This window comes from Carassius gibelio, chromosome A10 (assembly GCF_023724105.1).
Source record: "Carassius gibelio isolate Cgi1373 ecotype wild population from Czech Republic chromosome A10, carGib1.2-hapl.c, whole genome shotgun sequence".
In the NCBI taxonomy this organism is placed as follows: Eukaryota; Metazoa; Chordata; class Actinopteri; order Cypriniformes; family Cyprinidae; genus Carassius; species Carassius gibelio.
Genome location: NC_068380.1, coordinates 18,134,710 through 18,278,888, shown reverse-complemented (window position 1 = coordinate 18,278,888; position 144,179 = coordinate 18,134,710). Strand labels below are relative to the sequence as shown.

Here is a 144,179-nt window from a genome sequence, read left to right as displayed (position 1 = left end):
ATCCAAAGCGACTTACAGTGCATTCAGGCTATATATATATTTTTTTAAATAAATAGTAGAGGTGTTCCCTGGGAATTGAACTAACAACCTTTTGCGTAACCTTTTTAACACAATGCTCTACCACTGAGCCACGGGAACGGACTTATTTCATGTTTCATATGAATTTTTCTTAATCATATCAGACTGTTCATGAACTACAAATCTATTAAGCAATGTTATGATCCTGTAAATAGTTTGCGCAAGTGAAATATCTTTGGGTCCACTGTAGTGTGCAGGATAGGAAGTGTCTGGACGTATCTGGAGTTACCTGCTGCCAGATAGATGGGGTGCTGCTGCGCTGGACTCCAGGCCTGGATAGCCGTTCGGTTGATTTCTTTTAGCTTCATCCTAAAAAGATGCACATGTTATGCACTGATATGTATTGGCCATGTTATAATTGTTTTAGTAACTGTCACATTTACAGTCGATGTCTAGGTAAGGCAAAGTAATGAGGCTTGCTCTGTTCAGAAGATTGTTTAACCCAATGGGAAGATTTTCCAATTGAAACTTACAGTATATCTCCTAAATATAATGAAAATATTCATTTTCATTACTAAAAAAATTGATAACATCCTGCTGCTTAATAATTTAGGAGATATTACCTACAGCTACACAGTTTGCAAGAAGCTGGATGGTTTTAGATTAATCAGAATTTCATAACAAAGCGCTGTTTCACATAAAAAGAGACAAGAAGGTCGGAGCAGACACACTTTAGTGAATGAAATGTGTAATCTGTAGACGCAATGTCCATTTAAAGAGGAAATGATGTAGCAGAGAGGCTAATGCAGTGATCAGCAGAAGGTTTTAAAAGTGTTTACCTTCTCTTGTTGTGTTTCCGGCGGTCGCGCTCAGACTCATCCACACACAGACACGCGCGTTAGACAGAGGGACTAGAATAACTCAAGGAAATCCGTGGGTTTGTGCGATAAATGTGTGAGAGACTGGTCCCGGCTGCAGGGTGGACACGATTCCACGTCCCCACTGCTGTCCATCAACGTGGCACAACAAACCCCGCCCACCGGCGAGATGACTTCCGGTTTCAACGCCCTCCCCCTCAGGCGACCAATTCCGGCGGAAGACCTCAGTGTCGTGTAAATGAGCGTGTTTTTTCTGTACGTGTGCGTGTTTGCACTTCTCAAATCTCAATTAGTGATGTTTATAAGCTTTAAATGTCAGGGTATCGATTTCTAATAATATATGAGCACGTGATTTTGTATTGCATGAGCTCACTGTGGACACACTGGCAGTGCATGGGTCTTTACAGTCAGTATTATGACTGTGCCATGCTACAGTGGTGGCATACATCACAGAGCTGAGGGATTAACACATTCATTTACTCGAACTGGCGTTACAGTAGAATTCTGAACAAAATGCTAGTGATAGATTTTGTGGAAGTGACAGAAAACATAAATAACTATATGAAAAGCTATATGAATTACTATATGAATGCAGTTTCAGGGAACAGCGAGTTCTGTGGAAGATTAGCTGCAGATGTGTACTGCATTTAAAGGCATCATTCACTCACAAATAAAAATGTGCTGAATATTTACTCACCCTCAGACCATCATCCAAGATGTAGATGAGCTTGTTTCTTCATCAGATTTGGACAAATGTATCACTGTATTACTTGACGGCTGCTTTCGATACAGTCGATCATCCTGCTGTTCGTATTGAGCGCTTAGAACATTGTGTTGAGTTATGATTTTTTTGCCCTGCGGGGTTCCTCAGGGTCCTATATCGGCTCCTTTGCTTTTTTCCCTCTATATGCTCCCACCTGGTTCAATTTTTAGAAAACATGGTTTGTCATTTTACTGTTGCACGGATGACACTCAGGTTTACCTGAGTCTCTCATGGCATGTTTGGCAGATTTAAATACTTTTTTCCCCTTACATTTTTTCATCTTCAATTAAAAGAAAACTGAAATCATATTTTTTTTTGTCCATCTGAATTCTAAAATTCCCCAAAACTGGATTTGGAAGGGATGACTCTGTGTTTGAAATCATGGGTAAAAAAAAAAAACCTTGGCTTGATTTTTGATGATGGCTTAAAGTTTGACCGACAAATAAATTCAGTTGTCAAAGCTTGCTTTTTTCAGCTGCGTCTGCTTTCTAAAGCTAAGCCTTTTCTTTCTTTTAAAGATTTTGAAAAAGTAATTCACATTTTTTTCATCTAGGCCGGACTACTGTAACACTTTATTTTGGGATTAGCAGACCACTTTATCCCGCTTGCAGCTTGTTCAAAATGCTGCAGACTCTTGTGTGGGGTCAAAAGGAGGGAGCATATTACTCCTATTTTATGCTCACTACATTGGTTGCCTGTTTGCTTTAGAGTTGATTTTAAAATCTTGCTCCTCGTTTTTAAATCACTAAATGATTTGGCTCCCCCTTATCTCAGTGAGTTACTGACCAAGTATCAACCCACTAGATCCCTTCGGTCTTCTAACCAGGATATATTGTTTACCCCAAAGTCAAGGCTTAAGTGCAAGGGAGATCGTGCTTTCTGTATTGCTGCCCACAGGCTTTGGAACGCCCTGCCACTGTCCATTAGACAAGCCTCTTCTCTTAATATTTTTAAGTCCAAGCTAAAGACATTTTTATTTTAAAAAGAGTTTGGCTGTTGAGATAGTTGTATGATTTTATAAATGTTCTGTTTGTTTGTTGTGTGTTTTCTTCTGTTTTTAATGACCTAATGGAAAGTACATTTGTTTGACGGCAGTTGTAATTAATTGTGCTATATAAATAAATTGTCATTGTCAATTGTCATCGTTTACCAATGGATGCTCTGCAGTGAATGGGTGCCATCAGAATGAGAGTCCAAACAGCTGATAAAAACACAACAGACTTCGAACGAATCATAATGATGGATTTGTCTCATTCTTGAGTGATGTGGATTATTACAGCAGTGATTCTCAATCATCGTGGCCAAGACAATATTTCAAAGCCCTCCCATCTGAAGATGATATTTAAAAATAAACTCATAAATATGATTTTAATGTTGTAAAACTTTATTTATGTTTTTGTTCAGTGTTATAATTAAGATTGCATAGATAAAACTGAATATACGTTTTATAACTATTTAATATAGAATTAGCAGAAGATTTTATCCTGTGACAATCTAGTGTATTCAAGCTGTTTTGTGGAACTGCATTTGTTACAGTTGTAGGAAATCCAGGAACCGAACCCCCAACTGCTGCCCACTGCTCCGGGTGTGTGTTCACAGTGTGTGTGTGTGTTCACTGCTCTGTGTGTGTGTGTACTTTGGATGGGTTAAAAGCAGAGCATGAATTCTGAGTATGGGTCACCATACTTGGCCGTATGTCACGTCACATTTCACCAAATGGGAGAAACACAAAAGAAAATTGGTAAGGTTTTTTTTTTTTTTTTTTTTTTTTTTTTTTAATGCCCAGGCAAATTTATTTAGCTCTAAAATCATACAGTACAGTGCAGAGGTCTGAGACCATATTTCGAAATATGTACAACAAAGGTTATGACTGAAAATAAATATATGAAGACAATATTTTAATTTCTGTAATTGAAAAATGCAAAATGGAAGCTCTTTCTATTAAATTTTTTTTTTAATGTTTTGATATATAAGACTAATGTTCACCAAGGCTGCATTTATTGATGAAAAATACAGTAAAAGCAGTTAAATTTTAAAATAATATTAAAATTTAACAGTTTTCTATGTGAATCTATGTTAAAATGTAATTTATTTCTGTGATGCACAGCTGTATTTTCAGCATCATTACTCCAGTCTTCAGTGTCACATGATCTTCAGAAATTATTCTAATATACTGATTTACTGCTCAAGAAACATTTCTGATTATCAAGGTTGAAAACAGTTGTGCTGCCCAATATTTTTATGTAGACAGTGATAGAATTTTTTAAGGATTCTCTATAAAAAAAGAACATCATACACCTGTAAATGAAATAGAATATTTTGTAACAATATACATAACTTTACTGTCACTTTTAACCAATATGATGCACCCTTGCTTAAATTCAAAAGATATATTCCTGTAGCTTAACTGGTGGAGCACGGCATTTGTAATGCCAATATGGATAAACCTTTAAGTCAATAATGTTTGTTATCTAAAGAAAAAATTGTACTGTGCATAAAATTGTGTTAGAAGATATGAAATATGGTGCATTCAGAAAGTATTTAGACCCCTTAATTTTATCACAATTTATATGTTTTAAATGTCAAACAGCTGATAAAACATTACAATAATCCACAAGTATTTTTTACTTTTAAACCGCTGTTTCTGTATAAGATACGAGTCCTCTGTCCATAATATTACTTTCTCTAGTAAAAAAAAAAAAAAAAAGGTTGGCTCATCTGAGTCAGGAGATAAATCTGCACAGACCAAGCACTGCTTACACGCCAAAACAGCTCTAAACAATCAAATGCATTGGTGATTTTTGATGTGAGAAGACAACAGGAGATAGACTTTTTCATTGGAGGAAGTTTAAATAATGGATTATGGAGTCATATTTTGACCAGAAGTAGCAGATTAAAAGTTAAGATGCCTTAAACAACATCTCCAGATGTGAACTGATGGACTGGAGTGGTGTGGATTACTTGTGGATTATTGTGATGTTTTTATCAGCTGTTTGGACTCTCATCCTGACGGCACCCATTCACTGGTGAGCAAGTGATGCAACGCTGATGAAACAAACTCATCTACATCATGGATGGCCTGAAGGTGAGTAGGCAACACTGTCAGAAACTCTTCTTTTTTAGGTGAGCCATTTCTTTAATGGTTTAGCGAAGTAATGGGATCAATCGAATTCATTATTATTAATTTTACTCCAACACAATTGTGGCATCAGGAAACACAAGGAAATACCAAACAGAAGGGCTGGTTAGTCTGTTGTATTGCTCTGTGTTGACTCATAGGCGGCGCTGTTTCTTAGTTTTCTGTCCACTAAGCGCACAGTGGGAGTGTCCGTCTCATTCAAGCGGGTTCCTTCTCCAACGCTGCTGTCATTTACAAGCAGAAAAGACACAAAGGGAGATCAGTGATGAAGGTGCAAAGCTTCCCTCACGTGAGAGCTGGATGTGTGCTGTGACCGTCTCCTCTGATGTCCGGCGCAGGTGCATCATTTCCCGCATTGATCAGCTGAGCCTCGACCATCAGCATCAGCATCAGCATCAGGCGGTAAGACACTCTCCAGAGAAATCATTAATATCTATACAGCACTCCACATTTATCAACTTCATGATACATCCCAGAAAACTGCTTTATTAATCAGCCTGAATAAGTAAAGAAACCAATTTCCCTGCAGCCTGAATGGATTTTCTTTTGAAAGGTTTCATAAATGGTAATACTGCAGTTTTCTTTCTTTCTTTTTTTTTATTTTTTATAATCTTTGATGGATTGGGGCTTTTTTATACACTATATTAGACATATTACAAGGTTATAAGCAGACAGTTCCGTGTTTTGTGAATCACCTATCAGATACCTGTTTTCTGCATTAGTCCGCTGTACAGCCGGGAACATCGTGATCTTTACTGTCACAGACGAGCCTTACAGGAATGCAGTGCAAACTGTTGAACATTTTAGCAAGTACTTCATATTCATTCTGTTTTGACATGCCTTTATAAGCAATGCAAAATCAACGAATCACTTACAGTCGTTCAAATGTGTAAGTCTTTCATTGCAGCGCATACGCCCATGTGAATTAGAATTCATAAAACAGTAGTTCCGGTTCTTTGTTCTGATTGGATGAACCCGGTTCGTAAATAATAAGCGCACAATGTGAATGCACATTTTCTATTAATGCGCCTAAAGTGTTTTTGCAACAATAAACAGACAATAGTTGATATATGACTTGGAAGCATTAGTATTAATATTACTGTTACTATTCTCGAATTAAGCTATGCATTTAACATTGGTGTCTTAGCCTATATAATATTAAGATTTTTTATTTTTATTTACATTTAGTTTTTATTTTATAAGAGGTACTCTGCTTTGCATATTACTACTTTTACTCATGACAAATCACTACAACACACATGAGTGGGCTTATTGCTTTAAAGGTGTTGTAATCATTGTTTTTTAAACCACACATATCATGTTCTTTTTTTTTTTTTTTTTTTTTTTTTTTTTTTTACCAGAGCCAACGATATATAGATTATTTTCTAAATCCATGTTATAAATCTTACTGAGAACAATTTTTTTTGGACCTCAGATTTAACATTGAAACTACAGACTTGTAACAGAGAAATGCTACAATTACAAATGACTATGGGCAGGGTGATTATCATTAGCTAAACTAAAACTAAAACCATTAAAAAATGTCATATATATAATTTAAATTGCAGCCAAAGACAGGATAGTTGTATCAGTGCAGATGAAGCTAAGGTCAAAAAATATAAATATTGTTCACTTGCATTCTGTTGAAATAAGAAGTTTTAATTAAAGCTTTCTGGAACAAATACAAAATAAATAAAAAAAATGCTTTTATAAATCATGACTTCTGGTCTGTCTTGATCTTCTACACATCTGATAACAGTAGCTTCAGGCATATTTGACACCGGATACATTTGCATTGCCTTTTCATTGTCTCTATAAGTGCTTTTTTGTCTGGTTAGCAGATAAGAATGGAAAGTCGCCATGTTTTTTTTGTAATCATCTCTTTGGTCACAGTGTAGCAGGGGAGGCAGATATCATCTTTGGCGTGACATGTGAGAAGATCAGTCATCAGATACTCACATCACATCACATCATCTAAACACCTCAGTGAGACTTTGTGTTTACATCCCACCTCACTTCCAGAAACTTTAAGACACTCCCGTCAGGATTTACTAAAGAAACATTTGTGAAGAAAAGGCGTTGACAGTTATTTTTGCAGCTGACCTTATTACATGTGCATTTATAAGAGTTTTTAATTTGATCGATGTCAGTAGATCAAGCACAGGTTTTTCCATCCCCATCAGGGTTTTTATGAGATTACAGCACTCTCACGCTAATCAGTAAATCTGGCCCTAAATTCATAATCAAACGTTACTGAGATTATGTTTAGTGTATAGCCAGAGGATAACTGGACGCCTGGTGTAGCCTAAGGTAGTTTTTTTCTTCATTATCCAACATCAGATGGACTATTTCATTTAAAGCCACAGTTGCCTTTGGTTTGATCACCAGTGGACTAAAGATAAGTGATATGGCATGATTTTCTATCGGTGATACACATCAACTTATATTAATTCTGGCTGAAAATGGGTTTGTCACTACACCAAAATATTTCTTCAGTCCTCTAGATTGATGACTGTCTGCCAGCTCTAAACTGCTAAATTGTGCCCTATAAAACATTAAAGCACTATAGACCTTATCAGCATTTTAACTTATTACAGTAATGAACTTAATACAATTACATTGTCTTGGCTTTGCTTAAGTCTTCAAGAAACTATATCGTTTAAATGTTTGGGATCGGTAAGAAGTCTCTTCTGCTCATCAGGGCTGTGTTTATTTGATCAAAAATAAAGTAAAAACAGTAATAGTGAAATATTATTCTAATTTAATACAGCTGTCTTAAATATATTGTAATATGTAATTTATTCCTGTGATCAAAGCTGTATTTCCAGTGTCATTACAACAGTCTTCAGTGTCACATGATCTTTAGAAATCATTTTAATATTATGGTTTGCTGCTCAAGAAACACATATGAATATTGTTGTACTGCTTATATTTTTGAGGACATACTTCCTGATGATTATTTGGCGAATATAAATTGTGCAATTTTTTTTTTGACAATTTTAAATATTTTTATTGTCACTTTTGATCAATTAAATGTCTTTCTTGCTTAACAAAAGTATTATCATTTTTATTTTGTTTAATCTTATTGATCCCAAACTTGGACTTAGACATGAGACAACACATCAATGCCCTGCAACCACTACAGAATATACGAAAAATAAAATAAAATAAATAAAAACACTCTCTGGCTATGAATACAAAAAAAAATTAACACACACCCTTGCTGTGAATGGAGGAGACAAAAACATTCTGGTTGTAATTCAGCAAATTTTCTTCAGAAACACTTATGACTTATTGACTATTTACTGAAACCTAGTCTTCATAATTGTTTTGTAAGTGGGCTGTTGCCTCCTTCATCACACTGCCTAGCTCTCTTCTGATCTGTTCAGTTATCTGAGATTCATATTTGGATCTTGATTGCACGAGGAGGATTTAGTTGACCAATGTCAACAGCTTGAATTAAATCTGCAGACAAATCCTGGTGGAACTCCAGTGAACCCAAGACCAGTTCGCTATTTAGTCTGTGAATTAGACTGAAAGCCACTCAGTTTGTACTTCCTGGTTAGCAGAGTTAATCACCCAAATATGACAATTCTGTCATTTATTTACTCGCATTCCACGATGAAGCAAAATTCATGTGTTGGCTGTTTTCCATTATTTTATTTTTTTTCCCAAGTAGAACATTTGTAAAAAAAAAAAATCTGTTTATGTGACCTGCATTTGAAAAAAAAAGTCAGATGCTTAAAGATTCGTCACATTTTCTCCTTTAGTGTTCTAGAAAATCTGAGAATGTAGGTTGATAGAATCGCAAGCTTTTTTAAGAAAATCGCACTGTTTCACAATCTAGTTCTTCTTCAATATGATCCAGGAACAAAACAAATCATCTTTATTTGGTGCAAAGCACAGAAATCTGGTCATGTACCACTGAGTGAGTGATCGCACTATTGTTATTCAGGACAAAACAAGAGTATTCTAGGATTGTTTTAATACCAAGACTGTGAAATTGCATTTTCCGCTTAAACCATTGCATTTCGCTGTGTGTTACAGCTGGCCGTTAAGCTGTGTGTTTGTAGTCAACACTGCAGGATGCTCAGGAACGTCCTAATCTAATCTAGCCTCCATATGTTTCTCTTTAAGAGATCCTCCCAGGCTGAAGACCTTTCGTCTGTGCGATGGTCAGAAATTCCTTGTTTCATTGTATCTTGGCACCTGTCCCTGAGTGTTTGTGGCATTGCAGCTTTAATTCAGTTTTGACCTTTGCAGAAGAACCAAACATACTTTTGTTCATTAAGTTATAGAGCATCTCGCGGGGTTTGAATTGCTGTAAATTATATTTAACAATGTGAAATATTCAGTGGTTGTTTTTCTAAGGCAAGCAGCACTTATAGTTCTGTAGGTATATTCATCTTGCAACATGAAAAATATATTGAGTATAAGAACAGGGTTGTGTTTCATTCAGAACTGAATTGAGAATATTTGTAGCTTTCAAAATTCAGTTTTTCAAGTTTTTTATTATTATTTTTATTTGAAAAAGTTATTTAAATTTGAGGTTTGTAGGGTTACATTTACAATTTTTTTGTCCAGTCCTGTCGGGCAGAAAGGAATAAGTCAGTCACTGTAAAATGTAATAAGTTGACTTTACTAAAGAAAAAGTGAGGAAACCAATTGCCAAATTCCAGTTAAAGTACAGGTGCATCTAAAAAAAATTTGAATATCATGGAAAAGGTCTTTATTTTTTAGTGCTGTATCAACAGAAATAAAGACTTTTTTAGTGAAATCCAAGAGATTTTTGTCTCTCCATTAAAAGTCCTGGTCCCAAAAGGTTACAAAAACATTATAAACTCAAATCTGCGCATATTAATATCACCTTCTGATAAGTTGCTCGTCTCATTCCAAAAAACAAGCTCTGCAAATTAAGAAAATTTTATATAAATTTATATTTTTAATTACAAATCATTGTGTAGTGTTCAAACGTTTTAATCGAAATAAATCTAAAAATGAAACAAATACATAAATAACATTACTGTACAACACACCTAAATTAACATCCACATATAAACCAGCAGAGTAATCAGTAAAGTTTTCTATACTGAACACAATATAAATAAGATTAAAAAAAGTACCATTATTGAATACATGCATCGATTAGTGGCTATTTTTAGTAGTGGCTACTTGAATTTTTTGAGTTTAATAACTTTATGTGCTAAAAAGTTGTCATTACTTAGTTAAACTCAGTAAGGTCAACAAAAATATTCAAAATAAGTTATAATTTTAATAGTAGGGTCATCAGTCGAGTTTTGATTTAATTTGGAGTCAATGCATCTAACTTTTTCAGCAACAGTGTAGGGCCACAAAGATTGTAAGCTGGCTTGTTGCCAAATTCTGTAAGATTTTGCATAAAAGCCATTCTTTAAATGCCTGATTTGAGATGCTAACATAAGTAGCACAAACAAGTATAATACCCTAGGACCAGTGGCAGCTCAGCATCTTTGGCTCTTAGTAGATGAATCTGTCATGTCATTGTCAATCAGTGTGCATCCTGTTTTCAGTGGCTGTGCACAAGAAAGATTCACTTTCAAGCATGTGATGCATGTTTGTCCCGTGAGCTCATGACACGTGGTGGGCTTCTCTAAGATGTGGTAAAATAAAGCTCATTCTGGGGTTTTTTCACAAGCTGTACTGTGAAATTAACTCATCAGAGTGTCTTATTTATTTATTCAGATGTCCTAAATATTTTCTCAGGACATTGTTAGGTATATTTCCTACAAATAAAAAAGCTACTTCCCTGATTGCCTTGGAGGGTATAATGGTTATAAAGAATGTAAGATATTTCTTCCCAAGTCAAAAATGGCAATTTGGCCTATGCAGACAGTGGATGCTTTATTAAGCAACTGGTCAATCGTCAATAGTATCTGGGTCATTGCCTTAAGGAGAGATGAGACAATGGCCAGCTGGCTGTAATGGTAGTATAAGGCAGGCTTTGTTACCGCTTTCTTTGCAATGGGGAAATTAACCCTCTACCAGTGGTGCTGCCGTGCAAACATATCGTACCAGACTTGGTGACAATTGTGGTCAAACACATCCTTTAAACTCAAATCTGCGGTGTAGCATTCTGCATCTGAAATCTCACGTCACATTCTTGCATTGAGCTGTCTAAAACAACATCCTCAGCTCTCCAGTATAATAAAAACTAGGCTTTAAAGGAATATCTTCACCTCACCTATAGAATATGCACTATAAATATTACCACCAAGGTCATGGGGGCAAATTTTAGGGAATCTGAATCATAAAATAAGGACTTGTCTACTGGATACAGAGGAAAAGCATGATGTCATTAGTGGAGAGAAACATTTGTATATATTTCAGCAACTTTAATATGGGGTCATACCTGTGTCCTGGGTTATTATGTGTACATAAGGGAGGTTTACAAAATGTGCAGATCTGTGGATGCCCAGGAACAGAGTTGAGGACCACTGATGGAGTCCTCTGACTAAAAGGATGAACTCGTCACATGACTGAGAATGTGTTTAAACACATCTGTATTCAGGGATCACTGGATGCTTGGCCTAATGTGTTCCCAGCTCATCCATCCAGACGTGTAACAACATAAATGCAACAAAGCAGTGGTCTGAGTCTATTGAACAAACCAATTCAACAGGACTCAATAATTTCTGGAGCGATAGACTACTACCATTTACTTCATCATGTGGAGTTGCCCATTCCTGGTCTGAAGGGCATCCAAGATGTAGGTGACTTTTTTTTTTATTAGAACACAAATCAAGGTTTTTAGCTCAAACCGTTGCAGTCTGTCAGTCTTATAATGTATGTTATGGGGAATCATGGATAAAACATACAATGAAACCAAAAAAAACAAAAAAAACATACTCAAACAAATCCAAATTAAAACCTGCACATAGTGATGATATATTGATGTGTAAAGAGAGAAAATGATCCTTATGTGCTAGAAACTGAACAGTATTTACATAATTGTTTTTTTACCACTGATTCACGCAATGTCCGAACTCTCCGAACTGTCCTTTGCGCGTCCTCTGTAGCAGGCGTGTGAGGCGTCTTCTTGCTTTATGGTGGAATACAGACTTATAAGTGCATTACTATGGAATTACATTTGCTTCAATAAAAATGAACGAAACTTTATAAAACTGAACGTAACTTTTTCAGAAACTATTACAAATATGCGATTAAAAAAGAAGAAAAACATAATGAAAAAATGAACTCAGTCGCACAATTTTGACAGGCTCTTCAAATATGCTTCATTCTTCGTTAACGTTTTTCATAGATTAGTTTTTGCTGATTGTGGATTCTGAATGCATTGCCACAGATTTCGCTTTTGCTTTGCAGTTTTACATTTGGTGTTTTGACACAAACCTCTCGTGGGGGCGGGGTTAACAGTGATCTATTCTGATTGGATAATGAGCTTTTGATGGACAAGTGCTCTCTGACCGGGAAGTACAGACGTCAGTCAGTGGCGCGCATATTGGAAAGCTCTCGCGATGATTTGTATTACTAAATAGGTAAATAATATCATCTCAGTCTGTACAGATGAGCTCTTGTCCTTCAAGGCAGCTTGAAGTAAGCTTGCGTTACTTCATTTTTACTGAACCAAATGTAATTCCATACATTACCGCCATCTATTTCTCAAATGCACCATTGACGCTCCTAACTGAGATTGTTGATAGAGTGTCAATGGTCAATTTGAGAGATAGGAGAGTTCTAACAGTTCAAACATTGCGTGAATCAGTGATAAAAACGATATAAATGCTGTTCAGTTTCTTGCACAGACCGATCGTTTTGTGTCTTTACACATCAATGTATCATCACAAGCCGCAGGGTTTCATTTGGCTTTGTTTGTGTGTGTTTTTTTGTTTGTTTGTCTTTTGTTTTATTGTATGTTTTAGCCGTGATTCGAAGCCATTATAAAACTGCCAGACAACAATGGCTTCACTTAAAAATCTCAGTTTGTGTTCTACTGAAGAAACAAAGTCACCTACATCTTGGATGCCCTGGGGGTAAGCAGATAAAGATCACATTTTCATTTTTGGGTGAACTATCCCTTTAAACTCAATTTCAATGTCTGTTGAGGTAATTTCACTGACTGAAGAGATTCCTTTAAAATGCCTTGGACAATCTATGGTTTGGGGCAGGGGTGTCCAATCCAGAGCCAGATTCATCTGTACTGAGCAAAATGTTAATAAATAAAAAGAGTGCTGCTTTCTTGACAGTTTTACCATCAGGTGGATTGATTGAATCAAAGTCCCAGAGAAAAAGCTCAATAAAAATGGAGCCGTCTCTTTTATTGAGTAAAAACAGGGAGTGAAAGCTTTTTCCTTTGCCAAATAAGAAGAAATGATCCCTGAATGGAGTGAAAGTTAAGAAAAGAGACTGCTCAGTCTGCATTTGGCAGCGTGGGCAAAGAGGGCTGAAGTGCGTGCAGATGGCCAGCGTGTTTTTGTGGGCCTGTATAATCAAACCGTGTCCTGCCACAAAGTTTCCTGACTGTTCCCGTGTAACAGAACACACACTGTCTTACTGAGGTAGCACTGCACACATAAAATACTTAACTGAGAAGGCCTATGTCCACAAACTGTCCAAGAAGAGAAAGTTCTTCACAAATGTGAGTGTAATCAAGGGAGTGTGCTCAAATATATTTGAAACATATTTGTCACTGCATGTCTGTGTTGATCAACATGGCGTTTTGAGGAATATATTTTCTTTGTTCGCAGACATGATGTAAATCACTTACAAATAACGTTTGGCTGGAATTTCCTGCTAAAATCAAACTTGAATTGGAATTATTTCAAGGAATCATTTTAATTCTCAAATGTATTAAATTTTAAATTGTATAGTTTATTTAAAATTGCAATAGTATTAATGCAATACAATATATACAGTATATTAATAATAATTGCGAAAAATCGAAAACATAAAATCATATTAATATTTTATAGTTATTTTGAATGAGTCAAAAAATGTGGGAATGTGTCTTATGAAAACTCAAGTGGAAAGATATCCACTGCCTTTTAAACTTTGATTTTTAAGTTGGTTCTTGTAAAAAATATACCCATGTGTGAACTCCCGAATTTTTCCCGAATCGTTTAGCCCCAAAATGATTTTGTGTAGTGTGCACTCAAATAAATGTCTTCTGAATAAAAACAACAACAACAAGTGAAACAATCATCCTGTGTGCATTGGTTAAGGAGTTTGAAAAAGGGCAGCTAGGGTTTCCCTTTCTGAAAAAGAAAAGAATAATCATTAATATATCCTCTGAGTAGCATTTCCTCATGTTATGGATCCATCTAATGTCTAATGCCAATATTCCAGCTCTGGTGAGATCCATAAATGTAATGGCGCACATGTGCTAATGCTCTTATGTGATACAGTGAACAGGATTATGGATTGTTTGGGGTTTCACTAGTTTGCTTGTAAGCCAGCACATTGCGAGTGTTTCTCTACCCCGGCTTTGCTTGTGTAAGCTGCATTCAGTAGGAGCGCGCTGGTTCAGTGGGAGGATGGTGCTTACATAAAAGCCTCCACAGCAGTGAGACGGAGGGGGCGGGGCTTAGACCTCAGGAGCGTGCATGCGCCCTGGCCGGGACGGGACAGGGTGGGGGGAGTCAGTGATGCAGTGAATGAATGCCACTTGGCCGCTGATCCGTAACTGAGTGAGGGACAAAGGCCTCCTGGAGAGCGGAGCACAGCTCCTCAGCCTTGGGATAAACGCTGGGGCTGCAGCTGGCCGCTCCTCTCCTCTCTCTTCATCACTGCAGCACGCTGAGGATGGTGAGTAAACTCTGTTTAAGATTGGGAATCAGTCATTTCTTTGGGATTTGTTGCATTGGTGTGTGATTTATGTATTTGGTTGGAGCCAGTTCAGGAGCTCAGTTGTGTGGTTTAGTAGAATCGGTCTAATGAGGGATCGCTGATTGTGATGAGGATGATAATGAGGGTTTGATGTAATTGAGTTAAAACATGCATTCACTTGCATTAATGCAAACAAAGGAAGGTGCATATGATCAGAATGTTAGATTGCCTGGAAGGAAAATCAGAGCAGAATGTGTTCATAAAGTTTGAGATTGGAAAGATTTTTTTAAATAAGTATCTTAGGCTCCCCAATGCTGCATGTCTTTGATCACAACTGAAGTGAAATCAGTATTGTATTGTAAAGTATTGTTACTGAAAACGTTTTGCTGCTCAGAAATGTTATGGAATCTGTCAGTAAAAAAAAAAAACAGCATTTATTTGAAATTGAAATCTTTTGTAACATAAATGTGTTTTCTGTCATTTTGATCATTTGAATGCATTCTTGCTGGATACAAGTATTGAAAAAGTATTTAAAGAACAAATTATAACAAAATTTGAATTTCATCCAGTAAAAACGGTTTAATGAATAACAGCACTGAAAAAATTCACTCAAATTGCAGGTAAATTAAACAAAAAATTACAAAGAATCAGCAAGTAACATTGAATTAAACATGAAGTTTTGAAGTAGAAAGACTACAAATTTTCTTATAAAATCTTTATTATATTTTAAACTTTTTTTTTTACAGTGCACGTGGTAATGCCTATATTTGGAAAATCCTGCAGTAGACAAAACAAATGAATCTTATTTGCTCTTTTATTTTAAACTTGATGGCTGCACACCAAAAGATGGATAACCAGACTAACATCTGTGTAAAAACAGCTTAGTGTTACATTCACAGCACTTGAGTTCTGAACGGAAGATTGCAATTATAATATATAGATCTGACTGAAAGAGCTGCCTTCACACCTGGTGTAAAAGAATATTATCATTGGTTATATTTACTGCAGTATGGTAGTGCAAGATCTCTTCCATCTGTGATTTCTGTCATTGTGTGTCATATACCCTGGGAACAGGTCTTGAGTGTATTGTGAAGGGTCTTCCTCTGACCCCTCACACAGAGGCCTTTCTTGCTCTGACAGTCTCTTTGAATGGGCTCACCGCTACTGGAGTGTTTTCTGTGTGCATCCCATCCTGTCATTCAAAAAACTCCCTTTTTTCTAACAGGAGGAATTGGAGATGTGTTTGCTGTGTATTTATGTTTTTCCCTCTGTAATAATGTGAACCCTCCTTCAGAATCACAGTTCACATTTACAGCGATTTATGAACAGTTGGTTTGAACTCAAGCTGTGTTTTCCTGCAGAATTTGAGTTTGTTTTTAGCCCTTGTCTGTTTGATTCTAGGTAATCTAGACCAAAAAGATGACTAAATTAACTTTAGTTGCACATATTCATGTTTAAAATTGAATCAACTACTTCTGAACTATTTCGGAGACCAAAATCATGTTGCACTCAGGAGCAGAACTTGTGTTGTGACACATTTCCAAAATTTATAAGTTTTAGTTCAATCAACAGCATGTGGCGGATATGGTTCAGTCTAAAGTGATCTCACATCCTGTCAACTTTTAGATCTTTATTTGATTAATCCAGGATGAATAGAGAGTGGAGAGAAGCTGAACACTCTCACATCAATAAAGGAATCAAAGCGTATTGAAATGCACTGATAATTTTAGCAGCGGAAGACACTGCACAGATTTCCATAGGCGTCCTGTCCTGAGCACAGGATGCACCAGCATGTGTCCACCACCTTCCCTGCAATCATATGAATAGCAAATTTACAGTCAGTCAGCATAAAGCATGCATTACCAGCATTTTGTCATATAATTCATCTGGCAGACATACCGATGAAAACGGTAAGACGGACAAGGCTGTCAGACATTAGTAAAGCATTGTAAAGCAGAGTGCCTAACTGTTTGAGACTGTTGGTTTACTATTGGTTTTGCTAGTGGTAAAACTACCCTAAAACAGTCTAATATTAAAAATATGGGTTCCAAAAGAGTATTTTCACAGTGATGTCACTGAAGGACCAATTTTGGTTCCTAAAAGAACCTTTCTGTAATCAGTTCTTGAAAAAAACATTCGTTTCTTAGTGTAAAGAGAATTTAATAATCTAAAGAAACTTTTTCCACTATAAAGCACCATTTGTGACCCTGGGGTGCATTTGTATGATTTTCTTTTATGCCAGAAATCATTAGGATATTGAGAATAGATCAAGTTCCATGAATATGTTTTGTAAATTTCCTACCATAAATATATAAATATAATTTTTGATTAGTAATATGCATGGCTAAGAACTTCACTGGTTAAGTTGTATCATTCTAAGCGGCAATTAATCGTTCAGAGTCCACTTATGTTGTTCTGCATGCTTAAGATCAGTTTTTTTTTCTTTCTACAAGTTATCTTAAGGGTGTTTCCATTGTTTTTATTTCAGTTTTAGTATAACATTATAATACCATTCATATTTTTACCAATCTGATGTATAGTTGACATTTGAGGCTTTAGAATATTTAGCATTAGATCGAGGTTAAGAACAAATCAGATTTTGTGTTCCCTGCACTTGCTCTTGGCCTTAGTAGTTGAGCTCTCGCTCTTGAATGGATTAGTGATGGAGTTGAGCTTCTGTGTTTCTGAGTGCTGCGAGGCGGATTAATGACCGCAGACGTGGACTCTGGACTCCAATGACTCCAGCACAACAGAGAGGAGAGTGTGCGACCCTAAATGGCCCTCATTTCTTCAGGTGTTGAACAGTGAGCTGCCTGTTAAGACCTCTGTTAACATCAGCTTTAATACTTCATCAAGAACAAAGCACTTACTGTCTCACGGGACAATCTTTCCTTGATTTTCCAGAAGCTTTAAAGCTATTAGTTTCAAAGTTTTCAGAGGGCAATGTCCACTTTCAATCAGGTTTATATCATGGCTACACTTTTTCGGCCAAACGAAGGACGACAGATATCTCATCCATTCCAAACATTAAAAATAAATAAAATGTGTGTATGTGGTCCAGTTTTAAGTGTGGTAATATTTAGCAAGGTCTTGAACCTTTTAACGTTTTTAATCTTTACAGTGGCTTCAGCAAGTTTTGGGCACTTAAGAATCTTTCTGTGTTATTGCCTTAATAAAATATCAATGCACTTAGTGTTGATTCGAAAGCGTATGAACGTGGTGCACCTGCATGGTGCATAGAAAAAACGTTTGTTGGACTTTAAAATGACAAAACAATAGATATAGTGATGAAAATGAAGACAAAACAAATTGCACCTGTGCTTGTTCTATTTCAGTTCTCCACGAACATCATCTTCACCTCCGTCGATTGAGAGTGATTGCAAAAATGGCTTTTGGTTTGATATTTGTCATTCTGACGTTCTTATATGATCTAAGTATCCAAACACTTTTTCTGAGACCAGTCTGTCTGTAAACTACTATTTTGAAGATTATCCATCAACAGAGAACGACCTTCTAGCCTAAAAGTGCCTATTGGTGTAATTTCAGGCACATAAATATCAACGCTAATTAATTTTTCTCTAGCAACAATCAATCAAAATCAATGCCTGATTATAGTTCAGTGTATAATGAGTTACAAACACAAGTAACAAGCAGACAAATGTTTCTTACCCCATCATGTCATATTAAGACATTATACCTTTGACTGTCTTCTTAGATACAGATGACAAACAGTATCTAATGTTTATATATATATATATATATATATATATATATATATATACACTGTAAAAAATAAGTGTAATTTTAACTGTAAAATTTTGTAAAAACGCTACGGAAAAAAACTGATAATAGGTTAACAGTAAGTTCCCGTACTATATACAGGGAAAAACTGTAAAATATCTAACAAAGCATTTAATGTAAATTTACAGTAAAATTCTGTTAATTATACAGCTTTTAGAAGTAAAAAAAAAGAACAAATCAATGTATAATTTACAGTCTAAAACTGTAAACTGATATTCCCAGAATTCCCTGCGTGACACTCCACGTTTGAAAGTATTTTGTTTAAATAATCATGTTTTTAAATAGTTCTTGTTATCAGTTATGTACATTTGAGCTTTATGTTACATCTTCTGTTGCTTAATGAAAGTTTTTTGCATTATTTAAGTATCACGTGTGTTACCATGATGGTGTTTTGTGTTTCGAAAAATGTGCACCTTCTATATGTTAATATATACTTCTGCTTGTGGTGAAGCTACTTGTGATGAGCTTTGATACTTCATGTGGCTTTCTCTTATACAGTACCATCTTTATTATTATGGTGGTTGTCAGTATTTTCAAGGTACAAAACAGATTTAATTTTGTGTGTTGTTGAATTTACTGGTTTATATTCACATTTTCTTGTTTGTAAATTACAGCTTTATATTGTAAAATTAACAGTTTTTGACGTAAATGTGTTTACAGTTTTCTGTATTTTTACAAAATTATTCTGGCAACCACAGCTGCCAAAAAGTTTTTGTAAAAACAACAAGAAATTTTTTACAGTGTATATATATATATATATATATATATATATATAGGGCTGGACAATTGGCAACAGTTGCCTATACTTTACCTTTGATTTGATAATCGTGATATATCACTATTTTGGTTGTATTTGAAGTACTTTGTCGTCATGTGTACAGTTTGTTCTTGTGTCCTGCAGGTCTGAGTGAACTGAGCCATACTCAGGCTTCCCGTCTGGATCTCCTCCGTCGCTCTCTTCCTGCTCTCCGTTCCCCGGATCCTCAGGCTGAAGACCTCCTCCATCATCCCAGATCAGACCTTTGAGACGCGAGATTTGTGCCCCGTCCAGAGCCGCCAGAGCCCCTCAGGGCCCACGGGCAAAGCGGCACTTTAGGACTGACTGTCTGCGAGTCATGAGTGAATTCTGGCTGTGCTTCAACTGCTGTATCGCCGAGCAGCCGCAGCCGGTAAGATTATCATCCCCTCCAGCCTCCAAAACACACAAACCAGGAAGAAATCACTTTGTTTTCATGAATCACCTGCTCGAGCCTGTTCCTATTCCCCTACTGGGTTCCCAGTTTCATTTACTACATCTCTCTTTTAGACGTCTATTAGACTGGGGGTCCACTTACAATGTTAGTCAAGGTTTCTTCCACCATAAATGTTTGACCATTTTCAGTCCTCAGTCTTTAAGTACTTCAGCACGTGCTGTATAAGATTAAGCATTTGCAACAGTGCAGTTCTGGTCTGCATACAGTAGCTACATGTTGCTCTGCAAAATGCTCGCCAGATTTGCATTTGCTGCTATGGAGGGTGTGATATGGCTAGGGTTCGCTCTGTTTTTCAGTTGGGGTATGGTCAGTTGGGGACACTCATAATGTGTTTTTTTATTATTGAAAAGTTGATTAAACCTTTAAACAAAATTTAGTTTGGGGACCTTTTCGCGCTATTAACTAGCTGTTTATTAGCATGCATATTACTAGCAGATTGGCTGTTTATTAGTACTTATAAATGGTATATCAATACCTTATTGTGACCATATTCTAGATACCTTAATCATATCCATAAATAAACTTAAAAACTGTCTTACTAACTATTAATAAGGAGACAATTCAGAGATTATCAAGGTGAAATTCAGAGTTATTAGTTAGTTAACAGTGAGAATCGGTCCCTAAAGTAAATTGTGACCTAAAACGTTTTTATGTATGTCTAGTGTGTGTGTGTGTGTGTGTGTGTGACATATTTGATACATCAGGATTTTATGGCTGATATAGTATGGTATATTGAAAATCTGGAGCTCATCCAAAAAAACAAAAACATTTTTTTGCATTTCTTTGCAGAAAAAAACAGCAGTTTGGTGCAGATGCTGATATGTATATAGCCTTATAGTTGTAGAGAACTTATGTAAATCAATGAGATCCTTTTAACAAGCAAGTTAAGTTACTTCAGTCCAGTTAATGTTTATCCTGACATATTAACACAAATATAAAAGTAATTATTATGTTTATTTGATAAAAATCTGTACTGATTTCACAGCTAAAAGACACGTGAAGCACCAGCTGAAGATTGTGGACATTTGTACAATTAAACTGAAAGGCCCTAAAAATGTATAACTCTCAATCAGACGACAGAAGGCATGAAGTAGATTGTGAACGACAGGTTTATCAGCAAATATTTGATCACTGAGAGGCCTTAGAAATGTGTGTATCAAATATAATACAGCAGGGTTAAAGGAAAGTACAATGTAACAACGTACAGCATGTACACAATACGTATATTATAGCAAATTTGACAGTAGTTAAAGACACCAAATATAAAGTGGGTCCCTGTATTTTCTTTCCTCTATATATAAACATTTTGTCTGTATGGATGTGATGTGGCTAACAACTATAGTGATGGTTTGGCTAGTTAGCATAGTAGCCGATTATGCTGTTTAATTTCAGTAGATATTGTGAGTACACAGTTAGCTTTGCATTTTGAACTTGATATGATGTTTTTAAGAGTAATCAGTCCCACTCTGATCTACACCTGCTGATCTCTGAGGAAAGCTCAGCTAAAGCCAGTGAAGTGAGTCAAACATGATACGTAACAGTAGTTGAGTGTTTCATGGGCAGCGTTGTAACTGCACATATTTTAGCACACACATGATTTATGGTCGTCTACAAGCATGTGTGTTTGATGAGTCTGTTATCCTTGGCTGGAGTCTCAGCTCAACGTGGACGTGAATATTTCTTCCCTTTTTGCCCCATCCATTTACAATCATCACATATTCTGTGAGATGTCGGCTGTAACAACACACGTCAGAATTTGTCTCTGCTCTGAAGGCAGACGTGATTTATAATAACAAAATAGTTCAGCCCTAACAGGCGTACCACGACTTTACATTACCAAAAAGAAGGATTTACTGATAAGATGGGTGTGAGGAAATCTAGTTTCAGGCTGTCGGCCAGGTTTAACCTGAGTACGGTTTGTATAAGCGTGCAGAATTCTGTGCTGAACAATCCTTATCAGAGGACACCCATAAAAACATGTGTTTCAGTTATTTCACAATAAATAAACTGAAATTGTAGCCTATAGTTTGTGCAATTACATTTAATAATATATGCGGGCCAGATGTGTGCCGAAACTGCTTGCTGTCTGGGTAATTCCTTACATTTATATAGCACTTTTCTAGGCACTTAAAGCGCTTACATAGTCAGGGGGTATCTCCTCATCCACCACCAGTGTGCAGCATCCACCTGGATGATACGACGGCAGCCATAGTGCGCCAGAACGCCCACCACACACCAGCTACAGGTGGAGAGGAGACAGAGTGATGAAGCCAATCAGCAGATATGGGGATTGTTAGGAGGCCATGATGGTCAGAGGCCAATGGGCAAATTTAGCCAGGATGCTGAGGTCACACCTCTACTCTTTACGAAAGACATCCTGGGATTTTTACTGACCACAGAGAGTCAGGACCTCGGTTTAACGTCTCATCCGAAGGACGGTGCATGTTGACAGTATAGTGTCCCCATCACTACACTGGGGCACTAGGACCCACACAGACCACAGGGTGAGCACCCCCTGCTGGCCTCACTAGCACCTCTTTCAGCAGCAACCTAGTTTCCTCAGGAGGTCTCCCATCCAGGTACTGACCAGGCTCAGCCCTGCTTAGCTTCAGTGGGAAACCGGTCTTGGGCTCCAGGGTGATATGGCTGCCGGTATCCCGTTTTATTTAAATTTTAAAAGTTCATATTGATCATGCTCTATTCTGTTATGTTAGTAATAAATCATACACTGTTAGAATAAAAAGGTTGCATTTTACGTATGCGTGAACCACGGTTTTATTAAAGTGATCAACCATAGTATTTGTAGACTTCCATGGTTACCACTACAGTAAACATATGTAAATCAATATTACATTATTACAACATTATCGCGCGACTCTTTTACCAGGTGTTTTGAAGGAAGATCAACGTTCGCAACGAAAGAATATATCTGCAAACTCTAACAAAGCAGAGATCAGTTAGTTCTTCACTTTCTGCGCTGACACTGAAATCGTTCACAAGCTTCAGTGAAAGTATAACGTGCCTAGCGTTTTCGACTCGCACATTACACGTCACGTCCTGATGTCACGTGTCTTTACGGACCTTTATGGGTTGTGTGAAAAAGCACGCACATATCCCGGGTAATCACTGGCAGTGTGAAAGTGCAAAATCTAGTGAACCGGGAACAATTGCCAGGACACATTACCCGTATATTTTCCAGAATCGCAGTGTGAAAGGAACTAATCAGTCACAATAGTTAATCAAGTACTTACACACATACAAAAAAATTACGTAAAATTACACGTTTCACTGTTCAATCGTACCATCCACTCCTGTTTCCCTTGCAACTGCAAACCAAGCCGCTTCTGTTTTTTATTCAATTTTTGTAATCTTTTAAAGTTGTGTTGTATAAAACATTTATTTATTAACATGTATTTAATTTCTGTAGAGCTGGGTCACTTTGTGACGTTTTGATCCTCTATTACCATTTATTGGTCTATACATGATATAAACTCGCAATTGCGAGTCAAAGTCAGAATTGAGTGATAAAAAGTCCTAATAACCTTTGTTTATTATTATTTAGTGGCAGAAACAGGCTTCCATAGGATTGAACATTCGTCAGCCATTAAAAAACATGAAACACAAATGTTTATTTAAAGTCATTTTTACTTATTAATGTGGCTGAATTGGATCATCGAAGGTCAGCAGCAAAGACACTGGTTAATAAAATTGGATTAAATACATAAAGGATATTTGTGTTAATTGATATTTAATCATTGCAGGTTTGCATCTTATTCAGAGTTTCGTAGTTTTTATTCATTTCTAGGAATACAGAATCTGTTTTTGTGCAAGTGAGATGAGTAAATCTATCTTCACATTTAGTCTAGATCTACATTAAGCATCATGTTCACACGGCACACCTCCTGATTTCTCACAACATGAGGACAGGAGACCTCTCAGTCAATACATAGGAATCACTTGTAATGCGTTACTCACAACACTGTTGGTCAATAATCGAAAGGTTACCCAGATCTCATCTCAGGATTATCTCTAATGATGTCGTGTGAAACAAGCAAATTCCTCTGGCAGTGAAAAATAACAGAATGTCTCTCAAAAATGATTTAACGATATATTCAGTGGTGTGCATATCAACACCAGACTTTATTAAGGATTCAAGCCAATGCTTATCATTCACTGACGCCCCTCTTTGACCAAACACTAGCTGGTGTTGAAGAATGTGTGGATGTTGTTATTCAAAGGCGTTTATATTGCTGCACGAAAGGCTGACCTGCATGAAATGCAGTGAGGAGGAAAGATTCATTAAATGAAAGTCAGTAAGGCTCTTCTAAAGAACATGAGGATGAGGAGTTGATATGCTGAACTGAGTTTGGTTTGACTGAAGGTCTGTAAGCAGAGAGACTTGCCACCTTTGGCCTTTTAAAGCTAAAGCACGCAAGGAATTTCTGGGATTTGTGTTGTTGTTATTGCAGGCACTTATGAAGTGTGACCCACTGGTGAATGAAATGTGTGCCTACATCGTCCACTGGAAGGATGCTGCCTTAAATGAAGTTTAATCAAATTGGCTGTACTTTTTCTACCTCTAAGACATTTGTATGTTTTTACACGTGGTTTAAGTTTAAAGAAGTTTCCAACTTGTAATTATGACTCATGTGAACTTGTAAATCTTTACAGCATGACCTGAACACAGCATATGATCTGACGTACCACTTTGAGATATTTATCTATTTAATGACAATAATGCATTTGAGTTTGACTTAATTTTCTAAATACTTGATGGAGCCACTCACAGTTTTGTGAGTATAATAGAGTTTGTTTTAGTATTTGCTTTACATAAATGGTTAATAACATAAGTGCAAATGTTTTCTGCTGAACTTGAGAAGTTGGAAAAAAGGGCGGCTGATCTTAAATCAGTGTGTAATTGAAGAAGATGGGTGCTTGTTAAATTAGGTCACATTTTTCCCTGAAGCAAAGTGACTGTGTCCTAATTATGATAATTATGTCATCTGTGCTGTGATGTGCTGAGACCTTCATCCACTGTGAGGAAAGTGTCAGGGTTTGGCAAAGGAGGAACTCAAGTGCAGACAGGATTCTCAACACGAAGGGTTTATTGACAAAAAGGGGAAAACAAAACCTACGAGGGGGAAAACACTGACTAAGGTAAAGACTAAATAACCAAACAGGACTGGGCTGACAAGATAAGCAAGGACTCTAAATACTAACTATAAACAAACACTCACGGTAAGGTAAACACTCACATGTAGAGACAATCTCAATGGAACACATATGAGGTACAGTCTGGGGAAACAATGAACCGACGAAAGACAGAGCACACTAGGAGATCTAAATAGGGGAACTAATTAAGAAGCAACAGGTAGCACAGATAGGACAATCACGACAAGACTAGGATAACAAGGGGGGCGGGGCAAGGGAACGAGACAACACAAGCACATGGCCCAAAGACAAGGCCATGTGCTTGTACACAAAACACGGGTCTGTCATGATCCTGCCTCAAGACTAGGAAAAATCAAGGACACGAGGGCAGAATCATGACAGAACCCCTCCCTTAAGGAGCGGCTTCCAGACGCTCCTCAAGGGAACATCAAACACGGGACATGACTGACATGACAGACTGGGACACAGACACAAACCAACAAGACATGACAAATAATAACAAAGGCAAACATGAATACACAACGGCAGGGTTAGGGTGACAAATAAAAAAAAACAAACAGGGAAGGGGAGGAGGTGGGACCACAAAGTGCATGGGGGACAGACCAGGGTGGGTGGGTGATGCAGGAGTCTTAGGAGGACGGGACGAAGGCTGACGACGAGGGGTCCGGGCAGGTCCGGGTGGTGAGGGGTGGGGAGAGGTCTCTGGACAACTGACAGAGGACATGACAGGAGCAGACACAGGACGCGGGGCAACACTTACGGGACGCGGGGCAACATCAACTGGACGAGGGGCGACTACATCAACTGGACGAGGGGCGACAACAGCTGGACACGGGGAGACAACAGCTGGACACTCGACGACATCTACTGGACACGGGGAGACAGCTGGACACTCGACGACATCTACTGGACACGGGGAGACATCTGGACACTCGACGACATCTACTGGACACGGGGAGACAACAGGGCACGGGGAGACGACGGCTGGACACTCGACGACATCAACAGGACACATGACAACATCAGCGGGGACAGAAACTGGGTAAGGAACTGCGCTAACAGCGGCTGGCTCGGGATCTCTGGGGACAGGGACAAGACAGGACAGGTAGGGACTTCAAGGATCTGGACAAGACGAGACAAATAATCAGACAAGGCTTTAGCGGCAATAATAACCGGCATCTCCTTACGAGATGAGACAGACTGTATTAGAGTTTCTGCTGCAGAGTCGGCCGCGGCTCTCTCCTCCGCCCTCACGACTGCAGACTTGAAAACAGTTCTCCTAGTCGTTGGCTCAGGGTCAAGGGTCACCGCTGCTGGCTCGGGCACGCCAGCGCTCTCCGCTGCTGGCTCGGGCACGCCAGCGCTCTCCGCTGCTGGCTCGGGCACACCCACCGCTCTCCGCTGCTGGCTCGGGCACACCCACCACTGCAGGAGGAGACAGAGTCGCAGGACCGGGAGACCCCTTCTTCTTCCTCTTCCTCCTTGGCCGCGGTGCAGAGGTCACAGCTGGAACCGAGACGGGTTGGGGGAGTTTGGTCTCAGGCAGGGCAGACTCTGACGCCGACGACTCCGATGCTGACTCCCACGAAAATCGTCTCCCTCGCTTCCTGGGGAGACTGCTGGCTGTGGAAGGCGCCTCAGGACTCTGGGGGGAATCTGCCTGTTCCCCCAGTGTTGTGACGGCCAGGAGACGACCCTCTGGGATCATTGGCAGCTGGGTAGGTGGGGGGGACCTCTGCGGCTCCTCCTGGGAGAGACTCTCCCACAGCCGGGCATAGTTGCGGAGGATCCACTCCCCCTCAGGCGAGTATGGGAGGGTGACCCCCTTCCTGTCGGTGGGGGATGACGTCCAGCATTGCCTCCGGAACTCCGCCTGTCGCTGAAGCTCGGAGGCCCTCCTGCTTGCTGAGTTCCTTGGTGGTCGGTTCATTCTGTCAGGGTTTGGCAAAGGAGGAACTCAAGTGCAGACAGGATTCTCAACACGAAGGGTTTATTGACAAAAAGGGGAAAACAAAACCCACGAGGGGGAAAACACTGACTAAGGTAAAGACTAAATAACTAAACAGGACTGGGCTGACAAGATAAGCAAGGACTCTAAATACTAACTATAAACAAACACTCACGGTAAGGTAAACACTCACATGTAGGGACAATCACAATCACAGTGTGGGACAATCACAATCACAGTGTGGGACAATCACAATCACAGTGTGGGACAATCACAATGGAACACATATGAGGTACAGTCTGGGGAAACAATGAACCGACGAAAGACAGAGCACACTAGGAGATCTAAATAGGGGAACTAATTATGAAGCAACAGGTGGCACAGATAGGACAATCACGACAAGACTAGGATAACAAGGGGGGCGGGGCAAGGGAACGAGACAACACAAGCACATGGCCCAAAGACAAGGCCATGTGCTTGTACACAAAACACGGGTCTGTCATGATCCTGCCTCAAGACTAGGGAAAAATCAAGGACACGAGGGCAGAATCATGACAGAAAGAGGATCTATAAACACCCAAACAGCATCTCACAAGCACCGCTCCTCAGTATTAGGAAGTTTTTAAATCTGAATGAATGTGAATGAGCATTGTTCATGACTAATGCATTGAATTTAAGTCTATTGTGTGGAATATAGTGGTCAATAATCGAGACATACAAGGGATATTCTCTACATTTTCCAGCATAGCATCTGCAGTCTGTCTGTAACGACAGGTAAAAGAGGAGGAAGCAATTGCAGGCAATCAATGATGTTTATTAGAAAGAGAGTCCAGAATGTTGGCAATGGCAAGGAAGGTCTACGGTGGCGTGAGAAGAGCTGGATGGTGAAGTCGATGGTGCAGGTGAAGGAGGTCAATGGGTGAAACCAGGAACAGACCGGAACACTGACACGAGGACGACAACACGAACCCAATCCAGCACACGAACACGGAAGACGGTAATCCAACTAGGACACGGAGACATGAGAGAGGATCTGACAACAGAGAGAGAGCGAGGTGAGTATAAGTAGCTGAGGTGTGATGAAGATCAGCTGGAGCGAGACAATCAACACCCAGGTGATGACAATCAACTAAACGAGCACATGGAGACAACGTAAGTACAAAAACAACCACAAAACATGACACGGAGGAAACACTGGATTTCCTACCGTGACAGTACCCTCTCCCCTAGGACGTCACCTGACGTTCCCAGCCTGCTTTACCTGTAGATTGTAATCATCTATAAGGTGGTGATCCAATATGTCCCGAGCAGGAACCCAGCTTCTCTCCTCCGGACCGTAACCCTCCCAATCCACCAAGTACTGAAAACCGCGTCCCCTCCGTCTAGAGTCCAGAATACGATTAACCGAATAGGTGGTTTCCCCATTAACGAGACGAGGCGGGGGGGGAACCGGGGCAGGCGGATTAAGACGGGAGGAAATCACCGATTTAATTTTGGACACATGGAACACGGGATGAATCCTCCTGTACGCCGGAGGAAGGCTAAGACGCACGGTTACCGGATTAATAATCTTGGTAATAGAAAACGGGCCAATAAATTTGGGAGCAAGTTTGTTAGAAACGGAACGCATAGGAATATTCTGGGTAGAAAGCCACACTCTTTGACCGACGACGTAACGGGGAGGCTTCGACCGGTGGCGATCGGCCTTAGCCTTGGTGCGCGACCTAGCCTGGAGCAGAGCTCTGCGAGCTCTGGTCCAGGTGCGGTGACACCTCTGGACTAGTGCGTGTGCGGAGGGGACCGAAACCTCGGATTCCGTACTGACAAAATTAGGTGGTTGGTACCCTAAACTACACTTAAATGGAGACATGCCCGTAGATGACACTGGCAAAGAATTGTGTGCGTACTCCACAACTGAGAGTTGCTGACACCAGGACGAAGGATTATTGGAAGCCAAACATCGCAAAACCCTCTCGACATCCTGATTGGCTCGTTCGGTTTGACCATTGCTCTGGGGATGGAACCCGGAAGAAAGACTAACAGTCGCTCCTAACAATTTACAAAATTCTCGCCAAAATTTGGACACAAATTGGGGACCCCTGTCAGAAACCACGTCTGTCGGAAGGCCATGTATGCGGAAGACGTGGTCAATGACAGCTACCGCTGTTTCCTTGGCTGAAGGTAATTTGGGCAAGGGAATAAAATGAGTCGCCTTCGAGAACCGGTCCACTACGGTTAAAATCACCGTATTGCCTTTAGAGGGCGGGAGGGCGGTGATAAAATCTAGCGAAATGTGGGACCAGGGTCTTGAAGGGACAGACAGCGGTAAGAGTAACCCATCTGGAGGTCGATTGGAAGTCTTACCAATAGCGCAAACAGAACAAGCCAAGACGAAATCGTGGACGTCACGAGCCATACCAGGCCACCAAAATCGTTGCTTGACTAGAAATCTAGTTCTACTAACCCCTGGGTGACAAGCAACACTGGAACAATGACCCCACTGGAGAACGTCTGACCGTAACCCCTCCGGCACAAACAATCGGTTCGGTGGGCAACGAGCCGGGGGCGTTACCCCTTCTAAGGCAGTCAACACCTTCGATTCGACCTCCCATCTGAGCGCGGAGATAATGATGGTCCCCGGTAAAATGGGCTCGGGAGTAGCAGTACGATCGGAACGCTCAAAAAGACGGGATAAAGCATCGGGTTTGATGTTTTTGGAACCCGGCCGGTAAGAAAGTGTAAAATCGAAATGACCGAAAAACAATGCCCACCGAGCCTGCCTGGAGTTAAGTCTTTTGGCGGTTCTAATGTATTCGAGATTCTTATGGTCCGTCCATACAATGAAAGGTACACCCGACCCCTCAAGCCAGTGACGCCATTCTTCCAGTGCAAGTTTGACTGCCAACAACTCTCGATTGCCAATGTCATAATTAACTTCTGCAGGAGATAAACGGTGAGAATAATACGCGCACGGATGCACCTTTCCGTCTGAGGATGCGCGTTGGGATAACACTGCTCCTACCCCCACCTCTGACGCGTCGACCTCCACTATGAATTGACGTGAGCGATCAGGGGTGACGAGAATGGGAGCTGAAACAAAGCAGCTTTTCAATTTGGCAAACGCAGCCTCAGCTGCGTTTGACCACCTGAACGTCAAACTAGGGGAGGTCAAGGAGGTCAGAGGAGCGGCTAGTTGGCTGAAATTGCGAATGAAACGCCGGTAAAAATTGGCGAACCCCAGAAATCTCTGCAGGGCCTTGCAAGACTCTGGGGATGGCCAATTTACCACAGCCTTAACCTTCTCAGGATCCATGCGAACACCCTCAGTCGAAATGATGTGTCCTAGAAAAGAAACAGACTGTGCATGAAAAACGCATTTCTCCGCCTTGACAAACAATCCATTCTCTAGCAACCGCAGAAGCACTCGTCGTACGTGTTGCACGTGTTCCTGGAGAGACGAAGAAAAAATCAATATGTCATCCAGGTAAACATATATGAACAGATCGACCATGTCTCGCAACACGTCATTAACGAGTGCTTGAAAGACTGCCGGCGAGTTGGTTAGCCCGAACGGCATCACACAGTACTCAAAATGGCCTCTAGGGGTGTTAAAGGCAGTCTTCCACTCATCCCCCTCCCTGATGCGGACCAAATGATAAGCATTACGTAAGTCCAATTTAGTGAAAACGGACGCTCCCTGCAACCTCTCAAAAGCTGAAGACATAAGCGGCAAAGGATAGGTATTCTTTACCGTTATGTTGTTCAGCCCTCGGTAGTCAATGCAAGGTCGCAAGGATCCGTCCTTCTTTCCCACAAAAAAGAACCCCGCCCCCGCTGGAGAAGAAGAAGGGCGGATAAACCCCGTTGCTAGAGAACTGGATATATATTTCTCCATGGCCGCCGTCTCTGGAATAGACAAAGAATATAACTTGCCCTTAGGCGGAGAAGTACCTGGCAATAACTCTATCGCACAGTCATAGGGACGATGAGGAGGAAGAGAATCAGCACGAGACTTACTGAACACCTCCTTCAGGTCGTGGTACTCCGCGGGCACGCTAGCCAAATCCACTGCTTCCCCCTGAAACACAGACTCAGAAACATTAACACCAGCAGACAAAAGACAAGACAAATGACATTCCTCGCTCCAGCTAACCACGGATCCAAGGCGCCAATTGATCCTGGGGTTGTGTTTCTGAAGCCAGGTGTGACCGAGAACGATGGGGGATTGAGGTGAGTCCGTGATGTAAAATGAGATCTCCTCAGTATGGTTGCCAGATGTGATGAGAGAAACAGGTAAGGTGGTCTGTGTGATGAGTGGTAGTCTGTGTCCGTTGAGAGCAAAGGGTGCAATGGGGTGTTTGAGGGAGGTGAGAGGAATGTTAAGCTTACAAGCGAACTTGAAGTCCATGAAACTACCCTCTGCCCCAGAATCCAACAAAGCGTGATGATCGAGTGCGTGGGTGGACCACCGTAGACTCACCGGAAGGAGTGTCGATGTAGATGAGGTCTTCCTGGCAGAGATCCCACCCGATAGTAGCCTCCGTTTTACTATCGGGCTTGGTCTTTTACCGGACAACGCTGGATGTGATGTTCTTGGCTGCCGCAGTATAAACATAGTCCCAGGGATCTCCGCCTGATCCTCTCCTCCCGGGAGAGCCGAGCTCGCCCCACCTGCATGGGTTCAAGATCTCCCGGTGGGCTGACCGCAACCTCTGAGCGCTGACACTGAGCCTCCGGTCTGTTTGCGAGAACTGCTCTCCCCCTCCGTCTGGCGGCTTGATCGAGTCGGTTGTCAACTCTGATGGTGAGATCAATCAGGCTATTGAGAGAAGTGGGGAGCTCGACGGCGCGGATCTCCTGTTGGATGCGGTCAGCCAACCCATGCAGGAAGTGATCCCACTGCGCCTCTTCGTTCCACTTACACTCCGCCGCCAGGGTGCGGAACTCAATCGAGTAATCGGATACGGACCTGTCCTCTTGACGTAGGTCCGTGAGAAGTCTAGCCGCTTCCCTCCCGGCGACGGAGCGGTCGAAGACCCGTCTCATCTCCTCCGAAAGGGCGTGGAACGAGGCACAGCAGCTGTCTTGATTCTCCCACACCGCCGTCCCCCAGAGGGCAGCCCTTCCCGTCAGTAGTGACAAGACGAATGCCACCTTCATTTCCTCGGTGTAGAACGTGCGGGGCTGCATGGCGAAGTGCAGAGAACAATGAGACAGAAATGATCGACAAAACTCTGGCTCACCCGCATATTTCTCAGGGATGGGGAGGCGTGGTTCGGGCTGGGAAATACCCCCGGAGACGATCGGCGGTGTGGGTGGCGTGGGAGGCGCAGCGGGTGGCTGTTGTTGTTGGTGTTGAGTCTGGAGAGCGAGCTCGGACACCTTCGTCACCATAGCTTGGAAGGCTCGACCCATCTCATCTATCGCCTTGTCTTGGCGATCCATACGACCCACGGCTCTCTGCAGAAATTCCTCCAGATGAGATGGGGAGCGATCGCCTGCTGCTTCCATGATGGTCAGATCCTACTGTAACGACAGGTAAAAGAGGAGGAAGCAATTGCAGGCAATCAATGATGTTTATTAGAAAGAGAGTCCAGAATGTTGGCAATGGCAAGGAAGGTCTACGGTGGCGTGAGAAGAGCTGGATGGTGAAGTCGATGGTGCAGGTGAAGGAGGTCAATGGGTGAAACCAGGAACAGACCGGAACACTGACACGAGGACGACAACACGAACCCAATCCAGCACACGAACACGGAAGACGGTAATCCAACTAGGACACGGAGACATGAGAGAGGATCTGACAACAGAGAGAGAGCGAGGTGAGTATAAGTAGCTGAGGTGTGATGAAGATCAGCTGGAGCGAGACAATCAACACCCAGGTGATGACAATCAACTAAACGAGCACATGGAGACAACGTAAGTACAAAAACAACCACAAAACATGACACGGAGGAAACACTGGATTTCCTACCGTGACACTGTCACACCTGACGAAGCTTTCTGTCAATGTCTGGCACATCGAGAGCAAGCATTGACTTCTGATCTGTTTAGTGAATGAGCCACAGCGCAGCAAGGATTCCCTCTTTACTTTGTATTGACTAAGAGGTGTTTACACATACAATATGCATTAAATCTATCGTTAAACACTTGAGTCTAATTAACAGTGTGCACTGATGAGGTTGTGACAAATACGTAGCATCCTGTTGAAAGATGTTTCACAAATCTGTGCAGTCTTGCCTTCTGAACGTAGCTTTTATTTTCATGATCTTTTTAGCTTTTGTTATGAAGTGAGGAATTTCAAATTTGTTTTTTTTTTTATGTTTTTGATTAGCAGATTAAAGTAGTACTGCTTTCTTCTGAAGATTTCTAATGAAACCTGAGTTTTCTGTTGCTCCATTGAAAGTCCTGATAACTAAACATTTCAAGCTTCAAAAACTTCATAAAGACATTTTGAGTAGAACAGTTTATTCCAAGCCTTCTGACAAGATTTCATCACTTTATATGATGTTAGAACGTGCTTGTTTGATGCTTAAATACTAAACCAATGAGGTTTTGGTGAAATTAACTTCCTTTGGAGGCTCAGAAATCTCCTGGACACCTTTATTTGCATTTCATTGATAAATAAAAGTCATGAAACGACTTGAGTGTGAGTAAATGATGACGATTTTTGACCTTTGTTTAGATTCAGCTTTGTCTGTTTCTGATTCTGCAGAAGCGGCGGAGACGTATAGATCGGAGTATGATCGGCGAGCCCACCAATTTTGTCCACACGGCCCACGTAGGCTCTGGAGATATCTTCAGTGGCATTAACTCTGTGAGTACAGCTGATGTTCGATCCACAGTCACTGAATCATTCACAAGCGGCCAGAGGTTGAGTGAGTTGTACACTCATTATTGCAGTGTGTGACAGTAGTCTACTTGATCATGTCCACTATAGTTTCAGACACCACTACAGATGAGCCCTCAAATAGTGCACTAAATAGGGGTATAGGGATTGGTTTCTGACCTTAGACATGATGTGCATAATGAGTTTTCTGAGCTGGTGTTGTTTTAATCCTATGAACTGTGTCCAGGTGAACTCAATCCAGAACCAAATGCAGTCTAAAGGAGGCTATGGAGGAGAGGCCATGTCTGTTAACGTACAGATGCAGCTGGTGGACACAAAAGCAGGATAACTGGTGTTGTTTGGAAGGGGTGAGTAAACCGCTCTTTGCTTTGGACTGTTTGTGGGCTGCAGTAGCATCATCATATCTGCTGTGAGGCCAAGCTGCAGATAGTTGTGGCTTGGTGTGGTTCAGTGCTTGAAGATCAGAAATGGAACCTAAAAGGTTGGAAGTTCAAACCCTCCGTGAATTGATTTATGAGCTATAATCAGTGTAATCATAAGCTTAAGAAAGACACTTAACCTCAAGGTAGACTTTCCATGTTGTATGCATGGAAAACTGCATTAGCTTTTCAATGCTTTTCAATCCCATAATGCTGAAGTCTTTGTGTGTGTGCTTTTTTAATGTAAATTCATTTCATTACAACTGCTTAATTTTTGGAATCTGATTATTTAATCCAGATTACATGTAATCAGTTATAGCACTCCTTATGTCACACTCTGAGAGCACAGCTTGCGCCCCCTGGTGGTGCGGAAGATCATCAGCACTAAACATCATTAAAAGCTTACAGGGCGTGCTCCAATACAGTTTTTAAAGGTGGTTGCTAACAAGTGGGTAAATGGCACTAGCGTTTGAAGCTAATCTGTGTGATGTTTTCTGCAGGGTCGTACTTTTCGTACTGGCTCCCTTCCAGCAGCTTCTCACCTCATTCTTACCCAGCAAACACATGGACAGTTGTGCACCTGGTAAAGAGGCCGTCCTGGCCATTGGACAGCAGGATCCCACAGCGCTTCAGTGTTGTGTCCGTTACTGCTCGCATCGCATGCCCCTCCAGCCTAGGAGTGCAAAGTGTGTCCCTGCTTTTTTTCTGTGGTGTGCTGTAAACTCTTGTTTTTTCCATCACGCACATTTGTGGGCCTGGAGCCAGTAGGAACAGTTGTTTTGGGTTGGTTCTCTTTAGCTTGCTCATTTCGCCATGAAAAGACTTTGCTTCGTTTTTGATTCCGTGATCCGCACAGAGCCGACAACAATGTTTGTATGAGAAAGTGGCTGCTTACAGTCATGCGGTGCCACACTGCTCAGTGCAATGGAAAGACAAGAAGTACTTCGATTCTTACTTTGCTGTTTACAGTGTTCCTGATTGTTTTCAATGCAATGATTTTAAAGATTAGCATAATCACTGATGTTGAAAGGCATGAGGGGAATTTCACCCTCAGCTGTGTCAATGTATGTCTGTAACTTGATGTAAAGCAACTAAGATAGTGTACAGATAAAATGTATAAAAACATTTTTATTAGTTCTAGTGCTCTTTATCGATGTAGCTACAGGGGCATTTCAGTAAATAAGGTAACGAGTAAATTTACTCAGGTAATATGGCCACAAAACAGCGCCACCTATCGGCCATAACGTCCAGTTTGAAGACGACTGGACTCGTCATATAGATCCTAATAAAACTTTAAGATGCACAATAAGAGTATGTTTCTGAGCCCTTAAGAAGACATAGTGATGGAAAACATGAGATTTTGAGTATGCTTGCAAAGGTTTAGCTTTTCCCTGTTGATGGAAATAACATGAGATTGAAGGGGAAACAAACTTTTTGGGGGTGTGTGCAGTACTTTTGCAAGCAAATGTACATTTTCTTATGTGAATGCAAAATATTGACTTTTTTTTTTTTTTTTTTTACATCACCACGTTCCTTTAGGGGCTCCATATTAAAAGACACAATGGAAGCTGAAATGAACTGCTTGCTTGTAGAGATTATCCAACCAAAATATTATGGAAATATTAAACGTGTACCTTATTTACTGAAAGGCCTTCACGTTATAAAGTCACAGACTGGTTTCTGGGATCATTCCTCTCTCTCTTGCCTAGTTTCATTCAAATGTTGTTCTAGAACTTATATTTTTATTTTTGGTAGAGTTATATTCTCTCAAAAAGGTGGTGATAAATCTCACGAAACCTGTCGAGAACAAGTAAGTCCTGATTAAATTTAAGGCCCGAAAATGAAGAGACCACCCCCACAAATGTTCCATAGTTATTTAAAAAGTCAATTTTTAGGAGCATTAATATTATTGCATTGTGTTATGTAATGTTCATAATTCAATAACCTCCACACCCTTCACTTCTCATTACCATGACGCAAAAAAAACCCCAAAAAAAACCCAACAGATTTGAATAAGAAATAACCTAAAAAATATAATAATAAATGATAATGAAAGATAATAATGAAAATAATGATACAATGCAATGTAAAAAAAAAAATATATATATATATATATATATATATATATATATATATATATATATATATATATATATATATATATATATATATATATATATGCATATCCTTTGATTTTTTTGTGTGGAAAGTGTACTTGGACCTGGACATGTTCTTGTGAGATTCTTGTGACTGTCTTCAAGATTAAGCAGGCCGTTTAATTCGATTTTCTGATAATTTAAGCCAATCAGCTCAGCCGGCTGTTTGTTATTATACAGTGAACGCTCCTGTTCTTCACTCAGGTCAAGATAAAAACAGCTAAAGTCTTCGGAAACCTCATTAAATCCGATGGTATGACAAAAGCAAACTTTTAAATGGTATGAGACAAGCATGTAATTATTTTACAGTATTGTCACGCAGTTCAAAACTGTACATTTGAGTAAATTAGTTCCCTTCATTTTTGACCCCAGGTCGTGAGGTTTATGAATTTTCATAAAGGGTCAAATCCTTTTAGCTGTTTGGTATTGTGTGTTATGTTAATAAGGCCTGCTGTATCTTTGTGAATATTTGCCAAATGAAACTGTAGAATCTTTAAATACTGGCTTAGAGAAAGTCAAAAGATGACTTGTATTTGATATAAATGCAAGTTTAATTCCCAGTAGGTTTTTAACATGGCATGCTATCAGAAATGTATCTGTGCATCAGTCCCTGTTAACTGTTGTCTTTTCTCAAGTGCTTTATGTTTGTATATACTGTATCTACAGTCTGTCTGCCACCATACTCCCTTAAATTATTTCCCCTGTTTTGCTACCGGTGTGTTTTATTCATTATTTTGCCTCACGTCGGAGAGCTCTGGCAGTCCATGTTCAATGTGGATGGTGCAATTATGGATGTAGAAATAAAACCAGAAGCAAATGTGACATGTATCACATGACCAAACGTTTGCTGCAACTCTGTCCTTAAATTTACCTTAATTCTGCTTGATTTTAAACTTTCTACACCTTCGAAATACAGAAGTTTCTCTGGTGTGTAACTTAACTCTGAGCCATGAGCCATTTTGCCGCTTTTTTTTCTCTCTCATTTAAAGGGACAGTTCACCCAAAAATACGCTTTATGTCATTTACTCAGTATTCAGTTGTTCCTCAACTCTGAGTTTCGTTCTTTTGTGGAATGATTAGAATTGCTATTACTGTTATAATGTTCAATTATGAACATTATTACAGTACAATCTCTAACAGAAATTCATAGAAAAGTGCATATCTAAGTCTAAATAGCCTAATAAATTAGTACACTATAGATGAGGTAAAATAAACATTTATGAGTCCACGTTCTATTGATTTGTGCTTATTGGTGAAAGTGCAAATCCCTGAGATGTAAAGATAAATTAATCAAATGACAACAATCACTAAGAATGTAATTATTATCAGTTTAAACATTATACAGAATGACAAAACTGTGTGTTTTTCATTGACTAAATCTCGACAACAATGCTCAGGCATTTAGTCGACTAAAACTTGACTAAACACAAAACAGAACAAGGTTAAAAAGTACATTTGACACAGAACTAAGACTAAGATTAAGACAAATTTAACACTATGTCAACTTGAGGGTGAGTAAATTATGAGAAGATTTAAATTTTGGGGGGATCTGTCCCTTTAAGGCCTTGTTCCTGAAAGACAAGTATAAAGACTGACTTGTGTGAACTAAATTCCTCATGGAAATTGTTGCTTCAGATGCTGGCTTTGTTCATGTTTCATGAATGAGGCTCATATCATGCACTTGACAGAAATCAGAGTGGATATGTGACATTGTGAAGAAGAAGATGAGAAGTCCATCTACGTATAGACTGGTGGTTTTTATTTGAATGCAGTATTATTTAACGTGTGGCCAAAGTGTTATATACCAACATGCAATTCATGACAATAAACCTCTACACTCTGCCTTTGCTTTATATGCATGGATTTCAGCATCAGGGAAACAAGCTCAGCTTTATTGATGTCAGACTTTAGATTTATTTATTCTTTTAGCATTGTGTCAGCAAGAGTAATTACACAATGTGTTCTGTCGAAATAAATATTTTTTACATGCATTATTACGTGAATAAATTTGTACTCATTTTTACAAAATATTAGAGAAATGTAATCGGGTATAAGAGAAAATGTATGCATTTAATGTGGACAAAAGTGATGGGAAAAAGAGAAGAAGAAGAATTTGACAGTATTAAGAGTTAATTCACTGTCAGAAAATCTTGAATGACAGCTGATAGTTTTCACACACATTTATGAAACATTTTAAAAGTTTATAGAGTAATATAGTGAAATATATTCTTCTGTTTTTTCTTTTTATTTTCTATTGTAATGTTTATGTTTAAATATCATTTATTCCTGTGATCAAATCTGTATTTCCAGCATCATTCCTCCAGTCTTCAGTGTCACGTGATCTTCAGAAATATCCTGATGTGATGATTTGCTGCTCAAGAAACATTTCTGATTATCATCAACCTTGAAAACAGTTGTGCTTCTTCATATTTTCATGGAAACAGTGATGCATTTAGTCAGGTGTCTCTGATGAATACTTCCAATTGCTGAATAAAAGTAATAATTAAAATAATAATACAAACACCAAACGTATGAATGGTAATGTATTTAATATGAAAGGTAACAAAGACTTGTTGAGCTGTATCCATTTAGCTCAGCTTTTGACACAAATGTCTCTCTCCTGGACGTTAGTGTACGTCCAGATAATAAACAGCCAACTAGATGTCAGACTCACACGGAATATGACTAGAGAGTCTTCTTTATTTCGGGAAATTAAATTAAGGACAAACACATCTGAAGCTAGGCTAGAAATGCGGTGACTACAGACTGTTTCAATGTTTTTTGTCTGCACTGTTGATATGTACAGTGTTATAGGGTACATTATTACTCAGTAAGATTTAATTATTTATGAAACACATTTATATTCATATAAACACAGCCAAAAACGGCTTTTGGCTGCTCTTCCGCGTCATATACGAAACACACGCACAGTCACGTGACTCAAAATGGCGGCGGGGCAACAGTGGGTGTTGGTAGAGATGGTGCAAGCCTTTTACGAGGTAACTACAACTTTCTCTTATTGTTTTTAAATGTTTGGAAGTTTTGACAGACTTTGTGACGCTTGCTCGTTTGAACAGCACCGGCCCATATGATTGTCTTTGGTTCTGTTTAACACAATCTCCAGTAGAGTGATCATGTAACTACAGGAAGTGCAGCTGAGAAGCACTCGCCTACATACACACATTTATTTATTTTTTTTATTTATTTTTTTCATTTTTTTTTTTTTTATTACCGCTATTCTAAAATCGTGACGATAATAAGAGTTTATAATTGTAAGAGCCACTCTTGTGTCTGTTTGCAGGTTACTGTAGTGAGAACAGGTTTAACAGCATTCTGGTGTAACGTTAAATCAATGAAAATGAGCTCCGTTTATGTTCTTTTTTTTGTTTGTTTGTTTGTTTTTTAAAGTGAGTGTTTAAACTGTGACCAGTGTTTTGTGAGAGAGTAAATATGTATATGAGAAATAAAGCAGAATGCCACACTAAACTCTTCTCTCAAGTGTTTTATAATCACTTCAGAGCACAACTTCTATGAAACCATCTAACTGCTCTAACAACATTAAAAGAGACTGATAAGTAAAGACATTAATAAATAGCCAACTTCACTAACATATAGTGATATGTAATAAGTCGGATCTTGCCAAAGCAGCACACATTCTTCTTCAGGATGTCATATAAGAAGAGTTTAATCTATTGTAGAAAGCATTGCTTTTTATTTATGGTCTACAGACATATGATAAACCTCTAATAAAGTGAATTATGAATCATAAATGTCTCTGCTAAATGTCATTTTAATATCATTGTAGATATGTTGCTCATCTACAATCACCATATTGAATGTGCATCAGATGCTCATATTTTTTATTTTCTCTTTTTGTTGTTTAGGCTCCAGCATATCATTTGATTTTGGAAGGGATCCTCATTTTATGGATCATCAGACTGCTGTTTTCCAAAACATATAAACTTCAGGAGAGATCAGACCTCACAGAAAAGGTGAGAGAGGTCCTTTGTTACTCATTCATAATTAGTTTATTTTACAATGTTATGACCTTTCAAAAGTTCGGGGTCAATATCAGGTTTTGATGTTTTCAAACAAACAGCAGAAAACAGTAATATTGTGAAATATTATTACAGTTTAAAATAGCTGTTTCGGTGTGGATCAATGTTAAACTGTAATGTATTTCTGTGATGTGCAGCTGTATTTCCAGCATCATTCCTCCAGTCTTCAGTGTCACATGATCTTCAGAAATCACTCTGATATGATGATTTACTGCTCAAGAAACATTTATGATTAGTCATATTTTTATGAAAGCTGTGATGCTTCTTTTGCTAAATGATACTTTGATGAATAAACAGTTCAACAGAACAGCATTAATTAAAAAAGAAGATCTTTTATAACATTATAATTGTCTTTGCTGTCACGTTTAATCAGTGGAAATCACTCTTCCTAAATAAAAGTACTTTTTAAAGTCTTACTGACCCCAAACATTTGAATGGTATTATTCACATTTACTGAAGAATATTGAATATGGCATATTCTACATATTTTATATCGATGGAAAGCAACAAACTGTCATGATCTCTGGAATATTTTCAGTTTCCATTAATACAATATATTATATACTATATATAAATATACTATACTGTAGTTGTTTACTCTAAAACTATTAATTGATATTATTAACTTAGTTGCAGTTAACCAAACTAAAACAGCAATTTATTTAAGTTGCTTTGGATAAGAGCATCTGCTTAAATGCATAACTTATTAAATTAAGGACCAATTAGTTATTATTAGTTAAAGCATTAACTAAAACGGTATAACAATGATCAATACATCTGTTAGTGTTTATAAACGGTCATAGTCAGTTAATATGAGATATGATTGTTTAAATAATATAAAAAGAAAAGGTTTTGAGTTCGTAATTGTTGCATGTTCACACTAACGAAGATGAATTGATTGTTAGTAGTAAACTAATGTTAAGAGCAGAAGCGCTTCTTCCTTCATGTGCTGTGTTCCCGTGTGTCTCAGGAGAAGGAGGAGCTGATTGAGGAGTGGCAGCCCGAGCCGCTGGTTCCCCCCGTGTCTAAAGACCACCCTTCCCGAAACTATGATGTGGTCACGGGGTACGTCTCTGTACTGTCAGCAGCTGGAGACGTCTCTGAATGAACTCCGATCCACAGCTCTGTCTGTGCGTGGGGAATAATAATAATGATGATGACTGAAGGCCGTGTTTTTCTTCTACAGCCCTCCAAGCCACAAGATCATTGTAAATGGGAAAGAGTGCATTAACTTTGCCTCATTTAACTTCCTGGGTCTGCTGGACAGCGAGCGTGTGAAGGTTCGTAGCATCATGAGCGCAGACGCGAGTCTAAGTGCTTTTCCATTCTTCACTTTCACACTCTCACATGCTGGATTTGATTTAGAAGCAACCTTTATTCAGAGTTTTTTATTTTATTTAATTAATATTATTATTTTTTTATATGCACCAAGGCTGCATTTATTTGATTAAAACTGCAATATTGTGAAATATTATTACAAATTAAAACAACCGATTTCTGTGTGAATAAATTGTAAAATGTAATTTATTTCTGCGATCAAAGCTGAATTTTTTGAATGTTTGTGCTGTCACTTTTGATCAATTGAATGCATCATTGCTTAATTAAAGCAATTTCTTTCTTTCCCCCAAAAAAAGTAAAACCTTTTCAATGGTGGGTAAATAAATAAATCTGTTTTTGTTTCAAAGTGTTCAGCTAATATAATGGCTCACAGACACGATTATAATTTATTTATTTTGTTCAGCACCATAAGGTACAAATTATTGACATTTTACTCGGGCTTCTCAAAATTGTCTCTCTTTATTTTTTTAATTACTATTCTGTAATCATAACCTTTCCTTGATTTCTGCGTCCAAACCAGCTTAACTTTTTAGTTTTTGCCAGTAAGCATGGCACAAGCAACGCCGAGGTCGTGGGTTCAATTTCAAGGAACTGTATAAACTGATCAAATGTATGTCTTTGGATGCAGAGTAGGCATCGCTTTGGATAAAAGTGTTTGCCAGATGCATAAATATAAACTGCACTGCTGTATATCAGAGATACCGGATGCCTTGAAGTCAACATGAATGATTTTCAGAGTACTTTCCCTATTTGACTGTTGTAATGTGACATTATAAAAACAAAGTAGAAAGTAAATGTGGACTATTTTGATTGCATGGTAACTTGAAGAGGCTTGTTAAATGTGAATAAATTCTGGACTTCTGTTTCTGATTCAAATCTTTGAGGACATTAATCCAAGCATTAATCCCCGGAGCCTAACCGCACGCTTCATTGTTTCCAGCTGAAGGCGTTGTCGTCTCTGAAGAAGTACGGTGTGGGGACGTGTGGACCGAGAGGCTTCTATGGGACCTTCGGTGGGTAGACTCATCATCTCCGGTGTCTGTCTGTCTCGTGTTGCTCGTCAGTTTACAGCAGTGCAGTGTTTCACAGATGTGCATCTGGAGCTAGAGGAGCGCCTGGCCAAGTTCATGGGGACGGAGGAGGCCATCATCTACTCGTACGGCTTCGCCACCATCGCCAGCGCCATCCCAGCCTACTCCAAGAGAGGAGACATCATCTTCGTGTAAGATCCTGCTGAAGCCCAACAGGCTTTCTTTCACAGAGAGGAGCAAGCCTCCTGATCGGTCTCTCTTGTTTTCTCAGCGACGAGGCGGCGTGTTTCTCCATTCAGAAAGGCCTGCAGGCCTCACGCAGCTTCGTCAAACACTTCAAACACAACGATATGGAGGATCTGGAGCGCCTCCTGAAGGAGCAGGAGATCGAGGATCAGAAGGTGAGCGCACACTGCATCTCATCTCATGCACAGCTGATTTACTGACTGCATCATCTAACAATACACACTTGAGTTTACATTTGCAAACTAATAACAGTAAATCATGTATACAAACAACAAATGCTAGTCCTAACCCTGGAGTAGATACATTTGGAAACACTTTATTTTAAGGACAGCTCTCACTATTAACTAGCTGCTTACTAGCATGCATATAACTAGCATATTGGCTGTTTATTAGCACTTATTCTGCATGAGCATATTGTAGATCCCTTAAGATCCACCTCATACCTAAACTATCCAGCTATACCTTACTAACTGTTAATAAGCAGCAAAGTAGGAGTTTATAGAGCGAAAAAGTCCTAGTTAATAGTGAGAATTGGTCCGTAAACTGAACTGTGACCGTATGTTTTATGAATTATTATTGGCTTGAGTGCAGCAGCTGTTTGTTTGATGTTTCACTTCATTCGTTGTTCGATATTGGTGTGTGTTTGTGCAGAATCCACGCAAGGCCAGAGTAATCAGACGCTTCATCGTAGTTGAGGGACTCTACATCAACACCGCAGATGTTTGTCCACTACCTGACCTCGTAAGACTCCTTTATTTCCCCGAATACAATCTGACTTTGTAGTGTTCGCTTATGAAAGCATTACTAATGCCATACAGAAACGAAAATAGTGTTGGATTTACTTTGAAACAAGTTTGACTGCTTTGAAACTTTCACAAAGAGATGAAAAATAAATGCATATGAATCAAGCGCTTTAATCCAAGTCTTCATATGATCAACAGATTTAATTTATGCTTTTATACACAGTTTTATGGGGATTTGTATGAACCGCTAACCCTAATTATTAAACTCGGTGCTGTTGTGCTACAGAGAAGATTGATGCCTCAAAGTGTGAGACAGATGTCAAAACTTTTTTTAAAGGATATGATCTTTTGGAGAATAAAAAACTTACACAGACATCCATATCATCCACCAAGAACACATTAAAAGCAGTCAGAGGTTTACATTTAAACAGCACTGTTGATGCATTGCTCTGGTGGCATTTTCCACATGCACTGATGTTTTATTAGCTGCGTCTTGTTTTCCAGGTGAGGCTGAAGTACAGATATAAAGTCCGGATCTTCCTGGAGGAGAGCATGTCTTTCGGAGTGCTTGGGGAGCACGGGAGAGGAGTCACGGAGCATTTCGGGGTCAACGTACGTAATGGCTAGAATAGAAACGTCTCTAGTTTCAGGAACTCTGCAGTAAACAACGGTTCAGCAAAGATGACGCGTCTGTTTTAATCTCAGATCGATGATATTGACCTCATCAGTGCCAACATGGAGAATGCGCTGGCGTCCATCGGAGGCTTCTGCTGTGGACGATCGTTCGTTATTGATCACCAGGTATGACTACAAAAATGACAAAACCCATCTGAGCTGAGGCTCTTGCTTTTCCTGGTGGTTTGAGTAGCACAGTTTCTTGACTATCTAAGGCTTGGGAATCGTCTGATAAAACTTCGCTTGACTTGAGCTGCTGTGTGATGCTTCATGCCACAAGTTTTTATTCTTGTCCTTGCCTGTTTGACTTTCACATAACCTCTCTTGTGAATCACACGGATCGTATCAGATTAATTCTTGGCTTTAATGATGTGAAGGAAGTGAATCTCACGCTCTGTTTAAACGCATGTGGAGCATCAATAATCTGAGCAGCATCTGAAGCGTTTGCAGATTCTCATTGCCTCATAGTTTTGAAAAATATGACCCCTAAGGCTCAAAAATCAATAACTTACTGTGATAACCTGCAGCTGGGTGTGAAGATCAAGGAGAGTCCAATTTTGGTGAACATTTGACCATTTTACTAAAGCTTTTTTTCTTTTGCAAAAATGCATAAATAAGTTTGCATTTGAAATAGTTACAAAGATCCAGTATTTAATAATTTTTTCAAATGGACTGATCATAATGCTGTTGTTCCACTCAACACGGAAAGTGATAAGCATGATTAAAATTTGTATATCATAAAATATGATATGTTTTTTGTGGAAGCCCATCTCCACCACAGTTTTTTTTTTTTTTTTTGTAAAATGAAATTCTTTTTAATCAAAATTTTTGACTTTTTTTGTTTTGTTTTCAGAATTGCGAGATATAAACATAAATTATAACTTTTTTTCTCACAATTACAAGTTTAAATCTCCCAATCCTGACTTCATAACACATAATTTCATCTTAATATCTTGATTAGTTTGTCCACCAGGTACCACTGTCTCTGAACGTGTCATGTCCAAGTCACTGTGGCTCACCAGGATTTGTTTAAATAACATTTTCATGTTGTATAGCCTTTGTGAAAATCCCAAATCCAGATGGATCCTTCTTTGCTCGTCTTCTAAAGACTAAAGGTTTTGTGTCTCCAGTAATTATTATTAAACTCAGAGGTGAATGTGTTTTATGTTGTCAGCGTCTGTCGGGTCAGGGTTACTGTTTCTCCGCGTCTCTTCCACCCATGCTGGCCTCTGCTGCTATCGAAGCCCTCGACATCATGGAGGAAGACCCAGGTAACAACACTGACATTAGTGCGTGTGTGTGTGTGTGTGTGTGTGTGTGATCTCTGATTGATTGATCTCTGTTGTGTGGTTTTAGGCTGAAAACATACTCTGTGCAAACAAATCACAAAGTGTGAATCTCAAGTGTGCAGTCTGAGTGTACATACTTTCATAATGTTACATAATGTATGGGTAAAGATTATTGATTTTTCTTTTGTGCCAAAAATCATTAGGATATTAAGTAAAGATCAAACAACTTTAAAGATGATTTTCTCAGTATTTAGACTTTTTTGCTCCCTCAGATTCCAGATTCTCAAATGTATGCATCTCAGACGAATATTGTCTGATCCTAACAAAACATACGTTAATGGAAATATTATTTATTCAACTTTCACATGAATGTTAAATCAAAATTGTGAAAAATTGACTTTTTTTGTGGTCCTGGGTCAGACCTCGGTACTGAAGAGGGTCATATAGTTTTCTGCTCCATTAAAATATACTGTGTGTGTTATTATTCAGATCAGTGATGATACAGCACCTGACGTTTAGTTTAATTAAACCACATGCATTCACTCTCTTGTGTAGATCCTGCTTTGGGCAAAACGTCACATTAATCGTAGTATTTTTCCATTTTCTCTCATAGGCATTTTCAGGCTTCTGCAGGACAAGTGCAAACACGTCCACAAAGCACTTCAAGGGCAAGTGCGGTTTACTTCCTTTATTCCAGGAGAGAAAATAAACCTTCATCTGAGCTTCACTGAGCTGCTGGTAGTGTGCTGTGTGCATTAGTGATGATTGTGTGTTTCACAGGACCCCGGGGCTGAAGCTGGTCGGAGAGCCTTTAGCTCCTGCTCTTCACCTGCAGCTGGAGAACAGCTCGGGATCCAGAACAGAAGACCTGAAGCTGCTCCGAGCAATCGTCGACTACGTACGCTAAACCAGCAGATCATACACAACTGGGTTTCAGTTCTGGTTATACGGTTCCTCAAAAACATTAAACAATCTCATCCACCCCAAGCTTTTAAACAGTATATGTCTGGACAGACAGACTGAGACTGCTGCCAATATGCATGAAATGAAATCGCTACACAACATTTACTCAAAATCTGATTGTAAAAATAAATAATCTGGCCATGTCTGCACAGTATGTGTGTCCATCAGAAGCACAATGCAGAGTGAAATTCAAATCTCTTGTGTTTTCTCCTTTCTGTAGAGTTTGGACAGACAGATTGCGCTCACTTTGGCTCGATACCTGGACAAAGAAGAGCGGTTTCTTCCTCCGCCCAGGTGATTATCTGACAGCTGATGCATCAGTCAAAGCTCCTCATGCTTTGCTGTGAACCTGCTGTTTTTGCTGGTGTGTGTCCGCAGCATCAGAGTGGTGGTGACCGTTGAGCAGACGCAGGAGGAGATCCAGACCGCAGCGCAGTGCATTCGAGAAGCAGCGCTGAACATCCTCAAACGATGAGAGTGACCTCTGACCCCGACGGCACACAACTCCACTGGATGAATACACTGATTGAACCTGTTTGGATTATATTTCATGTTCTCCATACCTGCTGTACAGACAGTGTTGAGTATTTTAGTCTTTATTTCACATTGAAATAAATGCAGAGCTGGTTCTTCAAGCTGTTTGCGGTCGTGTGCACCATCAAACCTATTTATGTTGTGTTCAATGCCTTGAATAATGATGGGAGATCTTGACTAATCAACAATAAACATGCCATGAAAAAAGAATAATTATTTAATATGTCAAGTCAGTTTTTATATACACTAATTACATTCCTTTGTAACCTTTGACCAAAGAGTTGCTTCTTTACTACATGAGAATCCTTTAACAATGTTTATGCACTGCATATTGAGTTTTATTATTAGTATTATTATTGTTTTTATATCCATGCATTCTGAATAATGCAGTGATTCTTGTTTGGACTCTGTGCATTGTGAGTGTACTGGGTCAATAGCATACGCTCGCACACACAGATGAAATTTGATCGGTGTAGGGTCTGTGATTGGCATTGTATCAAAATGAAACATTGTTTTCAAACAGATTTCAAGAATAAAACACATCAGCCTTTAAATATGAATGTTGCACTGTTTTAAATCTTTTTCATCTCTACTGAATCATATTTTAAGCTTGCTTCGCACAATCTACTTCATGCTTTCTGTCCTCTGATTGATCGTTGAAACTGTTTTAGCGAGTAAAAGGACTTTTAGTATAAGTGTACAAATGTCCTGACTGCTTATGGTTCATTTTACTGTGAAATCTGATTTTTAAGAAGCAAAAATGAGAATTGGTTTTATATTGTTGGTAATATTTCACCAGACTGAATCAACTTAGGTTTACTTTATCATCCAGACAATATATATATCAATATATATATATATATATATATATATCAATATATATATATATATATATATATATATATATATCAATATATATATATATATATATATATATATATATATATATATATATATATATATATATATATATAAAATATTATTATAAAAGGTGAATGTAACATTTATTTGTTCATCTCTCAGTCATCTATTGCATTGCATTGAATAGATTATTTTTGCTCATTAAACTAAGCATTTAAATTTCATCTTACTAATACATATGATTGAGAAATATACAGTGACAATGGATATTGAATATAATTTAAAATTTAAAAATCCTTTTCTTAACTGTTAAAATAATAGTGGTAATAATAATTCTTTATTTTTATGTGTCATGATTTACAGGGCAAACAATGCTGATTTGCTGCTCATTTCTTATTAACAGTGTTAAAAAACAGTTCCTTTGTGGAAACTGATACATTTTTTTCCAGGATTCTTTAATTAATAGAAAGTTTTATAACCATCTAAACGCTTAAATTTGATGCATACTTGCTGACTTTTTTTAAATATAAAATCTCACACATTTTCACCGGTAGGAGTCGTGTTTTTCATCCTTATCGATCTTCAGTCTCTTTTCCAATCTCGAATCCTACTATGGCTGGAAATTCCTGCTCACCTTCGTGGAGCGTCGTGACACGTGACCTATTTAATATTCACTTAGCCAATCAACGTCTGCGTTTCACCCAATCAGGCGGTCCTGATGATTGAGTGTGATGAATATTCATGAGCTGCGCCTTTGTCGTAGTAGGATTCGCAAATTTGCTTCCCTCCCTCGGGATGGACCCGTCCTCCGTCCAGAGGAGCTGGAGTTACTCGCTCTCTCGCTTTTCCATTAGGAGACAGTCTCGGGACACTTGAACAGGATCAGCGGCGGTCGACGAAAACCCTTTGAAAGAGAGGGATGAGACGCGCAGTTCTTCTGCAAACGCACCATCAGAAAGAGTTTCATTCACTGCGCACTTGAGACAGAACGCGCTTGGTTCGCACGCGCTGAACTCTCTCATCACTCGCGTGGAGATCTGGAAGTTTGACCGCACTTATTCCCAGAGTTTCCCTGAGTCCTGCTCTTGTGAGGATGTGTTTACTGAGGATTACAGCTGCAGTTCATCTGTTACTGATCTCCGTCCTCCTCACTGCTTTCACACACGCAGGTAAGACTTTCCTAACGTTGCGTCTCTTTTCCTGGGGTTTCCTTTATAGTTTTATGATGTGAACGTGCTGTTTTTGCGCTTGCAGAAGTAACATTTTATTGCTAAAATACAAAAAATAAAATAAAAATACTTTTTTTGCTTAAACATCATATTTATTCAAACCAATACATTTGTAACTGATGTTAAATAAACTTTGTATTCCACTTCTGTCTTTCTGGAATTGTGAGATTATTTTTAGCACATGCATATTAATATTTTCGTGAAGAGTTTTGTCATATTTCCGCAAAATCCCTGAATGCATGCTTACCGAAGCAGATCCAGTTCATCTTGAGGCGTGCACACTTGCTCCACTTTGATCTGAACTCAACTGTTCCTTGAAATCAAGCTCGGTCAGAGTTAGCACAAAAGCCTTCGGGTTTGTTTGTTTGTTGAAACTGGATGTTGATAATCGGATGCATGTTTTGGGAGTGATTTCTTTTTAATTCGTTTCCCTCCCTACAGGGAGGAGGGTGACAGATGTTGAAATATCCTGTTTTGAATTTGCGCTCTTTTTTTGCCATTTGGTCCGAGTTTAAAGGGGGATGGGGCGTGCATGGTGTGTCCTGCCAGCTTTATCACCCCGTGCTGAGACTGAGGGCCTGGGGCAACGAGTGGAGCTCATTGATTACGTGCTCGTGCATGAACAGCAACACGTGACTGATTCTGGTTTATCATCCTAGCGACAGCGAGCGTTTGAGTTCGACCACAACTCTCACCTCCACCTGGCGTATGGTCGGTCACGTGATCGTTTATGTACGTGAGAAGCAGGACAGTGGATTACTGTCTATGCGAATCACAAGGAGTATAGATGCGCTCTGGGCGTAAAGCGACGGGATTTTGCAACGCTGCAAAACGCGAGGATAAAAAGTGGTTTTAAAGATTTACAAATACAGATAAAAATTTAATAAAACAAGAAATAAAAACATAGAAACAAAGCTAAATGTATTTGTACACTGTGTAAAAAAGATTAGCATTTAACAGCTCATTTTTCATTTTTTAACTATTATTGAAGTTTCAAAATCAAGATTAAGCAAGATCTTCATGCTTAAGACATATTTGCAAATTAGAACATATAGTTTTTATTTAGTGAAAATGCTAGCCATCACAGTTAAATGTGAATTAAGTTGAACTTGATACAAAGAGCTGTGCAATATGTTGCAACAAAATAAAAATCAGGCAGCAGAATTATTGTAGTTAACTAAAACTGTAACTAATAATAAAACAATGAAAAGCATTTTTGTTACTTAAAAAAAAAAACTTTATTTTTTTTTTCTTAAGAGCTCCTAAAAATGGGAAAACACATAAAATTGTTAAATCATTAAATAAAAAGAAAACAGAATATGTATATGTGTGTGTGTGTGTGTGTGTGTGTGTTAATAAATACTATACTAAAATACAGTGTCAGGCAGTTGAGATTTGCTACATAGCATCACTTGTGACTGTAATATTTGCAGATAAAGTTGGATGTAAGATTTATCTAAAGAGGTGTGCGATACACTTTACATGTTTTGATGATGCTGGGGAGGAAAACAACAGCTGGAGTCAGCTGAGGCTGGTTTAAGTTGGGAGGAGCTGGTTTTAGCTGGGATCTCAGCCTGAGCAGCTAAAGAAGTGATCAGCCAGTTTAACAGTCTTCTGGGCCTTCATCCCCCTCTGGACGGGCTCCTCTTCAGTCCTGATGGGGGTGTCTGTGTTTCTGTGGTCCACAGGAGGTGCAGCTCCTCCGACTCACACTTTCAACCATCAGAAAGCTGTTGGAGACCTTCAACAAGTCCATTGACATGCTAATTGATTCAGTTGCTAATAAGAGCCCCTGGCTGAAGCCCCAACAACTGAATCAGCTTCAAACAGAACAGACTCAGTAGGGCTTGTGCTTTAAACAATCGAGTCTTTATTTACAGATCCTTCCCTGTAATGCCTGCTCCTTTGAGACATTTGCATATTTACACCTTTGAGTTTTTGGAAGTTAATGCTCAATGAATGTGTTATTCAATAAAAAACAAAAGGGGTTGTTGTAAGGCTATTCTACATCAAGGGTTTTCAAACTAGTTTATGCCTCAGGCCCTCCTCTAAATATCATATCATCATTTCTTATATATTTATTTATTAATTGCAATAAAGACCTTTTATTTATATATATATATATATATATATATATAATTTTTTTTTACCTTTTTTGGGGCAGTGAAGATGTATATTTTTAATTTAAATATAATACAAAATATTTAAAATAATTAGTCTTTTTTTTTTTTTTTGATGGATGGATGCATAATGGACCCAGGGTAAAAAGTAAATAATTATACACACACACAGACATAGATGCATAAATATTTATGTAATAATAGTGTAATTTTTTTACTTTTGCCCACTTTTTAGGGGTCCATATAGATCCATATGCATTATTGTGCATAGGGGCAACATGCTAAATTGCTAAAAAATACAAAAAGCAAACAAAATTCATTTTAAGTTAAATTTTTTTGGCATGAAATATGACCTGATGTGGTTTTCATGGGATCCACTCTGCTATACCTTGATGATGCTAATATTGAAAGAGAGCAGGTAGTGTAGCAGCGATGGCTGGTTTGCCTCTATTTCTGAAGCGCAGTCGTTGTCCTGTTTTATGTCCGTCTGTCTGTCGAATATTGAGCTGGATGTGCTTGTAGAGTTACTCAGAGTTCAGTCAGTTAATCCAGACTTGACCAGGGCAAGAGAAAATCTTCAAAGCGTCCATCATAAAAGAGTGCGCTAAAGCAGCTGATCCTTTAATGCTTTAGAAAAGAGCCAATTTAGCCTTGAATGAGAAAGACCTTGTCAATCAGGTGTGTGTAAAAATAGCCCATACACCTTGATGTTAGTCACACGGCGAGTACAACATGTTCCTGGATCAACATCCCAATCAGAACTGAGATATAACTTGTCTCTTCTGCTCACCAAGGCTGCATTTATATGCTCAAAAAAAAGGTAATATTGTGGTAAATAACCATTTAAAATAAATGCTTTTTATTTGAATGTTAAAATATAGTTTATTCCTGTGATCAAAGCTGAGGTTTTTTTTAGCATCATTACTCTAGTGTGGAGACAATCTCCAAAATGTGATTATTTTTCAGGCTTATTTAAAGCTGCGGTAGGTAACTTTTGACGCTCTAGCGGTTAATAAACAGAACTGCTCACGTCTTGCGGAAGAACATCGTAGCCGGAACTACTTCTCTCTGTTTATGTCTATGAAGAATCACAAAGGTACTGTGTTACTCCGCCGTGGTACCACCGAAGCAATCTAAAATAGTCCGAATATAAACACTTATTATAGGTGCACCCTAGTGATTCAGGACAAGCTAAAAACACGGTTTGGAAAAAGGATTCATGGTGTACTCGCTTATTATATAAATTTTTCTACATTTTGAACACAAATAAAGTTACGGACCGCAGTTCTGATTGGTTGTTTCTTACCGGGAGCGGATGACTTTCTGCAAATGGCAATAGGACACTGGGAGGAGCCGGAGGAGCTTGATTTTTTTCACCGATTATCTGTCTCATATTCTACTGTCAGGACATAATGACAGGTTTAACAAATATATTTTTACAAAAGTTCCCTACTGCAGCTTTAAGTGTTTATTTTTTATTATTGTTATTATTATTATTATTATTATTTTTAAACAATGTAGAAGTCTTTACTGTCATCAATTTAATGCATCCTTGCTAAATAAAAGTAATAATTTCTCAAAAAACACAAAAACAAACCATGCTTACTGAATTTTTGAATGCAGTGTCCATATAAGTTAAAACAATATTCTAATAGTTTTTTTTTTAAATGTCTTAATTAAAGAAAGGAACAAATGAGGAAACAAATGTTTAATTATACTGAACATTTCTTTATATACTTTGATATATATCTAAATAAAATGGGATATATAGGAGTGGCTGATATACTTTGGTTAGGATTTATATCTTGCACTTGTATAGTGTTTATACTGTGTGTTTTTATATTAAGTGACCAGCAAAATTCACGGATCACGACTAGTATTAAAAATGTCTTTATCCATTTGCAAGATGATAGTAAATGTGGAAAACTGGAATGGGAATGAGTTTTGAATGAATGGACTTCACTCAGATCTTCGTTTTAAATGAAATACTTTTAAATACTTTTTTTTTTCAGCATATAAGAATGATTTCTGAAGGATCGTGTGACTGAAGACTAGAGGAATGATGCTGAAAATACGTTCAAATAGAATTGTAATAATATTTCAGATAATTTTACTTGATGAAATTAATGCAGCCTTGTTGAGCAGAAGAAATAAAAATAAAAATATTTGAACAGTTATATGCAATCTAAGTTGCTTTGTATAAACTCATCTGTCAGTGCATAAATGTAATGCAATGTCAAGTTCTTTGACTTTTATTGCAAAGAAGTTAGTAGCTTTGTATGAAGTATAGAAACATGATTTAATTACACACATATATATATAATATTATTATTATTATTATTTATTTTATTCTTTTTTGCTGAATCATGCCATAAAATGCATTACGCTGCATGGTTATTAGGCCATCCACTGTGTTATATGATGACAGATTTCTCTTGCATGCTGTTTCATGCATTAGTACACTAAGAGCATGACTTCTCTCCACATCGCTCCTCTTTCGCCCCTTTCACACTGCCATTCCGGCAAATACAGGGGTAAAGTGTTCCTGTAATTGTTCCCTGGTCGCTAGATTTGGCACTTTCACACTGCCAGTGATGACCCGGTATATGGCCGTGCTTTCACACACAACCCTTGAAGGTCCCGTAACGACACGTGACATCAACGCGCGACGTGTAATGTACGAGTCGACAACGCTAGGCACGTTATATTTTAACTGAAGCAAGCAAACGGTCTCGGCGTCAGCGCGGAAAGTGAGGAACTAACTGATCTCTGCTTCATTACAGTTTGCACATATGTTTTCGTCGCGAATGTTGATCTTCCTTCAAAACAGCCGGTAAAAAAGTCGTCATCACTTCGATACGGAATTAGATCTGGCTTTTGTTCACACAGCGCTTGTTCCGGATCGATTACCGCAATGTTACTAGGTCCCCGACCCGGGTTCGATTCGGTAATCAATTCCGGGACGTGGTTGCTTTCACACAGAAGGCGACCAGGCAATGTTACGGGAATATTGCGTGTCCGACGTGCAGTGTGAAAGGGGCTTTTCATATTCTGATTCAGGTCAGTGATACACACGAGCAAGACGTTTATGGCTTCACCTGTGTAATCTTTAACACATGAATCCATTCTTCATCCATCCTCGGTCACGTTAATCTCTTGCTCGACCTAATGCTTGTTTTTTGTGCATCAGCCTTAAAAAATGGAAAAAGAATCGCCCTTGAGCCTTTGATTGATGCTGGTTATTTAACCATACTGAAGTATTAAAAGTATATAAAAATATATATTTTTTTCCGTGTTACTTTTTTTTAAAAAGTGTAATTATGCACATTTAACACAATTATGCAAAATTAACGAAGCAGTTTGTTGTTCTCCTAATTTTGCTAAATCAGATTTCTGGTGTAAAATGAACCAGACATATTGTGTAGTCTAAAAAAGGTGATTGTGACTTTTTCTCTCACATTTATGACTTTATAGCCACAATTTGAGAAAAAAGTCAGAATTGCAAGACGTTACCTCTGAGTTCATATGTTGCAAATCTGACTTTTATTTATTTATTTTGTAAATGCGAGAAACAGCGTCTTTTATCAGAAAGAGGTTTCCATTGATAATTGTCTAATGGTCAAGTTTTTTTTTTTTTTTTTTTTTTTTTAATAAAAGCTAGCTGAGGTAATTACATTTTTCCATTATTTAGTTCCATTCCTTGATGTTTGTGGCCATCAGTGGACTGAATATCTGCTGGGATTTTCCATCAGGCGATTGTTCAGCGTGTGATAAACATGTTCTGGGACTCTCCTTCCAGTCGCTGGACGTCTGAAGTCAGTGTGACTCCCACACCTTCGGTTTCCTTTGACCCCGATTCATCCAAACGCCACATTAAACCAACAAGGGGACATTTTTCCAGAGCCCACCCAGTGTTAGATCAGGAATAAACGCTAACGTTGAGCAGAGCCTCAGTACTTCAGCACTAATCTCTGTTTGGAGGAGAAGGACATTAATGCGCTTGCCTTCTGTTGGAAAGTTGGCCTGCGTCTCTGTCTCTGGTGCCACACTGCTGCTTATTTAGGAGGTTTTTTTTTTTCCACTTTGGATGACCGATAAAAATAGATGATCAGACAGAAAGCAAACTGCTTGTTCATGCTTATACGTATTGATATGGCAGCACTGAGCTGTGTTTTTCATTAGAGATTCTAGCTCGTCCAGATGCTGCATCACAGACCACATACTCAGATTTATCGACCAAAGCTAAGGGGTTTAATTTTGGTGGTTTCTACCACTCGCTTGAGTGCTCAAGTTGGACATGTTACTCTCAAAGGCAACGGTTAACTCTGTAAAGCCTACTGTTACACAGATTTGTATTATCAAGAAGTTAAAAAAGCTTCTGCATCTGATTGAAGAGTGAAGAAGAGCTTCACTCGGTAACTGTTGAAGTGCAAGCTCTGGCAGGAACGTCTGTGCATTGGACATTTGAGTCTTAGGAATGAAACTGTACCTGTAAAACAGCGGTTTTAATGGAACAGACATATTTGGTTAGGTGTGTCCTGCTGGGCAAAGCACAGGGAAAACCAGCTGTGCGCCTCCATAAATACCACTCGATGTGTTTAGATGAGGAAATGGCCGATCCTCTAGCTGATGTGTTCGCAGAAACCGTAAGAAACTGCCTTTAATCTAGTGCCTTGGAAGATGTTAATCAACAGGACTTGTTTTTGCATGAGCATTGCTGCGTGTGTGTGTGTGTGTGTGTGTGTGTGTGTGTGTGTGCAGGCAATGTTGGCAGTCTTTGCCGAAGAGAAAGCGGGTCAGAAGGCTGTGTGCTCAAAGGGAGGTTTCTTGGTGTAACTTACAAATATGAATAAAAGGGAGATTGTAGAATAAAAATGAGTTTCAAGATTTAACATTGATCAAATGTCTCCTGAACTAGAAGTTCAGATCAAATCATGGAGCCCCACTACAGCATTTCATGTTTTTAACACATATTTCTAAAGCCAAGTTGAACTATGAATCTTTGTAAGTTACAATCATGAACTTTAGGCATGCTCAGTTTTGATATTCAATTATTTGGGGGCCTCAGAGAGTAACTTGTAATCAGGTACAGCATATTAATGAAATAATGTTTGTATTTATTATATTTTATACTCCGGTGGAAAAAAATTTAAATAGCTGTACAGCAGTATACTGTTTTTGATAATCCAATGTAACTGTTTTATATTTTGATCCATCAAATCACCTTCCTTTCAGCACATATGGTTTAAAATACTATATTGAGGACTTGGCTAATGCACTCGGTAGCCTTTCAGGTGAAAACTCATTTTACCTATAATCCTGCTTCTTTATATCATTAATCATCATATTTTTTTTTTCATTGTTGTTAAGGAAATGCCGGTATCAAATGTTTCTGTTGCGATTAATTGCTCATGCTTTTATCATGGTAAACGCTATTATCACGGTATTGAAATTGTTTTAAAAAGTGCTCAAAATATAGTATAATATAATATAATAGGTTAAATAACTTTTTTCTAACAACAAAAATAACTGAACATTTAAAAAAACAAAGTTAAAAGTTTTGCACAGATTAAAGTGCAAAAGAACTATAAAGACCCATAGGTATCACTTTACAATCTCATTAGAAACCATTAACATTCACAATAGCTACATTTGCTGCAAAAGTTATTAATCTTTGTAAAAAGAAAAAAAAAAAAGTCATAGTTCATTTTAGCGCATTAAATAATACAGTTGCAACTTTACATTTTAACAACGTGTTATTAAATATTAGAATACCTTAGATTAATGCATATTCAGGAGAATTTGTCAATGGCAGTTTGTTAACCAATGAATTAATGTTAAAAATGAAGCTCTGATGTAAAGTGTGATTTAAAAAATAATCTATACATTTTCAAACTATATTTATGGCACATTGTAGTCCAGATTCGCTCTTTCAAGCAGCATACAGTGGTGTTGTGCATTTTGACCAGTTAATGGGAATCGTATTCTTAAAATGCATTCCAAATTCTGAATATTTTGTAATATATAATTATTCGCGGTATTTAGAAGTGCCCACGGTAACAATATCATGCATATTCATTACCGTGATATACCGCATTACCGAATACCGGCACAAGTCTAATTGTTGTATGAAGACCGAACCATAGCTTGCATATACTTTGAAACAATTAAATACACAATAAGTCTAACTGAAAACCAGTGTTGCAGTGCACATTGTGACAGTTTCATAGTGCTAAAACATACATTTTTATTAGTGGTAAACCGATATATCGCCGAGGCTGATATATCGTTCTAATTGTCATTTTGTTAACATCAGCATTGGCAAATGCTATGTTTTTCTGCTTGGCCAGTGTGTTCGAGGCAGGAGTTTTATTTTGATCACAAACTTCCCAGAATACTGAGTGCCCTGTCGGTTACAGTGTTTACTTCATTTTAATTATATTTTTTATTCTTTATTTTACACCTCTATTTTTTTAATCCATTGTTAAATTATAAACTTTTTTTTTTTTATGCTGTCCAAAAGAATGGGCATCGGCTATCAAAAAACAATATCGGTCGACTACAAAGTTTTATGAATGGCACTTAAATAAGACATTTGTAACTCCTGTAGATCTTACATACTTCCAGGAATTAACTAAACGTCCTTCCCTAACCTCTCCCACGGAAAAATAAATGAATGTGTAGCTCATCTCTCCAGTTCACGCGTGCAATACTTACGCCTTCATGAATCAAGGATGTGTAGAGAAGCTTGCATCGAAGCTGCCGGAGAAATGAAATGTATTATGGCCGTCAGCCAGTGCTGGATCTGTGTATTCATCACCCATCCATCATCCGAGGCCTGATTCACGTCTGCGGCGGCAGGTGTTCACCACCGATCTCTGCATTCCATCAGCTGACTGATCCTAACAGCCTTGAAATGAGATAAGCCAAGAAACTAATAACCCGAAGGCATGCTGGATTCACACTGCCAGGAAGGATTTTAATGAATTTAGTTCATAATCTGCACTGACAGGAGATGCTCAAATATTCTTGCCGAAGCAGTCATTGTGGTGGATATACAGTGTGGTTAATACTATTTAATTTTATTTATTTATTTAAATTGAAAATGCACTCTCACTGGGATATGTCACCATATGGAAGCCCGTTTCGGCCACTGAATAAAAAAAAATAAAAAGGTATTTGTGACTTTTTACCTTGCAATGTTTTTTTTTTTTTAAATTGTGATATAAAGTTGCATTTCTGAGAAATAAAGTTGCATTTCTGATAAATAAAGTCACAATGCTGAGAAATGAAATTGCAGTTTTAAGAAATGACACAATTCTGAGAAATAAAATTGCAATTCTGAGAAATTGTCGCAATTCACAGAAATAAAATTTCAGCTCCGAGAAATGCATTTGCCATCCTGGAAAATAAAATTGCAATTCTAAGTCAGACAGTTGCAATTCTCAAGGCTTAAAGTTCTCTGGCGTGACGCATTTGGCTGTGGAAAAAATATTTCTATATAATAAAAAAAAAAAAAAAACTTGTTAGAGATCACTTTCGAGTCCATTAGTTGGCCTATCAATGGTATGAGAGGAGCACAGCTTTCACTCTCAACCATACTAACATTAATAGCCAATCAGAATGTTTTGCTCTTATAAACACGAGACGCTTCACGCTCATAATAGTATCCAATTACAGAGTCGCAGCCCTGATGAATGGAGAAGTGCGACAAAAAGCTGTGAGGCGTGACGAACAAAGATGTCCAACTAGTGCATATTTACATAGACATTTAAATTTAAAAGCAGCAGAGCTTTGTAAACCGCTCAGTGTAATCACGTCATCTCCATAAAAATGGTATGATTGGCAAACTTCCAAACAAACTTACCGGGATTTTTGAAAAAGTCATTTTCACACATGATCTATTAATGGTAACTTACCAGTAATTTACCAGTAAATTAAACCTAACCCTACCCCATTGTAGTTACCTTGTGTTACCAGAACTTTCTTAGATAAATACACTGTAAGTACACTATAAGTACATGTTAGTACATGTACTGTAACATAGTGCAACCGTACACCTTTTGTATGAAAGGGGCTAAACTCGTCCTCTGTATATGCCGTGAATTTAAATTGCTTAATGTTCATCTGGAAAAACTGTGTGCATTCTCACTAGATTTGTAATGTATTTTATTAAAAACATTTGCCAACACAGGAGAATACATCAACCTTTGTCTAAATATGCCATGTATTGTACATCGATTTCAAAATAAACGTTTCTGAATATGGCCAAATATTAAAATGAAATGGATTTAAACATTGTTTAATAACACTGTAAAGTATGGCTGGGACAACGCGTCGAGGTCATCGATGACGTCGACGCAAAAAATGTCGACGCAAAATATGCGCATCGATTCGTCGACCTGTTTTTATTTCTCTGAGAAAACGCTTGCAAAACGTTTACCTTATGTGCGCTGAATATACTTGATGGCCGGATCAACATTCTGTCCAACGTTATAACCAATCCAGGGGTTTTTCTGCATTGATCTTTTTTTTTTGGCGGCTGTCAAAGCCTTATTTGATCGGTGAGTGATCTGTTGCGCCTGACAGGGTGCGTACGAGAGAGAGCCCCGGCTGCGCGCGCACTCACAGTCTTCAAACAACACGAGCGCTTCTTGCTCTCTCTTTCCTTTGTGCATATTAATCAAAATCATTAAACACGATAGAGCAAAAGTAGGGCGAAACACCAAAGTTTCACGCGCGCTCGCGCACTCACAGTCTTCAAACTACACGAGCGCTGTCTTTCTCTCTCTCTCTCTCTCTCCCTCGTGCATATTAACCAAAATCACAGGCTGCTGGCTCCCACTGTTAATTTTTTATTTTTTTTGGAAAAACACTCTGTATTAGCTTAAGGCCCAAGTTTACATTGGTTACTGTATTCTTTCAATTGCTCTAAAGTATTTTGGGTGACCTTTTTTTATTAAATGCTAGACATCAAGTTGTTGTTATTTTCATCTGAAAGAAGAACTTTTTTTTTTTTCAGTAAGCTAGGCCCTATGTGTTCAGTAAGCTTGTTTCAGTAAGTAGGGGTGAGCCGTTGTTAACTGAGAAGATGCGCCAAAAAACGCTGAAAATGAAGAGGATTTGCGCATCTTCTCAGTTAACAACGGCTCTGTGTAGTAACAGCTGCTCTATGTGAAAGCACGCACCTGATGGAATTAACCGCTGATTAGAGAACCGGCTTTACTGACGAGATGCGCATAACGATCGGCCGATCGTGATCGGAGCACCCCTATCAGTAAGCTATGTTTTCTCAAGGCTTCAAGGTTTTATTGAATGCTATCTCTATACAAGTGCAAAGTAATGCATTCTTAGTCAGTCTTTTATTTTGTAATTTTAAGAGCAATAAACATATATTGCAATGTTAAGGAATTCATGTTTTTTTTTCATTCAGATATGTAAATCAACATGTATAAAACCTGAATATAAAGTGAATCATCACCAGGCCTCGGCGCCCCCTGTACGTATTCATTTTAATACATCATGTACTTAAGTTATGTTCATATTAGGCATATTACATTATGTATTTTAACAGTGTTGTTCATTACAATCATGTCATTTATTGGTTTTAATATTTTATTTGAGCCAATTATTATTGCCTCATTGTTAGTTTATATATAAATAGCCATACTAAAGCCTGGTTTTTATTTAGGTCTGTTTGTTTCAAAAAGAAAATCTGATTACTCGGTTGTCAAAATAATTCGTAGATAACTTGATTACCAAAATGAACATTAGTTACAGCCCTAGATTAGTTCAGATATATTTAAAAAAAAAAAAAAACTGCTTTGTTTGTTTTTGTAATTAAAAGACAAATATTTTGTCATTAAAAATTTCTTAAAATTAATAATAAAATAATTCTGTGAAATGAAGTCGCAATTCCGAGAAATGAAGTTCTCAGCAATTCTAAGGAAAAAGTCATAATTAGCTGCAATTCTGAGAAATGAAATCTCCATTCGTTTTTTTCCTACAAATTCTACAAATCAAAGAAATGATTCATTTCAGTGAGGTTAGTCTTACAGACACATTATAGCTGTTTTTGCTAATTGATGTAACTGATATCGGTTTCTAGTGTAAGTTTTGATTGAAAGGTGTGTGGTTTTGGAACAGTGATGTGATTGTTTCAGTCTTTCCACTCCTTTTTCCCCTTGCAGTTGTCTGAAAGTAATATTGTGCCATTGATTTTGATTAATACCTGCTCTGATAGAGATGGAAGTGTGTTTTCAGCAAACTGCTGTTTCACGTTGAGCTGCTGAGATGCCGGGCTCTTTAATGATACACTAGGAAACGCTCTAAAATCTGTTTTTAATTTGCCTCATAAACAGTCACAGGACATTGCCTCGTGTTTAATACCGCATACCTTCACGAGTATGTAACGGTCTACCATCGCCTGCCTCTTTTGGATTGAGATGTATATTTTCTTCTTGGACTCTGGACTCATTTTAGCTTTCTCTTTAACATAAACCTGTGTAGTTCGGTCTCACATTGTTTTGATTGTCGTCCATCTTGAGAACAGCTTTAAAAAATAAAAATAGCAAAACCTTAACTGTTACTTTCATTTCAGCTGTTTTTGTTCAAACTCTTAATAGAATTATCGTTTCAGATACACTGCATAACCAGATAAGATTGGACCGTTAGCTCTGCTCCAAAACGGAGTGAGCGGTCTAGACCGTAATTCACGAATGTTTGGGCCGTAGCTGTGATGCACTGATTTCTGAAGATCATGTGACTCTGAACACTGGCAAAATGAAGCTGAAAATACAGCTTTGATCACAAAAATAAATTAAAATTTAAAGTATATTTACATAAAAAAAACAGTTGTTTTGAATTCTAACAGATATATCACAATTGAACTATCGGTAAGCCCCATCCCCTTAAATAACAGTTTCTCTTTCGTTCTTCCAAGGTGTTTATGATAAATTTGGGACAGAGATGGACCTTCAATTGGGACTTAAAATTCCATGGAGGGATATATAAAAGATATTAAAATAAATATGTAAAAAATAAAGATCAGAATGCAAACATCTCCATTGTGATTCGGGGTTGAATGCTTAGGGACATTTTGTTCCGTTTGGGTTGGATTTAGGAAATTTAATCAAATAAATTCCGTTGCCGATCCTCTCAGGATAACTGGAATTAGTTTTACAAATACCCTAGGCATATTGGGTTTCCATTTTTGTAGCATAAACACCATTAAACTGATGCTCTTTTAGTTTCTCAATGGCGTTGAAACCTAAAGATGTTCTGCTCCCTGTGCAACTGATCCTCAACTGCTATTGGCTCATCTGTGTTCGAGGGGAGGGGCTTAGCGATAGGTCATTTGTATTTTGTATTGAATCATTGAAAATGTAGAAAAGTAATAGCACTCTTCTCAAGCAGTCTTACCGTTTTGAGGTATCATTTATATATCTGTTGCATAAATAGTGCAGGAGAAGTTATAGCAAAATGTCCAAGATGGAAGTCAAAGTTGGTTTAACAATCCTGTGCATTTGCACAAGCAGTACTAATGAGAAACTTCTGGAAAGCTTAGCATTGTCGGTCATTTTATCAATAAGATGGCCTGAAACCTTTGGGCCGTATTGGAACCCATGCAGGGAAACTAGATGTGCTCAAAGAGTACACAATGACATCTGTGTCTCATTTGATTCATGGCTCTCTCTCGCTCACTTTCTCTCTTGTGTGTTTGATGTCGTGATGTTTACAGTTGCCTTCTCTCTGATTGAAATCAGCACAAACACACACAAATGTATACATCTCTCCTCAAACGTTCCCAGGTTGGAGTTTTAACTTAAAGATCAGTGGTCAAGCAGTTGTAAATGGATAGTTTTGCCCGGTCTAGACACACAGGCCGTCTCACACCATGTTCTTTGAGCACAGTTGGAGGGGCTTTCGTATTAATAAAGACCAGATGATGCCGGTCGTCCGCGAGAAGCCTGTTTGGCAGAGACTCTGTAGTGACTCATGTAAGATGTTTAAAGAAATATATCATGCAAAAAATGAGGAATATCCTCCGTTGGCATTCAGATTTTCTTCATTCTTTAGCTTGGGTTTAATCTTATTAAATGTTTGGGTTCAGATATGTTATATGGTGTTGACTCAGTTTTCTGTTAATGTTCTGATATCTTGATCTCATCGAGGCTTTTAACAAGCGGAGCAGCTTTTGTCTGTGGAAAGCCCTCATCTGATGGGGATCATGAGATGGGAATGTGTTCTAGCAGAGATGACAAGCCACATCAAACCTTCATAAGTGCCTGCCCACAGGAACCTTTCTTAGTTATCAGCCGATCATCCAATTCATGAGAGTGGGACGGTGGCAGTAAAAGCGGAGTCTGGGTCTGTTTGTGTCAGACTGGTTGATTACAGACTTGTCTTGGTGCAGATCTCCGTCTCAGAGACGCTCTGTAAAAGCATTAGTGTACGGTCCGGGTGACTCAGATGCTCAAGTGCTGATTATTCCCCCTCTTCACTTCCTGGGCCCGTGTTTCACCATGTTTTTGCTCTTTCAGCACTCTGTGTGTGTCATACACACCTCCACAGATTAATGGCATCTAATAGTTTTGTGTCTCTTAGACTCTGTTTGAGGTTGTCTGTGTACTAGTTTGTTCCCAGAAGTTGAGAGAATATTTTGGCCGATTACACGTTTTTTATCTCTTGGTCCTACACATCTAAGGACCTTTAATAGTGAGTGTGACGGGTCAAATGGCAGATGAGACTGATATCAGCACTGAAAACACACTGAAGTTCAGAACAAATCGATCGTTACTGTGTTGGCTCTCTCAACCAGCACCATACTATATAGGAGCACATTTCTTTGGCGATGGAACAGGAATGAGAGGTTCATGATTTTTCCAGACCCTGTTAGTTTTCTGCTCTCCAGGACACCTCATGTCTGTTCGTTTAATCGTTCAGGGTGTTAACGGAGAGCTGCACTTCACACATGATAAATTGAGCTGCTCTTTCGGAGAGCACCGGTCCGACGGGACTCCATGGCTCTCGATGTTCTCCGCTTCTGAGTCTGTTTTAATACAGCAGCCCAAAGCTATCTTGACTTCTTGTGCTTTTTATGCCCCTTCTCATGAAAACAAAAAATGTTTCTCGCTACACTTCACGCAATGTTTTTGTTCCGATATAATTGTTCCACTACCCAATATTTTGACTGCTCATGCACTTTTTACATTTCCCCAAATAAACCCTTTATTATGGAGTGATTTTTGAAACGTTGACTTTGCAGATCTATGATTGACATGGATTTTAAAAATCTAGTCTCAGCTATTTTTTCCTCTACTTTTTTCCCTTGGTTTTACACAATGGCTGGTTGTCAGAGTTTGCTAGCTTTTCTCAGCATGCCTGTAAAGTTTTATCAGAGGTGTGCAAGGTTCCAGTTTTCCAGTCCAAATTCTACAAACTAGTTTACATCTTGAGGAAGGATGCAATTCATTTATCAAAAATGACTAAGTACGTTTACATTAATTCAATCGAACAAACAAACAATAAATAAAAGCTTTATTGCTTTATTTTTAAAGCATTAACTAAAGTTGTTGTTATTATTATTAATACAAACAAGCACAACACACCTGAATCTTTCTTTGACAACCAATTACTTTATATATATATATATATATATATATATATATTAGTTAGAATCAGAACCTGACTATTATTATTTTTTTTAAATCTGTAATTCAAATTTAAATCAAGTGTGTTTATTACAAATAATGCAAAAATACCTTGTTTTAGAATGCATTGATGTTTATAATGAAGTTAAAATGTTCTGGGATTTAACATTATTATTATTATTATTATTATTATTATTATTATTATTATTATTATTATTATTATATTTTCTTATAAGAAATTAATGCATAAAGGTTAGTTGGAAAGTATTTAGTGGCACGAACATCTTGGATGACATCGGGTTGAGTAAATTATCAGGACATGTTTTATTCTGGAAGTAAACTAATGCTTTAATTTAGAAGTAGTAATGCTTCTTTTGTTTTAAAGTAATTGTTTGAATGCCTTACGAACCAAACAGATACTTGGTGTCAACCATTTGGTCTTCATTGCTTTATTTGCATATCAATTTGCCAGCTTTTAACTTGTCCTGATGCATACTGGGAGTTTCACAGAAGCAGGATGGATCCACACAAAGACGTTCGAGTCTAGTTTTCTTCAATCCTCGTGATCTCGGAGGGGCTCTGTGCTTGTAATGAGACGCAGATCAGATGTTGACGAGGGGTTTCTGAGGAACTCTTGTCCTGAGGGCCGTTGGTCTGTCTACATGCACTTTGACATCTTGACAAAATGTGTTTCCTCCTCATGAAAGATCTTTCAGTTCTGTTACTGAACCATGAAATCAGTTTTACTTTTGCTATTCCAGACATTATGGTGTTTAAGACGTGGTGAGTTATGTGAAACTAATGACTTGTGTTAAAATGGAGATTGGTATCTGGAATCATATGATTAATTAATTGTGTAATTATTTTCCAATGATACAATGTGAAAATCTAGCGCATTCTGATCCTGTCCACACCTGCGGCTATTAGTTTAATCTGATGCAGGTGTGAGGAATGAGCCAGGATGATTCCCCTCCCACTTTGTTTCTGGAGTGCAGTGATTGGCTGCCTCTGCTGTGCAGTAACACAAGGCAGCTGTGCTCTTTGTCCAACTCGTCAACCTGCAAATAATTTGACGTCTGTGACCGCTGGGAGTCCTCGCTCGGAGCCTGTAGAAGTTAAGCTGCTGGGAAGCTCTGCAAACCAAGGGAACCGGTCTGAATCCCCAGGAAATCACCAGAGCACGCCGAATATCCTGTTTCACTCTGTGCTGTGGGAGACTGAAACCCACAGATTTACAAACTCTCATGGAGTTTTTGGAGGTGTATCGTTTTCCTGCATCTATGGTTATTGTATAGTTTCATAATTAAAATCCTTTAAAAAGGGAGAATAAGTTCTGCGGTATGACTTCTCTGTGAAATAATGAAAGTAGAAGAGTGATACTAGTGTTGACATCAGTGATTCCCAGGAGGAGGGGCCTCTGATGACGTGTTCGACTTCATACAGCACTACACAGGTGGTGTTTCTCAATGTCAAGGAAGGATCCTCGGAAGCCAGTATTTCGAGGATGCTACGTCATCAACATCCGTCGAAGGACTGTTCCAATGCCGAGGATCCTCGGAAATTCAACCAAGGACTGAGTCCTTCGTTCGAAGAATATCCCATACACAGGAAAGGATGCATATGTGTATCCTTCGTGCTCTCAAATCACCCACAATCCTATGCGCGCAGCTTTGCTATCTAACGTTAGTTCAAAAATATAGAACGTTAACGTAGTCGGAGCGTTAACGGTTTTTATTTGCGTTACCAAACATTTGTTATAACTGTAGTAAATATAAGTAAAGTTTGATGTTTAAATGCCAGTACAAATTACTACTGTATTGATATTGTAAATTATACAAAAACAAATGGTTAACTGAACCGGACCTGTCATTTAACAATTGGTTGCGTCAACGGCATTTCTCTTATAAATAACTAGTTAAGTTGTCCAAAGTAATTTAATGATACCATTCACAGGGTTATTCAAACGGACCTTTTCACTGACGTAATGACGCAATGACGTGCACTTGCTAGCCTGTTCCATTTACGTGTTCTCCGTATGCTAAAGAGGAGTCTCGCCTAGCCTCTGAAGGAAGTGTCTTGGAAGGATCAGTCCTACCAAGGAAGTATCCTTGACATTGAGAAACGCCTAGGGTGCTTCTCAATATCTCTCCTCGTCTCCTCGCTCCTCCGTCCTCCATCCTATGACCCGGAAACTGATCGAGCACATCCATCTTGAAGGACATCTCAATTCTCTAATTGCACCACGAGGAGGTGAGGATCGAGGAGGGAGGAGGCTTCATGAGGAGCGATGAGCGAGGATACACAGGTGTATCCTATGCGGAAGTCTTTTATCGACTTAACGTGATGCACATCTTTTCCTTGCGTGCTTCCCTCATATCCTGAAGAGGTGGAGCTAAGACACGATGAAAGGAATTGAGGAAAGGAAATGAGGATGCACAAATAAGAATTGAGAAGCACCCACAGACCGATCGACAGCTGACTTGAAGCATTGCGTGCTGGTTAGAAATGTTTTATGGTTTCCTGGGACACTATTATTCTGTGTAACCTGTAGGCCATAGTGTGGTTCATGGTCTGTTCATTTTGCAGATATCTAGAAAGCATGTCTCGCGAGTGGAGTCTAGCAGCTCTGAGATCTGGCAGCCCATGCTGAGTTTGCACCTGGTAAAAAAGGCACAGTAAATCAATGGGCCCCAGCTCGCTGTATTGTAGGTCTCCATGCAGATTTATTCTGATCCCTCATTTTCTACAGAATGTCATGGTTTCTCCATTGGAAGATGATATTAGACAGACACTTCTGTGCAGACAGAGAGTTAAGAACAAGACATCTGCGTCTGTAACTGAAGGCTTCCTTGGTGATGGACTATTCAACTAATTACGAAAGAGATCATTACAGTTTGATTGATTTGATTCATTTATATGAATGATTGATTATTAGATATATATGAATTCTGTAACAAAGAAAAAATACTTTTTGGCTGCAACAAATCAATAAAATTGATAATTAATGACATTAGTCAATAATGCACATTGCTGGTCTTATAGGGCACGACCAATTGGTGCATGAAAATACATTTCTACTGAATACAATGTCTGCTGTCAGAATATAATAAAAATGTAATAACCTTCTTCACCTCTGAAACAACAACATCCTTCTTACTTTTTCCCTGCAAACACCTGGCTCTGTTCTGGAATGTAACATCCACATTTCTACATGTGAAAGTAATTAGTGGTTTTGTGCCAAGCATTCAGACCTAGAGCTAAATTGTGTGATTTATTTGTGTTTATCGTAAATATATATATATATATATATATATATATATATATATATATATATATATATATATATATATATATATATATATATATATGTATGTACAGTATGTTTTATGAATTCTAAGAAATTAGACATGCTTTTTGAATGTTAAATATTAAACCATTAAAACAGAATCCAGAAAAATGAAATTGGAAAGCACAATTTGCAAAATGCAAAAAAAAATCTATAGGATTTCAGAAAATAATTAACTGATTTCATAGAGAAACTCTGCAAGTGTGGTGTCTAGGGTTGCCCAACTCCTGTGATGATGCAATATTAATTCAAACAAATTACTTCAGAAGAAGTGAGAACTCAAAATCACACCATACTTCTGTGTCGAATCTACTCCGTAGTTTGTGCATAGTTCGTTCAGGTTACGGTGTAGCCTGACGTGCACCTCTCCAAAAATTTCACAGTGTGTCAAATCTGTGCGGACCGCAAGGGCTTTGATTGGTCTGCTAGTACCCCTCCCTCCATATGTATTTGAGTTTTGTGTGTTTTTTTGCACTTTTAATATATTTTAATGTTACACTTTAGTTCAAATAAAACAAAAGCAAAGAACAAATGTCTTATTATAAAAAGTAGCATTACATCACTTTGTTGTTCGCCACACAGTTGTTCTGCCATGGTACGTTACAAGTCCTTGTGGACATTGAAAAATGCCATCTTCTGTTCTGTTGTCATCCGTTTTTTTGTAATTTTAAATTAATTATCTGTTTATTTGCTGCAATCACGGCAGATGCTTCTCTGACATGCTGCTGCTTCTTCAGCTTTTGCTGTGGTCTGCGGGTTACACCAGCAGGATGTCCGTGGACACTGCAGACTAGCGGTTTGTCTTCTGTACATCAACGCAAAAAACAACACCAAATTATAAAAGAAAACCAACGCACAGCCTACGACGTAGAGGCTATTGCATATGTCTAACACAGATGTATAAATCAGCCTTTAATAGTGATGTGCCAGGCTGAGTGGTTCACTTGAAACCAGTGTAGGGAGTTACTTAATCAGATTACGGTTTACAAGTAACTAGGAAAGTAATATATCTGAAAATATCGGAGTTATTTTTTAAAATAAGTAACACCAGTGACTTTGTTTTCCCATGTACTGACTGACAGCCCTCATGTCGAGTTGAATCCGGAGTGAGTGCACAGTTGTTGTGTGTGCTGTGTGAACATGTTACTGTAGTTTTGGACTCGATGTCAACATGCATTTACAGAAACTGGTTCAGTAATCCTAGAATAAAAAACGTGAAATACAAACTCAGTATCACACAGACCTGCAATAATGTAACTATATTACTAAATATGATAATATATTAACAGAAATATACTTTGTAAATTTAATCTCACTGCTGATATTTGATGATCCAAAAATGACTTTAGTAAAACATCACATTTGTTTTACTATTATTTATTTACTGCTGAAATAAGTGTTATTGTTATTAATTTATTTTTTGTTAGTCAGCCCAGGTGAGAGAGTTTTTTTTTTTTTGTGTGTGTGTTGTTATTATTATTATTTTTTTTTTTTATAAACTTCAAAATTAAAAAAATAAAATTGTGGGAAAAGCCTTTATTGTGAAGAGCCCCAGGGTCTGTGGTTTCATCTCAAAAGTGTGTTCATCCGAACCACAGTGTCCTGACATACAACTCTTTCCTAATCCCAATCTCGCCGCTCCCGCTCCCCTCGTTTCTCCCCAAACTGTCCCGTCTGAAGAAAGCCAGAAAAGACCTCATTTGCAACAATTCACAGTTTCACAGATTTCCAGTTTACAGCAAACACTAACATGCATAGATGTCCTGCAAAAGATGATCCGAGAAGATTCTAGTGATAAACCATTTGTCTGTTCACTGAATGGAGAGTGTTCCCCAATGGGATTTCATGATGGATGGGACTTCCAAGCACTTCGGTTGCATGGGACAAAAACTAGTGTCGAAGAGGCGAATCTTAACTCTGTCATACTTTCACTTGCTAACAGAGTGATGCTTGTTTTTGACCATTCTGTGTCAGTAATATCAGTTTGAAAAAGGTATTTCTTGTTATTTTACAAGTATGCGTCGAAGACAAGGCCATCACAGTGGAGCTTTGCTAAAAGATGTTGATCTTGGCATATTTCAGCTGACTATTCTTTTAATCTGTAATATTGTAAGTCAGAAACTGCAGCATCATTGGCTCGTCTAGGTGGGTGAGATTGACTCGTAATCCCGAGCACACTGATCCGTTTGGGCTGTGTTTATGCAGAGACACTCTGTAAACTTTGCGTGAGGTGCTGAAATATGCACCGTTGAAGCCCTCTAAGCTGAGAGAGGAACACTTTATGAAAACAACAGGCCAAAAAAAAACCCAACCACAGAGCTTTGTGTATATGAAACACAAGTCATGATGATATTATACGGGGAGAATAGCACTGGTCCCAGGACGATGGTTTATTCCAGTTCTGGGTGTTATTATCAAAGTCGTGTGAGGCAGTACAGGACACACATCAGCAATGATGGAGTTATCACATTTGAGTGTGTGTGTGTGTGTGTGTGTGGTCTGCTCTGAACAAGAGTGTACTGGCTCGTGTCTTCTGTCCATATTTGGGAACCACTTAAAAAAAAAAAAAAAAAAAGAGTCTGGTGTGTCGCGACCCAAATGTGCAAGTGGGAGTGTAACACATGCTAACATCTTCCCAAACTTGCCACATTTTTAATGAGAAGCAATTGTAAACTAGCCGTTGCTCCAAAATAAAACTTGGAAGTGAAGAAATCAAGACAGCCATAAATAATAGTATTTTAATTTAATAAAAAATTATTATTGCTCTTAAAAAAATATTCCATAAAATATTGCAGTGGTAATAATTGAGTTAAATATTTTGGTAATAATTTATTAGTAGTTATATCATTTCATAGTTACTGATATAGAACCACAACATTTTTTGGCCAAAATTGTTCAGCAATACAAACAAGCACATTATTATTTTATTTTTTTTACTTATTTTTTTTCATTTTAAATCACAATTGCAGTTTTTTGTTTTTTTCCAAAAATTGTGCAACTCTACTTTACTTTTCCGTTCACGGCTATATAAATACATTTCCTGAGTGACAGGACATTTTTGTTTACTTTTGTTAAATAAACCATTTTGGCCCTGTGAATCGCCACTTGATGATCCGTGTAAATCCCAGTCCTGAGAAACAGTGGTTTATCTCCCGCACCAACAATTTATTTGCCGAAGCAGGGCGTTATTTAGGCCAAGAGGCTCTCATTGTGACTGAAAGTAAATGGTGCTTTGTTAAGGGTCATTAACAGTGCTTTGACATGAAGGAAGGTGAGGGCTGACAGCCAACAAAGAGACGTACAGAGAGAGAACCGCTTGAGCGAGGACAAGGATGGCAGTAGATGGACCGGTCAGCTGCCGTCGGTCTCAAAAGGCTCTTTCACCAACACAGTCAGTGATTTCAGGAGCGTTGCTATTAAACTCATGCCTACCTCTCTATTCAAAGCTCTGAATCTCAGAGTTAATATAGAGAAATAACACTTCTCAATTATCAACTAGATCAATATTTCTGGAACTCTGCTCAGTTTTAAGCTGGTACTAAATACAGGGATTGTTCCTCTGGTACAGTGATGGTTTTACTGAATATGGGTGAGCAAAATGGACAAACATTATATTTGTATGAGGAAAGTTTAGAATAAATGCAAACTTTTATTTCAAAGAGCTCCGTAAATTTACACAAGTAAATTTAAAACACTTGTCATCCCAGAAACCATCTAACCACAGTTTGCATACATCAGAGGAATACATATATATAGTTGTAGTATATTAGCTGGGAGTTCAAATTATCAACAAAATCGCAATTTTTTTAATTAAATGTATGCATTCAACAGACGCTGTTATCTAAAGCGACTTGCAGTGCATTCAGGCTAACAATTTTTACCTATCATGTGTTCCCAGGGAATCGAACCACCAACGCTTGATAACACAATGCTCTACCAATTGAGCTTCAGGAACACTATGAATATAATGTAATATGAATCATTTAAGTATTCTCTTTTTATATTATATTACTCAAATTAGATAATACATGCCCAGACTATAAAAAAATGCAAATGGAAGCATTTGCAAAAAAAAAAAAAAAAAAACTAAAAGAAGAAATTAATTGATTTGGTACTAATACTGTTTACTTCAGACTGATGATTTACATTTTAACAATTTCAGTATCGACCTGATACAGAGTAACAGGTACTTTTGACATGACTTGTAAAACCCAAGAAGTTAGAGGGATCTATTTCTTAACGGTTTTTTTTTTTTTTTACACAATTTAATTCATAATTTTTAATTAAAGCATACTTAAGCAGCTGTACACTCAGATTGAATGAGTGAAAATGAATGCTGTAGACCTATTGTTTGCTGCTTTGGTCTCTTAAGTTTAATTGCGGTTGTTCACAGGCAGTAAAGACTTCCTCTGGTGGTTTCTAAACCAGAAATGCTTGCCCTGAACCGGCCTTGATCTTAGTTTTTCATCTGTAATTCAGGAACTCTTGGTCAGAAATGTGGTCTATGGAGTTCCAATGGAGTCAGGATAAAATCAAAGGAAATTGGACTTATCTGAACTTCGTTCTGGGGCCATTAAAAGGATCTGAGCGAGAGAAGGAGACGAATAGACCTAGAGAACACGCTGAGGGTTGGGAACCTTTATAACATTATAGCTACTGCTTGCAGAATATTACTCCTGAAAATTTTCCTGTATTTTCATAGCACAATGTAGCATTATTTCCGTGTCATGTTAACTTTGTGTAAATGGTGCTGCTGATCTGTAGCATTACAGAGAAGACGCTCTCTCTCAACCAGACACGGTATGTGAAAGGTCAGGAAAAAGAGCGTCTCTGTCTGTGAGCCTCATAAGAGGCTGTTTGTTTTGGGTTCCTCTAAACCCTCCTGTGGTATGTGGAGTGCCCTGCTGGTGTGTCCACGCTCATACATCCATCTACAGGCGCTTGCACGACTTTTATTACTGGCCAAAAGCTGAAGCGACCAAACAAAAGTCGAGATGCAATTCTGTTTGCCCCTAAAGTTTATTCTAATTCGATTGAAGGTGGTATTTGCCTTAAAAGGTCAGTGAGTTGTTTGGAGAAAACTTGTCAATCGTGTATTTGACATGGTTCCTAAGTGGATTTAAGATATTTAAACAACCTAGGAAAAATGTGCCTCTACCTACATTTGCACAAAACTTCACAAAAACATACCTATACATGCAGTTTCCAGATAAAATGAATAATAGTGACATTAAAACAACTTGTGAAATTGTGATTTCAGGGCCATATTCTCAATAAAATAAATTAAGTTACTTTCAATACTATGTTAGGACCTCAAAACACTAATCATATTGCAGGATTTAACTAAAACCTATTTTGATATTTGGATCACAGAACCAGCTCCATATGTATGGCTTTTCTGGTGTAGTAAACTTGCTTGGTATCGCACCTGGTTACTTTCAAAAGCACTAACCTTTTAGCTTCAGTCCCCGGATATTCCATTTCCAAACAGATGCAATATACATGCAACCGACATAAAAACATTGTTAGGTGAACATTTCATCTGTTCAAGATTACACTGAACATGCTTCTAATGTCACTCACTGGGCATTTCACTTTTAGCATGTTGCAAAATGTCCAAGAAGTAACATGTGTCTGCAGAAATGTTGCCACTGGTGCTTTTTTACAGAATGTGGAGTTGAATTTTAAAGATGAACTAGTTCTTGGCAGTTTGATCAAATCTGTAATGTGCTCTGTAATGATGTTAAGAACATTTGCACGAAACTGGTTGTCAAGAGTTATCTGGCTTAGGCCAATATTTTCCATTTTTCATATCTTGTTTATTTTGACGGCACTGAGAACACCAGCACCTAGGGCTGGGTACCGAACTTCGATACCTTTATGGTATCGAACGAAAAACTTCGATACTATGAGTATCGAAAAATAATTTATCTTACGGTGCCAAATTTCTGTTCCAAAAGCCAAGCGGCCTTTTTTTTTTTTTTTTTGCTGAGCGGCTGTGTGAGCTTGTAGCGTACATGCATGTAAGGACCCAAATTCGCCGTGATTGGCTGTCCACCACCACGTGACGGGGAGGATTTCTGAAGATACTCACAGTCACACAACACAACTGTAGTTGTTTTTTCTAAAAACGTTACCGGCTACACTTTATAAAAGTGGATGCCGAGTCAGCAAAGTTTAACATATACGATAAGAGTATTGCAACCAAAGCCGGAGTTAATGAAGCATTTGTTTGGATGAGTGTTTTGCCCTCCCTCCCTGTTTAGTTTGGTCTACTCGATGCGTATCTTGAAACACGCCCCCTTTCACGTCGTCTAAAAAACAGAGAGAGACAGATTTATCCGGTACAGCGAATTTCTCTAAGCAGCAGGCCACTGTATACGTTCACTTAAAACATAACCGACTGTGTTTACGAGAATACTTGCAGAGACAATTATTTTGATATAATTGTGTGTGTGTGTGTGTTCATTCAGAAGTTACGATGCGCGAAAGATGAATTCATTCTCTGTACGCGCATTGTCTGAAATGCTGCTCACAGCGCGTGCTTTGAGTGAGCACAAGCTCCGAACGCGCACGAATTGTTTAAAACGCTTGAATCAGCAATATTTAGAAACAAATGCAAACGATCGGCCATGGTCTGTTTCACCCCTGCAAGCGAGTGAACAACGCAATCAAGATTCACAATAGCACATCGGACTGGAAAACACAATAGCCCCGGGACGTCAGGATAGCGATTTTACAAGCCCTGCACCTCAGATCTATCAAGTTTGTGAAACACTGGTTTCGTTAAACAAAATAAATGATTATTTTAAAAGATCATCGGTTCACTAATTGGATCATGAACTTTTATTACCGAGCCAAAGATTATCTATTATTAAACATCTTGAATGAATAAAAGTTCATCTGTAAAGCACATAAAGCTATCGTTTGAGTTTATAAACTTCTATTTCATGCATGATTGATATGGATCTGCTAACTGAATGCAAAGTGTGAGTTCTAGAAGAATGTTTGTGTCTTGATGAGCATGTATCCCTCACTAGGAGTCGCTAAATGAACATCAGCTGTTCTTTTTTTTTTTTTTCTTTTTTTTTTAGGATCAGTTGCCCTATTGGTTAAAATCACCAAACTGTATACTTAAATATTAAATTAATGACATCAAAACTTGGGTGTTTGCGTTATGATGTGGTGGGCTGCTGTGGGCCAGAAAGTCCAGGGCAACTTTTTGGTCCCAGTCCGCCCCTGAATGGCACACCCCTATCCAAAAAGCACAACCAGTTGTATTAATAATGTTATCCTGAGTGTGAAGTGCTACCAGAATTTGTTTTAAGGTGAAAAATAAAAGTTTTGTGTTTAATGTATTTGTGCTGATGTTGAAATGGATTTTAAAATATATGGTATCGAAAAAAGTATCGTTAGGAACGGTATCGAAACAGAGGTATCGAAATTGGCACCGGATCGAAAGATTTTGAACAATACCCAGCCCTACCAGCACCTGAGCACACAGTGCCAGTGTTGCGAAGTCTGCGGTTTTCCCATGGAAATGGGCTACCTTAACACCGTTGCTTACGGTTGTTTTTCATGTCTGCGAATTGAAGTGAACCCCAATAACGTGATATTTTGGCCCTGGAATGTGATTTTTACTGGGGAACCCCCCTCGAAACGTGATTGGGCTACTATTCAGTAGCAATTGGGCGAGTTTTGTTGCGGAAACCTGGCAACCATGCACAGTGCTCACATTCTCCATCTTATTATAAAAAACGGTCATCCCAACCCTCTGTTACATCTACTACTGTCATTGCTTCGATTGCAACATCACACGTGTTTAACATGATTTTTGTCCAATGAGGGGGAGGAATGTTTGATGAATTGCGCTACAGCACTTTTACTTTTACAGTAGTTGGGTACTGTGAACAGATAGAGTGTCAGTCAGTGCACTGGAGAATACAGCAAACATAAATGTAAAGAGAGGAATTTGCTCGTCAGATGTTCCTAATAAGCAACCATATATATGTTTTTACATTTTAAAAAAGAAGCCCAAAGTGACGTATGCGGACTTGGCAAAACTGATGAAAATGCAGACAGCTGACAGCAGGTGGAGCTTATGGAACAGCAGCGATATAGATTTGGTCCTTGGTTACCAATGAAATTAAGAAAAAAGAAATTACGCCAATCGAGTTGTATCTTAAACCGTGGTCAAGAATCGAAGCTGGAGTCTTAAATCGATCTAATAATTCTCTATTTGTCCACATCAAGTTAAGAGAGAGATGTTTTAGTGTGCTGTGACTTACAATAATCTAAAGCCGCCGACAATCCTTGATCTCCACTCAAATCACAATGCATACATGTGTATGACGTTTGTTTGTTTCTTTCATTTATTTATTTATACTGTTTGAACCAGTATATCACCCAGCGCTAAGGAGAACATTTAGTTCACTTTATCTATGAAATATATGAACTCTGATGGAGACTAGTGCTATTATTTGGGACAAATCTTTATCATTGATTTAAATCTGACATGAAGGAAAACCCATTTCTGGAGTTGTGAGAAGAACTTCCTGGCTTTGTGAAGTGGGGTCAGAGTTTTATTAATGAGTGCTGAGGTTGTGTGCCGGATATTGTCAAGCCACTATACAGAACATGTTTGAGTTATGAAAGGAAAGCCCTTGTCTTCCCACATCTGCTGAGCACATGGCACTGACGCTGGAGAGAGAATGCTAGAAGAAAGTATAATTCTCACTAACAAATGTACCCTGCTACTAGCATGTTGTTGGGCCATGTTTCACATGTGTAGGTATTTATTTATTTTTTAGTGCTATGTTAATGTAATAGTGAGGCTTGTAGTTTTGTGTTGTGTTGTTTCTGACTTGATGAACAAACGGCTTGTTCAAATCAGTTTGTTTGACTTTTTTTAATCGTGAAGTTGTGCGTCTGACAGTTTCCACCTGGCCTTTGCAAGCAATAGTGCATGTTAGCATACCAGTATAACTGGGACAACATTTGCAGTGCAATGCAAAAGCATGCTGGGAAATCTGATGTTCAGTTATTTAAGTCAACAACTATTAAACTACGTAACCTTAACACAACAGGTAATTTTTATTAATGTTTAGTGGCTCAAATGTGATAAAGAAGAACTGCATTGCTTGAGCTGATTGTAAGTAAATTGAACAAGCAGTAAAATGGTTTTTGAGTGTCGTCCAGGCATTGTATTGAAGTTGATGTTGGTCTGTTTACAGATGGTTTTCTCCTGTACCTCCTGTTTTTTATGACTTGAGGATAAACTCCATATCAGATCATTTATGTTTTGCAGTAAAAATAGAGCATTTATTCTTCATTGTCTGTTCATTATTTTTCTAGAGGAAAATGGATACTTATGTCTGAAGCGCCAAGAAGTAGTAAAGAGCAAAGTATTTAAATCTCAGTGCCTCTGAGAGCTGACTTGGCTATTTCACAAGCCACAATATTAATGGTTGTTTAGAAGCGACTTGTAACTGATGAAGTGTTGGCTCATAATCACTGGAGTAACCCTAAAATATGAGAACCGAAGCTCTGATATGAAGTACATAAGTTCATAGAGGTCTGGAACTATTTCCTCAAAGACACTGCAGCATTGGATTTAAAGCGAAACTGAAAATGGGGGAAAGGGAGACCGAGATACGCAAGGAAAATTTGTGTGAAGGAAGACGAGCATATTAAGTTTGTCTGCTTTAAAACTGTAGCGAAACTGTCTGAATGTTTCCTGAAGAACTGAAAAGTCTTTCTGATGCAACACTGGTGGCGGGAATGCAAAGGATCTTCTGTGCCAGTTTTGCCAACCTTGGAAACTCCTCCTCATTATCCTTCCACCTCTGAAGTGGGTCTTTATCGACAGCAATAGTGGGCAAGGATGTGTAAACAGAAACTTCTTGAAATGTTGGTGTAGATTTCACCATGTCTGCTGATTTTTCTCCTGTTTTTCATTGTTTTTATTTTGAGAATACACGCCAAGCCTTTTGGGGCCTCAGAGACACTGGTCCCCTCATCTTCACATTCTCCTCTGGCAGAAGACTCCTGTGAGAGAGTAGAAGTGCTACCTTAATTTGCAGAAGACTCCTGCGTGACCTGTTGCTCTAGCTGTCCTTTGATTGAATCTGCCTCTTCCACGAAGTTCAACTTGAAGCGGGGGTCAAGTACACAGGCCATGTTAATCACCATAAAATAACCAAAGAGAATATTAATTATTAAAGGAGCTCATAAAACACAATCATTCATGATGAGTAATAATGATATAAGAATAAGGTAAGGTTGGAGAAATGTGTGGCACCGGCCTACTCACCGTAAGCCAGATTAGAATCCTTATACAGCTCTTTTAAGTTCTTGCAGATAGCATGTTTCATGCTCCTCACCAGGCTGCTGTCATCATCCTTTTCTGCCAGGATGGATTCAGTCAGATGCTGAAGGACAGGCCTCAGGGATGAGATTGTGATGCATTTCTCTGAAGCCAGGGAATCGGTAAAAGTTCGGAGTGGCTTCAGCAAGAAATTCATACATACCTAGAAATCATGTCATATGTAGACCCCCATCTTGTATCAAGGTATGTTGAGAAAGATTAAGTTCTGCTTGCTTTTTCACCAGCTCTCTCCTTCTCTTCCATGATTGGTTAAATCTAGGGATGCACGATATTGGATTTATGCCGATATTCGATATGCCGATATTTTCAAAATAATTTTGGCCGATACCGATATATATATATATATATATATATATATATATATATATATATATATATATATATATATATATATATATATATATATATAAACATTTTTGCCTGATATATTTAAACTTTAATTTTACTGAAGAAGAAATCCATGTATCTCTTCTGTACTGATTCTACCATAAATGTATTATTTTACAAATGTAGACAGACATTCACACCTGAAAAACAGGTCAATTATTTCACTTGGAGAATATCGGTTTGGCTCATCGGCAGAAATATTCATATCGGCCGATACCGATGATGGTCATTTTAAGCTTTTATCGGCCGATACCGATGTTGTGCTGATATTATCGTGCATCCCTAGTTAAATCCTTGGACGAGACTCCTGCAAGCCCTCACCGCAGCATCCACTTGGTCAATCTTCAGGGCCTTTCCAAGTGCAAGATTTAAATTATGTCCAAAGCAGCTGAGCCAGTTTGATGGGAGGAGGGATTTAAATGCTGACTTCATATTTGTGCCATTGTCAGTGGTTACACACACCACTGCTGACTGCTGAATTCCCCACTCTGGAATTAGGTTTTCGAAAGTCTCTTTAATGTTTACACTGGTGTGGTCATCAGGTAAAAATGCAGTCTCTAGACATGCCGCTTTCATTTCCCGTGCTTTTGTGATAAAATGTTAAGCTCATATAGGGGTGTCCAGTATTACTGGTCCAGAGATCAGTTGTAAATGCAAATTGGTTTGCTTCAGCCAAAGAGTTGGCAATGTCATCTTTTAATTTTATGTACATGTTAGGGACTTCTTTTTTAGAAAAGTGTTGTCGTCTTTGGAGTTTGTATTTTGGAGCAACTGTTTTCATCTGAGCATTAAATCCTGGCCTCTCTACCATTCTAAAGGGCATCATGTCCTTTGCAATAAAGTAGGCTAGTGACTTAGTGATGGCCTTGTCTTTACATGCACTAGCCATGTTTGCGTTTTTATATATGCAGTGATTTTAGACATGCAAAGCAAAGCTCAGATTAAACTTGCTTTTTATCACTGGACCATTCAGTTGCTCCATAGAAATCATTTCTATTCAAAATATTGTTCCTGCTGAATATTAAGTGTGACGGGGCCTTTAGCCATGGTTTTTGTTTTACAACACAACTGTTCTTAGGCAGAGCTAAAGAAGTAAAGCGCCAGTACAGCAGTAATGAAGGAACTTATTTGGCCTGATTTCTTCTCAATTGAAGTAGAGTTGATTATCTAATTACAGGCCAAGGGTAAGAAATCAACAGCGGTTTACACTAAACCACAGAAAACAAGCCATCAATTCAGAGAGAAGAACAATGCACAGTAATCAGGAAATTTTGGTGGATGATGGATCATTTTGGTAGTGTACACTGTGTTTCTGGTTATCCGGTGACTGATGTCACCTTATAGATATTTGTGTAAACCTCAACAAAGCTAGCCTGTTTGGATCTGGTCAATCCATGAATCTGTTACTTTCAATCTTCATCAGTGAAAATCCATCATAAAACTATAATTTGTTACATTGTTACAGATTTCCTATAATTTTTTTTTATAATAAAACTACATATAATGTTTTAATGTAATTTCCAAGCAGTCATATTGTCAAATCATGCAAAATGTTCATAAAATATAATTTGTGTGAAGTTAGGATATATAAAATGCAAGCTTTGTTTTTAAATAAACATGCATTGCATCTAGCAACTTTACAGCGTCATGTCTTCCAGAAACATCTTTACACTGCTACAGCGGTGAAGAAACTGCATCGGAAGCAGCATAAATACCATGTAAAGCTGTGTTTACACCATTGTTTCCTGTGATTTTACAAGGAGGGAGCCATTATTAGCCCGATATGAATGTGTATCTTTAACTGCACATTGTCACATCCATTTAACATCCAGTGAATCTTCATGAACAATTAAATGAATGGCGTCATAAGAGTTGTTTAGGAATCTGGTTTCACTGGACACACTTTCTGTGTACAGAATGGTATTCTGTCCACATAACAGAAGAGAAAACATTACAATTCTGACTTTGAGTTTTTGCCTTGCATGTCATGCGGAAGCAAAACAGACCAACACAAGCTTGCGCACTTTTTTTTCCTTTTGAGACATTCAGAATTCTCTCACAACAGAAGGTTATGGATGCACATGAAAAAGGAGGATATTTGAAACTCTGGTTTCTGCATCTGTTGGTGCGCTGGTGTGGGAGTTGTGCATCTGTGAAGGTCTGTCCCCAGAGGCGTTGTAGTTTGCTATTGACAGGCAGGAGGTGATGAAAACCAGAAGACATCTCATTAAAGGCTCAGCGGTTCTCAGACCTGCTCAAACAAGTCCAGCAATGCATGGCCAAACAAGACATCCTCCCATTTATCCTTCACTGCTGTTAATGAACAGGTGGCATTCATCACTTTATGAGCTCTAAACCAGAGTTTCTTCTACTATAATTCATCTGTATGTTTTGGATATGTTCTACAGCACCTCTCTGTATGTAAACTACTATGTGGACCCCCTTCTAATTATCTAAATTACTGTTTCTTATTCCAATGTTGTCTTTAGGGACAAATCCTAAAGGGGTTGTTTACCCCAAAATTGTTATCATTTACTACGTGTCATTGGAAACCCATGAAACTTGTTCATTGTCCAGAATAACATGCTCTCATCTTTTTCTCCATCCATTGGAAGTCCACACTACCAAACTTTTCAAGCTTGAAAAAATAAAATTGACATCTTGAATGAACAGATTTAATTAGGCTTTTATTTGTGTATAATTAAACATTGAGGCACATGGATTATTTCTACTATATACTTTTTGAATCTTGAAATAATTTGTGCATAACAATGCATATAAACAAAACAAAATATATATAACACAAAATTATTAAAATGGGAGACATTTACTGGCCGATTTCCTGAATTTTTTTAAGAATAGTTATTTTAGTTGATGGGGAATTTGTGATGGTAACAGACATTTAAATAAACCCTAACAATTTTTATAACAATGTTTTTATTTTATGCCACCTTCTCTATTTGACAGGTTACATCATCTCAAGTCCAACAATAAAAGCTAAAGGTATAGAATCTGTGAAAAAGAACCTAAAACATCCACACAATCTTTCCATTGCACAAGAAGGTAGCTACCCAGGACCATTGGAAATACGTGCCTCTGCCTACATTTCTGCAAAACTCAAAAATGTACCTATTTGTACAGATCACTGCAGTTTCCAGTTGAAATGAACATTAGAGGGATTAAACTAATTCTAAGACTGTAGAATACCATGCCAGTCATGTTTTGAACATGTTTTAGCGCCACACACTGAACATTTCACATCGAAACTGATGCAAAACATGCAGTAATGTACAAAATGTAGTTGCAGAAACATCACTACAAGCAGTGGGAATTTCCAGTGGGCCTGGGTTGCTTTAGCTTTTAGTGGAAAAGGGTTAATCAGGCTATTAAACTAATCTCCACACTGAGAAAAAAGATGTTTAAGATCTCTTCATTGATAGTTCTTCTGTGGCATCTAATTTTTGGAGCGCAGAGTGTTTTTCATCGAGGATGGCACACAGAATAGTGGCCACCTCATGTGAATGGAATTTATTGCTCTGCTCTAATAACAGGATGGTTTCTAAAATAAACGATTATGCTGGCAGACGGTCCACAAATCTAGACTGTAACGTGCCTGATGAAGCACTCTGTAAGTTTTCTTATCGTCATCTCAGCAGAATATTACCCATTGCCCAATTTTGTTTGATTTTTGCCAATGTCATAACAATCATAAGAGTGTGGCAGAGTTATAGGCTTTGGAGACGGCTCTCTGGGGTAGAAAGTTTAAGTTATCCTTGTGTCAGTTGATGTAAATTCAGCATGTTGTCTGACACGAGCCACAAAGGTGGGCTGTAACTGCTTGATGTTTTGGTAATGTGAGTTTTGTCAGCTTTCCAGCTGGAGCATTACACGATAGACACCAACAGTTCAAAGTTACAATCATGTTTATGCAAATAACTTTTTTGAACGGTAAAGTTTAAATGCAATTTTTATTTTTGTTCCCCTCTGATTCCTTGACATATGCGGTCAACACACACCGAAATTAAAATGTATGAGTCAAGATTTCTTTGCAATTTTTCATTGTTTGAAAAACCTACCTTTTCGATCCCTATCTTTTTCAATCTCGATTTTCCCATGTCAACTATTTTTGGTGTTGGCCACTTTGAATTTTGTCATAAAATGAATTTTATAAACCGATTAGCGTATAATAAAAAAAAATTGGTATGCGTCTTTGTCACCATGTCCATATCAAAATGTTTCGGGGAAGTGCCACCTTTTGGCCAAAAACTAAAATGGCATTTCAAAAAAATGCTAATAGCATTTGATTATTTTTGCCTATTGTCAGGAGACTAATCTTGATGGATTACTTGGGTTATGCTGAAAACATCAATACCAATTATGCGATAATTGGTCAAACACCCTGTCTGACCTACTTTTTCTAACTCCTCCTAAACTTCCTATTTTCCCCAAATTTGACTAATTTCATCATCAGACCATGACAGCAAAAAGTTGTGAATTTTGTGTTGATATAGACGGTTTAAACGGCATCAACATAAACAAACGTTAATGCGCGTGAGCACTTTTGTGGACCTAACTTAACTTCCGGTAGACTCCAAATAGAGTCAATAACAACAGTCAAGTCCCTCTAGAGTAGATATTTTTTGATAACAAACAAAATATGTTTGCTGCGTGGATCAGGCGGACTTAATGAAAATGCAAATTCATTCTTTGCCAGCAGGAGATGTTTTAAAGCATAGACATAAAGCGCGAGAAATAGAGGTTTCCCCAGTAACAGCTGTAAACAAAGCAGAGCTGGTTCACTCACACGCGTCTTTATCAGGCATATCACATGCAAGTCTTTCTTTCAGAAATACAGCGATATAAAAACACCCGTGCCTCGTTTTGATATTTAAACATAAATGTAAGGAATTATTATTATTATTAAACGTGCAGTACGTTACGTAATGTTACGTTACTCGTGTTTATTTAACGAAGCCTTTTTGAAAATCGATCAGTTTTAAAATTGTGGCGAGTCTCCAAAAATAAATTAATGTATGGGAAACACATCCCGCAGCACAACCACCTGAGCCCAACTTCAGTCTACTCATCACCTTGGCTTTAACTGCGTTTGTAGAAGGCACTGCAGCCAGACCGATATAACACAGACCAGAAGTTAACTTAGGTCCAGGCGCGTGCGCCCGATGAAACCGTCTATAGGAAACTGTCATTTACCACATCAATGAATTTGTTGGCATGATGCCAAACTGCATCTGAGGCTGTATCACTGCAAAGCTTTGACATGTTGACACCAAACTTTGTGTGCTACCTCACACTGACCTCACCACATTAATTTGGAAACAGTGCCACCTACTGGTAAAAAGTTATAAACCATTAATATGCAGTCATTTACCATTAATAATGAAACTTCAGAAAGTTAAGTTAAGCTTATAAACAGTTTTGCCTCTTGTCATGTGACTGGTCTTGTCAAATTCCTTGGGTAATGCCGAGAACCTCTAACACTTTTGCCATAATCAGATTTGATTTAAATTGATGATTTACATTTAAAATATATTTTTTCAAACTCCTCCTCTGACCAGCGGTCTGCTGGTCAGATTTTTCACCAAATTCAAACCATGCCAGCAAAAAGTTAATCGATTTTATGTCGATTCATGAAGCGGTTTTTTTTAACGCATTGACATATTTGATGGCATGGTGCCAACCTGCATCTGAGGCTGTATCTCTGCAAAGCTATATGATAGATTGACACCAAACTTTGTGTGAATTTTTCTGCCTACCAACAATTTTAGCACAATTTTAGATGTTTCTTTAACTTTAAGTGTATTGCCCCATGCCATTGTACTTATGGCATGAAAGCAAAATCAACATCAAATGTCAGTAAGAAATTATTTTTTGGGGTGAAGAGTGCAGTATTGAGAATGAAGAAAGTATTTTAACAGTGAAATTTCAAAAATTAAACACCACTATAATTTTTGATAATTTGAATACTTTTCTTCAGTGCCCCATTATGCCATTTTTAAGTTTGCTAATATTGTTTTAGGAGTTTCCTAAAACAGGTTTACATGCATGCAAGATCAAAAAAAAAAAAAAAAAGTTAGTTTTCTCAGAAAATAGATTTAATTTTACCTAATTTCTAAATGATTCATAAACAACTCAAAGAAATCAGTCTCTCTAAACCCCACCTTTCTGTAAGCCAAAAAACACCAATTGCCATGACAGTGTCACGGTCTTACGCTGCCTGAAGGAATACGGAGTCGAGGATAAACGGAATAAGGCTTTTAATATATCCAACACGGGGGATATCCAACATGGAGCACAGAGGTAGACACACGTAAGTAGCAAGTGAAGTCACAAGTGAGGAGACCCGACAAAACAGAACTGAAAAGACAAGGCTTATGTACAAAAGATAATGGGGAAACACAGGTGGATGGAATCACTAAATTAACACACATGAGGAAGAGAATAGACACACCTGGGAACTAATCAAACCAAACACGGAAAGACAGAAACTGGGTCACGGGCAAAAACACACTAAATGAGTCCAGGTGTGACAGTACTCCCCCCTCCCGGTAGGTGCGTCCTCGCACCGTAGAAACAACAGAGGGAGGCGTGGGTGGGAACTTGGGAGGAGGTTCCGGTGGAGGACGGACTCCCAGGAGGGGGCCAGCAGACAGGGACCACAGAAGGAGGAGCCAGGGAGGAGACGACGGAGGGAGGAGCCAGGGAGGAGACAGGAGCAGGAGGAGCCAGATGGTCCACCAGAGACCAGCCAGGACGGAGATCCAAGGTGGGGTCGACGGCGGGAGGAGCCATGGTGAAGGAAGGGTCGACGACACCAGGGGGCCGACAGGCGGAGACTGCACCGGTGGGTGAGGAGCCCAAGATGGAGCAGCACAGCCGCAGAGCCAGGGGGACGTCGAGGTTCCGGAGGGCCTAGGTGGAGCAGAAGGCTCAGGCGACCAAGGCGGAGGCGGGGTCCTGGCAGACCGCTGTGGAGCCGGAGCGACCGAGGATGGAGGTGGAACCGGAGGGAAGGAGGAGCCTGACAGAGCCAGAGGGATGGAGAGACGAGGTGGAACCGGAGGAGTGGAGTCCCGAGGCGGCGGATGGTCGACGACTGACCAAGGTGGAGCCGGAGGGACGAGGGAGCCCGGTGGAGCAGGTGGGATGACAGGCCACGGTGGAGACGAGGGAGCTAAGAGCCAAGGCGGAGCCGCTGGGTCGAAGGACCGAGGAGGAGTCCAGGGCTCGGAGGCTGGAGGCGGAGACAGGGCCTTAACGCGCCAAGGCGGAGCTGGAGACTGGCAGTCCAGCGACGAACCATCGCGCCCCGATGGCGCGGACTGAGGGTGAGCTGCGGGACTGACTGGCACCAGCAGGGATGACGAGGAACTGGCTGGTCTAGGAGGAGAGAGGCGAAGGATGGGAGGAAGGACAGGAGGATCAGGGCTGGACGGAACCAGCGGAAGTGGAGCAGAGGGACCAGCAGGTTTGGGAGGAGGTGGGAGAGGGAGGCTGGGAGGGAATACAGGAGACACAGAAGATTCAGGGCTGGGTGGAACCAGCGGAGACACAGAAGATTCAGAGCTGGGCGGAACCAGCGGAGACACAGAAGATTCAGAGCTGGGCGGAACCAGCGGAGACACAGGAAACTCAGGGCTGGGCGGAACCAGCGGAGACACAGGAAACTCAGGGCTGGGCGGAACCAGCGGAGACACAGGAAACTCAGGGCTGGGCGGAACCAGCGGAGACACAGGAAACTCAGGGCTGGGCAGAACCAGCGGAGACACAGGAAACTCAGGGCTGGGCGGAACCAGCGGAGAAACAGAAAATTCATAGCTGGATGGAACCAGCGGAGAAACAGAAAATTCATGGCTGGATGGAACCAGCGGAAATGGAGCAGAGGAAATGACTGGAGGTAGGAGTGGGAGACTGAGAGGGTATACAGGGGAATCAGGGCTGGACGGAACCAGCGGGGAAACAGGAAAATTAGGGATTACCTCCATAGACCAGTCCATCAGATCCAGAACTTGCTCCATATGACCTTCAGAGACTGTATATAGCTCACCCTCAGTCGCAGGAGTGTGGGCAGGGCTTTCCTCCACACCCTCGATCTCCACGAGGACTCCCACGATGCACGGTGTGGCCGGCTCACACATCTGGTCAGTTGCGCACTCGAGATCCGGCTCCCTGTCGGTGAATGGCTCGGGCGCTGCGGCTGCGGGGGGCTCTGGCTCCGTGCGGCGTGATGGTGGCTGGCTGGTCTCTGGGTCGGGAGTGGGACTGGCGAGATCCACTATCGGGCAGACGGTGAAAGGTGAGCCATTTCTCGCCAGAGTCCACTCCACGAATGCGGCAAAATCCTCTCGAGGACCATCTTCGGACGACAACGCTCTGCATTTGGAGTTCAGGCTGGTGTTGTAGAAGGTGCAGAGCGCGTCGTCCGGGTAGCTGGTGGCATTAGCTAATAGAAGAAACTGTCTGGTATGGTCCTCGAGAGAACGTCCTTCCTGCTTCAGCAGGAGGATGAGGAATTCGGGACGATAGAGGGGATCCATAGAAACTAAGAAAAGAAAAGACTGTGAAAAAACGAAAGCAAAATGGAGGGAAAGACACGCGGTTTTAAACTTTCTTTTTGGGTCGGGTCTTCTGTCACGGTCTTACGCTGCCTGAAGGAATACGGAGTCGAGGATAAACGGAATAAGGCTTTTAATATATCCAACACAGGGGATATCCAACATGGAGCACAGAGGTAGACACACGTAAGTAGCAAGTGAAGTCACAAGTGAGGAGACCCGACAAAACAGAACTGAAAAGACAAGGCTTATGTACAAAAGATAATGGGGAAACACAGGTGGATGGAATCACTAAATTAACACACATGAGGAAGAGAATAGACACACCTGGGAACTAATCAAACCAAACACGGAAAGACAGAAACTGGGTCACGGGCAAAAACACACTAAATGAGTCCAGGTGTGACAGACAGAATGACAGCCCTGGAGACTTCTCAATTATGAGATGGGATCAAGCAAATTTACTCTCAGCGTAGGATACAGCATCTGAAATTTTACTGTGTGGGTAGGCAAGTTGGCGGCCTAAAACGTGGGCGGACATTATGCAAATGTGTTACTTCGTGACATAACCAAATAAGATTAAAATTCCTGACTAGTCGTTGACGATATATCGCCAAGACCGATATATCGGCCGATACTTGGCATTTTTTCAAATATCAGCATATGTCGATACGTTTTTCTGCTTGGCCGAAGTTTTCGAGGTGTGACTTTTATTTTGACGGTGTGTTATTTCACAAACCTTGCAAACTTTGACAAAGTTTTCATTGTGATCACTTTAACACTATTCTCCTCATTTTTAGTAATGACCTATAACACTTTATACATTTAATATTATGACTACCAGCATTCCTGTAAATAAACATAGTGCCCAGAGGGAGTTTATGTCCATGGAGAGAGCTGTTATTATCCCATCATTTGTATGGAAGATCTGAGCAAAGCTCATATGCTGCCATGTAATTACACTTTTGTCCTGAAAAATACACTACTCTCATGGAATCTGATCTCTCCTCTAGTCCAAGCTGGAGTTATGACATTGCACAAGTACAGCTCAGTTACACACCCACTAATGCACTCATGTATATTGTCTTCCATTTTTGCTGCATTTACAGACTTAAGTGAGTTGCCATAAGTTGTGCACCTGGTTAACTGTATTTTAGGGTAAATCCTAAATAATTGTCAACTATTTTATTTGTAACTGTCATGAGATTGTGTTCATCATTTAAAGGTTGGATGGATATAAATAATTTTAAAGATGGACAGATGGATGTGAATTGGATTGATATGACTAATACTAAAAGGTTAGTGGGATAGATATGAGTCATTTTATGGATAGATTGATATTAATAATTTTAAAGCAGTATGGATAGATTGCTACAGATTTAGATATCATTATTTTTATTGATTTTTTATTTTTTGGTAATGAGTAAAATAGAATTATATTTACAATTGCCTATTACTCTAAACTTGTCGTTTTAATAAACATTTTCACTAAGTTCATAACAATGCTTTTTTCTGTGAGGAACACATCTGCTTTAGAGTCTGGTTAAAACATCTTGCTGCCCATGCTTTGTATTAAAAAGCTTGGTGAATGGAAACATCTCTCCTAAAATGACATCTGTTTCCATGTAAATATTTTTGGCACCTGCCTTCAATATGAAGGTTATTAAATTGTTATCCTCTTGTTGAATTGATTTAAAGATCAAAATTGCCTTTGTTGGAGCAGCATTACGTTTTATGTCAGATTTGGACATTGTACATCTGGAAGGGTCTCCTCAGATTCTCTAAGTGCTGAAGGCCTTGGATGGTCTGAACTGCAAACAAATGTTTGCTCTTCCCAGCTCTTTTGAAGACGGTTTCCAAAGGCCAGGCCAACACTGAATTTACTGTGATGGTGGTCCTCAATTTCTTGCATTAAAAACAGATTTGATCAATTGATTTATAGAAACCCTTTTGTGAACACTACTGTAGGGCAAATCATTTAAAATTATTTCTGGACCACTGACCACTCTAAATACTACAAAATGTCCCAGGTTGCTACCCGGCATGTATATGGTGGAATATATTGTGTTTTTGGTTCATTCGGTTTTTGGTTCAAGGCCATTGGGAATTCGCCGATTAGCTGATTACAAGCTGGTGATGGTGTATAAAAGAAAACTGAAGATATGGTAAAGTCAGTTCAGTTCACTACACAACCTCATCATTCTAGAAACATCCGCTATAGCATGATGATGTTTGAAGGTTGTATATAGTTATTGTTTTCTAGAGTATACTGATTATGTGACCCTACGCAGAACAAGCAGTTTAGAAGATGACCAGATTTAGTGACGAGATGTGCATGATCATATCGTTTGATATATTGCCCAGCCCTATTTGGATGATGTTGTGTTGAGCTTTAATAAATTGACACCATTGGTGGCTTTTTATGTTAGATGCCGATTTAGAACAGAGCAAGATTTGATGTTCTTTAGAGCTATTGGAACAAGTGAATTCCAAACTAATGAGCCACTGCTGACCTAACTAACCATACCAACAGCTGTTCTGTAACTGGATCTAAGGAAACTTGTTTTGGGTTTTTATTCTCTAAAAGAGTCATAAAGTGAGGAAACAAACTGTTCAGGAATGCATTGCTTATGTGGCCTGTGCTTGTCAAGAACCAGCAGGAGCGGTTTTTCTTGCTTTTCACCTCATGCTAAGTACATCTGCAGATGTGCTGGTGAACCAGGTCTGGAAGTGGATCATCTCAGTGGCTTTTAACAAGACCAGAACCAATGATTAATTGACTGAACGAATGATCAAGCCAGGAATGTGTCCAGTCAGACCCAACTACTGAAAGCTAACATAGTTTCTCAAATATGTGCTGGATGGTATCCGATTACAAACCCGATTACAAAAAGTCGGGACACTGTACAAAGTGTGAATAAAAACAGAATGCAATGATGTGCAAGTTAAATAATTTCAATATTTTATTCAGAATACAACATAGATGACATATCAAATGTTTAAACTGAGAAAATGTAACATTTTAAGAGGAAAAAAGTTGATTTATAAATTTCATGACATCAACACATCTCAAAGAAGTTGGGACAAGGCCATGTTTAGCACTGTGTGGCATCCCCTCTTCCTTTTATAACAGTCTGCAAACGTCTGGGGACTGAGGAGACAAGTTGCTCAAGTTTAGGAATAGGAATGTTGTCCCATTCTTGTCTAATACAGGCTTCTAGTTGCTCAACTGTCTTAGGTATTTGTCGCATCTTCCTCTTTATGATGCACCAAATGTTATCTATGGGTGAAAGATCTGGACTGCAGGCTGGCCATTTCAGTACCCAGATCCTCCTTCTACGCTGCCATGATGTTGTAATTGATGCAGTATGTGGTCTGACATTGTCATATTGGAAAATGCAAGGTCTTCCCTGAAAGAGACGACGTCTGGATGAGAGCATATGTTGTTCTAGAACTTGGAAATACATTTCAGCATTGATGGTGTCTTTCCAGATGTGTAAGATGCCCATGCCACACACACTCATGCAACCCCATACCATCAGAGATACAGGCTTCTGAACTGAGCGCTGATAACAACTTGGGTTGTCCTTGTCCTCTTTAGTCCAGATGACGTAGTGTCCCAGTTTTCCAAAAAGAACTTCAAATTTTGATTTGTCTGACCACAGAACAGTTTTCCTCTTTGCCACGGACCATTTTAATTGAGCCTTGGCCCAGAGAAAACGCGCTTCAAGATCATGTTTAGATATGGCTTCTTTTTTGACCTAAAGAGTTTTAGCCGGCAACAGTCAATGGCACGGTGGATTGTGTTCACAGACAATGTTTTCTGGAAGTATTCCTGAGCCCATGTTGTGATTTCCATTACAGTATCATTCCTGTATGTGATGCAGTGCCGTCTAAGGGCCTGTAGATCACAGTCATCCAGTATGGTTTTCAGGCCTTGACCCTTAAGCACAGAGATTGTTCCAGATTCTCTGAATCTTTGGATGATATTATGCACTGTAGATAATGATAACTTCAAACTCTTTGCAGTTTTTCTCTGAGAAACTCCTTTCTGATATTGCTCCACTATTTTTCATCGCAGCATTGGGGGAATTGGTGATCCTCTGCCCATCTTGACTTCTGAGAGACACTGCCACTCTGAGAGGCTCTTTTTATACCCAATCATGTTGCCAATTGACCTAATAAGTTGTAAATTGGTCCTCCAGCTGTTCCTTATGTTCATTTAACTTTTCCGGCCTCTTATTGCTACCTGTCCCAACTTTTTTGGAACACGTAGCTCTCATGAAATCCAAAATGAGCCAATATTTGGCACGACATTTCAAAATGTCTAACTTTCAACATTTGATATGTTATCTATATTCTAATGTGAAATGAAATATACGTTTGAGATTTGTAAATTATTCAATTCCTTATTTACTCACAATTTGTAGAGTGTCCCAACATTTTTGGAATTGGGTTTTATATGTAATCTGGTTTATTTAGTCAGATAACACTAAAGTACTTGTAATTAGATTACGAGTATTTTAAAATGTAATGTAATCAGACAACAGTTACTTTTTTATTGATTACGTGATTATTATTCACATAAATTATTTTAATTTTAAATTATCGTTTACATTTTCTAACTTTCTAAACCTTTCTAAAACAGCCTACCACTACCACAGAAAGTCTTCTGTTATGTAGACGTTCACACAAAGACAGGTCACTAGTCTGATGGTTATACTAAAAATTGAGCGGCCATGCAGCATTTTAGCACTGGATTTACAAAAATCATTTAATGCACTTCATGATGTTAATAACAAATAGAATATTTTTCTTTCTCTCTGTGGTACAAGATTGTCCTGTTTAAATCAATGTGATTAAATGAGTTGTCAGAAGTAATCTAAAAGTAATCAAATTACCTAAAATGTGTTATTGATTATTTGACTAACTTTTGTCATGTAATTTGGAATCAGTGACTATAATTTGTAAGTAATCTACCCAGCACTGGTCAGGGCCTAAACAAAACATCTCATTCGTGGAAGAGAATGCAATGTTCTTCTCAGTTTACTTCTTGGGAAGCTACAATTTATCTAAATGGGCTCTTAGCGGTGTTGTTCTTGCCAACAAGTTCAGCTTCTCCGAAGCTTCTCCCCTTTATCCCTCTACTTTTATTGGCAACCAGTTCCATACTAAACGGTTCTCCAGAGGACGAGATGTAGTGTTAACAAGCTTCTACATTCTCAGTCTGGCTGAGGTTGTGCTGCCCCCGTCCTGGAGCCGGATTCTCCCCCGGGGGGTGGCTTGACGTACTGCAGTCGCCTCTTCAGGAGCGCTCCAAGTGGCCTGCTTGCAGACAGTTGCCAGGCGAGAAACTCACTGAAAAAGGAGAATCCGCAGTGAAAGATGGTGATTCAGAGGCTTGAGTGCTCACAGGCACCCTGAGCCAAAATAATTAATCAGGGTCTTTTCCCAGGTCTCCACACTGGCTCTTTTGTTGGCCACCCTCCAGTGTGGTGGCAGCAGCCTGCTGATTACTGCTGTGGCCTGATAACACCAGGGTTGCAGAGTCAGTCCTAAGTAGAGCTGACTTGGAAACTGATAAGACACACGATCATAGACGCTACAAGAAATTACAGAAGGAAAAAAATGCATTTACAAACAGGACTCCCAGTGCAGAACTCCTGTCAAGAACAAAATATGTTAAAGTATGTCAAAACTTTTCAAGAACATTCTTACAAAGTTCTTAGAATCTGGCCTTTAATATAGGTGTCTAAAGTGGCATATCGTATTTAGTAGCATGATTGTTGTAGCATACAGTATTGTTCAAAATAATAGCAGTACAATGTGACTAACCAGAATAATCAAGGTTTTTAGTATATTTTTTATTGCTACGTGGCAAACAAGTTACCAGTAGGTTCAGTAGATTCTCAGAAAACAAATGAGACCCAGCATTCATGATATGCACGCTCTTAAGGCTGTGCAATTGGGCAATTAGTTGAAAGGGGTGTGTTCAAAAAAATAGCAGTGTCTACCTTTGACTGTACAAACTCAAAACTATTTTGTACAAACATTTTTTTTTTCTGGGAGTTAGCAATCCTGTGAATCACTAAACTAATATTTAGTTGTATGACCACAGTTTTTTAAAACTACTTGACATCTGTGTGGCATGGAGTCAACCAACTTGTGGCACCTCTCAGCTGTTATTCCACTCCATGATTCTTTAACAACATTCCACAATTCATTCACATTTCTTGGTTTTGCTTCAGAAACAGCATTTTTGATATCACCCCACAAGTTCTCAATTGGATTAAGGTCTGGAGATTGGGCTGGCCACTCCATAACATTAATTTTGTTGGTTTGGAACCAAGACTTTGCCCGTTTACTAGTGTGTTTTGGGTCATTGTCTTGTTGAAACAACCATTTCAAGGGCATGTCCTCTTCAGCATAGGGCAACATGACCTCTTCAAGTATTTTAACATATGCAAACTGATCCATGAACCCTGGTATGCGATAAATAGGCCCAACACCATAGTAGGAGAAACATGCCCATATCATGATGCTTGCACCTCCATGCTTCACTGTCTTCACTGTGTACTGTGGCTTGAATTCAGAGTTTGGGGGTCGTCTCACAAACTGCCTGTGGCCCTTGGACCCAAAAAGAACAATTTTACTCTCATCAGTCCACAAAATGTTCCTCCATTTCTCTTTAGGCCAGTTGATGTGTTCTTTGGCAAATTGTAACCTCTTCTGCACATGCCTTTTTTTTTAACAGAGGGACTTTGCGGGGGATTCTTGAAAATAGATTAGCTTCACACAGACGTCTTCTAACTGTCACAGTACTTACAGGTAACTCCAGACTGTCTTTGATCATCCTGGAGGTGATCATTGGCTGAGCCTTTGCCATTCTGGTTATTCTTCTATCCATTTTGATGGTTGTCTTCCGTTTTCTTCCACGTCTCTCTGGTTTTGCTCTCCATTTTAAGGCATTGGATTTTCCCCTCTCTAATCAACTTTTTAATCAAAGTACGCTGTTCTTCTGAACAATGTCTTGAACGACCCATTTTCCTCAGCTTTCAAATGCATGTTCAACAAGTGTTGGCTTCATCCTTAAATAGGGGCCACCTGATTCACACCTGTTTCTTCACAAAATTGATGACCTCAGTGATTGAATGCCACACTGCTATTTTTTTGAACACACCCCTTTCAACTAATTCAACTAATTGCCCAATTGCACAGCCTTAAGAGCGTGCATATCATGAATGCTGGGTCTCATTTGTTTTCTGAGAATCTACTGAACCTACTGGTAACTTGTTTGCCACGTAGCAATAAAAAAATATACGAAAAACCTTGATTATTCTGGTTAGTCACATTGTACTGCTATTATTTTGAACAATACTGTATGTGCTACATGTGATGTTGAGCAGCTCTTCACGCCATTAGAAAATAACAAATTTAAACAAGTGATTATGATCCGCTTGGTCTTTATTAGTCACGTCGATGTCCTCATTTTCCAGACAAATAGCATAGCCTTTTAAATGCTCACACAATTCCTTGCTAAAGTCAGTCTGCTTTCTAGCTTTGTTTTGCGTTTGGCTTTTCCGAGACCAGAAATCCTTTTGCACGTGAATTGAGAGCAGAAACACCTTTTTATAGTTCAGAGGTGCTAAACTACATGTGTTTTTAATTTCATTTATTTATTTTATTAAACACTACAATAATTGTAGTGCTACAGATGGGCCCTGTCTTTCTGCATAATCTACTGAATTTTCCTGCACAATTCTGCTTCATTGTTTGTATTGACCGAAGACTTATTCATGCCAAGAACAATAACTCTATCAGTGTCCAGTCCACACCAATGGATGATAACGTTGTTTATTATAACCATGCACTGCCGCTCTAAATGCTTGAGCGGATTCTGATTGGGTGTAAATGTTTTTTATCATTCATCAGCTGAAAGAAAATGGGTCTAATATTGATTCCAACAACATTCTTCCATGTTGAAATCATGGTGCAACTTTTCTGTTCTCATAGAATTAGTGATTATTAAAACTTAATAGTTATTGCTATAGTTATAGTCTTTTACAGTCCTAAAATAACTGTTTGCACAGTGTTGTAATTTGAAAAATAGAAGAATCATTTGCGTCCCCAAAAGAGTCTTTCAGGGAACAGTTATTAAAAGAACCAATTTTAAGCATTTTTTGTGCAATGGAAAGATTGTATGGATGTGAAAGTTCCTTCATGGATCCACTGAATCCATTCCATCCATTAGTTATTTTTTATGGAGTAACACATTATTGTAATGCATTGCTTTTAAAAGTAACTTTCCCCAACACTGGGTGCTGATTCCATTAATACTCCGCCAGTGGACTCGTGTAAAATGTGTGTAATCACAAAGCATCCTCTGCTTCTCGGTCATGTGACTCGTGCCTTTGGATTGTGCGTTAGTTTCAGGCACTGGAATGTTTAAGATATTTCATAATGTTAAATAAACTTCTCAACCACCAGAGAAATGTGTCTGTAACCCTAGTGTATATGTCAGCCGTGCCAGCTCTGAAACACACCATCTGTGTGTGTTATGGCAGATAATTCTTCAACGGCAGCACAACATAAACTGAGTTTGTGCTAAAGAACCACAGTTTGATCAGGAGAGTCACCAACTTCATCAAGATCCTCCTAATCTTTGCAGTTCTTTGTTGTTTTAGCACAGAAGAATGCTAAATAGTCCATTTATATTTTGCGTAAATAGTTGTCCTTGGAGGTGCAATCTGATATGTGTTATAGAATAATAATCTGTATATACATTTCATATATACGTATTTCAGTAAGTTTGGGGTAGAACGAGCCATCTGATGTCTTCCATGTGGTGTGTTTGTTAGGACTGTGTGGATGAGTCCTAATCACTCACTAATGCTTCAGCTGGCAGCGTGTTATGGAATATTACTTTGTAATTATGTGGGAGACCTGGCCCAGCTGTTTATAGCATCTCAAATGTGGTTTTCAAATGCACATTCCAAACTTAATTTCATTTGGGGATAATATGCCTAAAAACTATTTAATTTATTGGAACCGATGAAACAAAGAAATAATTGCAACATCATATTAAGCGAGCATAAATTATGCCCCGAATGTAATGGTTCTCACGCTGTTTTGAGTCTCAGAAGGAAATCATTCCACACTGTTAAACAAGAATGTAATTTGCCTTTAACCGCATACAGTGAGCTTCTTAATCGCCAGCCCCGTTTCCATCTAATGATCCTATCAAAACTGTGATTAACTCAATTTAGGGTGTTTATGGTGCATCTCAGAAACCACACTGTCAACAGTAGTGATCTTCAGACAAGTGTCTTATGAGAGATCCAATGCTCTTTTTGGATCAGATGAAGGATGCACTGTTTTAGCCGGCTGAAGTTGCTTTTATCTTGCATCATAAATAATGGCAATTTTCAAGAGAGAGCCCTTTGTCTCAGTGTAATATTTTCTTTCTTATTTTGCTGTTTGTGCAAAACAGTATCATTTCAAAATAGAAAAAAAAATCTAGTTCAAAAATGCACATGGCAACAAATTAGAAAAATGTATTCATTTTGGTTTCATTTGTGAAATATTTATTTTCAGCCCTTTTTTTCAGGTTATCTCACATTGATTCCCCACAGGGACTTTTGATATAAAATATCTAATTAACATATTAACTATGTTAGAAAAGGTATATTAAAGTCAGTGTTTCTATAAATGAACTGTTTAACCTGTGTTTGAATGTTAATATTGGTTTACTGCTGCTGTTGTGCTGTTGTACTGCTGCTGTGATCATTTTTACAAGTTATTTCTACTTTTACTGATGTAAGGTTCAAGTATTTTATTGCGCTGAAGAACCTGGCAGAATAATTTGATTCGAGAACTTGCTTGTCTTTACTAATGCCGTACTAACAGTCTCCTCTCTGTTGGTGCAGGGGCTGACGTGAATCTGTCGGAGTCTGGAGAGATCGAGGCTCTAGCTGAGGCCCAGAGCGGAGGACTTCCAACAGCTGAAGGTAAAGGAACACAAGGCATTATTAAACTCAATCCAGAACGCATCATCCTAAAGCTGTGTGTTCATATCAGCATGAAAAAACACTGTGTAATTATTATGCAGTTTAAAGGAGTAGTTCACTTCCAGAATAAACATTTCCTGATCATTTACTCACCTCCATGTCATCCAAGATGTTCATGTCTTCAGTTTTAAAGAAATTCCAGGGTTTTTCTCCATGTAATGGACTTGGGGACCTACGGTCTGGAGGTCCATATTGTAGTTTCAGTGCACCTTCGAAGGGCTCCACAAGACCATTATATGTGACCCTGGAGCACAAAAGCAGTCTTAAGTCTCTGGGGTGTATTTGTAGCAATAGCCATAAAAACATTGTATGCGTCAAGATTATCGATTTTTCTTCTGTGCCAAAAGTCATTAGGATATTAAGTAAAGATCATGTTCAATGAAGATATTTTTGTAAATGTCCTACTGTTAATATATCAATACTTATTTTTTTATTAGTAATATGCATTTCCTAAGAATTAATTTGGACAAAATATAAGACGATTTTCTTTATTTCGATTTTTTGCAGTTTTATCTCGGCCAGATATTGTCAGATCCTAATAAACCATACATCAATTGGAAGCTTATTTATTTAGCTTTCAAATGATCTATAAATAAAAAATAAAAAAATGACACTTAAGACACTTTTTTTGTGGTACAGGGTCACAAATGGAGAAAAAACCTGGAATTTCTTTGCAACTGAAGACACCAACTTCGAAAAGAAAAAGTTCCATCAAAAATGTAAACTCTTGTTGTTGTTTTTTTTTTTTTTTTTTTTTTCGCTGATGTTTAATTTCAGTATTTTAGCTGCATGTTAAACATGAAATATGTTCTTTTTGGCTTTCAAGGTCCATTCAGACCAATAACTGGAACTATAGCAGTAACTATATTAAAAAGAACAATGGACAATAACATTGTTTATCATAAGTGTGCACTGTCATCTGCTGCTTTATATGCTGAAGAAGGATGGATTCTGATTGACTGCCAATGTTGCCAATTTTGTCATTAATCATACTGTAAATTATATAGATATTTTTATATAAGTTGTGGTTACACTTCATTTTAAGAAACGGTTCGATTTAAGGACCAATTTTCATATAAATAAAATGTAGGGATTGTTGTAAATAAACAAATTAAAAAATGGTAAGGTTTTAGAAGAAAATAGTATTTCAGTTTTGCTTAACTGAATGTGCTTCTTTCTCTTCTTCATAATTATGTGAGAAATTTACTAGCAATTTCTGAGTGAAAACGCTTTCAAACCAAATCCTGCACCAAATTATTTTCAGTGCAGTTAGAAGAAACCATTCTGAAAGTGATTCCATTGAAATCCTCCCTCCGTGTCATTATTGTTATAGTTTTGGGTTAAATTTTCCTATTCTCATAGGACTAGAACCATTAAAGTTTACAGTTTGCGCTGTCATCCCTGATGTGAACGCTCCTGTATTTTGGCATTCTTAGCTTGCATGCTGAGCTGAAGATGGGCTGTCGTGTTCAGTTACGATACACATGAGAAACAATAGTGAAGCAAAACAAATCAATGAATGACTGCATGATGAGGTCTGGATCATGAAATGTGGCCTGCTGTGTCTGTCAGGAGTGCGTCTGCTTTTCTGCTTGCAGTGTGCATAAATCAAGAGTTTGAGGAAAAGCCACCACTTTTGCTCTGGCAGGCCTGTTTAATAGCAGCTCTGAATACGAGCGCTGCAGAGACTATTTGTGTTGGCCACGGGACCAAGGGGTCTGGGGACGACAGGAAGCCTAATAGTTTTCAGGAGAGTGAATGAACGTATAAAGAGCAGTGTTTCTAAACCATGTGTTACTCATATGAACTTGAAGCGAGAGAAAAGCTCACAGTGACTGCGAATCATGTTAGTAAACCAAATGTAGTGTAAACAGTTGGAAATGAATTCATTTATCTAACCAGGTGCATAAATCGAGGTTGCATATTCAAAACCAGTTGTGACAGTCAACTGTGTAGTGTTAAGCTAGTTAGCTTCACCCACGAGAAATCTTGTTCAGGTCAGTCACGTTCCATTTAAAGAGCATCAAAACATTTAGCGTTTTGTGATTTTTAAAATGGGCAAAATTTCTCAAAAACAACAGAAAACACATTGCTCTCAGCAAATCAACATTGCAACTTAAATTTGAAATATTCCAATACATCAACTCTGACTCCCCTTATGAAAAAGTTCACTTAATTGTATTGAATGTGAAGTGTACTTCAAATCTTAAAAGTATATATAAAAAAAGTACTTGCAGATAATATTTATGAAATAAAAGGCCACTTAAGTGTTCTTAGAGACACTTTCATAACTGTCTCTGAACACACTTAAAGGTTTAGTTCACCGAAATATTAAATTGTTATTAATAACTCACCCTCATGTCGTTCCAAACCCGTGAGACCTCAGTTCATCTTCAGAACACAGTTTAAGATATTTTATTAGATTTAGTCCGAGAGCTCTCAGTCCCTCCATTGAAGCTGTGTGCACGGTATACTGTCCATGTCCAGAAAGGTAAGAAAACCGGATATCACAAACTGCTGAGTTTGAAATCTGTCACAACAGACACGAAAGAGAAGACTGATGAATAAAGTCGTAGTTTTTGCTATTTTTGGACCATAATGTATTTTCGATGCTTCAAAATATTCTAACTGACCCTCTGATGTCACATGGACTACTTTGATGATGTTTTTATTACCTTGTTTTTATTACCTGTGGACATGGACAGTAGACCGTACACACAGCTTCAATGGAGGGAAATCTAAAATATCTTAAACTTTGTTCCGAAGATGAATGGAGGTCTTACGGGTTTAGAACAGCATGAGAGTTATTAATGACATAATTGTAATATTTGGGTGAACTAAACCTTTAAGTAGACTTTTAAAAAGTGCACTTTCTAATAATACGTCAAATTAAGTTTCATTTTTAAAGTACATTTTAAATCATTGCAAGTGTCCAAAAACATAAAAAGAATTAAGTTCTTAGTGTTAAGAATGTCCATCGTTTCAATGTGTTTGGTAAATTGTTATTGCTGATCAATCATATTAACATACTCAAATATTACTTAAACATTAATTGCAAACATTATGTATGAACTGAAAACAACCATAGAATAAAAAATTTGATCTTCGGTATTAAGAATTAAGAATTTAGATTTTGATTTGTTTATATATATATATAAAATCATTTAGTTTTGCGTCTGAAGGCCAGATGTTGGTTATATGGTGAGTTATAGTGGCTTGTCAGCAGTGCTTGTGTTGTTTATCGTTCCAATCATGGCCGCCCACAAGTAGTCAAACCCACTTAACCTCTCCTGCCCGCCGCACTCACCAATCCTGGGCTACGGAGAGATCTCTGGGAGTTTTAAAGTACTTTTTTACACGTTGTTTTCTTCTTACTCATTCTTCTGCTTCTTCTGCAATATGCAATCGCAGAACCATTCTGTATTTTCTGATTTGGTGCATTGTTTTACCTCAGCCTGCCCTTTCTCTCTTTGACAGAAGCGAATGCTTTACTTTGTGCTGTTTACAGTGCATTGTGTTTTGGGAAAGTGAAGTGACCAGTACAGCTTGGCATGTTTGAGTGGGTGCAGCCTTATACTTTATCTTTGTTTGTCTTTGTTGCACTGGCATCCATGCATGAGTAATAATGGATTTGTGTAATAAGTTCTCATTCTGCCTGTTGAATCATGTTAACTTCCCCTGACTGTAGGTCTAGCCGTGGACCGTCGTGCAGCAGTGCTTCTTCAGTGTCGGTGCTGTGGTTCATGTACAGTAGTGGCATGATCACATACATGTTTCCTTTAGCGGTTACAGACGGCGGAGGACCTGTAACAGCTTGCACTTCACCACACAGAGCGTGCATGTCTTATTCTCAAGACTCGTGTTTTCACCGCTTATCTTCCTCAGTCATTCACACAATTTGACTCTTCATCACGATTGGGCCTTTCATGCTTCTGAAATGTGATGGATGTGATGAAATTATAGAGTTTCTTTTGCTGTGGAGTTTAATTATGAAGGAAGTTATTTTTGTTTATTCTCAATGTTTTCTGAGTGAATATTGTTACATATTGATGCCATTTTCTTTTGCACTTTTAGAAATTTTGGGATTGTAGCTACAAGTTGGAGGAGAATGTAATTAAAGTGCACACCTAGATTGTGATTTAGTTTAGTAAAGTGGACACCAGCACAACAGAAAACAAGAAACTGTGAGGTTTAAATATGCACAGGGGATGACTTTATGCCTCGCATGTGTTAGGACTCAGCTCTTGTAATCATTCAAGCGTAGGTTGGACAACTTGGCAACTGCGTGTCAACCCATTTAAGGCTGCATACCACCCTCATGTTGGCTGAGGGTGCAGAGATATGATCTCAGATCTGGTTCAAGAGTGCAGGGGATTTCATGTCTGCTCGATAAGGTCTGTATGGCTGTGTTTATTTGAGCTCCGTCTGGCTCTCTAGTCTACATACTATGAGCTCACACTTCTCCGGCAGAGTTTAGCCAGCTTCTTTGCACTCTTGCTGTCACTTTCTCTGTTTTCCCATCATGCATTAGTGTTGCATTTCTCACCTCCGCACCCTCACGTCATCTCTCATGTCTCTGTGAAGAGCGGAGGACTCGGAGTCAACACACACAATGAGCTTTGTCATTTTTACAGAAAAAAAAAAGCTAAACCGAAATGTAGTCCCATATGAGAGTGATTTACTTGCTGTGTAGAAAGCTGAAAATGATGATTGCAGACACTTTGAAACTGAGGTTAAACAATATGGAGGTATTGATGATGACCACGAAAAAACTGAATATTAATATTGTGTTACAGCCACGTGATGTTTGGAGACAGTTTTTTTGGTTTGTTTGCTACTTTGCAGAGGTCTACAAATCATAGGTTCACCAAAACAAACAAATCCCCTCCTGAGACGTTTCTTTCATCCGCTGTTGTCAGATGTTTGTTTTGATCTGAAGCTGGAGTTTCTTCATCCAGATGTGCTTTCTCAGACTTGAGTAATCCTGCCGTCAAACGCAGGGGTCAGTGCTGTGGCAGTTTGACCTCCACCAATCAGCTCGGGTTCATCTGGTCCCATTTGAAAACGGCACATAAACACAAACTTAAAACACAAAAATGTGTGCAAATATTTGATGAAAGAAAAAGAGAATTTTTGGCTGGAACCAAACATTCTGAAGCAGCTTCAAACGGGGCTCAAGCAAAGAGGATTCAGATGTTAATAAAGCAATATCACATGAGCCAGCGTTTGAGAATAGTTCATAGATTAAGCACAAGTATTTAAATAAGACAGACACCATGTCGGAAAGATCTACTTTCAATATCAGTTCATCACAAGTAGCTTTTTCACAAGCTCAAGTATATATTAATATATAGAAGGTGCACATAGAGTCATTACTAAACACCATTATGGTAACACACATGACACTTAAAGAGCCACACAGATGGGAAATCAAAAATTACCTGTATTACAGTGTATGATGTAGCTGTCCATCAGTGTAAACAATGTGCAAAGTAATTAAACCAAAAAGTACACGATTTATAAAGTTATTGGCTTCTAAAGTAAGGAGTCGACTCTGAATCGCTGAAACGAGTCGTTATAGATTTCAAATCTTTTGCCCATCTCTATGTACGTCACTAGGAGCACTCCGCATAATAATCTCCGCCTACCGCCCTGGGAGAAACAAAACTCTGACCCCCCCACCCCCCCACACAGACGCTCTGGTTGGTGTGAGAGCATCATGTCGAGGAGACAGTGTGTTATGAGTCATTTTCCCGAAAAGAACTTAAATTACACTTTCAGTTTTAATCGTACAGATAAGAGCAATACATCAATCGAATCTGTAAAGGGTCTACTTTTTTTGGATACAGACATAACTTTTTGCACTTATAAAATAAAGATAACAAACAAGGTGTGCTGCCTGCAGCCTTTGTCTGCGCTGATCTTCATTTACAAACACGTCATTAAAATGAACTGTAACTCCGTGAATACTCAACGAAGAGACATAAGAGAGATATCTATAGAAAGCTTGACATGTCTACTTTAAAACTTTAAAGTGCTGCCGAAAACAGACATTCTGTGATAAAGTAATCCATATGAAAACAACGCGATGTCCGTTTTTCACGTCTCCCTTCGTTATATCTAATGTGACCACGCCCCCGCGCTGAACGCACTATTCAGATTCAAACTGAAGCGCGGCTTGAATACACCCACACAGAAGAAAAAGCAGCCAAACTGTTCAAGTTTTTTATTTTACTGTTTGCTTCTCAATGAGAGGAATAAGACATAATTCACCCCAAACAGATGCTAACACACAGTTTACCGTGGAGGTGTGTGCGGAACAACCAATCAAAGCTGACTATGTTAGTTGACCAATCAGAACACAGTATGCTACCGAAAGGTGGGGTTTAAGGAAACTGAATCTTTTGAACAGCTTCGCGCGAACCGTTTGGGGATCTCTGAGAATTGAGCTAATTTTAAAATGATATTTTGACAAAATGACAATGTTTTTTTTAACCTTGGGTGGATTTAAACCTGTTGTACAGGACTTATAAACAGTGATAGGAAGCTTAGAAATTTCATCTTACTGGCTCTTTAAATGATGCACTAAACATTCATTAAACAACAGAAGATGTAACATAAGCCCACATGTACATAACTGATAACAAACATGACAAAACTATTCAGGAGAACAAAAGTTTCCCCAATTAAAAAATCCACATGATTCAGTGACTTGGACTAATTGGTTGAGTGGATGATTCAGTGCTTTTACTGCAAACAGAGCCGTGTTTTCTGTGAACTCTGCTGTCATCATGAGCTGATAACTTCTAAATGAACTCGACCACGCTTCACAATCACAGCCTTGTAATCTGTTAATCACACTAAACTGTCATGATTTTAGTTTTATTTCAAATAATTGCTCAGCCCTAGTTTTATGGTTGTTCAGTTTTAGTGTGTGAATGCATGACATAAAATCAATATGTCATTTGTTCTGTTCACAGTGGGTCTGTGTGCAGAAACACACACATCTTTACACCTTTTAAATGGTGTCAGTGTCTGAAGGTAGTATCCGTCACGACCCTCTCAGTGAGGATGGGGGGTTGAGCTCTTCTCAAGCCTGCATTGATGCTCAGGGTCCTCACCTTTGACCCCTATAACAGCCTTCCTTGCCCTTTTCCCTCAGGTTATTTCCTGGAGTTTGTGGAGCCGCCAAACAATATAACTATAGTGCAGGGCCAGACGGCCACTTTACACTGCAAAGTGACGGGCCACCCATGGCCCAGCATCCGCTGGCTGAAGAACGACGCCCCGGTGGTGCAGGAGCAGGGCCGAATCTCCATCCGGAAGACAGAGGCTGGATCCAAGCTCCGCATTCAAGACCTGGACACCACCGACACGGGATACTACCAGTGTGTGGCCTCCAACTCCTTCAAAGTCATCTCAGCTACTGGAGTGCTCTACGTGCGACTGGGGACTGGAGGTAAATTAGTGCTAATTCTTCATTGAAGACTTTAACTATGGTCCAAACCTATTGGATAAATTACAATCAAATTGGAAAAAAGACAAGGTCAAAATAAGATTGTGTGCTTAACATTTTATTTACGGGGTAATTTACTACTGGTTGTGATCAAATAAAATTAATGAATGACTTGCATTTTTTGGAAAAAAAAAATTGTGCTAAATATTTAAATATATACAAATATATTTGTAAACTTATATTGAATATGTTACGGAGACAAATTTAATTCAAATTACGACTGTGCATTTGAACAGTTCATTTTCTGAGTCATCAGAAAATCGGTGGAAAAAATGCATCACAGTTGACAAATGTAAGTATCATAACAGTTTAGAGCTGGGCAATATATCTAACAATATGATAATGCACATCTAGTCAGTAAATCTGGTTTCGTAATTACCATTAAATCACCATCACCTGATTTCAAATGGAGCGGCATTTAATAGACAGAGCTGTAGATCGCTGACAAGCTACGCAAAATCACGTTCATTAACGCCTTTGATGAATATGCAATATGAAGGTGATATTGCGTTGCTTTTAAATTATTATTTAATAATTAAGAACGAAAATAAATTACTGAAGTTCAGTGAACTGTAATAAAGAACACAACACACTTTCAATAACAGCATCACACATTTTAATTAACAAACAGTTTAAATAAAATTAGCTAGTTAAACAGCTCACGTTACAATAAACAAACTATTTATTTACAAAATCAAACTTTCAAATAAATCACAATTATGTTGCAAGCTAGTGAAGCTACCTACTTAGTCTATCTAAACTCTTTTCATGTCAAAATTGAAAATCAAATGCTAACCCTAATCATGTGACACTGGAGACTGGAGAAATGATGCTGAAAATTCAGCTTTGATCACAGAAATTAATTAAATTTTAACAATCATAACCTATTCACACAATATATAGTATTTAGCTTTCTCTGCCCAGTGGCTTTTCTGATTGGTTGAGCTTTTTTCATAATTATGGCTAGTGTAGTTCTCCAGGAATTTGGCAATTAAATTTTTAGTTATTATGAAATCCCATTGACTTATGGTTTGAGCATATTTCAGTCTTCAGCTTTGTAGGTCTCTCTTGAAAGGTTTATACACTGTCGTTAAAAATCAATTTCTCTGTGGAAAAAAAAAACGAATGGGATTTTTACATCCAGAATCCTGCAGTTGCACTCCATGGGAAGAAAGCACACTCCATTCATTTCCGTCAGGCCAGAGCTTGAGGACCAAGTTTGTGCTTTAAATGCTTAGTTGTTTTTGTTAATGATTGCAGTCACATGAAACCCAATCTCAATTAAATGTACCTGTGTGGTATACATTTCAGTTGCTCACATTCGGGACTACAATCAGTGCATTCTTTCTCTATCATAGCTCTAGTGTTTTCTTTCCTGTTCACCTATTTTGGCTTATTTGAGGAGTCTATTGATTTAAAGAGGGACTAAAGCAGCACTGTTTTACAACCATGTGCGCCAAATCTTACCCTGGCATCCCTGTATATTTATAGGAAAGCAGTGGCATAAATCTCAGTGTTCTTGCATTAGGACTCTACTTAAGAAACAACTTCCCACTGTTTCCTTCTGGGGGGGAAATCCTTTTTATGAGCATACAGTAAATTCTCCACAAGGAGCGTGTCTGATGTGCAATACATTATGCTTGTGACAGGTTTAGGAGCTTGCTTGCGTCGTGCCTCCTGCTTCTCTCAAAAGTCATTTTGATGTAATAGCATCGAAGCATCCCTTGAACTCAAACGGCAAATTAGGGTTTGTGAAAACAGCTGCTCCCAACGGGAAGATCATGTTAAGACGCTTGTCTGTAATTCCTCCTATCTGTTTTACAGGACAGTTGCCAGCCCACGGAGGAGAAGAGTCGTAAGTACTGCTTTTGTCAGTTTTTCTGTGTGTGTGTGTGTGTGTGTTCACATTTCTCTGCTGTTTGTGTTCGTTTCATTTCCACACAGTAAATTGTTTATTCCAGCCCAAGGGCCTCAAAAATACACTCACAATTGGCCCCGCATTTAAACAAATCTTCTCGAAAAAAGTATGATGTTGGCAGACCTTTAATTTGGATTATATTTTTTAAAGAGCCCAGTCACCACATTTCTGGATAAAATGGATTAAATCTGGATTAAAATGCCCGGATCTTTTTGTTATTGTATGGTAAAATGGTAAATCCACGTAAGTGTCAACTACTCTCTCTTACTCTTTCGATTCTGAACTGTTGCTACTGCGACATAAAACTTTGGTTGATCCGTGGAAATCAACCAGGACCTGCTTTTCCAAAAAAGAGCAAAAACACAGAACTGTAGCCTGGCTTGAAGCCGTATATCTGACTTAACTTCCTTAAGAACCGGAGAGAGAGCTGGCAGGAGCCTTCGGTCGGGGAAGTTTTGTGGCAGGTCCTAATGTTTCCTTTTCCAGGTTAAATAAATGGTACTGCAATATCTGTGTGGATGATTTCAGGGCAGAGCTAGTGTTAATAGGCTTCAGCCTTCATTCCTGCATACTGACGTACTGTCATCCTGTAGAGCCGTGCTATTACGCTGTGGTCACATTGCTGAATTTTTGTGGGCAGATCCAGTCGTTTCAATTAAAATTCACAGAATCTGAAATTTTGTGAGGGTGAAAGATTAAAGTTGAAAGAACTGACTCTTTGCAAAGACCCACTCAGTTACTGTTGCTAGCTACGTTTGACGACCTGTGGCACTCACGTGGTGAAAAATACATCGGCACAACCCACCAGACAGAGCAGGTTACTTTTGGTATGAAAGAAAGTCTTAGCTTTCAAATTTTGTAATTTATGAAATTCTAAAACACTGTTTTGTGGCTCTTTAGTGTGCTATGAAAGATCTCCGTAGCGGCTCAGTTCAAGCAGAATGTGAACAGATCAGCTCTTCCTCTTTACTACTAATTATAGCACAAAATAAACCCGAATGAACATCAGGAGGAATCTTGATTCAGCTGTGGAAAGACATCAGGGCACATCATTTTTCAAGTTCAGCTCAGTCTGGTTTGTTTGTCAGACAGAATGGGCGATTCTGACTTATGATTGGTCAGATCGCCTGTCAATCAAACTCCCGGCGAAGAGTGAATTGTTTTATTTCAGTTTTCATCTTTACAGGAGCACCGACATTGAGGACAAGACAAGGCTTTCCTCCACTGACTGCCAGTTATTTTTAGGAGGTTTGCATTTAGTAATGTAGTAACACAGTGATATTTAAAGCCCAAATTCAGTATGCACCTTATTGATGATGCATACTTTGTACAGGCAAGCAGATGACCCATAATATAAATGCAATAGCAAGTTTAATATTAATTCAAATAAAAAAAACTTGAGCTCATATTCTGGGCTCATCTGCTGGCCTGTATAAAGCATGCATCATCAATAAGGTCTGTACTGAATTTGATCTTTTAATATCACGTCAATGTTGAAGGCAGTTTAGGTGTTTTCACATTAAATGTTTTAGAATGTTCCGCTGTTTTAGTGATTTAAAAGAAAAACATTTAAAACTCCCGTCGCAATGTTTCAGAGGTGATCAAAATATTTTTGGATTGGAACAGATGTAACATTGACGTGCTTGTGCATTACTTCTATGGATGTTGTGCACACCAGGTCTTCGAGACCGAAAACTATGAATAGTGACTTCTGTGTAAGCTCTACTTTATATATTGCTAGACTATTCAAAATGGCCTTTTTCCCCCGTGACATGTTATCAAAATCAAACCAAACTGAAATGTGACCGCACCTTAACTTAAGGTTTGTGTCCTTGGAAGACTTTTTGCACTCTCTTTTGTTCATGAAACACATTATTTTAAAATGTCCAATGTGTTTTTGTTTTTTTTTCGTACACTGAAGTAAATTGAGCTGGACATTGACAAGTTACAGCACTGCTAAAAAAATTAAAAGTAGTCCAGTACATTACAGTATATGTCAAGTCGTCTAAAAGAACAGGAGAAACAGGCCATGATTGATTATAGTGAACAAGTCAAACGGATCATGGTTTTGGTGCTTTTTGTCATATTTGGAGCTCTACAGTACCTGTCTGTTTATTTTTAGTGTATTCAGAGGGTCAATAAGACTCAATGAATTTACAATTTATTGACACACATTTCAGATTAGCCTTCTGTCATCACTTATGTTTGACATTTGTCAGATTTTACAGCACTTTTTGCAGGAGCGGTTAGTTTACTATTGAATAAACAAGTCCATGTTACACAGCGTATATGCGTGAGAAATAAACGAAGACACTGAAAAGCATAATGAGGGCAGCTGGGATTTCTACCATAATCTGTCTGAATTGCGTGTTGTGGTGCGTGCGCTTTCTCAACACATCATGTGAGCATTTATGCTACACATGCAGTGCAGTCTCCGATCACGAAACATTTTAGACACCATTGAGCACTCTCTACAAAGAATGCATGTTATGGGGTCTTGTCCTGGTTCCTCTGGGTACTGAGTTGGCATGAGAGCTGCAGTCACATGTGCGGGCCTTTGGCAGACCGAACTTTGCAGTGTTTGTTGTCCTTCACTTCCCAGTACTACATGCGTGACTCTCAGCTAGACAACACATCCTCTGTTCCTGTCCAGCGCTTAGATGCACAGTCTAACCTGTGGTTAGTGTCGTTAAAGAAAGATGTTATCTAGTTAGAAGAGCACTGAGATGTTGTTAGATCCCATGCAGACATTTGATAAAGGCCCAGTATTGTTTTTGTCTGCATAAATGTTTACAGATGAGCATGAGAAGCACAAATCTCCAGTTGTGTTGCTTTAGCTTGACAGGCTCATCGTCTTTTTCACACTGAAGTGTGTGTGAGGTGCCTCACAATGTTCATAATGTTGTTCAAGCGTTTCCTGAGAGGACAAACGTCTATGCACAACTTATAAACTTTGAACAGGTCACAAACGAACAGCTATTAGGGAAAGAATGCGTTGCATATTTATTTTCCTCTTATATTTTAGTAGGAAGTAAATCTGAGTCTTGTTAGGCTGGAGTCCTCAAACATTAGCTGGAGAGAAAATTCCTGGCTCAATCCAAACTGCAGTGAAATTGTAACCATATGGGATATTGAGGCTGGCTGTAGCAGAAATCTAGAGCATTGATGGTTATGCTGGCAAAATGCCACAGTTGGGAGGAAAATGAAACGTGAATTGTGCAAAATTCGTTATGAGAGGCGTTATTTGAGCACAGCTTCACACTACATCTATTCACAGGTTTCACCATAGAAGTGTTCAGAGCAGCAGTGTGTGATTCATAACCGGTTGAAAAACACTGGAGATCTCTGATTGATTGGGAATAGAATATCAAACCCAGCGGCTGATGAGTGAAATATGATTTGCTGCAGGGCTCTGGCCAGACATGTTTGTTTCTGATCATGTTACATGTGTGCGAGGGCAGGACGTTCAGAAATACTGTTTGTACTACAGTCATTTGCTGTTTTTCTGCATTGGTAGCAGATCAGTTTGGTTTGCAGTCTATCCACTTTATTTTTAAGATGATTGTGCCCCTTTTTACCTCGAATATTTCTTTTTTTAATACTACATTTTGGTTAAATTCAAAAGTAGCTTTTATGTATACTTTGCACATTTTATTGAGGTCGGTGAGAAAAAGATTCAAGACTTTGTGGCGAGTAGGATTTTTTTACAATATAAGGATGCATTAAATTACTAAAATGTGACGGTAATGATTTTCACATTGTACATAGACTTAACATACAGCACGTAATTCAGTCGTTCTGTTGAACTTTCTATTCCACATTTGTCCACAGAATTAACAACACTTTATTTTCAACAAGCAGAAAGTTTCTTGAGCAAATGATTTCTGAAGATCCTGAAGACTGGAGGAATGATGCTGAAAATACAGCTTTGATCACAGCAATAAATTACATTTTGGTAATTGTAATTATACACTATGTCTAGGGATGTAAGGATTCACTTAACTCATGGTTCGATTTGTTACATTATTATTATTTTTTTTAACAATGAGATTATGACAAATTATGAATTAAACGTGTCCTTTTATTGTTGCTTGGACAAAATGCTGCACATTTCTTTGTGAAATTGAAATATAACACTATAATATACTAATATAGCACTTGTATATCATTGCTCTTGTGTTGTTTTTGATTGCTTCTGTTGTCCTCATTTGTAAGTCGCTAGTGTCTGCTAAATGACTACATTTAAATATAATGTAAATGAATATAACAAAACTAAATTAAATTTAGAAAGCACCCAATCAAATAAGTAACACAAAATAAATCTCTTCATATAAACTAAAATTAGGCTTTGTCTGCTCTTTCCATTTAAAATCAGAGGCACTGGATTTTAATCATGATCCAAACACCGATGCTGCATACATGCAACATGAGCAGATTTTAATCTAAATCAGACTGTATAATTAAGAAATTTGCAGAAAAAAAAATAATAATTTGATTTCAGTTTTGTGAAACTATATAAAAATAAATATCTGCATGAAATTAGCGCTGCACTTATGAACTTAAATATGCATTATATAGAGGCAAGATGAGAAGAAAAATACCATCTAAACTTTTCTAAGGACAGTCAGTTCCCCTCAGACATACATTCCTATCTCCTACCATTAAAAATAATTGCGGTTTGCTTAGCATCTCGACCGATTTTAATCATGATATTTTCATTGATTTTCATCTGGCTCGCAGTTTGTCGTTACATCCCTATGCATGTCACAATATTACTGTATTTCTGATCAAATAAACTCAGTCTTTTTTTAAATACATTACAAAAATCCTACAGATCTCAACTTTTTAACAGTAGTTTGAAAGTTACTATTCATTCCATATAAAACGATAGAAAATATATATATATATATATATATATATATTTTTTTTTTTTTTGTTTAGAGTATCTTGCTAATGTCATACTCTTAGTTTTAACCACCAGAGCTTGTGTTCGTTCCAAGTCCATCACTAAGAAGGGAGACAGGACTGGGTTTGGATCAGAGCCTGGCTCCGTATCGTATTTAAGCTCTGAAAACCTGTGCTGTTGAGGGTTGTCCGTTCATTGTGAGACTAAAACAAACGTGTCTGTTGGGGAGACCAGAAAAAAATCCAATCAAATCAAGGCATCCAGTTCAGAAACCATCAGAATCCAAATTCCAGCCAGTTCCCGAGTCCTCGCATAAAGTCATTTGTGTTTGGCCAGAAGAGAGCACTTTTATCCAGTTGGTAACTGCAGAAACAGCAGAGATGGATATCCTGTACAGCAAATCCTACTGATTTCGGTCACTTCACATTCAGATTATGATGAGAGAAACAGCAAGGACCAAAGGTACAGTAGTGTAATAAACAACCATCGAAACTTCTTCAGAAGTGCTCCAATCATAACACTCAAACTCTGAGTGCTCTTCTGTAAGGCTTTGGCTGTATGTGAGCTCCCAGACTTCACGACGAGATGCATAAAGAGTCCCATAATGCTCATTTCTATGGTCTCTTTGCTGAGATGGCAATACCTACACAACTCGCATCCTTGAAAAATGATTAACAAGTTAAACTTATGACATAAACCAAATATAAATATAATATATAACTAGTGTAAAAAGGTCATAAACACATGGTATTATGATGTTATGTGGTTTAACTCAAAATTGTTGTCCGTTGTGGGCCTGAATGTCTTACTAAATATCAGCTGTGTGACATTCAGTTGAGTTATCATCCTGGTCATCACTGTCTGTTATTTTCTTTTCTCAGCAGGCACGAGAAGGGCTTCTGCCAGCCGTACCGTGGCATCGCGTGCGCTCGCTTCATAGGGAACAGGAGCATCTACGTGGAGTCTCTGCAGATGCAGGGAGAAAGTGAAAACCGTATCACCGGTGAGCATCGCTGTCCTGAAACCAGGGCTGGGAACAGAAGCACATACAGTTATCCTAACAGGATTTGAAAGGCAGTTTTTAAGCATATTTCATAAATTATTTGTATCCTGAAGCACACTATAAAAAACTTAAAAATAAGTCTGATCAAAATTAGAGAACACGTATAGATGCATCCAAGTTATTGGTGTAAATCTGGCACCTGGTGCTAATTTCCTTGATTATATGACAACCTCTATTTAAATGGCAGAATTCCTCCAATTTTCACTGAGATTGCATGATGGCGGTCTTCTCTAAGTGACTGAAACCCTGCGACAGGAGGTTGTCCAGATGAAGGCTAAAGGGATCACACTTTCAGCCACTGCACGAGACTTTGTCCGAATCTGTGATCTCTCAAATATTGCAGCTTTACAGTGACTCAAATTCACTCAAGTTCCCCAAAAAGGCTGGTTGTCCATGTAAGACGAATGCACGGGAGGACAGGATAATGCAGAGACTCTCAATGGGGAATCGGTTCAGCACTGCAGCTGGAATTGCTCTGCGGTTCAGTGCTGAACACGGTCTGGATCTGTCTAAATCCATTCTGACTGAAAGCACACTCGAAAAGACAAAGTCTCTCATCAGCTGAAAGAATCAAAATGCTAGGCCGGGCTTTGTTGAGGAAAGAGAAGAACTGGTCAAAAATTCACTTTAGTGATAAAAGCAAGTTTCTACTGGGAAATATTTAGTTCGACATCAAACTGGGAAAAGACTGAATCACAAGTGTGTAAAGAAGTCAGTGAAAGCGGTCATGGTTTGGGGAATGTTTTCTGCAGCAGAAGTTGGGTTTCTTATAAAGATACTGTACATGGCAGGTGAATGCAAATGTTTATCAGAACATCCTTCAGCAACATTTGGTACTTTCCCTGCATGCATCTCCCAATCACCCTGCAATTTTCAAGCAAGACAATGCCCCTGTCACACTGCAGAACAAGTAATGATAGAAAGATATGGCCCTCCCAGAGTCCTGATCACTTCCTCATCATTTCTGACAGCGGTAACCCTCCAAAATATCATTTGTAATCTTCCTTCGTGCTACAGTGGTTACTGTTCTCTAATATTGATCTCTGTGTTTTCCACAAAGTAAAGTTATTATTTTTTTGAATGCCTTGATTGTTTTGTAGGTCAAAAGTTTGGAATGAGTGTGATACACATACACACAAATCACATATCAGTTGATTTATTGGTGTTCAATTATTAAGTGGTTTTTATCAATGTTGAAACAATTGCTGCTTATTTTTGAGATGCATTTTTTCAAGATTTTTTCAAGATTTTTTCAAGAAAATTCAAAAGAACAGCAACTTATTCAAAATCAAAATATTTTGTAACGTTTTTTTTTTAATAAAATCTGTATTATTCTTTAGCAAGCAGCAAACTGTTTCAACGTAGATAATAATCAGAAATATTTGTAAAACATATTAGGCATATTAGAAGGATCATGAAGAAAGATGGATTGGAATAAAGATGCTGAAAATTCAGCAGTTTTGATCATGTAACTGTAGCCTTGGTTTTGCAGAAGAGATTTTCCAAAAACATAATAATAATAATAATAATCATTACCGTAATCATTTCAGACCAGCTCTTAGAAATAAAGGTTCCAAAGTGGGGGTTTTAAAAGTGATGCCATAGAAGAACAATTTAAATAATCTAAAGGACCATTGTTCCACTGTAAAGTGTTTTCATTCTTGTGTTGTTCTCCAGCGGCCTTCACGATGATCGGCACCTCGACCCATCTGTCAGACCAGTGTTCTGAGTTTGCCATCCCGTCCTTCTGCTACTACGTCTTCCCGTTGTGTGAGGAGGGCACCAGAGGTCCATGGCGGCGCCAGCTCTGCCGCGATGAGTGCGAGGCTCTGGAGAACGACTTGTGCCATGCAGAGTACACCATCGCACGCTCCAACCCTCTCATCCTCATGCAGCTGGAGCTGCCCGCATGCAACCTGCTTCCCCACCCCGGCTCGCCAGACGCTGCCAGCTGCATCCGCATCGGCCTGCCACCGCAGTGTAGGTTAACAAGACTGAACATGGGGTTTAGAGGCGAGGAAGGCTCAAGGGAGGCTTTAATAAGCATGAAATCCACTGTAATTGGCTCCCAAGCACCCTCAATGAGCAACAGCAATTGAAGCGAGAGGGCCCTCTTGTGGTGCATCTCAAATTTCTTAACCTTGTATTACTATAAATGATTGTCTCTAACTCAGACACACAAGAGAATATTTCAGTTGCACTGATTTTCACTTAATGTTTTGAGGACAATACACCTACTAATTTTCAATCTTTGTTAAAGATTCACCCCCGAATCACAGCTGCTACAGCGGAAGTGGCGCCAACTACAAAGGCACGGTCAGTGTCACCAAATCCGGCTACCAGTGTCAGCCGTGGAGCGCACAGTATCCACACAGTCATCATCTGACGCCTGTCGAGTACCCGGAGCTCAGAGGAGGACACAATTTCTGCAGGAACCCCGGAGGGCAAATGGAGAGCCCCTGGTGTTTCACGTTAGACCCTAATGTGAGAGTGGACGTCTGTGACATTCAGCCCTGCAGTGAGTAGAGTATCTATATAGCCCTCAATAACTGATTTCTGATTTCAACTAATTTATACAAATACGTTCTCTGTTGTTCTAAAAAGAATTTTTTTTTGTCCAGATCCTCCAGAGAAAGTGAAAAAGGAGATCCTGTACATCTTAATCCCCAGTATAGCCACCCCTCTCATCATTGCCTGCTTATTCTTCTTGTTCTGCAAGTGTCGCAACAAACAAAAGGAGTCTGCTGACAGTCCAACTCGCCGTCAACTCACGGCCTCGCCGAGTCAAGACATGGAGCTGCCTCTTCTGAACCAGCACAAGCATCAGGTAAACCTCCAGGGTTTTAGCTTCTGAAATTTAACTGATGTTGCATTCAAAAGCTGCGTGCAATTTTTAAAATTCACAGGCCAGTGGGGACCAAAATTGAACATAAGGGTATAAATTATATCTTAATATTTTTAAAATAACATTTGGTATCTGATCAGTAGCTTATTAATAAGTGAACATTTTGACTCTTCCGTTGAGCACAAGCAGATTTGACAATGGCTTATCTTTAACTTTTAGGTGAAGCTACGAGAACTCAACCTGTCTGCTGTTCGGTTCATGGAAGAGCTTGGCGAGGACCGTTTCGGAAAGGTCTACAAAGGTCACCTCTACGGTACGGCTGCAGGTGAGCAGACCCAGGTGGTGGCTATAAAGACGGTCAAAGACAAGGACGAGGGTCCTCTACGGGAAGAGTTCCGGCACGAGGCCACGCTCCGGTCCCGTCTTCAGCACCCCAACATCGTCTGCCTTTTGGGTGTGATAACCAAAGAACAGCCCATGAGCATGATCTTCAGCTACTCGGGCCACGGTGACCTCCACGAGTTCCTGGTCATGCGATCCCCTCACTCGGACGTCGGCAGCTCCGATGACGACAAGACCGTCAGATCCACTTTGGAGCAGGCCGACTTCCTGCACATCGTCACACAGATAGCAGCCGGGATGGAGTATCTTTCCAGCCACCACGTGGTACACAAGGATCTGGCTGCTCGCAACATCCTAGTCTGCGATAAACTCAACGTGAAGATCCTGGACCTCGGGTTGTTCAGAGAGGTGTACTCCGCCGACTACTACAAGCTGATGGGAACGAGTCCCTTACCAATCCGTTGGATGTCCCCTGAAGCCATACTGTACGGGAAGCTTTCCACCGACTCCGACATCTGGGCCTACGGCGTGGTGCTCTGGGAGATATTCAGCTATGGCCTCCAGCCGTACTGTGGCTATTCTAACCAGGATGTGATCGAGATGGTGCGCAACAGACAAGTGCTTTCCTGCCCAGATGACTGTCCGGCCTGGGTTTACACGCTGATGCTAGAGTGCTGGAATGAGTTCCCCGCACGAAGGCCACGATTCAAAGACATTCACGCACGCTTGCGCTCCTGGGAGAGCTTATCCAACTACAACAGCTCGGCGCAGACCTCGGGAGCGAGCAACACCACTCAAACCAGCTCGCTCAGCACCAGCCCCGTCAGCAACATCAGCAATGCTCGCTACGTCAGTCCCAAAAAGTCTTCCCCGTTTCCCCAGCCTCAGTTTGTGTCCATGAAGGGCCAGATGCGCCCAATGGTGCCGCCCCAGCTCTACATCCCAGTCAACGGCTACCAGCCAATGCCTGCTTATCCGTACATGCAGAACTTCTACTCCATGCAGATCCCCATGCAGATGCCTCCGCAGCAGCTGCACCCACAGATGGTGGCCAAGGCTGGATCGCACCACAGCGGCAGCGGCTCCACCAGCACCGGCTACGTGACCACAGCGCCCTCCAACGGATCCGGCACGGAGAAGGCGGCCCTTATGAATGACGACCTGAAGACGACAGACGAGGATTTCGCTGACGGAGCGTCTCAAAGTGGCCTGCACAACGAAGAGCTTTCTGTTCCAGAGACAGAGCTCCTGGGGGACAATGACAGCCCGCGGACAGAGGACAATGGAAACAACTCGGAAGCATAGACAATCTTTTTGGTTTGAAGAGAAAAAAGATTTTCCCAATTTTTTTTCTCTCAATTGTACAGGTTTAAAAAGTGAGGGGAAACCGGTGAATGACACGTGGACGAAGTCTTATTTATGGGTTTTATAGGTTTATCCGCAGCCACTGAGGGATGAACGCATCATTCTGCTGGAGATATTTTTATAAGACAAGGTTTTTGTAGTCTGTGATGAAGAATCAAGCCTTCAGCCCTTCTGCTTTAGGGTCAGTGGCAGATATGAGACAATGGAGGACGTCTTGTTTGTTTGGTTGTTTTTTAATCAAGTTGCAAAGCTATTCAGAAGAATGCATGTTCTAACTGTTGCTGTGCAACATGAAACATCATTTCAATAATTTTGGTGGGTACCAATCATTGATGTAACCACGTCACAGTTGGCAGTATCATTGAGAACGGGTTATTTTACTTAAAAAAGGATTAAATGTTTTTCTTGCTTGAGGGCTTTGATGTGCATGATGAAATCTCATCATGGATCATGATTATTGGACTATAAAAGGTGTGGATGTGCAAAGACGTGGATGCAGCTGACCCCTAGACATCTTTTAGAAGTTGCTTTTATAAAACATTGAATTGCTATTGTAAAGGTTTGTAACTTATGCCATTTGATTCTCTTGAAGATTTGTAACTGGTTTGTATTGTTCTCATTTTATTTAGCCTCTAGTATTACGTCAAAGTCATACCAACCAGAAACTTGCTTTCTACCCAGATGCTTTTAACCAGCATTAGCCATATATTTTGTTCATCCAGGCATGTGGAGAATCCAATAAAGTAATACATAATATGATATTACTTCTGGAGTTTCCTCAACATCTAGAAAGTCAGAGCTACAATATATACATTGGAAAAGTATTTTGCTTTGGTATTATAATAGGCACAATCATGTATTTTATATGTGCTTTGTGAAAGTTTAAGTAACTGAGTGAGTGATGTGTGCTGGTTCATGTAAACCAATGACTGTAAAGGAGGTGTTCTCATCTCCCCAGAAAGGCGGGACCAAAATAATAACATATATATTCTCCACTTTTTTTGGTGGACGAGCTGCAAATAATTTCCCCTTGCACACTGAACCTGTAACTTAGCTTGCCCGCTGAGATGTCCACAGGTGCTTGTTGCTCCACGCAGGATGAGCTGGTTTGCATCAGCGGTGCACGGAATGCGTGCCAGTTTCACGCGGTGCCAAGCCTGCGTGCAAACAGCGGCACGCGACGGAAGAGACAGTTCACGCCTGATGAGCAGAAAGACGGTAATTACTGGCTCAAGCGGACGCGTAATAACGAAGCTGCGAAGAGGTCTCGCCAGCGCAAGAGGATGGAGGAGCATCTTCTGGAGTCGCGCGCCGTCGAGCTTCAACGAGAGAATGACAAATTAAAGGCTGTGCTCTCTACAGTTCATCACAGCACTGCTCAAAATAACCCATGCATGCATGCTGCTTTCGGGTTCCCCCTCGGACTGCCAAATGACGGTCATCTGCGCAGTTTACCCGTTCCTACAACTGTGTTACCACTGCGCAGTCTGCCTCATTGTCCATTTTCTGATTGCTGCGCATCAACGTGTCCTCAAACAAATCATTTTAGCTCGGTTTTCGATTTGGTATCATATCCTGTGCTGAAAAACGTTGCCGCTTCTAATACTACGAAACCCGCGCGCATCAATGTATTGGACAGTTATCATCCAATGGGCAGGTACAGTCTACTGAACACATGCGCCAGCGGAGCTTATCAGAGGAGTAGAGGTTCTGCGAATGGAAATGCCTCTGCTGAGATGATGCACGGGCTGCCGGACTATAGAAAGACGTTGGTAAACCGGTCTCGTGTTCCTCGCTGTTACAGAGCGTCGTCCTCTGAAATGGCACCGGATTGCGCGCGGCAGCCTGGACCGATCGGAGCCGCGCGTGAAGGGGTAATGCAAGCAGACGCGGCAGAACTAACATGCCAACAACAAGCGACCACGCCGCCGGTTCTGCTTCCACACAAACTGCGCTACAAAGGTGGAAACGCGAGGTTTGCATCCGCGAGCTTTTCATCGTGATGGAAGCCGCGCGAGACAGACCATGCGCTAATATTATCATACAGAGGCGTTACTGGCTGTCACAAAAAGATTGTCATTTTCATTGCATTTGTTTAATTGCTAAATCACTTACATTGCACTGTGAATCTTTAGTTGTAATACCTCTTAAATAAAAGGTATTGTTTCTGCACAAGTGAGTTATTTGTTTATGTTGTGCTTTGAACCTTGCTGAACTTTTTTCTAGACTCTGTGAACATCATGCAGCTTCCTTTCAAAATGCATATACAATTATATGAGCAAAAGAGCGGTGTATTTGCTTCTTGGTATAAGCCTATGTTAAGTGTAGGCTGTATTTTAATAGAAAATCGTGCACTTGAACCCGGATTATTTTCCACAGGGTGGCGTCCTCGCACACTTCTTATTTAATGTAGGTCATCTTGAGCGCCACGTTGTGCAACTCCTGTAGTTTTAGGTTACATCACATCCACACCTGTTATATCATGACCATTAGACAGCCATAAATTACATTTCATAAGACACATATCTATCAAACTAGTTTTAGTTTTGGGAAAAATCATACGGCGATCATTGAGCTGATGCCGAGATAATCACAAATTTGATCTGATTTAACATTGCTGTGCGCGTGTCCTTTAAAGGAGGTAATAATGCATAACAGCTTTTATGTAAGCTATTCTGCTGCAAACTTTCCCCTATTTCTTTGAATGGCAGGAAGCTTAATTTATCTCAAACAGAAGATGTGCCTGTTGGTAACGCATTTTTTTGCGTTATTTGCGTCATTCAATTGAATTCAAATTAGATTGGTAATAGTTAAAATAATCGCTATATAATTAGGGTTTATTCATTTCTATCTTAAGACTACTACATACTACTACTACTACAACAACATACGACATCAATCATAATAATGCACTGTACAGTCATGGTTAAATATATATTAATGTCATGTTTGACATTTAGAAATTTCTAGATATTCTGAACGTTTCTAGATTTAGAAAAATCCAATGGCAGCATTTTTTTTAAATAAAAACTTCTTTTTTTTTTAAAGGTAGCCAACAAGGTTTTCCTCAACTAACAACTGAACTATAGGACTGAACTATAGGACTCCCCACTATGTATTTTACTGTTCATATTTACAGAGTCGTTATTGCTTATGTGACACAGGCTACTATTAATGAGACTCGTTTCATTGGCTCAAATCGGCCCATGCTGTGTTTTGATTGGTCGAGAGATGTGCCAGTCAATGGACGCTGCCAATGCTCTTCTGTAGTGACCTACTAACACAGATCCATGAGACAGCAGGCACTCCGACAGGAAAACGCTCAGGAGAAACACATGTATCATTTCCAGATGGGATTTTATTACTGCTGAGAACACTTCTGGTCGCTTTGAATGTTTTCATGCACGTTATTTATCCAGGACCTCTATATATTTGGACCCTGAGTTAAGAGGTAACTGTTTCTTCTTTTCCCGTGAGGCACACATGAACGGATAACGTTAGGGCTCTTTGGGGGTGTTTCAACCGGCAGCCGGTATAACAGATTAATACAGTTAAGGCAACTTTCAACGTGGTCTATTTTCAATATGTGCGTCTCATTTATTTTTCGCTCAACGTCACATCAGTGCAGACATATTTTATGTTTAACCTAAACGTTTATGGATTATAAATTATCATGCAGTACCGCATATTATGGTAACCTTTTTTGAAAATGACAACATAATATGGGCACTGGGAGACGGGGTGGCACAGTCACCCACTATTCAGGTGGTTGCATGTATCAGGCTCTCGGTCCAATAGCTACATGATAAATTTAGACCTTATGCAATTTAAAATAGGCTAAATATTGAAATAATATATTACATATATTTGTGGAGTTTACGTTTTACACTCGTACTGAAATTTGTGACATGCATTTGCTTTAATACTAGGCTAAATGTTAATAAATGGTACAGAACATTAAGTTTTTCTCCGAACGCTTGTTTGCGTTTATTGTGTAACATTGATTTATCTTACAGTCCTTGCACAATGACGGAAGCGGCGACACTTCTGACAAAAAAACACCGCAACGGCACGACATCAGACACGAGCTGTTGTTTCATACCCAGCGATAAATGATATTTACTCTATCTGTAATTTCATTTATCGCTAAGGTGAATGTTTGACGCGCACCGATCAGACTGTCCTGAGTGTCTGTGTCGGGATGGGGTGAATGCATAATGCATTAAAGGCCTGTCAAATAAACAATGTGTTTTTGAATGGGTGCACGTCTTTGCTTTGTATTTTAAACCACATTTTAAACCAGAATTAAGTGTAAAGTGTAACTTTATTATTACCATCTTTTTATTAGGCTATTCCTTGGAAACGCAGCCATGGTGGAGTCCCACAACCACAACGCTCACTCTAAATGCAATCTCTGTTAGACTTTATGAAATAATGTTATAACCACTATAGTTAAAAGATGACAAGCCCTTTTCATGTTGGTTTTCGAGCGCCCTTTCATTGACTGATTATTCTCCGTCCAGCCACGTGTGATGATGCTGGCTGCGCGCATTCCTTTGTTCCCTGCGCTCCAGTCTGCGCCTGTACCGGAGCCTGTCTGTGTTTAACGTCGAAGTGACTACGGAAAGCTTTAGTTGAGGTTGGTTTTGCACGTTGAAGGTTAGTCCGGTCCTCTTGTTTTTTATGTAATCATGAACACATTATAAATGCTCCTTTCTATTTAAAACGTGAGCTGTTGCAATGCATTGAGCACGCAACCCGTGACATAATGGGGCAGAGCATAATTTGAAGATACTGTACGTTGTAATAGTCACGTTTCGACTTCCGTGACGTCAGCATCATGTAAAACTTTGTACATTTCCTGTCCGTCTTTTTAAAAATAGAAACCCTGTGCACGCTGTTACTTCTCTCTGTTCGGTAAAAAATATTTTTCCCTGATGATGATATTCAGGAAAATCACGTCCTGTGTGCTTTCTGTCGGCTGTTTATGATCAGAACTAGAGATGGCAGACCGCGAATGAATCACTCTGATCTAATCGGTAAAACCGGTAAAGTCTCAAAAACATCTGAGATTGCCGATTCTTATTACAGATTACATGATGAATACTGTAGTTAGTAATGTAATCAAGGTTACTCATTTTAGGTGATCCATTCTGACTACATTTTAGATTACTTTTAGATTACTTTTTAAGATAACAATTAAACATCAATATAAAAAAAAAAAAAAAAAAAAAACTAAGAGATAGTGTATGAAAATATATTAAATTTTGGACATCAACGCCATTAGCACATTAAACATTACATTAGTGAGTTGATACAAAGTTAAGAATTAATAACAAAAATGGAAAGAAATAATTTAAACACTTGAACACCTGCATGCCAATGAACATCAAAAAACGATGCTGTTGAAATGGGTTTGGGAATCCCTGCATTATATGAACAAACATTAATAAACATGAAAACAGCAATGACATTAAAAACCCAAAGTATTTCTGACTTCCAGCATCAAGTTACTAATGTCACTGTATATTATGACGACATTGTGTTCACAGCTATCACCAGGGTTTAATCACTTGCATAGTTATTTATTTCATACATGGTCTCTAATTGCTTGCATCTTCCTCAAATTCAGAATCATGGTTTGCCAATTTATTTACACATTTGTGGTATGACACATAGTAGGATTTTTAGTAAGAAAAGAGAATAATTAAACAAATTCTGAATATACTGCCATTGTGTTGATAATATATAATCATTAATCCATAAAAATGTAACTGTTATGTGATTATGTACATTTTAAAATGTACCGTACTCTGATTACAAGTACTTAATGGTTAGAGTCTGATAACGTAATCCACCCAGCACTGCATTCAATCCAATGTTGGTTGCAAAACTTGCAAACGTCTTCTATAGTTTGTGAGCGATAAAGCAGCTCTCTGTTTATGTCCATAACAGTATTTTTTTTTAAAAGAGTATCAAAATATAGGCACACTTATTTTAATTGGGGTCTCTAATCTGTCTCTGTTTTTATCTCACCAGAATCCTTAAAAATCTCTGGAACTGACCTCACAAAGAGGACACGCATGACTTCTACAGCACTTGGTCTACAATGAGATGTTTACTTAAAACCAGAGTCAACTAATGTGCTTACGCAGTCTTGATGATGACCACATTGTGTAATATGCAAGCCATTAAGAAGGAGCCCTCATGCACTGGGCCCTACGGTGGAGACGATGACTTGGTCCTGGCAGTGGCTTTGCAGGGGACAGACCGGGACATGATTAACCACAAGCTGTCCGCCATGCCCTTTAAGACCAAGTCTACCAACTATCGCAGAAAACGTGAGTTCATACCAGACGAGAAGAAAGACAATCTGTATTGGGAAAGAAGGCGCAAGAACAACGAAGCAGCCAAACGTTCACGAGAAAAGCGCAGACTCAATGATATGGTTCTGGAGAACAAGCTTATGGCCCTTGGGGAAGAGAACGCATCACTGAAAGCCGAGCTTCTGACGCTTAAACTAAGGTTTGGCTTAGTGAGCTCAGCAGCTTATGCTCAGGAGGTTCAGAAGATTTCCAGTTGCACTGCTGCACTCTACCAGGACTTTATCCAACCCAGTGCCACCAAGGATTCCTACCCAAGTGAGCTCGAGCCAGCGCGTTTAACCAGCAGCCACATATCAGTCATCAAGCACTCACCTCACAGCGCCTTGTCCGATGGATCCGACTCAAGTATGGTGGCCCAGGAGAGCCCACTTATAAATATATCCCGAACGCCTGACGGCATCAAACAAGAACCCCTGGAACCCCGCAGATACGCCAAAGACAGGGTTAGTCCATATGAACTGTACAGGAACTACCTTAGTAGCCCTTTCCTTGGGAGCTACTCCCAGCCATCGCCGTACTTGCAAATCACCAGATCATCCAGCAATTCTCCTCGAACATCTGACGGTGATGACGGGGCCGTAAGCAAGTCCTCAGATGGAGAGGACGAACAGCAGGTCCCGAAGGGTCCGGCTCCACCCAGAGCCGATTCACAGAGTGTGATTGTGTCAACCCTCAAAGTGCCAGATGCCAGTGCCTCAGCTTTGCCCCACAAGTTGAGGATCAAAGCCCGGGCCATCCAGATCAAAGTGGAGGCCATCGATCCCGACTATGAATCATCTGGCAAGTCCTCCTTTCCCATTGACATGTCTGCGAGTCGATGCTACCAAATGAGTCCGTACGTTACACCCGAGTACATTCAGTCGTCTCTTAGCCCGATGTCCTTCCAGATGAGCGATGTTAAGGACTGGAGTCAGAAGCCGAAGGAATGGCACAAAGATCACCAGGAGGATCACCGGGACTGTCCAGATTCACAGAGAGCTATGTCTAACAAACTCATCGTTGACCTTAAAAACGACTCGAATGCTAGCTCCGAATCTGAGAACTTGTACTTGAAACAGGGCATTGCTGATCTGTCGGCAGAAGTGGCCTCCTTGAAAAGACTGATTAAAAAACAGCAGGGGTCTGTTATTGAGTCCACCAAAAGCACTACTGAAATTGACTCATTATGAAAAGGATGCTTCTGAAACCGAATTCCCTCTATTTGCACAACGCCTGTTTTCCACTGTGTTCGCTACTGCACTGTGCGGTTCTTGTGTTGTCAAAGAGCTGCACTTCATTGAGAAGAATGGTATTTTGTGCACTTACTGTTGTAGTTTGGCGTGTCTTCTTGATGACTCCATTTGTAGCCCAAAATTGGTCTACTGTTGACGTTAACTTCTCAAAATGCATTGTACATTGTATGTTTCCTTTTGTTTACAATAAATGCAAGCACTGGAACACGTATTTTCCCCTTTCTCACTCAGTTAGCAAAATATATCAGCTTTGTTCAAACAAAACATTGCTGAGGAAAATCCCTGAAAGGTTCACACTTTGCCAACTATATATATATACAATATACAGATATATTCTTTATAATTCTGATTGCTCAGTAATGCAGTGTTTATGTAAGTGAGCAAAAACACTTACTGAATAAGATCACATAACACCTCATAAGAACCTTAATCTTAATAAAAACATTTGTGGTTATAACTTTAAAAAGTGTGATTTACAAAACACAATGAACACATTGTATATACTTATGCCATAGAGGATTATAGTTCTCGTAGTTGTAACATATTATAAGACTTATGTCTTGATGGTTTAAGATTTACACAATAACTTAATTTATTGTAAAGTTACAAATACAAAGCCTTCTTGGAAACATCCAAAAGGATTTATAATGTGGTTAACTTATACGATTTATAAAGTGGTCTTTGTCTGCTTTAAGTGAATACATTTGAACTGTTATACAATATGCATATATTATAATGCGTTACGAATATCCTTATAATGCATTGCTTCATAAATGTTTTCAGTTGCACTGATCCAAACCATGATTTTCCTTGCTGAAGGTGAACCTATAATATTCTCTGGTCAGTGTAACCTCGTTAAACGTATATAGGTTTGCTGCTTTTTTTGTATCCCCTCCATAATGAGCAAACCTTTAAACTTTGCATACTTTATTCCCAACATTGTGTAGGTTACTATGAGTGTTCCTGAGGAATCATGAATCAAAACGCTAGATTTTCCTCTTTTGTAAGTCGTTTTGGATAAAAGCGCCTGCTAAATGAATAAAGCTAAACGTCAGGAACAAATGGCGCACAGGTCTTAATAAATGAATCATATACATTGTGTAGACTATATATATTTTACCTAAGGATCTGCATGTTGAAGTTGTTCTCATCCCGCCGCGGGAGACAGCGCGATCACGTGACCTGAAGAACGCGTCACGCGCAGTTCAGAGTTGAAAGTCAAGGAAAGCTGAAGCAGTCGGTAGAAGCAGACATGGCGACTTAAAAAAAAAAAAAAAAGACATGGCGACTGCTCACAGAGTTTCTGCATCGGATTCTTGCACGTGTCCCTGCTGTTTCCCTCAGAACGCCCCGTTATTTAACAGTTTCAGTGCCCTGTCATCCAAGAAAGTGTCAGTCATTTGCCTTTCATTTATACTTGAGTTTAGGATTTCAACAGCACTGGCCCTGACATAACATGCTTTTTAATATATGTTCCTTTTTGTAGAGAGCGATAGTTTCTTGTCACTTCCATAGTCTGTTATAGTTGTCATGTCACTGGTTATGATTTTTTTAATAAGGTGTTCCTGCAATTTGTTAACTATTTATTGTAGTGTAACTGTTCTTGTGTTTTTAGGGATTTTTTGTTTTGGGGATTAATCGCCCTTAATCTAAAAATGCCATCAGCAAAAATCTTGTTACAACGGTGAGTATTGTTTCAATTGTAATTCAAAATATTGACTACTACATGAGTTGACTGCCTAAAACTTTTTTTTAAGTGTCCATAAGTTTTGTGATATCTCTTTTAAGCAACAAGTGTATTTTAGATATATTTTAGAATTGCAAAATAACAAACAAATGTAAAGATGTAAATTTGCATCCATTTTTTTGTGCTATGACTACAAATGAAATGGTTCAACCATGAAACAACTTCAGAAGGAGATACATTTTTTTCCATAAACACATTTTTTTATTGATTCATTAAATAATATGTTTCCATTCAGATAGCACATGTTAAATGTTAATCTACTTTAATGTAGCCACCAACAGCCTAAACCAGAAACACTAGCTCAATGATAACCACAAAAACGTCAGCATAACAGAAATGCTTTTAAATGTCAAGCATTAAACACTAACAGGTCTTCCCCTTTGCTAAAAACATTTCAACATGTATTTAAATATAAAATTGGATAGTGAATGTCAGCATGCTTTGCTGACACACACAGACACACACACACACACACAGACACACACAAATAATATTTAATATCTGATATTTATAAATTAACACCATGATAGAATTTCATACACAGTCATATTTTGCTTTTCATCATTGTGTAATTGTAAAATGTAAAACCAGTAGCAGAGATGAAAATGAACAAACTGGTAATGTATTTTACATCCTATTAGCTTCTTATTATGTGTCCATTATTTTAGCCAGTGGTAGCCCTTCTCATTAGAGATCACCTCAGCTGTTTAAAAACAAACAAAAAGATGACTACAAATAAGAAAAATGTGGGTATATGTATTTACTCTAGTTTGGGATATTTTGATGAAATGTTTTAGGTAGTAGGTACTCTTCCAGTCACTGATGGGACAGCTCTTGGCCTGTGACATCAGAGGGGCAGGTAGAACATGCGCTTCATCTCATGACTTTATATGATCACTCACTCTGTAGCTGATTCACACAGTCCCATGTGAATGATTATAATAAAGCCACACGCTTCCAGTGTTAATCCATGTCTCCTGGGATAATCTACAGGTCTAGTGTGAGATCAACAAGTGAGATCTTAAGTGATTTCATGGTTTTATAAATGAATCTTGGTTCACTCAGTGGAGTTTCTCTTTGTGTTTGAGCATCTCTTAAGTGAATTAACATTTCTTCATTATGCTGTCAGTTAGCAGATGGCTTCTTTCATGCGTTAGTCCTCTCACACACATATTTAGGTTTAGGAAATCTGTGCATGATGCTATAACTATTCATTTCTTAGAATGCATTTCCTCACCATATGTTTTCACAAATGGCACCTTTTTTCTTCTTCTCCTTTTTTTATGTGAATATTTAGGTCTTATGTTCAGTGTAATTGCACAGTGAAAAAAATATGGATGCCTTAAGAATAACTTGTAGTAGTTTTGTTTGTTTTATATAAAACTGAATGTGGAATACTATTTATTGTTCTTTTCTGTTGCCCTTAAAAAGACTGTGAAATAAACTGGCTGCTTGGTGTGAGAATTAAGCATAAGAGTTCATATTTCATTTAATTAAAAAAAAAAAATTTTTTGTGAAATTTAATTTTTACATTTATGCACATGAAAAATGCTTTTTTTAATCTAGTGCAAATTAAACGACTTGTTTATTCATCAGTATGCACTGTTGTTGTTCAGTGTTACAAGCAAGTAACCAATTATCACTAAAGCATTAATTATAAATACAATAAATTGTATTTTAATTAGAACACAGTTTGTATTTTTCTTAGTTATTAGATATTGTATGCATCATGAACCAGATTTTTCTTTTCTTTTTTCTCTCTCTATTTGCTTGATTAACAGTGAGTCATTTCTGAAGGAATTCATATTTGTCAGGGTCTTTTGAAAGAGTTCACCAGACTGAGAGTTTAATCTGTTTGAAAACAAATAGTCTACTGATTCTCCTCATTCTGACCTATTTTACAGCCAGCTGTTCTGAGATGGGACTAGTTGAGACTAAATTAGCCATCATCCCAGGCGCTGGTAAGTGTCTCTCTGTATATGTATGTTTTTATAATTGCTTCTGAATTCTTCTGAAAGTGAAGAACTGAGTGGTCAATTGTCTTCTGGATTATTTTAGCCCTGGATTGAAGCAAAAGGCATATTTAAATGCAGTGTACAGTGTTCAAGTACAGTGCTGTGATCTTGCTTGAATGATTGACTATTGAGTGTATGTCCATAAGGTATATGAGAAAATGTGTGAAATGTGTGTATTGTTACAGACCTATGAAGCAGCTCACAAGGTTTTGAAGCACAACAATAGCAAACTAGGCCAAATATTTCCAACTGCCAGGAAAAGGAAAACCGAACACAATAAAATTAATATTCAAAGGCATGTTTTCTTCCAAACTTCTGTGCATCATTTCCTGGAGTTGCTATTTAGTTTCAAAAATAGCTTTGTATCTTAAGTCATTAACAGCAGCAGAGCAGAAGAGTAAAAATTTCTGATGTGCCCGTAAGTGACTGTCATAGATTTTCAAGCTGGAGTAAATATTGCGTTTCTCCATCAGGAAGGAACTACTTGCATTATTTAGTTAATTTCAGTTCCTTCAGACCTAGGTACATGTGGTTGAGTTGTAAAGTATCTGTGTTTCAGTATATAATGTCAGTCCAGACAGTTGGTGAGGTTATCACTCAAGCCAGAGGGTTTCTGTCTTCAGGATGAAAATAGGTCACCAGAGATTTGGCACCCATCCAGCCAGGCCGAGCTTTATTCAGCAGGCTGAGAGACCCTGGAAAAACAGTGGCGAAGACGTCAGACACTTTCTTGTTTGTGCTTCTTTGTGGCCTTGGACCAGTTTGTTCACTGACCTGTTATCTGAAGATGTGAACATCTTTGCGGATATCTATTTCTACAGTTTCAGACCTGCAGTGTTTTCCATTTGCTTTAATAAGTCAGAGCATGTTCCTTTTAGCGCTCTGTTGATAATGTGTAATGCTGGCTTGCTACTCCTAAGATAATTATTTAATTGACATCCTGATTACCAAAAAAGTGCTTGATTGGTAGTGTTTGGAAAATTACAAGACTGCAAAGGATATTCCACATAAAGTCTTGAGTTGTTTGATAAATCAACATTTCCAGTTGCTGGTATTGAATAAGAGTATAGATTATGGGATTTAGAGTATGGGAGCGTAGCCTTAATCATCCCAGCCACTTCAACACGTGAAGCTCTTTTCCAATGACTCTGCATGTGGTGGGGTCAGAATAGCAAGAGATATTCACACCCTGGACTGATGAAGCACATGGCCACATGCCTTCAGCACAAATATGCCAGTGGGGAAGGGCAAGGGTGACCAGGGTTTGGGCCTTCCTCTTGAGATTTTGTAGGTCATAACAAACTTTAAGTGCTTGGAAAGCTGTACAGAGCCTTAGTCTTCACACTCTTCAGGAAATTACTTTGTGACAATAGAAATGTTTCTGCTAGTGGAGATTTTATTATTGTTTAGATCATGAGTTTGAGATACCACACAAATGGGTTTGAAGAATAGTGGAAACCAAAAATGTTGGTGACTACTGACGTCCATTTGTATAGACTAAAGAAACACTAAGATGCTGCTGTGACATTAAACGTTGGTTCGGACTTGCATGTGTTTTGGTCACATTGTTTTAACCGCTGGAAATGCTGCTGATGTTCGCGTCCTCTCAGCCTTAATAGCAAACACACTGCTGTTTTTTCCACTAATGCACCATCTAGTCAACAAATTAATTACTTTGTAATGATATGAAAACATGCACTACAGTATACTACTGTATACTGTATACTGTCCAGTATACAGTATATACAGTGTACACAAATGTATATTTGTCAATGTTTTAAATCTGCATCTAAAGTGTTCAATTCTGTGCAGCAATGCTAATGCTTCCGCTTTGGTAGTACGTTTTTTTGAATGGATGTTAAGTCAAGGAGGTGAGTTGGTCCATGTTTCAGGAGGTAGGTGTTTCAGAGGAGGGCGGGGTGATTTGAGTTCAGGGCTCTCTTAGCCTGGGGGAAAAAGCTGTTGAGCAGTCTGGAGAAGCGGGCTCTGATGCTCCGGTACCGTCTTCCTGATGGTAGGAGCTGGAAGAGACTGTGGGAGGGATGGGTGGGGTCCTTCACGATACTGTTGGCTTTGCTGGAGCATCGTGTAAGGAAAATGTCCATGATGTAGGGGAGAGGTACACGATGATCTTTGCAGCTGTGTTCATTGTCCGCTGGAGGGTCTTGCGGTCTGCTGCACTACAGTTCCCGTATCAGACAGTGATGCAGCTGGTCAGCAAGCTCTCTATGGTTCCTCTGTAGAATGTGGTGAGGATCAGTGGAGGGAGACTTGCTCTTTTCAGCCGGCGGAGAAAGTGTAGGTGAGCTGTCTACGGTCGGTAGGGGGTGGTCAACAGAGTTACTTCTGAAGTCCATCACAACCTCATTTGTCTTCTCCACATTGAGGGACATGTTGTTAGTGCCACACCATTCAGCCAGCTGTGGCACTTCCTCTCTGTAGTGGGTTTCAATGCTGTTGCTGATGAGACCTACCACATGATGTGGTTGGAGCTGAATTGGCAGTGCAGTCGTGGGTCAGCAGCGTGAAGAGCAGCGGGCTGAGCATAGAGCCTTGTGGAGCACCTGTGCTCAGTGTGGTAGTGTTCAAGGTGTTGTGGCTGACACGGTCTGACTGGTGTCTTCCAATTAGAGGCTTCACTATGCTGAATAAACAGCTTTTTGGAGGAAACAGCTCATCATTGAATAAATCGACAGCCTATCAGCTAATCTTTGACATGTTTTACACTTAACAATAGTTCTGGATTCTTTTTAGAGTTTAGACAGAAAAAAATGCAGTTTTATAAGAGTCACTAACATTTGTGACGGATGGGATTGAGTTTATGGTATTCTCATTCATTCCTAGTGTATCCATAAACATGGATTGAGTGCCGCACAACACGACTGAAACTCAGTTACGTCAAGGCTGTAATGTGATTGGTTATTAAGACACATGTGATCCAAGTTGACCCTTGCACTTTGTCCTCCAATAGTAAGTAATGCAGACCCTCTCATCTCCCAGTAGTAGGATAATGACCGTTTCATGATGGGATCTTGCGTCCTTGTGTTCAGTGCAGACTTACCGTTAGAAATGCCAGAAGACCCTGTGAGCGGACGACATACAGAAGCCTGTAAGCTTTTTTTGTTGTTGTTATTATTTATTGTGTATCGCTCCCTATAATGTGCTGGGAAAGTCAAGTGAGTGGCAAGATCACAGCACATCACAAAGATGTGTTTTGTGTTCTCGCGTCCATTCTTTGCATTCTTGGAATTGAGAAACAGCCAATCCCTGGAATAAGAGTTTCTCAGCAACTCCAGCATTGGATGCAACCCTGAAGATCTGTCTGCATGGATCTTTGCCGATAGTTCCAGCAATCAACTATTGGTGCTGATTAATCTGCAAACCGAAACATCAGTCGACCTCTTCCACTGACCCACTTCTCAGTACCTCAATATGCTTTGATTAGCCTGGCCCAGATTCTTTAAGGACTATTTCAGATTTAGCCGTCTCTGTTTATCACAGCCCACACATTATCACAACAAATACGAAATCACATGGAGGATAAAATGGGACTCTGAAAGAGATGTCTTTGAGTGGAGCTGTAAGTTTTGAATGTTGATTCACCTACTTTTTTCAAAAATTTTGGGTAACACTTTACAATAAGGTCCAATTACTTAATGTTAGTTAATGCATCAACTAACTAATACAACTGGCAATGTTATTTTTCCAGATTGTTACAAGGCAGCCACACTGTGGGAAAATCACTTCACTTGTTTATTTTCATAGTTCTTCATACTTCCTGTCCAGTGCTGGGAACGATTGTGTTACGTGTTTAATGAGGAGGAACAGAAGGTCAGTCCAGGCTGGTAGTATATAGGCCTTCTGTAACAGGAGAGACATGCGAGAGGTGTGTTTTTGTTTTGTTTGTGAGATGTATGACTTCACTGACACACCATTAAAATAGTGTGAAATGCAGTGATCCCAGATAAATGGGGTGGAGTGTTACAGTAGATGTTTTGTATGTGCTTGTTCAAGTTTCATTTTCTCATGGTGTTGAAAGATTTACTTGAATCATATCTTTACTTTATGGAGTGTTTGTGTGGCAATGCATAATTAAAGTAATTAAATAAGAATGCGTGCACATCTGTCAATCAAATCATTATTTGCTGGTTTGCTTGCAAAAATTAGACGTCATTATTTAAACACAAGCAGAATAAATTACTATATATAGTTCAGTGACATTGAACTAAACGTTGCAGTTTATATGAGAAATATAGCTGCAAGCAGCAATTACTGGGGTTCAAGCATTTTAAGACGTTTCAGTAATTATAGACATTTTAAGATGATTTTACCCAAAAAGGCTGAAAAATCATAAATACAATCACTAGTAATATTATTAAGTGATTTACTACTTTTGACCAATTGGTGGCGCAATACATATTTACCTCAAGTTGGTGCTGCCCCAAAACTTTCTGAGTACTTTCAGAGCAGAATTAATAAGTAAAAAGAGCAATTTTTCATATCTCCTGACCACTAGGTGGCACTGTGTTGAAATTCTGCAGGTAACCTCAGGTCATGGTTGCGATAACAAACTCCAAGCTTGGTCTGAATACGATGTGTGGAGAGATATAAAGTCTTGTGTCCACTTTGGCGAACTCTTCATTAAATTAATTTGTGCGTTATCCGAGAACGATTGATTTTTGGCCAAGAGTCAAAAAGGCCCATCGAGTTTCGTTCTGATCGACCTCCATTAACCTTGTCTGAAGGGCACTAAAAATTATCCAATTCATTGTCCAATAGCTGCCATTTTCTTCATGATACACCAAAGATCTCAAAGGTATAGGTGGCATCTTGGATAAAGACACTGCATGCCAAATTTTAAATCAACCAAACAAATGGGTGTGTAGTTAGGACCATTTTCATTTGTTTTCACATTAAATATATACTTTTTTTTTTTTTTCAGATTGAGCTCATTCGTATGTGTTCCAAGTTTGGTAAAAAAAATATCTCATTCCATTTAAAGAGCTATAAACATTTAAATAAAAGTGGCCCCGCCACTGATCTATATAAAGTACTGTGCAAAAGTCTTGGGCCACTAGTTTTTTCACCAACAAAAATGGTTTTAAGTTAGTTTTTTCTATCTTTTGCTGTAGTGTGTCAGTAGTAAATATCAGTTTACACTTCCAAACATTATTTTTGCCATTAAATGTAATAATTCAGTGAGATTTTTGATTGCACAAGGAGTCTGACAGCAGCCAGAGCTCCACACAGAGATCTGATCTGATCTGATAATCATCAGTCTGTCTGGAATAACATGAAGAAACAGAACAAACTGAGACAGACTCAATCCAGAAGAACTGTGCCAATGTCTCCAAGACACTTCAAAACCTGCAGACTCATACAAAACCTTCACTTCACCTTGACATGAGCCTCCATGTTAACTTTCCTTTTTATCTTTCAGACTCCTTGTGCAATCAAAAATCTCACTGGATTATTACATTTAATGGCAAAAATAATGTTTGGAAAATGTAAACTGATATTTAATACTGACACACTACAGCTAAACAGAAATAACTGACTTAAAACCATTTTTGTTGGTGAAAATACTAGTGCCCTAAGACTTTTGCACAGTACTGTATATTACTGGATCTCTCCTGTAAATATTTTTTTTTTCTTAAGTCCGTAGCATACACAGTCAGTGTTATTTCTCTGAAAAAGTTATGATGTTTGTATTATTTTCTCTCCTGAGGGAGTAACATCTATTTCAGACTCCTCAAGATGTGCAAATTCTGCGGCATTTTAGCATTAGTTTCCAGGAGTAGCCTAATGTGTTTAATTAATTATTAATTTAACCAACGTTTAAATCATTATCATGCAGTTACCATACTGTACAAATAAAAAACAACATGATTACATAAACTGTGAATGTACAAGACAAATTAACACATACTGTATGTAAAAAGCATAAATCTTTATTCAGATTTCATGAGCACTTTGTCATTTGCATATGTTGTGGATTCGTCTGTCTGATGTTCATCATGTTCATCTGATATTTGCTATGGTAATGTTTAGGACATTTAACTTTTTAATATGCAGGGAAATTCCCAAAGTTAAACAAATAAACGGTTCACATGCTCAGGACGTTTGCATTGTAAGAACGCACAGGGATACTTAAGATATAAAAACGTTGACTCGTTTGATGTTTTCTCTTTAAAATCGTATGATTTCCTAAAGAATGTATGGGAAAACTACTGCAACTTCAACTTGGATTTGATCACTTTTGCTATTCAGACCGCAAACTCCACAGAAATCTCTATTCGCTTCTTATTAGATGAAAACCTAGGACTAGTTTTCAAAAGTAGGTTTTGTGAAAAATTAAAAAAAATAAGAACACAATTTTGCTACTAGTTGCTTTTCAGAATTTAGGCCATTATTATGGGCCCCAAAATAGGGCAAAGTAGAACATTAACTGTGAGGTTCCATCCTCAGAATGGTCACGTTATTTGCCGACCACTTGTCCATGCATTTTCTAAGTCCCGTCAAGTTTTTAAAGATTATATTTAAAGGGCTGCAGGGATTGTGTAGCCCTTCCAAGAACTCCAGCACATGTTTGACTGTGATGCTTTTACTTGAAGGCTGCTCTGGTTTCTTGGAAGGCAATGTGTAACCCTCGCCAGCCTCTACTGCTGATTTCAAAACAACCCTGAGCTAACCTTCGTCACACTCTTTGCCCTCCTTCTTTTCTCCAACATGTTGACACTGTTTCTGGTAAGTTTTTTTTATTTATTTTTTTATTTTTTTTATTTTTTTGCCGGTGGTGGTGGTGTTGTAAATGCACTGAATAAAGGCAAAGTCAGGACTGATGTGATGCAAGGATTTCCAAATTTTGTTTGTTGTTGAATGTTGCTCAAGTCATTGAGTTTAGTCCACTAATACGGAGAGCAGCATTTGATCTAATAGTGTATTTCTCTAACATCAAGGATTATCATGAAATGTAATAAACCATTGAAAAGGTGTTTGGCAGCCACAGATATAAATTTGATTGTTTAAAAACCGTTGGTGGCTAATGAAAGAGAGGATTGCAATAAAAAGAAATCTCTTGTTGCTCATTGTTGCGTTTGCATATTGTATTGTTTACAGTAAATAGGATTTGTCAAAAGATGGTTTGATTAAAATTCAAGTGAAAGGAACCTGTCTTTTTGCAGTAACATGCCAACACAGTACATTTCCAAAGAAAAGAGTCATGGATTCAAAGATTATGAAAGGATGTTGGTTTAGAAAGTTTTTTCTTAGTTAAATTTGCGGTAATTTCAATAGTGTCGACAAATGGAATTACAAAAAAAACAAAACAAAAAAAAAAACATGTTTTTCAAAAGCTCTAAAGAGTTTCAGGACTTGGAAAGAAATGCCCAAAAACTGCTATAACCCTCTTGTTTTTCCAAACTTTTTTTTTATTTTATAAAAAGACATGTCGGCTTTTAACAATCAAATGAAATCACTTCCAACAAAATCCATAGATAGGTAGATTCTGCATAAATTGTTACATTTAATTATGTTATAAGAACAGAAACTTATTAAATGGATTTGTAATTATTATAATTTTTTAAAATCATTTTGATGACATTTCTGCCCTCCTAAGTGTGATGGCAGTGAGGCGTGAGAGAGTGCTCAAAACTCTTCAGATCTCATAATTCGGAGGAACATTAATATAACATCATCCTCTGTAGAGAAATTAAGCGTGAACATACTGTATGTGAATTTATCATCATCTTTCTAAATGTGCACTTTTTTGGGCTAAAAGCTTAATGGAGCCGTTTAAAGTGATGACCAACAGACAACATTCAATACGTCCTTTTCTGTGTGATATAATGATAAATACCAGTTTTATGCTGTTTGATTATGGCCTCGAATGTCACAGTTAGAAGCTGTTAACCCATGCGTGTTCAGTGGACATGCAGCAAAAAATGATAACTGAACAAATGACACAAACGTAAATGGGCAAACAGGGCCCATGGGCTTCAGCCCAGTGTTAAGTCTGGGCATGGTGCTCACATAGGAATAGTCAAACTGGAAAAACAGGCAGTCAGTGCGGCTGTGCCCTAGATTTATAAATACTATGATTTATTCATGTGTCTTTATGCCAGGGAGAGGTGGCAGTTGCCCATGGAGGGCTGGGAACCGCTTTATTGGTGAGCACTTACGCAACACGTCCCTGCGCTTTCATGTGTAAACATATTTCACACAAGAGCTTGAGTAAGAATTGTGCAACTGAGATTGCCTGATTATGTAAATTCATGTGAAAGGAACCCAGAAGTTGTGGTAACATGCCATAACTGCACATTTCCGAAGAAAAGATTCATGATTCAACGATCATAAATGGAGATGGTGGATTTTACATTTCTGAGTAGAAGCTGCCATGATTTCAATAGTGATTTGCAAAAAGCCCTACAGTGTTTCCATTCTTCAGGAAATCAGGGATGCACGGAGGCTTTTCAGTCTGGTTCTCATGAGAGCACACAGCGGGACCCATTAAATAAAAGAATTAATAATACTGATGATAGTATTATTGTGTTTTACTTTTTTTTTTTTTTTTTTTTTTAATAATGCTGAATAAAATATTGACAATTTATAGTATTTTAAATAAATATTTATAGTGCTATTATATTTTAACATTTAAAAGTGACTATTAAATAAAAATAGAATTATTTTTATAAAAACATACAATGTTTGTATTTACATTTTATGTAAACAATTTTTTATTTCTTTTATTACTTTATTATTATTATTATTGTTATTTATTTTCAGCAGTTTCAAAGCTGAAAGCAGCAAGCTTTTATTTTGGTGGGTTGCGGGGCAAGTAAGTATAGACCAATTCAGAGTAGACGTCACAGTTACGTCACTTGCAGCTGAGCGCTGTTGTATGAGTTGATTTCTTATGTAAAAAGTGGCTCCCCAATGCTGTGTGTGTGTGTGTGTGTGTGTGTGTGTGTGTGTGTGCTCTTTTTTTTGTGTCATATCAGGACACAACTGTGTATAATGGCATGGGTATGACACCAGTATTACAAGGAGAGGGTGACTTATGAGAACATAACCCATGTCCCCATTTTTCAAAACGCTTATAAATCATACAGAATGAGTTTTTTTGAGAAAGTAAAAATGCACAAAGTTTCCTGTGAGGGTTAGGGTTAGGTGTAAGGTTAGGTGTAGGGGCATAGAAAATACAGTTTGTACAGTATAAAAACCATTACACCTATGGGATGAACACACTTAACACAAAAACAAACATGCGTGTGTGTGTGTGTGTGTGTGTGTGTGTGTGTGTGTGTTCACATTACTTGAACATAAAAGAAGATATTTTGAAGATTGCTGGTAATCAAACAGTTGGTGGTTGCCATTGACTTCCATAGTATTTTTTTCCTACTATGGAAGTCAATGGGAACCACCAACTGTTTGATTACCAGCAATCTTCAAAATATCTTCTTTTATGTTCAACACAAGAAAGCAACTCATACAGGTTTGAAACAACATGAGGGTGAGTAAATGATGATAGAGTTTTATTTTGGGGTGAACTATCCCTTTAAAACGACACACTATGGATGAAAACTGCTGTGCTTATTACTCTACTTTTAAAGCATATATTTGATTTAAACAATAGGTCTATAATATTCACATATGCTGTTCAAAGAGGATGTATTGTATCAGCCTTACAGTCACAACATGAAATATCATTTCAACCACATGTTACATTTATTTTATCTCACAATTCTGACTTTTTTTTCTTGCAAATGTATATATCCTAATTTGAATAAAGTCACTCTTCATTTGCATAAAGGTGAATTATTCTGAACTTTGTCGGCCCGCTGGACATGCTCCATTCGGTCGCTGTCGCATTCAGTTCGCAACAGAGAAAAATTAATGTCCAAGAAAACTTAAAGAATAAAAAATATATGAACATTTAGAAAACACACCATAGAAAGACCCCTAAAGTTAGGGTGTCTTGTGAAGTCAGACGGTAATGTGAGGAACAGACTGACATTTGAATCAATCACTGATAATCTTCACATCCACAGCAATGTTCTCCATTTTAGGAAACATACTGTATCTCTTACTCACCGTATAAGTCTTACTTTCAGTTGTGTAACTGCATTCAGTCATGCCACACAAGGAAACCCGTTTTGAACCAGTGGCATTTGTTCACTGGAATGCAGATGTGATTATTCTTATTTTTCTGAAGAACAGACTGAAATGTTTCACAAGACCTAAAATGACTTGCCTCCTTATTACTTGCCAGATATGACTTGATCTGCTTTTAAATGTAATCTTGTGTTGATGTTTATTTGTTTGTCCGGGAACTCAACAACCCTGGTCATTTCTACTGTAATGTTGCATGGAAATATGAAAGCATCTCATTTCTAAAATGACAGAATCTTCAACTGTTCTTTAAACTCTGATAGAATAACATCAAAATATTTATAACATTTGAAAAAGTTTGCCTTTAACTTGAACTGTAGTACATATCTTTTTTTCTTATTGTCATGCCAAGAGCCTTTAGCAATATCAGTAAACGCTTTCAACATACTACCAAGGTATCAATAAAGTTCATTTCCTGCTTTTGAATAGATAAGATCGTAGTTATTGTTTAAAGACATTACAGCCTGTGATAAGGGTGCGCAGCTTCAGATTCTTCTGGTGCAGTTGTGGGGAACACTTTGTTTTAAGGATCAATTCTTATTCTTAATAGCATGCATATTGCTAACATATTGGCTGTTTATAAAGCACATATACATGCTTTATTCTGCATGAGCATATTTTAGATCCCTTAATCCACCCCAAACCCAAACCTGACTACCTTGCTATTAATACTATTAATCAGAGTTTACTATGGCAGTGAATTGTCAATTAAAACACTTGTTGTGCTTTAATCGTCTCAGAAAAACGAATGGCTGAATCAGTTAATGTGTCCTCTTTCCCACTTTCAACACCCACTTTTTCTACATTTTCGTCAGAACTGACCTGTGCCCAAGTGAGAGAAGTTTTGTAACACTTTATTTTGAAATTTAAAGCATCCTTAGGGATCACATCTGTCACTTTGACAGCCTTCGACAACAGAGAGCAAAAATGAAGAAAACTAGTTTTTGAAGGCAGGTATACAGCAAAGTGTGCAGCATCGATTTCAAATAAATGGTTTCCATAAAGATATTGGGCAGCACAACTGTTTTCAACACTAATAATAATCAGAAATGTTGTTTGAGCAGCAAATCATCATATAAGAATGATTTCTGAAGATCATGTGACTCTGACGACTGGAGGAATGATGCTGGAAATGTCTGTGTTGACACCTGACTTTATCTTGTTGTTGTAGATTTTGAACGAACTGCCATTGGTGTTGAGGGAAACATTAGCACCTCTATTTTAAAAGATGTTTATTTTCGTATTTTGCTTTGTGAAAAACAGACATCCTGTGATGCATGAGATAAACCGCCGTGCTGTACAATATACTCTACGTCTCTCATCTCACCAGCGAAAGTCTTTACATGAAGTCATGTGCAGCTGTCAGAGAACCAAAGCGAGCGTCTGCCTCATGACATCACCTTGACCTCAGAGAGCAGCCTGTCAACACGGCCCGTCCCACAGGAAGTGACCTCATAGAGCACAGACCACCTCAGCTTTTCTGTTCAAGTCATTAAAAGAGGAAAATGCCAACACATGCAAAACAAAACAAAATTTTATCATGGTAATTCGCCCAGCCCTGATACATACACTTACAGAAACACTGCTGTTTCCAGCTGAAATGAACACAAGTCACATTAAAACCTCAACAGCTTTTATTCCTTTTCACATAAATTATGATTAGGGGGCAGATTATTAATGAATAAAGACTTAGAGGTTTCTCGTACAATACTGTGTTAAGGCCTCAAAACACTAGATTTTTTGTAAATGAATGCATTTTGCTGTTTCCAACATATAACCATAAGTAACATAAAAAATAATGTATGTACAGTGTTTTGCTTATCTGAAAAATTAAGCTTGCTCGGTAGCGCACCTGGTAAAGCATTGTACTAATGATGTGAAGTCTCGTGAAACAGCCCAAAGACTCGTAGAAGCAATCTAAAACAGCTTGGTTGCCTCAGCAAATGTGTTTTTATCTCACATTTGCTTTCGATTAGCTTTAGGGTCAAGTTTAGTGATAAGTGCTGCTTTATTCAAATGTAGTAGAATATTAATCTTTTTTTATTAGCCAATTACTGGACATTTTGTTTCTGAACTGCCATGATATATATATAGCAACCAACATAATGAAACTTTGGCAGATTCACAGTATTCTGTCTTAGATCAAACTGAAGGAGCTTTTAGCAGCGCTCACCTGGCATTTCACTTTTCACAGCAACGTAAAATCAATTTGCACAAATGCTCATTTCCAATGAGCCTGTGATGAGGGGAAAAAATAATAATAATTCTTCACTAGGAGGCAAAATAGCTAGTTTGTGTGTGACTTTGTTTTTGTTGTTTAGAAGAGCGGTAGTTATATACAGAAAGAGTGCTATTGAGTCTATAATGCCAAAGGACATTTGCTCAAAATTGGGTTGTTTTTCTAATGAAGGGTTCAGATATTTATGTTTTTGTGAAAATGCCAAGGCCACCTACAAAAGTAGGTCTCTTTTTTATTCCTATAACTACAAGGAGAAAAAAGAAAGTGTGTTGTGAACACGTTCAACATCATTTCAAACTCCAGCAGCTAATGCAGGAATTGTGCTTCATAGAAACAGTCTGCGAATGACAACTGATGATGTTGATCTTCCAGGTGGATTTGAGGACTGGATTAGCTGTTGAAGAGGTATTTACTCGGTGAACATTTCCATGAACTCTTTCCCCGCCAGCATTTTTTTTTTAAGTTGCCAGCCACCACCAACGATTTTGATGATTTTCACAAAAATTGTATTGCCTGCAGTATATATTGCTGTGTGAATATTTGTATATGCAATACACCAAAATAAAGATCAGAGCCTCTACTTTTAAACAACAACAACAACAAAAAATCAGTTTATTCTAGCTTAAAGTATTCTCTTTTTTATCAACACTTGAGTAGGTTTCATAAAAATGCATTATTTTGAGCAAAAAGGTGAGAAAATCTATTTTTTTAAATCAAAAAATATATCTGAATAATATTCAGTACTATAATCAAAGCATAAATCCAGTAAATCGCTTCTATCAACACCTCCAAAGCTTTCACAGACATATACCACTTCCTGGATCAACATTTTACTCCATAACAGAATGCGGTTTTCATTATATACTGTCTTTTGCTGATGATCGCATTACATCTGTTTATATAAGCGATCGCTAGTTTTTTCATCCTGTTCATTTGTGTTTTTGTAGGGGAGGTTTGTACTGGTTCAGAAGATAGCACCCTCGAGAGTATAAGATAGAAAACGTGAAACGCTGTAAAAATTGGTCAATGGCGGTGAAACGTTGTCTTGTAAATGACGAGATAACTCATCCATGGCGGGGAAAGAGTTGATCTGAGAATCATGAAAGGTTGTTCTCATATCGCTGGGTTGGGTTCCACGACATCAACATGAAACATTAGCACATTGCCCACCACTTGTTGGTCTTTTCCAGTTTGAAAGAGTCTGAAAGAAAATGCAAATTCATTTTTTGCCACTAGGTGCGCTTTTGGAGTCATAAAAATAGTGGTTTCAGTGGTAAAGCTGTACACAAAGCAGCACTGCGCTCACAAACACTGCTTTATCAGGCTTTACAGACATGATCCAATCAGACCAATCATGCAAAGGAGGGGTTTCGGAAAAATGTATGGTTGACTGAATCGTATAGAAGTAGATGAGCAAGTAAGGCAAAAATAAACGCATATTATAAGACAAGTAAAGTTTTTTTTTTTTAACTTGCATGCATGTCAACCTGTTGTTGGTGACACCCAAAACCAAAATATGAACAATTCATTAACCAGAATAGGGGCACTTTATTTTAACAGTGATGAATAAACCTTTCAAGATTGATTTCCACGTGTGCGGCCTTCTGACAAATTTACTCAAGTTCGAGTCCCAGCTTGAGGTCTTTTCCCCAGTTCTGTTTCCCCTCTCTTTTCCTGTTTCTCTCATAGTGTCCTGTCAAAATGCCTAAAGATTTAAGTATATAAAAGGAATGCATGTAACACGCAGTCTGTATATCAGCCGTTTCAAGTCTTAACATAATGCACTTCATGAAGAGAGCGGACGCTGGCCTAGATCACTCAGGAAGCCACTATATTTAGCTCTTAAGGAGCACAGCTTCAGCGTTCCTCTGATATCTGTGACTCTGTTGTCTCCTAGGACATCCCAACCAAAGACCGGCTGGAAGGTTTGCAGGCGTTCAAAGAGAAACGTCCTCCTCGCTACAAGAGCGAGTAAGAGTGGCCTAATCAACCCCATTACAAGCAGCTGCTTCTGAATCTCATAAAGAATGTTACATACCTGAAATTTTTGGATCCCTGCCGGGGCCCTGGGGCCCGATGATGGTAAAACCCGTGGGGACTGGAGCTGGGAATGTATGAAAGATGAAAGCTATTCCTATAAGTATGTGGATCAACTTCTTTTGGCATGGTATGTGAACTTTGTCCTTTAAGTTTGTGTTTATTACATAATATAAAGAGTCTTGGATTGTTCGTTTTTATCTGTTAAAATAATATGTAAGGAAGTAGTGCACCCAACATCTGCCTAGTTTTTGCTCTAAGTGGCAAAGAAATTAAGAAAAAGTGTTGTAATGTATACTTGTAATTTCTGCAATAAAGCATTAAAACATTTCCATGCTCTGTGTCCTTCAACAGCACAACCACTGAAGATGGAAAAACTCCAAGATTAATAGCGATAAGTTCTTAAATATAAACATTATCTCACTTCCTCCAGTGAGTATTGCCTTCAGGTATTTACTCAAGTTATCCTACAGCTACACCCTGTTCTTTATAAATTCAATATCAGGCAGCAAAATATATCATCACTGGTGTAACAAAACAGCTTTATTCATGCTATTTGTCTTAACAAGGACCCCAGCAGGCACACAACGTCATATGACGTTAATATTAGATTGGATTTAGGTCGCGACGTCAGGTAACCAAAATTCAATGTCAAGCCAACGTCTAATGACAACGTTAAATTGACG

The 144,179-nt window shown here is 38.7% G+C and overlaps 5 protein-coding genes and 1 long non-coding RNA gene across 17 annotated transcripts in view; 5 read left to right on the top strand and 1 right to left on the bottom strand.

Moving 5' to 3' along the window:
- LOC128021445 (protein transport protein Sec31A-like) overlaps window positions 1-1,117 on the bottom strand; it is a 22,287-nt gene extending 21,170 nt beyond the window's left edge. For 4 of the 7 annotated variants that reach the window (XM_052608608.1, XM_052608611.1, XM_052608613.1 and 1 more), the window contains exons 1-2: window positions 858-1,084; window positions 308-387 (exon numbers count right to left, since the gene is read on the bottom strand). In XM_052608608.1, coding sequence (XP_052464568.1) covers window positions 308-386 — 79 coding nt within the window. In that variant the 5' untranslated portion in view covers window position 387; window positions 858-1,084. Of the gene's footprint in view, window positions 1-307; window positions 388-857 lie in introns of all 7 variants that reach the window. The other 3 variants (XM_052608609.1, XM_052608612.1, XM_052608610.1) reach the window with 3 other exon arrangements.
- A 3,526-nt stretch (window positions 1,118-4,643) lies between these two features.
- On the top strand, window positions 4,644-36,127 carry LOC128021444 (CDC42 small effector protein 2-like). Of its 3 annotated transcripts, XM_052608606.1 has the most exons (6): window positions 4,644-4,744; window positions 4,956-5,200; window positions 19,320-19,587; window positions 33,504-33,605; window positions 33,865-33,985; window positions 34,558-36,127. In XM_052608606.1, the coding sequence occupies exons 3-5, from the start codon at window positions 19,534-19,536 to the stop codon at window positions 33,964-33,966; spliced, it is 258 nt and encodes an 85-aa protein (XP_052464566.1). In that variant the 5' UTR covers window positions 4,644-4,744; window positions 4,956-5,200; window positions 19,320-19,533; the 3' UTR covers window positions 33,967-33,985; window positions 34,558-36,127. The 3 variants fall into 3 exon arrangements, with proteins under 3 accessions (XP_052464566.1, XP_052464565.1, XP_052464567.1); XM_052608607.1 differs by lacking the exons at window positions 4,644-4,744; window positions 4,956-5,200 and adding an exon at window positions 14,448-14,596; XM_052608605.1 differs by lacking the exons at window positions 33,504-33,605; window positions 33,865-33,985; window positions 34,558-36,127 and having other exon boundaries at window positions 19,320-19,528.
- A 2,805-nt stretch (window positions 36,128-38,932) lies between these two features.
- Window positions 38,933-47,650, top strand: LOC128021442 (serine palmitoyltransferase 1). Of its 3 annotated transcripts, none has more exons than XM_052608601.1 (15): window positions 38,933-39,212; window positions 40,098-40,205; window positions 41,242-41,336; window positions 41,458-41,551; window positions 42,550-42,622; window positions 42,699-42,831; window positions 42,912-43,041; window positions 43,538-43,627; window positions 44,134-44,241; window positions 44,335-44,430; window positions 45,479-45,575; window positions 46,207-46,261; window positions 46,374-46,491; window positions 46,777-46,850; window positions 46,935-47,650. In XM_052608601.1, exons 1-15 carry the CDS (start codon window positions 39,159-39,161, stop codon window positions 47,029-47,031), a joined length of 1,422 nt encoding a protein of 473 aa, XP_052464561.1. In that variant the 5' UTR covers window positions 38,933-39,158; the 3' UTR covers window positions 47,032-47,650. The 3 variants fall into 3 exon arrangements, with proteins under 3 accessions (XP_052464561.1, XP_052464562.1, XP_052464563.1); XM_052608603.1 differs by having other exon boundaries at window positions 39,040-39,212; window positions 46,207-46,265; XM_052608602.1 differs by lacking the exons at window positions 46,777-46,850; window positions 46,935-47,650 and having other exon boundaries at window positions 39,026-39,212; window positions 46,207-46,265; window positions 46,374-46,662.
- A 1,063-nt stretch (window positions 47,651-48,713) lies between these two features.
- LOC128021441 (tyrosine-protein kinase transmembrane receptor ROR2) lies at window positions 48,714-118,426 on the top strand. Of its 2 annotated transcripts, none has more exons than XM_052608599.1 (9): window positions 48,714-49,120; window positions 97,572-97,652; window positions 104,875-105,171; window positions 107,053-107,083; window positions 112,934-113,055; window positions 114,793-115,095; window positions 115,376-115,633; window positions 115,737-115,942; window positions 116,180-118,426. In XM_052608599.1, exons 1-9 carry the CDS (start codon window positions 49,045-49,047, stop codon window positions 117,605-117,607), a joined length of 2,802 nt encoding a protein of 933 aa, XP_052464559.1. In that variant the 5' UTR covers window positions 48,714-49,044; the 3' UTR covers window positions 117,608-118,426. The 2 variants fall into 2 exon arrangements, with proteins under 2 accessions (XP_052464559.1, XP_052464560.1); XM_052608600.1 differs by having other exon boundaries at window positions 48,733-49,120; window positions 112,937-113,055.
- A 2,522-nt stretch (window positions 118,427-120,948) lies between these two features.
- On the top strand, window positions 120,949-125,490 carry LOC128021443 (nuclear factor interleukin-3-regulated protein-like). Its single transcript, XM_052608604.1, has 2 exons — window positions 120,949-121,118; window positions 123,707-125,490. Exon 2 carries the CDS (start codon window positions 123,828-123,830, stop codon window positions 125,220-125,222), a length of 1,395 nt encoding a protein of 464 aa, XP_052464564.1. The 5' UTR covers window positions 120,949-121,118; window positions 123,707-123,827; the 3' UTR covers window positions 125,223-125,490.
- A 10,183-nt stretch (window positions 125,491-135,673) lies between these two features.
- LOC128021702 (uncharacterized) lies at window positions 135,674-143,823 on the top strand. Its single transcript, XR_008185641.1, has 3 exons — window positions 135,674-135,794; window positions 140,481-140,760; window positions 143,354-143,823. It is a non-coding gene; the product is annotated as an uncharacterized LOC128021702 (long non-coding RNA).
- Window positions 143,824-144,179: the final 356 nt, after the last annotated feature.

What these genes read in the sequence shown, in the direction of transcription:
- LOC128021444 (XM_052608605.1), top strand. Translation starts at nt 4,708, where the DNA reads ATGAAACAAACTCATCTACATCATGGATGGCCTGAAG. An exon ending in ACATCATGGATGGCCTGAAG is followed by an intron (nt 4,745 to 4,955) that starts GTGAGTAGGCAA and finishes GCTGTTTCTTAG; the next exon opens with TTTTCTGTCCACTAAGCGCA.
- LOC128021442 (XM_052608601.1), top strand. Translation starts at nt 39,159, where the DNA reads ATGGCGGCGGGGCAACAGTGGGTGTTGGTAGAGATGGTGCAAGCCTTT. An exon ending in AGAGGAGACATCATCTTCGT is followed by an intron (nt 42,832 to 42,911) that starts GTAAGATCCTGC and finishes TTGTTTTCTCAG; the next exon opens with CGACGAGGCGGCGTGTTTCT. An exon ending in TTTGTCCACTACCTGACCTC is followed by an intron (nt 43,628 to 44,133) that starts GTAAGACTCCTT and finishes CTTGTTTTCCAG; the next exon opens with GTGAGGCTGAAGTACAGATA.
- LOC128021441 (XM_052608599.1), top strand. Translation starts at nt 49,045, where the DNA reads ATGTGTTTACTGAGGATTACAGCTGCAGTTCATCTGTTACTGATCTCC. An exon ending in CTGTGACATTCAGCCCTGCA is followed by an intron (nt 115,634 to 115,736) that starts GTGAGTAGAGTA and finishes TTTTTTGTCCAG; the next exon opens with ATCCTCCAGAGAAAGTGAAA. An exon ending in TGAACCAGCACAAGCATCAG is followed by an intron (nt 115,943 to 116,179) that starts GTAAACCTCCAG and finishes TTTAACTTTTAG; the next exon opens with GTGAAGCTACGAGAACTCAA.
- LOC128021443 (XM_052608604.1), top strand. Translation starts at nt 123,828, where the DNA reads ATGATGACCACATTGTGTAATATGCAAGCCATTAAGAAGGAGCCCTCA.